We start from the raw sequence: 144,179 nt of genomic DNA, 5'->3' as shown, positions 1-144,179 counted from the left end.
ATAGATAGATAGATAGATAGATAGATAGATAGATAGATATAGATAGATATAGATAGATAGAGATAGATAGATAGATAGATAGATAGATAGATAGATAGATAGATAGATAGATAGATAGATAGATAGATAGATAGATAGATAGATAGATAGATAGATAGATAGATAGATAGATTTTTTCAGGAATTACTCGTGGTCTCGATGTCTGCTCCATTATTGGATCAGGTTAGTCCATTTATGTTCTATACAAATAACTGTACAACTTTTGTCTACTCTGCTTTTTAAGTAAAGCTTGACACATATACTTATGCTAGAGCATACATGTTCTCATACAAAAATATTATTATATTATATAACTTGGTGTTCATTTTACTAAATTTTGGCAAATCATTGAGACATATACATCTATGTTTACAGCTGATATCTATCAAGCTACATACTGAGACAATAGGACCATTCACCTTCACTTATGCTGTATCTGCCTCCTGGGGTCCCCCCTAGGGGTACCTGTGTCCATCGGCTCCCCCTCAGCTCCCGTGCCATACTCTGGCTGCTGCCCGTCCATTTGGGGGATCAGCAATGGAAACTCTGGTTTTGTTCATTGGTAAGTATTGGTCCATTTTGCTCTGTAAACTACAGTATACAATATATTTCATGGAGTTTGTAAAGTGGCCCTGCCTTGGCTATAACAAATAGCTTAGATATTTACTGTGAGTTGCTCAATAGCTTATTACAAAAGGAAACATTTGTGATCTGTGGGCTTTGTTGTGCCATATTGACAGTTGTACATGCAAGTCTTGGGCTTTACAATTGGACATTATTATTAGGAAAACATTTACATTGGGAAAGTCAACTTTAACCTCCTGGGGTGAAGCCACAGGGGGGATGAAGGACGGGGGAATAAGGACTTGTGTAGAACAGTAGCCATTAGCACTTGTTTTGGTGGAAATAGTAAGAGATGGGATGCAAGGGCAAGTTGATTTGACAACATTGACAGTGGAAGTGGGTTTTAGGATTCTTGTGTCCATTTTTTACCTTACTTCTTATTTAATAATAAAGTACCACATACCATACCATAGTGAACCTCTTTTGGTGAGCTTTGGGTATATATGAAGATGTCCTTATATTTTAGACAAGGAGGTATTTTAATTGATTAATTCTGGAGGTATTTTTATTATCTTCCTTCTATCTAGCCAACCATGATCAGCTCAGGGATTGATATGACATTTCTGGACATCTTTGCTTGGATCGGATTGGGGAGAGTCAATCAGCCAGTGGGGTTCTTTCCAGATGGCGATATCAGCTAGGCTCCCCCCACATATAGACACTGGCTTTATTTTTTTATACCATGAGTATTTGGTGGAACAATTGTTTGGCCTCTACATTGTCATCTGTAGGAAGCATTAGAAGCTTTTTCATATTTCTTCCAAGCCAACACCATCATGTGAAGTACTCCTTGGTTCTTTGCTGCTATTTTTTTTTATAATTACAGTTTTTCTATAACCAAACATTAGCTTTCTGAGGATTCAATTCCCTTATTTATTTTTTTATATTATCTTCCTCTATGTGGGAAGACATCTGCCAGAGCCAGGAGAAAGGATCTAAGCTAGGTCCCTTCTTCCAGACATAGGAGCCCTGTAGGAAACTTGTTCTGCACTTATGGGCAGTGTGGACAAGGGTGACAAGCAGTCCAAGTGGTTACAGTGGCTCCTGTGGTGACAATGCTGGATCTAAGGATCTAAGCTAGATCCCTTCTTCCAGACATAGGCACCCCATAGGAAGCTTGTTCTGCACTGATGGGCAGTAAGGACAAGGGTGACAAGCAGTCCAAGTGGTTATAGCAGGGCCGTCTTATCCAGTGGGCACTGCCCAGGAGCCCCAGGTGCACATGGGGCCCCATCAGGATGAGCCCAGACCTAGGGAGATGCTGCTGGCACTGGGGTGCAAATACTCCCCCAGCTTTGCCTTATCTCTCCTACTGATTGCAACACATTAATCCCTCTCCTCTTCACTCGCTCTCCTTCCACGGCTCACTCCACCTTCTTTCCAGATGAGCTTCTTTCAATTATTTCTGCTACAAACGGCTCACCCTCTGCTTCTCCCTTTATCTACACTTTCATTTTGCCATAAGTTGAACACTTTCACACAATCCGATCCTCCTCCCTTCTCCCCTGACAAGTAACAGACCCAAGCACCTGATGGGCGGAGAGGCGGTTCAGTGTTAGGGCAGCGAATATTCATTCGCTGTTCTAATGTACCTGGGCCATGGTACTCGCAGGTCACTTTTTTATGCCTATTAGAGCCTATGGCTCTAATCAGGTGCTTCATAAACACCCCCCGCCGCTGTAATTCAGGCGCCCGAAAAAGGGGCTGGGCGCCTGAATAGGGGGTGACAGTGGCGGCCATAGATGGATTCATGCAATGCATGAATCTATCCATTGGTCATAGAGGGGGTGGCTGGAGAGAGGAGGCGGTGCCCGTGCGCCCTTATGGACGCCCCGCCACTGTGCAAGACAAATGAATGTGTGGACTGTCTTGCACCCTTTCTATGCCTGCTCACTTTTTATCTCTTCCAACTGTCCTGCAGCCTACCACGTTTTCTGCAGCTATTTAAACTGCCCATAGCGTAACACACTCCCGATCCCTGCATTCTGAGCATAACACACTCCTGATCCCTGCATTCTGAGCATAACACACTCCCGATCCCTGCATTCTGAGCAAAACACACCTGATTCCTGCATTCTGAGCAAAACACTTCTGATCCCTGCATTCTGAGCCTAACACACTCCTGATCCCTGCATTCTGAGCAAAACGCACTCCAGTTCCCTGCATTCTGAGAGCAAGCACTCCTGATCCCTGCATTCTGAGAGCAAGCACTCCTGATCCCTGCATTCTGAGAGCAACGCACTCCTGATCCCTGCATTCTGAGAGCAACGCACTCCTGATCCCTGCATTCTGAGAGAAACACCCCTCTTAATCCTGCATTCTCATCGCAATGCACTACTTAACCCTGCATTCTCAGCGCAATGCACTACTTAACCCTGCATTCTCAGCGCAACGCAAGCCTTAACCCTACATTCTGAGCATAACGCAATGCTTAACCCTGCTTACTGTCTTTATTTTTGTTTGGTGGGGTGCTTCAGAATTCCCTGCCTATAGGCTCCTGAGATGTAAATTCAGCCCTGCCTGCAAATTGCATCAGACTGCACAAAAAAGAGTGCATGCACTGGCACCACGTTCTGGTGTGAACCGGCCCCAACAACAGGACACTGTGCCCGGTGATCTTTCACTTCATCAGTGTTGTTCAAGTAGATCTCCATCTGTCTAAGGTTTCCTACCCCTGCCTTAGAGCCTTTTCAATCCCTTTTCCTCCCTCAGAGCCCCCCTAGATCCCTTTAGTTCCATGCACCAACTCATTCCCAACTGGGAAATATGTTTCCTCAGTCCCTTTCATTGTATCAAAAGTGAGACTTCCGGGGTCTGTTTACACCCCTGATTACTCACCAAAGACAACAGCGTTTTTAAAAAAAAATAATTGCTTACATTTTTTTCATAAATGGTTTTAAAAAAAATAGGTCAAAATCAAACTAAAAGTTCTAATCAGCCTAAAAAGCCTTGCCCAATATGTAACATAATTTAGCCATTCCCACTGTTTGCCACGGCACATGTAGCACGCCACAGGTCACCATCTTCATTGTTGGGGCCCCAATGCATTACTTTGCCCAGGGGCCCATGATGCTATTAAAATGGCACTGGGTTACAGTGGCTCCTGTGGTGAGAATGCTGGATCTAATGATCTAAGCTAGATCCCTTCTTCCAGACATAGGCACCCCATAGGAAGCTTATTCTGAACTGATGGGCAGTGAGGACAAGGGTGACAGGCAGCCCAAGTGGTTACAGTGGCTCCGGTGGTGACAACGCTGCACAAGCATCACTTTAGACCCAACAGCATTGTCAACTTACAGGAGGAAGGATCCAGGCTAGATCCCTTCTTCCAGACACAGGGCACCTCATTGGATACTTGTCCTGCACTGATGGGCAGTGAGGAGGAGGGTTATCAGCAGCGACGAGCAGTCCAAGTAGTTACAATGTTGGATTTAAGGATCTAAGCTAGATCCCTTCTTGCAGACACAGGGCACCTCATTGGATACTTGTCCTGCACTGATAGGCAGTGAGGAGGAAGGTTATCAGCAGTGACAACAGTCCAAGTGGTTACAGTGGCTCCTGTCATGACAACGCTGCATGAAAAATCACTTTAAAAGAATAGCGTTGTCAACCTTCAGGAGGAAAGGATCCAAGCTCAATCCCTTCTTCCAGGCACAGGGTGCCCCATTAGATACGTGTCCTGCACTGATGGGCAGTGAGGAGGAGGGTTATCAGCAGTGAAGAGCAGTCCAAAGGTGCGGTGGTGACAACTCTGCAAAGGGCATCATCAGCCTACAGGGGGGGTCCTAAGGCTGCCACTTTCATTTATTTGTAATAGAGATTTATGAGGAAGAATTTCCCTTTTTGGATATAGTTATTCTTTAATATTATAAAACTGGAAAAGTGAAAGAAAGCAAGAAAAGTGGTCAAAAAACGCTAGAATGGTTAAAAAGGGCCTGAAGAACAAAATCGCTACTTTAGGAAAAGTGACCCTTTCAATCTATCTGCTTTGAGAATATAAAATTATGGGTGGATTCGGATGGAGCAAATCATGGGAGTAAGTGTATATACTCTAAGGCTGGGTTCACATATATGCCAATTGGATGCGTTTTTAACCGTATCCAATTCGCATAACATGTGAGTGTGACCGGCTTTCAATTGAGCGGTTTTGGGTCCGGTTCAGGTGTGAATTCAGGGAAAAATTTGCACCTGCATCACACCTGAACCGGTGAAACGAAATGCACAGGACATCGCAATCTGCAGCCACAAATACACTATATTAGCAAAAATATTAGGACGCCTGTCTTTACACACACACACGAACTTTAATGGCATCCCAGTCTTAGTCTGTAGGGTTCAATATTGAGATGGCCCACCCTTTGCAGCTATAACAGCTTCAACTCTTCTGGGAAGGCCGTCCACAAGGTTTAGAGGTGTGTCTATAGGAATGTTTGACCATTCTTCTAAAAGCACATTTGTGAGGTCAGGCTCTGATGTTGGATGAGAAGGTCTGGCTCGCAGTCTCCGCTCTAATTGATCCCAAAGGTGTTCTATTAGGTTGAGGTCAGGACTCTGTGCAGGCCAGTCAGGTTCCTCCACCCCAAACTCGCTCATCCATGTCTTTATGGACCTTGCTTTGTGCACTGGTGCACAGTCATGTTGGGCCATCCCCAAACTATTCCCACAAAGTTGGGAGCATGAGATTGTCCAAAATGTCTTGGTATGCTGACACCTTAAGAGTTCCCTTCACTGGAACTAAGGGGACAAGCCCAACCCCTGAAAAACAACCCCACACCATAACCCCCCACCTTTGGGATCAAGTGGAGACTGCAAGCCAGGACTTCTCGTCCAACATCAGTGCCTGACCTTCACTGCTGAATTTGCACCTGAACCAGACCCAGAAATGCACAGGACCCCTTTTGAAACACCACCTCGTCAGCCCCAGAAATGTGTGTACCGGCTCCATCGAGAGCGAATTGGACGCGGTTTAAAACACATTCACTTTGCATATATGTAAACACAGCCTAGAACTTATGTTTATTAGATAGAATACATTTTTGGGGCCGTGGATATTGTCTCTTGTAGAGAAAAGTTCGGAGACCCCTGTATATGATTGGGAGATTGATAGCTTATTAGTGATTTCATTTCATTCGGATGATTAGCGGTGAGCTCCACTAATGTTCTTCTCTATATTGTATTTGTTTAATAACATCTATTATTATTATTATTATTATTATTATTATTATTATACAGGATTTATATAGTGTCAACAGTTTGTGCAGCGTTTACAACATGAGGGCAGCTATTGAGTTTTCTTCACACATAGAATATATATTGCTGACAATTTATAGGTTATAACAAGAGAAATGCACATTTTTTTATATATGAGATTTGTAACGAAACAACAATTTCCATCTTTAGAAAGATTCCTGCGGGTGTATTCCTTGTAGTGGGAATTCCTGGGCTCGTGTCTCCTGACAATGGGAGGTTGTGATGTTTGGAAGGGTGTAATGTACACTGAGATCGCTCACCATTGTTGGGGCTGTTGAGAAGTAGATGAAGGTTGGAGTCACACGGGGGATGAAGGGTTGGTGGGACATATCAGGAGAACAATGTGGGCCTGATGGGTTACTTAAGGCTTCTATCATGTGCTAATCACTGTAAACAGGGTTCAGATTGAGAAGTGAGACTCCTCCAGGCAAGAAATGGGAAGTCTCTTTCATATGTGTCATGGGACTGATAACCCTAAAAGACGCAAATTGAAAGCATATTGTACAAAGTTTAGGTGAGTCTATGAGAGTTTAAAAGCATTTTGTTTACAGGCGTTTTTTACACTACACGCCCCTCTGCAAAAGCCAGGAAATGATGTACAGTAACAACATACCTTTTTTTTTACTAAAAAAATTGAAATTTGATGTTCAGAAGAGGTAAGAGGAGTTTAGGAGAGATTGACGTTTTTACAGCTCCTAAACTTCTCCAGAAAACGCGATAGAGAAGGTTTTTTTCCTGCCTCTGAACGTCCCTGACAGAAAACGCCTGTAGTAGTCATAATGTGCAAAGACACATAGAACACAATAGAAGTGCTTCTAGAGGCAGGTGAAAAAAACGCCAAATTCCTGTAGATTTGACGTTTTTTAAGTCCAGTGTGCATGGAACCGAATAGTGTCAGGATTGTCACATTAGCCATCGATATTTCTTGTTCTTGTGTGATGGTGAACTGAGAATACTCACATTAAGAATCAACACATTTGTTACAATCTGCAATGGCTTTTAGATCCACCAACAATTATCTAGAGTAAGGGCCGGCCTAATTAGATACGAATTGATTGGGTAGATTAGGTAGGTTCTTATATAGTTCTGGTAAATCTAAAGTTGATTGGGCAAAGTTTGTATGGTCAAATTGTAACATGTTTGGTGACCCTAAAGCTGACCACGTGCGGGAATCTGATTGTAAAATCTCCTTTAGATCTGCCAACAACTATGTAGTGCATGGGTACTCAACTTGTGGCCCTCCAGCTGTTGCTAAACTATAATGCCCATCATGCCTCTGCCTTTGGGAGTCATGCTTGTAGGCATCAGCTTTGCAGTGCCTCATGGGACTTCCACAACAGCTGGAAGGCCACCGGTTGAGCACCCATGATGTAGTGTAAGGGCCTGCCTGATTGGATACAAATCCATTGGATAGATTAGGTAGGTCCTCATATTACATTGCTTCTTTTTTCTGTAAAGTTGATATTACAAAGATGATACGGTCAGATGTTTTGGGGACATGAACCGTGACTGTCTTATAAGATTCATGGTCAATATTCCCATAAAACACTTTGATAGTTTATCTTCGTTGTCAAATTACTAATCCAACCAGAAGAAGTGAATCTAAAGGCCATATTTATCCAGCACAGAATGGACTCGCATATACAAGAACCTTTTTTTGATTATTCTATATTGGACATTGGTATTTCCCAGCTGGTATTGTAATTTTGAGTAAAAAAACGATATAATTGGAACCAACATTACTCTCCATACACCTACATTGACTTGATGACATTTACATTGTTGCAATGTTGAGTAGGGGCAGATCTGTGTTGGACATTCATTCTATATATCATTTTTTATAAGATTCTTCTAACTCCCTGGTGTCCAACCTGTGGCCCTCCGATGCTTGTAGTGCAGCCCTTACCCCCGGCAGTCAGTACAGGGAGCACTAATTTGCAAAGGGTTCTGTAACTGTAGTAAAGTCCAGTGGTCTCTTGCAACATTTGCCTAGTCTCTGATGGTCTCCTATAGCATGACTTCGGTCTCCAACCTCTCTAGTACAGGGGGTCTCCAAACTTTCCAAACAAAGGGCCAGTTTACTGTCCTTCAGACAGAAGGGGGTTGGACTAGGGCCATTGGGAATAGAAAATGTTCTGATGTCCAGTGGGAGTAAACAACGCTCTATCTTTGGTGTCAATGGAAAGAATTGTGCCCCATCATTGGTGCTAATGAAAGGAATTGTTCCCCATCATTGGTGTCAATGGGAGGAATTGTGCCCCAACGTTGGTGTTAATGGAAGGAAATGTGCCCCATCATTAGTGTTAATGGAAGGAGTTGTGCTCCATTATTGGGGGACCCGCATCCAATTCGCAATGGTGTGAACCCAGCCTAATGTTCCATGGGAGGTCTTCCATGTTTAAGAGTAGATTTCCATTTCTCTGAAGAAATTTCCTCTCATTTCCTATTGTGTCTATAGTATAGGAAGTGAACAGAAATCTAAAAATGGCAGACATTTTAACCATTTCCTACAGTACCCAAAAATGTTTTAAAAAGTTTTGTCTTTTTATGCTTACGTTTTTGGAAAATCTGCTATTACTGACAGAAACAAATACGGACATTGGTTCTAACCCGTTTCCACTCCATCCAAAAATGAAACACAGTTTTCATACTCTGGTTTTAATTCAGCTTGAGTACATTTTTTTCCCCCTTTTAATAAAAAGCTGTTTTGGTTAGAGTTACTGGGTTTGGTTTACTAAAGCCAAATAGGCCGATCACTTTGCAAAGGAATTTAACCTTAGCTTAGTAAACGAGGTGAAGCTCTGCAGCCTTCCATTATTTAATCATATGCAAGAAAACAATGCTGTGTTTTTTTTTACATTTTCGTTGCCTGGTTGGGTTTCCTTTGTAAATTTCACCACATTCACTAAGTTAAGGGAAAAACCCCTTGCAAGGTGAACACTGGTTTGCCTTTAGTAAGTCAAACTCGGTTTGTTCAGTTCTGGAGACCTCACATGCAAGAAGATATTGATAAGATAGAATGAATCCAGAGATGGACAACAAAATGGTGAAAGGTCTGAGGGATGAAACATATCAGGAGAGACTTCAGGAAGGAAAGAAGGGAAAGGATGGATATGACAACCTTCAAACTCATAAAGGGGGTGAATAAGGTTCAGGAGGGCAGGATTTTCAATATGAAGCCAAGTTTAGGAACACGAGGACATGTCCTCAAACTAGATGAAGGAAAGTTCTACACTAATCTTAGAAAGACTTGGAACAGACTTTTAGAAGAGGTAGTGAGTCAGTCAACAGTCAGCCCCTGTTCACATTAGAGTGACAGGTCAAATCGCATGACAAGTCACATCCTATTGCCTGCAATCACTCTGTTCAAATCAGTGCGACGCCGACTCATGTATATTGGATGTGGTGTAAAGTGCACCCAAATCGCATATATGTGAACCCAGCCTAAATCTCCCCTAATGTATTTAACATTACTGGGCATATTATTCTCCAGATTTGCATCCCTGCTCCATTTCATTTTTCCACCATATTTATCATCAGTATAAAAAAATTTCAAAGCATGTCTATCATAGATTTGGAATAGCAGTTTCATTGTTGGGGTGTCAAACTAGTTAAAAAAAAGTTCTGCAAACAGCAAGAGCAATAAAGCAGCTTCAGTACTGACCCAATCAATCATTATACCAACATTTAATAAGTCATTAACTCATTATTAATTGATTATTAATAATAATCAATTAATATGTATTTGTAGTTTTTACCCATTTAATATTACATCTAGACACACAGACACATAGAAGAGTGAGGACAGAAAAAAAAAAGACCAAGTGCTCCATCAAGTCTGCCCCACTTTTTAAATTTATATCTACAGTATATCTATATTTTGAATTCTTTTAGTATAGATTTATGTTTGTCCCAAGCATTTTTGAGATGCATGTTTGAAAATCTATTATCAGTTATAGACCTCCCATGTTATATGGAGTCCTACTGAGCGTGTTTTTTTATCAAAAACATTTTTTCCTGCAAATTGTCATCTTAACATAACCAAATTGTTCTACTTATATAGATATAATATCATATAGGTATTTACATTTTTATATTAAATATAATCCCCTTCAATTTGCTTCTACAAATTTCTTAAATAGAATGAATGCCTAGAAAATGTCCACTATTAAAGGAAAAAATGCTGAAAACCATCTGGAATAACAGGGACACCAACGTGCAGCAAAATTAAAACACTGATTTCAATTAAGAAATAAACAAACAGAAAAAAATGTAAATTTATGCTAAAAAAAGCAGTTGCAATTTAACACAGTATGTGCTCCTTAGATAAGATCCCTCAGCAAATATATCTTTCAAAGTTTAATAAATAAAAATGACTTCTAAAATTCAATGTACTTGTAAATGTTAACTGGATAAAGTTATTTTAAAAATTAGACATAAAATAAAACTATTTTGACAGCCAAAATAAAAAGTTGTAAGAATTTTTAGAATAATAAAACCATCAAATTCAAGTTTGGACACTTTGAGTGGTTCTGATGGATAAAAAGCAGTATAAAGCTATTTATGCCTGATGTACCCTTACAAAAGCCATTCTGAGATTGGTAAATGTGTCTAAAATTTTATGCAAAATGTAGGAAAATTAAAAGAAAAAATAAATATATTTTTGAATTAGTAAAAAAAATCTAAGTTATACATGTGATATAAAAATATATAAAAACAAATCTATATCCATAGGTAAAAAAAAAGAAATTGTATATACAAGAGAATCTTAGTATATGAACGTAATATTCACCTCATAAGCATATGATATACGCTCCATCAGCTTATAGTCAACACAACATATACATAACAATGCCCCCCAACATCTCAGCCCTGAAACTTCCTGGAAACTTATTCAAATGGATGGTGAGGGGCCCTCTGCAGTAAGGGAGGTGTCGCCTCTTATGGTTACAGGTGCATTTACATTATAAAGCCCAGGGTGGGGATCCCAGCACTATGTATACCTGGCTGCCCCCATACACACACAACACACCTGACAAGCCATGGATTGCCAACAACATTCCTGGGACCCCCTCTACAACCAAGTCCCTGAGCCACACAGCATAGACAGGATCCTGGCCGAAGTAGAGAGCTGTCCTGGGGAGGCCAACGGAGGCCCCAAAAAGCCAGAAACCACTGATCAGCTCAGCAAGAAGAGTAAGAAGAGCAAAAAGAGCAAAAAGAGCAAAAAGAGCAAGAAGAAGAATTATCAACGCTACGCCAAACCACCCTACTCCTACTTGGCCATGATCGCCCTGGTCATCCAGGCTTCCCCCATGAAGAAGCTCACAGTGTCCGAGGTAACCAACCTTCCATTATGGGGCTTCCTGCGGCTTTAGGGCAGCTAAGGGCAGAGGGAGGGGGTGACACCGAGACTAGCTCAGATAAAGGATTTGTCAGAGGGATATTCTTTATTATTATTTGTTTCTGTTAGGCCTATGAAGGCTGAAAAAATTATACCAATATTTATCAAAAATAGAAGTTCAAGAAGTTGGGTGAATTGTCAATATTTTATTTTTTTACTTATTTTTTTATTTTTAATTTAGGCCCCTGGCTGCCTGTTATATTTGCAGCATATAAAACTCTCATGACTACAGGCTGAATTACTTTTTTTTTCTTTTTTTTGATGAAGTGGGTCAGATTTTTGCTGTTTTCGTTTGGAGCAATAAGCCTTATGTTGTCCTTACGTATATCATTCAGAGCTGTTCAATTATACCAACTTTTTTTTCCAAAATACGGAAAGAAAATATAAAGAAAAAAAAAATAGAATCACATAAACGTTCAGAAAAAAAGTATTGTTTATTTAAATTTTATTGTTTGTATTTTTTGTTCATGTAATTTCATTTGTGTGTGCTTTTTTTTTCAAATTTGTGTTTTTTTAATATTTTTACTTTATTTTTTTCTTCCTTTTTTTTTGCTTTTTTCATGTTGTGTTTTGAGAATACATCTGATACAATTGATATAATAAATTGAACATATATGAATAATATAAGTAAGGACAGTGCAGCTAAGGCCTTCATTATTATTGCTCTTATTGGGCTTAGCCCGTGCTTTGTGGAAATACGTTTTGTAATAGTGAATGATTTTATAGAGAGGGGTGATTTTGCATTTTATTTTAGTCTTTATTGCTGTCTGTGTCCCAGCTGGGGAGATTTACCATAAGACCCCCCAAAGTATGAAAGTGATTGGAAAAGCCAAAATATTGGGCTGTCAACAAAACAGGGGAAGCCTTTCAATGAAGACAATTATTCCTGTGGCAAATGTCTAACTTGGGATTTGCCTCCCTTTGGGGGTTTCATCTTACTTGAAGGAAAGGGAAAAGAGAAATTTCCTCAATGGGGACACAAAAAAAAATCTCCACTCCATCCACAATGTCCAAAAAAAAGTTTTGCCTTTAGGTCATCTTTTCCTTCCAAGTTTTGTGCTAGGATCTCAATGGCAACCCAAAAATCCCCCCAGGACATTGATGTCCCTTTCTCCCATACATACATACATTTGGCTCCCAACACCAGACTTCAGAAAGTGCTAGCTGCCTCCCCAATTCAATACAAGCATGGACAAAGTATTCTGTCTATACCCTGATATCACTTTCTACATGCTTAATTTAGGAAGCCTTATACCACAAATGGATAGGAGGTCTACAGTGATGTCCTCCTAAGTATCTCAGTACAGGTCTCCTGGTTATACTTATATAATGTAAGAGGTATTATGTATCTTGGTTTACGGTCATGTTCATTCACTTAAAACTATACTTTTTATTATTGGCAGATCGAAGATGAGATCAGCAACCTCTTCCCTTTCTTCAAGGGGGATTATCAGGGCTGGAGGGACTCTGTTCGACATAACCTCTCCTCCAATGATTGCTTCAGAATGGTAAGGACTTTGTGCTCCTAGGATGTGATGGCGGTGATGGGCTCTTAAGGCTCTCTACATACTGCAGCCAAGTAAAAAAAAAAAACATTATTTAAAAATAGGTGCAGATTCTGAGAAATGACTTTTCTGATCATTGTAAATAGGTCACAGGGTTTTGTTACCCTGACCTGTAATAGATTTGTGTGAATCTGCTGTGCTGGTTTACGCCTCTAACGTCTTCTCCCTCTTTTGCAGATCCTGAAAGATCCCCTGAGGCCGAATGGTAAATGCAACTACTGGATAGTGAATGTAAGCCAGATTCCCTCCACAGCCATGAAGCTGCAGAACACGGCGGTCACCCGCCAGGAAGCCTACCCTCATGACCTGGCTCCTTATATCCTGGATGGACATCCCTACAGACCTTCCATTTTTCATAACCCTCATCCTCCAATAGAAAATACTGCGGTCAGAGCAGAAGCAGAGGCTCAGTCCTCAGTACGAATCCAGCCCCCTACTGTACATCCCGCCTCAACTTTCCCAGAGATCTTATCGAACCTTCCAGCATCACACACAACATGTGTGGCCCCTAATGTGGTGGCCCCTCCTAGCATACACCCTCTGCAGCTTTACCCCAACTTCGCACTCTCTCTACGTAATAACATGCCTTCCCCATGCTCAAGCTCCACCTGTGCGGAGCGGAAGGATGTCTACCCTCCCAATGTGATACCTCAAATGTCTCCCCAGCCTAGACCCTCTGAAGCCAGGAATTCCCTGTCAGATTTCCCTCCCAATACAGCAATATTTAATGTCCCCATATATCCCTCACCCGGGAGCTACATGTCACCTCAAAACATATATGGACAGCAATTATCTCAAGGTGGTGCTTACGGGCAACAATTATCTCAAGGTGGTGCTTATGAGCAGCATTTATCTCAGGGTGGTGCTTACGGGCAGCAATTATCTCAAGGTGGTGCTTACGGGCAGCATTTATCTCAGGGTGGTTCTTACGGGCAGTATTTATCTCAGGGTGGTGCTTACGGGCAGCATTTATCTCAGGGTGGCGCATATGGGGAACATTTATTTCAGGTCGGGGTGTACCCATGGTACGGACCCAACGGTTACTGATTGGCCAGATGCTGAGACAAGGCTGGTTTTGGGCCATTCACTTTTGTCCCAAGGACTAGCTGCACTTGAATGCTTACCTGATGACATTGGCACCAGTGGTAATTTAGTCTACTAAAATAACACTATTTTAGTTGACTAAAACAATTCAGATGGCTAAAATGCAACTAAAACTTAAATGGCATTTTAGTCAAAAGACAAAGATTAAAATTAAACTGAAATTTGCTGCCAAAATTAACACTGGTTGGCACTCAACTCGGCATGTGGCCCAGCGGAGGTGGCACCAACCATGACATACAGTCCAAAGGCATTGGAATTGGATCACATGTATATATGACAATCATTTTGTATCATGTCTGATTATATTCACTTGAAATAAATTTGAATTTTTGTTTTACTGAAATTTGGCATCAATGTTGTAATTGTCCACATGGGTATCAAGATTAGAACTAGTAAAATAGTCTGAAAAATGTATATATCAACTGTATAGTATAGATCTTAAAGGGTCAGTCCACCCAAAAGTGACATTTCAATATTTGTCTAATGCTGGTGAATTAATTTCCCTGACAGGGTCTTGTATCTCCCGATTTTACACACTTGCTGTCCCCATTATAAAGGGTTCCCAACTTCCCACTATCCCGGCACCATTTTTAATTTCTTTTATGTTATGGAGAATGTGACAGAAGGCATCAAAACACAAATGTTTTATATATGAGATTTGTAACGAAATAACAATTTCCATCTTTATAAAGATTCCTGTGGGTGTATTGGTTGTATTTGGAATTCCTTGGCTCATGTCTAGTGATAATAGAAGCAGTGGCATCACAATGGGGGGGCAAGGTGGGGTGCAGCCTGCACTGGGTGACACCTGCCAGAAAGGTGACACCGGGGCCGCCGCTACACAGTGCACCATATTGTATGCACTTGCAGAGCTGCAGCGGAGTGGTGAGAGCAGGACATGTAGCCGTGCGAGGGAGGCTGCCTATAACACTCCCCAGTCAGTGAAGCTAACCCTCGGGGATCTTCAATATCTCCTTCAGCTGCAGTTGGGGGCCGGAGCTGAGGTGTGTGGCTGCCTCCTCCACTCCTCCCATACACTTATTCACTCTCGTGGCTGAAGGAGGAGAAGAGGCGAAGACACAGAAGCCCCAAGTGTCTTCATCTCTGCAGCTATGCTGTAAGTTCCTGCAAACTGCCCTATACCTCCCCAACCTGCTCTATACCTCCCAAAATGCCCTATACCTCCCCAACCTGCCCTATACCCTCCCCAACCTGCCATATACCACCCCAAACTGCCCTATACCTCCCCAACCTGCCCTACACCTCCCAACCTGCCTTATACCTCCCCAACCTGCCCAATACCTCCCCAATCTACCATATACCACCCCAAACTGCCCTATTTCACCCCAACATTCCCTATACCACCCAACCTGCCCTAGAATGAATCCAGAGATGGACAACAAAATGGTGAAAGGTCTGAGGGATGAAACATATCAGGAGAGGCTTCAGGCACTTACAGTCTGGAGGAAAGAAGGGAAAGGATGGATATGACAACCTTCAAACTCATAAAGGGGGTGAATAAGGTTCAGGAGGGCAGGATTTTGAATATGAAGCCAAGTTTAAGAACACGGGGACATGACCTCAAACTAGATGAAAGAAAGTTCTACACTAATCTTAGAAAGACTTGGAACAGACTTTCAGAAGAGGTAGCGAGTCAGTCAACAGTCAGCCCCTGTTCATATTAGAGCGACAGGTCAAATCACATGACAAGTTGCATCCTATTTCCAGCCATCACTCTGTTCAAACCAGTGTGACACCGACTCATGCAAATTGGATGCGGTGTAAAGCGCATCCAATTCGCATATATGTGAACGCAGCCTAAATCTCCCCTAATGTGTTTAAAATTACTGGGCATATTATTCTCCAGATTTGCATCCCTGCGCCATATCCTTTTTCCACCATATTTTCATCAGTATAAAAAAATAATTACAAAGCATGTCTATCATAGATTTAGAATAGCAGTTTCGTTGTTGGGGTGTCAAACTAGTTAAAAAAAAAAAGTTCTGCAAACAGCAAGAGCAATAAAGCAGCTTCAGTACTGACCCCATCAATCATTATACCAACATTTAATAAGTCATTAACTTATTATTAATTGATTATTAATAATAATCAATTAATATGTATTCTTAGTTTTTACCCATTTAATATTACATCTAGACACACAGACACATAGAAGAGTGAGGACAGAAAAAAAAAGACCAAGTGCTCCATCAAGTCTGCCCCACTTTTTTCATTTATATATACAGTATATCTATATTTTTATTTTTTTTAGTATAGATTTATGTTTGCCCCAAGCATTTTTGAGATGCATGTTTGAAAATCTATTATCAGTTACAGACCTCCCATGTTATATGGAGTCCTACTGAGTGTGTTTTTTATCAAAGACATTTTTTCCTGCAAAATGCTGTCTTCTTATCTGTCATCTTAACATAACGGAATTGTTCTACTTATAGATATAATATCATATAGGTATTTATATTTTTTATATTAAATTCTGAGCATAACACACTCCTGATCCCTGCATTCTGAGAGCAACACCCTCCTTAACCCTGCATTCTGAGCGCAGAGCACGCCTTAACCCTGCTTACTGTCTTTTATTTTTGTTTGGTGGGGTGCTTCAGAATTCCCTGCCTATAGGCTCCTGAGATGTAAATCCAGCCCTGCCTGCAAATCGCATCAGACTGCACAAAAAGTAGTGCATGCACTGGCACCACGTTCTGGTGTGAACCGGCCCCAACAACAGGACACTGTGCCCGGTGATCTTTGACTTCATCAGTGATGTTCAAGTAGATCTCCATTTGTCTAAGGTTTCCTACCCCTGCCTTAGAGCCTTTTCAATCTCTTTTGCTCATTTTCATTGTTGGGGCCCCAATGCATTACTTTGCCCAGGGGCCCATGATGCCATTAAGATGGCACTGGGTTATAGTGGCTCCTGTGGTGACAATGCTGGATCTAATGATCTAAGCTAGATCCCTTCTTCCAGACATAGGCAACCTATAGGAAAGTTGTTCTGAACTGATGGGCAATGAGGACAAGGGTGAGAAGCAGTCCAAGTGGTTACAGTGGCTGGGTGGAGTAAATCATGGGAGTAAGTGTATATACTCTAAGGCTGGGTTCACATATATGCCAATTGGATGTGTTTTTAACTGTATCCAATTCGCATAACATGTGAGTGTGACCGGCTTTCAATGGAGCCGGTACACACATGTCCGGTGGTGGCTTCAGTGTGGTTTGAAAAGGGTCTTGTGCATTTTTGGGTCCGGTTCAGGTGCGAATTCAGTAAAAAATTTGCACCTGTATCACACCTGAACTGGTGAACCGAAATGCACAGGACATCGGACTGCAATCCACAGCCACAAATACACTATATTAGCAAAAATATTGGGACGCCTGCCTTTATACACACACACACACACACACACATGATCTTTAATGGCATCCCAGTCTTAGTTCGTAGGGTTCAATAACGTGTTTCCCTGAAAATAAGCCCGGGTCTTATATTAATTTTGGCAACAAAAGACACAGTAGGGCTTATTTTCAGGGTAGGTCTTACCATGTAATGTGCTGTCTTCTCTCCCCCTCTCTCCCTGCCTGACAGGAATCCCCAGTGTGAACCAAGTTAAAATGCTTGTAAATCCTATATTCCACTCTATTAAAGTAGTATATAATGTACAATGTGTGTGTTTCTGTAATATAATTGTGCCCAATACCTTCATTATAGCGTCGTTCTGCTCTTCTGTGACCCACCGGAGCTCTTTTCCCTGCAATTATATTACAGAAGCACATACATCGTACATTATATACTAATGTAATAGAGTAGATTATAGAATTTCACAAGCATTTTAAACTAGGGCTTATTTTCTGGGTAGGGCTTATTTTCAGGGAAACACGGTATTGAGTTGGCCCACCCTTTGCAGCTATAACAGCTTCAACTCTTCTGGGAAGGCCGTCCACAAGGTTTAGGAGTGTGTCTATGGGAATGTTTGACCATTATTCCATAAGCGCATTTGTGAGGTCAGGTATTGATGTTGGATGAGAAGACCTGGCTCACAGTCTCTGCTCTAATTCATCCCAAAGATGTTCTAATGGGTTGAGGTCAGGACTCTGTGCAGGCCAGTCAAGTTCCTCCACCCCAAACTCGCTCATCCATGTCTTTATGGACCTTGCTTTGTGCACTGGTGTGCAGTCGTGTTGGAACAGGAAATCCCCAAACTGTTCCCACAAAGTTGGGAGCATGAAATTGTCTAAAATGTCTGTCTTGGTATGCTGGCACCGTAAGAGTTCCCTTCACTGGAACTAAGGGGACAAGCCCAACCCCTGAAAAACAACCCCACACCATAATCCCCCCTCCACCAAATGATTTGGACTAGTGCACAAAGCAAGGTCCATAAAGACATGGATGAGCGAGTTTGGGGTGGAGGAACTTTACTGGCCTGCACAGAGTCCTGACCTCAACCCGTTAGAACACCTTTGGGATGAATTAGAGCGGAGACTGTGAGCCAGGTCTTCTCATCCAACATCAATACCTGACCTCACAAATGTGCTCTTGGAAGAATGGTCAAACATTCCCATAGACACACTCCTAAACCTTGTGGACGGCCTTCCCAGAAGAGTTAAAGACCTAGCGTTATTTTCCAGGAGGGCTGCAATATAAGCCCTACCCCGAAAATAAGCCCTAGTTTAAAATGCTTGTGAAATTCTATAATCTACTCTATTACATTAGTATATAATGTACGATGTGTGTGCTTCTGTAATATAATTGCAGGGAAAAGAGCTCCGGTGGGTCACAGAAGAGCAGAACGACGCTATAATGAAGGTATTTGGCACAATTATATTACAGAAACACACACATTGTACATTATATACTACTTTAATAGAGTGGAATATAGGATTTACAAGCATTTTAACTTGGTTCACACTGGGGGTTCCTGTCAGGCAGGGAGAGAGAGAGGGGGAGAGAAGACAGCACATTACATAAGACCTACCCCGAAAATAAGCCCTACTGTGTCTTTTGTTGCCAAAATTAATATAAGACCCGGGCTTATTTTCGGGGAAACACGGTATTGAGTTCCCTTCACTGGAACTAAGGGGACAAGCCCAACCCCTGAAAAACAACCCCACACCATAATCCCCCCTCCACCAAATGATTTGGACTAGTGCACAAAGCAAGGTCCATAAAGACATGGATGAGCGAGTTTGGGGTGGAGGAACTTTACTGGCCTGCACAGAGTCCTGACCTCAACCCGATAGAATACCTTTGGGATGAACAATGCTGAGTACACGCGATCGCACATTCCGACAACAAAATCCATGTTTTTTTTTCTGACGGATGTTGGCTCAAACTTGTCTTGCATACACACGGTCACACAAATGTTGTCGGAAATTCCAAACGTCAAGAACACGGTGATGTACAAAACGTACGACAAGCCGAGAAAAATGAAGTTCAAAAGCCAGTGCGGCTCTTCTGCTTGATTTCGAACATGCGTGGAACATTGTGCGTCGGAATTGTGTACACACAATCAGAATTTCCGTCAATGGATTTTGTGGTCGGAAAATTTGAGATCCAGATCTCAAATTTTGTGTGTTGGAAATTGTCCGATGGAGCTTACACACGGTCGGAATTCCCGACAACAAGCTCCCATCGAACATTTTCCGTTGGAAAATCCGACCGTGTGTACATGGCCTTAGAGTGGAGACTGCGAGAAAGGCCTTCTCGTCCAACATCAGGGCCTGACCTTCACTGCTGAATTTGTACCTGAACCAGCCCCAATAATGTGTGTACCGGCTCCATCGAGAGCGAATTGGATGCGGTTTCAAACACATTCACTTTGCATATATGTAAACACAGCCTAGAACTTATGTTTATTAGATATAATACATTTTTGGGGCCGTGGATATTGTCTCTTGTAGTGAAAAGTTCGGAGACCCCTGTATATGATTGGGAGATTGATAGCTTATTAGTAGGGATGAGCTTCGAGTTCGAGTCGAACTCATGTTCTACTCGAACATTGGCTGTTCGCAAGTTCGCCGAACACCAAACAATTTGGGGTGTTCGCGGCAAATTCGAATGCCGCGGAACACCCTTTAAAAGTCTATGGGAGAAATCAAAAGTGCTAATTTTAAAGGCTTATATGCAAGTTATTGTCATAAAAAGTGTTTGGGGACCCGGGTCCTGCCCCAGGGGACATGTATCAATGCAAAAAAAGTTTTAAAAACGGACGTTTTTTCAGGAGCAGTGATTTTAATAATGCTTAAAGTCAAACAATAAAAGTGTAATATCCCTTTAAATTTCATACCTGGGGGGTGTCTATAGTATGCCTGTAAAGGGGCGCATGTTTCCAGTGTTTAGAACAGTCTGACAGCAAAATGACATTTCGAAGGAAAAAACTCATTTAAAACTACCCGCGGCTATTAATGAATTGCCGGTCCGACAATACACATAAAAGTTCATTGATAAAAACGGCATGGGAATTCCCCACAGGGAAACCCCGAACCAAAATTAAAAAAAAAAAAAATGACGTGGGGGGTCCCCCTAAATTCCATACCAGGCCCTTCAGGTCTGGTATGGATTTTAAGGGGAACCCCGCGCCAAAAAAAAAAAAAAAAAAACGGCGTGGGGTTCCCCCAAAAATCCATACCAGACCCTTATCCGAGCACACAACCTGGCAGGCCACAGGAAAAGAGGGGGGGACGAGAGTGCGGCCCCCCCCCTCCTGAACCGTACCAGGCCACATGCCCTCAACATTGGGAGGGTGTTTTGGGGTAGCCCCCCAAAACACCTTGTCCCCATGTTGATGAGGACAAGGGCCTCATCCCCACAACTGTGGCCGGTGGTTGTGGGGGTCTGCGGGCGGGGGGCTTATCGGAATCTGGAAGCCCCCTTTAACAAGGGGACCCCCAGATCCCGGCCCCCCCGTGTGAAATGGTAAGGGGGTACTTACCCCTACCATTTCACTAAAAAAGTGTCAAAATAGTTAAAAATGACAAGAGACAGTTTTTGACAATTCCTTTATTTAAATGCTTCTTCTATCTTCCTTCATCTTCTTCTTCTTCTGGTTCTTCTGGCTCTTCTGGTTCTTCCTCCGGCGTTCTCGTCCAGCATCTCCTCCGCGGCGTCTTCTATCTTCTTCTCCTCGGGCCGCTCCGCACCCATGGCATGAGGGGAGGCTTCCGCTCTTCTCTTCATCTTCTTCTTCATCCTCTTCTCTTCTTCATCTTCTTCATCTTCTTCATCTTCATCTTCTCTTCTTAATTTTCTTCTCCGGGCCGCTCCGCATCCATGCATGGAGGGAGGCTCCCGCTGTGTGACGGCGTCTCCTCGTCTGACGGTTCTTAAATAACGGGGGGCGGGGTCACCGGGTGGCCCCGCCCTCTCTGACGCACGGTGACTTGACGGGACTTCCCTGTGGCATTCCCCGTGACGTCTGGTATGGAATTTAGGGGGAACCCCACGTCATTTTTTTAAAAAAATTTTGGCCGGGGTTCCCCTTAATATCCATACCAGACCTGAAGGGCCTGGTATGGAATTTAGGGGGACTCCCACTTAATTTTTTTTTTTTAATTTTGGTTCGGGGTTTCCCTGTGGGGAATTCCCATGCCGTTTTTATCAATGAACTTCTATGTGTATTGTCGGCAATGCAATAGCCGCGGGTAGTTTTAAATGGCTTTTTTTCCTTCGAAATGTCATTTTGCTGTCAGGCTGTTCTAAACACGGGAAACATGCGCCCCCTTACAGGCATACTATAGACACCCCCCAGGTACGAAATTTAAAGGGATATTACACTTTTATTGTTTGACTTTAAGCATTATTAAAATCACTGCTCCTGAAAAAACGGCCGTTTTTAAAACTTTTTTTTGCATTGATCCATGTCCCCTGGGGCAGGACCCGGGTCCCCAAACACTTTTTATGACAATAACTTGCATATAAGCCTTTAAAATTAGCACTTTTGATTATTCATGTTCGTGTCCCATAGACTTTAACGGTGTTCGCGTGTTCGAGCGAACTTTTTTCCTGTTCGCATGTTCTGGTGCGAACCGAACAGGGGGGTGTTCGGCTCATCCCTACTTATTAGTGATTTAATTTCATTCGGATGATTAGCGGTGAGCTCCACTAATGTTCTTCTCTATATTGTATTTGTTTAATAACATCTATTATTATTATTATTATTATTATTATTATTATACAGGATTTATATAGCGCCAACAGTTTGTGCAGCGTTTACAACATGAGGGCAGCTATTGAATTTTCTTCACACATATAACCTATAAATTGTCAATATATATTCTAACAAGAGAAATGCACATTTTTTTATATATGAGATTTGTAACGAAATAACAATTTCCATCTTTAGAAAGATTCCTGCGGGTGTATTCCTTGTAGTGGGAATTCCTGGGCTCGTGTCTCCTGACAATGGGAGGTTGTGATGTTTGGAAGGGTGTAATGTACACTGAGATCGCTCACCATTGTTGGGGCTGTTGAGAAGTAGATGAAGGTTGGAGTCACACGGGGGATGAAGGGTTGGTGGGAAATATCAGGAGAACAATGTGGGCCTGATGGGTTACTTTAGGCCTCTATCATGTGCTTATCACTGTAAACAGGGTTCAGATTGAGAAGTGAGACTCCTCCAGGCAAGAAATGGGAAGTCACTTTCATATGTGTCATGGGACTGATAACCCTAACAGTAATAGTGTCAGGATCGTCACATTAGCCATCAATATTTCTTGTTCTTGTGTGATGGTGAACTGAGAATACTCACATTATGAATCAACACATTTGTTACAATCTGATTATACAATATCCGTTAGATCCACCAACAACTATCTAGTGTAAGGGCCTGCTGGATTGGATATGTAGCCCCCTGGGGTTTAGTCTGGGATGCTCCTCACAAATTTACTTGCCAGGAGTAGTTAGCCTGGTCAATTTTTAGAGATCCATTGATTTCTCCCTAAGTTGGGCCTGCTGGGAGAGCCTATATATTTGAGTGGAGTCAGGTGATCTATGTTCTGTGCCACCTGGACGGCTGACTGGGTGGATGTGTGTTGTGTGCCCTGTGCTGCTAGGCCGGAGATGGGGCCTATCCCGGGGGCATCTGGCTGCTAGGCTGTGTTAGGGCCTATCCAGAAGCAAGAGAGCAGGGTTGGGGTTGCAGCTTGCAGTCCAACCAGAAGTGATGGTTCTGCCGGCCAGAGAACCTGTCAGTGGTCGGAGGTAGAAGGGAAGCTGTCGCCACAAAGAGACCAACCACCTTATTTACCAGGGACCACAGTGAGTAACTGAAGCAAGTATCAGAACAGCATTCTCACCGAATCAGGAAACTTCAGGTGGTGATCAAGTCAGGGACCCAACAAGTAGAGGTGACGCTTGCAGAGCAGCCTTGAGAGTCAAGCTAGGGACAGAGCCCGTCAGCAGGGGTGAAGCTTGAAGGTATCCGAAGTGCCAAGCTAGGGACCCAGCAGGGAAGCGTGGGTGACGCTTGAGGGAGATATCACTGCAAACCTTGGAAGAGCTCAAGGGATTCAGGGTCTAGTGAGAGACCGGGAACTCAGTGTTGAACTGCAAGAAGCAGCTGTAGTGAAGCTGAAGGCACTGCTAAGTTTGAGTTAGGAACTGTTAAAGACTGTTGCCATAGGAGACAGCATTCCTGCATGTGCACACGTGGTGCCTTCCTGGTGCTATTCCCTGCACGGCTGCCCTCCTATTAAAGTTTCTGAGTCTGCCAATTCAATCTACAACTAATTAAGGGTGTCCTTGCCCTAACCCTCTTTCCCCCAAAAATACAAAAAGGACTGTTAAGAGAAATAAAACCTCTTTTACATCCAAGAAGTGTCTGGCGCCCAATAACTTTATCCACCTTGCACCCACTATGCCTCACAACCCACCACATACAGAAGGATGTCAGCTGCCTTTGACCTGGGAAGTTCTCATTAGACCGGACAAGGCCAGAGACCTTGCTACAGATACAAATTGATTGGGTAGATTAGGTAGGTTCTTGTATAGTTTTGGTAAATCTAAAGTTGATTGGGTAAAGTTTGTAAGGTCAAACTGTAACATGTTTGGTGACACTAAAGCTGACCACATGCGGGAATCTGATTGTAATATTTCCTTTAGATCTACCAACAACTATGTAGTGCATGGGTACTCAACCTGTGGCTCTCCAGCTGTTGCACAAATTGACATCACTTCTGGGCACTGACTGGCATCACTGCTGGGCACTGTTGGGGCTGCACTGATGATCAATAAACTCCAAAGTAAATGAATACAATTATTAAACACATAAATTGGATTAAACCGGTATTACTGGTGTTGGTTTTTCACCTACATTAACCACTTGCCGACCGCCTAACGCAGATATACTGTGGCAGAATGGCACGGGCAGGCAAAATCATGTACCTGGTACGTGATCAGCCTCCCGCGGGCGGGGGGCACATCGCACCAAACCCCTGGTGCCCGAGGCAGTCGGCTTCATTAGGGGAGCAATCCAGACTCAGCGATCCCACACTCATTTGTGGCCACCCCCTCACGATCGCTCCCAACAAATGAAAATCTTCCTCTGCTGCTGTAATGTAAACAGCGGCAGAGGAAATGATGTCATCTCTCCTCGAGTCGGTCTTTTCGTTCCGGCGCCATGGAGAGAATTCATCAATGTGAGTTGCACCAACACTACACTAACAGTAGAACACACTAGGCACACTTTTTACCCCCCATCACCCCCCATCACCCCACTGTACCCCCTGTCACAGTGACATCAATAGCAGTTTTTTTTTGCATTGGTGTCAGTTTGTGACAGTTAAAAGTGGTAAGGCAGTTAGTGTTAGGCCCCCTTTAGGTCTAGGATACCCCCCTAACCCCCCCTAATAAAGTTTTAACCCCTTGATCACCCCCCATCGCCAGTGTCACTAAGCGATTGTTTTCGGATCGCTGTATTAGTGTCACAGGTGACGCTACATAGGGAGGTAAGTATATAGGTTCGCCGTCAGTGTTTTATAGCAACAGGGACCCCCATATACTACCTAATAAAGGTTTTAACCCCCTGATTGCCCCCTAGTTAACCATTTCACCAGTGATCACCGTATAACTGTTACGGGTGACGCTGGTTAGTTAGTTTGTTTTTTATAGTTTCAGGGCACCCGCCGTTTATTACCTAATAAAGGTTTAACCCCCTAATCGCCCGGCGGTGATACTAATTAAGTTTTAGGGTCAGATCAGGTTAGCGCCAGTACTGCTAACACCCACGCACACAGCATACACCTCCCTTAGTGGTTTAGTGTCTGAACGGATCAATATCTGATCCGATCAGATCTATACTAGCGTCCCCAGCAGTTTAGGGTTCCCAAAAACGCAGTGTTAGCGGGATCAGCCCAGATACCTGCTAGCACCTGCGTTTTGCCTCTTGGCCCAGCCCTGCCCAGCCCACCCAAGTGCAGTACCGATCGATCACTGTCACTTACAAAACACTAAACACACATAACTGCAGCGTTCCCAGAGTCAGGTCTGATCCCTGCGATCGCTAACAGTTTTTGTTGGTAGCGTTTTGATACAGTCGCTAACAGTCAGGAGCTTTTTTGCCTGTGAGTCTCACTAGTGTACCACTAAATTTATAGCCCAAAATGGCAAATCGAAGGTACACTAGTGAAGAGGCCTACACGTTTCTGAGCATGACCGGTAGTGAAGAGGAAGTCACTCATCTGTCAGATTCAGGCTCAGAATATGATCCTGTAGAGGACAGCGGCTCCATGACAGATAGCTCTGATGACGGAGTTGTGGTTCCTGCCAAGGTCAGGCGTACCAGACCCCGAACTTCTGTCCTTGATGTGCAAGAACCGCAGGTCCCTCGTATGGAGCAGAGCAGTACTAGCGCCGCTATTCCTTCTGTTGAACTGGCAAGCACCAGCGGCCTAGTACACCCCGGTCATAGTCAATCCAGCACTGCAGTATCACGTGGTGACGTGGCGAGTCCCATAAGTGCAGTTCAAGCTGTCGAGGTGGCAAGCACAAGTAGTGTCCCGCTGCCACCAAGAAGACGAACACAGGCCCGTCGTGCCCATAGTGCCCTTCCTGCTGCATTCGCCAATCCTAATTGGGAACCCACCACTTCTGCAGCAACCGTACTTCCCCCTTTCACTGGCCAACCCGGAATTCAGGTGGAAACAGTTGATTTTACGTCACTTGATTTTTATTCGCTGTTTTTCACCGAAGATCTCTATAGATCTATTGTGGACCAAAGCAATTTATACGCTGGTCAACACATCGCCACTATTCCCCAGTCCTCCCTTGCCAGAGATTGGAGACCAATTACGGTCTCTGAATTTAAGCTCTTTTTGGACTTTCCCTCAACATGGGCATAAATAAAAAGAGTGAGTTGCGGTCATATTGGTCCACTGACCCAAATCACCATATGCCCTTGTTCTCTGCTTCCATGGCCAGGGCACGATACGAGCAAGATCTTACGGTTCATGCACTTCAATGACAATGAACTCTGTCGTCCTCTGTCGTATTCAGGAGACCCTGAATATGATCGGCTCTATAAAATTGAGCCCCTCATAAATAAACAAATATAACCTTAACATGGGAGGGGTGGACCTCAACGACCAGTTGGCGCCATACCTAGTTGACCATAAGGCCAGACGCTGGTACAAAAAGTGTCTGTTTATTTATTACAATTGGCTTTGCTGAATGCTTATGTGCTATACAGAGCTTCAGGACGGACTAGATCCTTCCTTAAATTCCAGGAAGAGATTGTCAGAGCCCTTCTGTTTCCAGACAGTGCTCCCCCTCACTTTCCCCAACCAAATGCAGTAAGCCGGCTGCATGAGAGGCATTTTCCTTATGTCCTCCCAAGTACCCCTACCCAACGAGCCCCCCAAAAAAGATGTCGTGTCTGCTGCAAGCGCAGATTTAGGCATGACACCCTCTATTATTGTCCCTCCTGTCCTGACAATACTGGTCTATGCATTGGTGAATGTTTTGAACGCTACCATACACTAGTTGAGTATTAGCGTAGGGTACAGCATTGCACAGACTAGACACACTTTCACAGGGACTTCCAAGATGCCATCGCATTTTGAGAGACCCAAACCTGGAAACGGTTACAGTTAAGTTAGTTACAAAAAAAGTGTAAAAAAAGTAAAAAAATAAAACAAAAAAAAATATATAAAATAAAAAAACAAAATAGTTGTCGTTTTATTGTTCTCTCTCTCTCTATTCTCTCTCTATTGTTCTGCTCTTTTTTACTGTATTCTATTGTGCAATGTTTTATTGTTATGGTGTTTGCTTTATAGGTATGCTTTTTTTTTATACTTTAGTGTTTACTTTGTTTTATTGTTAACCATTTTTTTGCTTTCAGGTATGCCATTCAGCTGCAGAGCGTATTTATTTATCTTGACAGCAACAGCGTTTGCTCCCACGATACATAAAGCCGTGACTCCAGCGCTGTCGGAGGTGATTTCACCACCACAGTTACATACTTCAGCATATATGCCGAAGCGTGGGGGCAGCAGTGGGCGGAGGAGCGATTTGCTCCTGCCTTTTGCGGGAGGATGCCACCATGCTTCGGCATATATATATTTTAAGCACAGGTTGCATTAAATGTTTTATTTTTTACTATGTTTTTTTGTATTTGCTTTGCAGGTATGGTAAGTCTTACTGTTATACTGTAATGTTACTTTGTTTTATTGTTAACCATCATTTGCTTAGCAGGTACGCCATTCAGTTGCAGCGCGGATTTATTTATCTTGCCAGCTACAGCGTTTGCTTCCACGATATATAAAGCCGTGACTCCAGCGCTGTTGGAGGTGATTTCACAACCACAGTTACATACTTCAGCATATATGCCAAAGTGTGGGGACAGCAGAGGGCGGAGGAGCTATTTGCTCCTAACTTTTGCGGGAGGATGCCCCCCTGCTTCGGCATATATAAATGGTGCACGTATGCCCATCATTAGAAGTGGGTGGATGAAGGGAGGTATTCTAATGGTGGACATACCCACCGACCAAACTCTTTTTTTCATTCAGCCCAACAAGGACCAGCAACGTAGACCCCAATTTTTTCAAAAAAAGAGTACCTGTCACTACCTATTGCTATCATAGGTGATGTTTACATTCCCTGAGATAACAATAAAAATATTTTAAAAAAAATGAAAGGAACAATTTATAATTAAGATAAAAAAGCAAAAAAATAATAAAGAAAAAAAAAAAAGCACCCCTGTCCCCCCTGCTCTCGCGCAAAGGCGAACGCAAGCTTCGGTCTGGCGTCAAATGTAAACAGCAATTGCACCATGCATGTGAGGTATCACCGCGAAGGTCAGATCAAGGGCAGTAATTTTAGCAGTAGACCTCCTCTATAAATCTAAAATGGTAACCTGTAAAGGCTTTTAAAGGCTTTTAAAAATGTATTTAGTTTGTCGCCACTGCACGTTTGTGCGCAATTTTAAAGCATGTCATGTTTGGTATCCATGTACTCCTCCTAAGATTATCTTTTTTTATTTCATCAAACATTTGGGCAATATAGTGTGTTTTAGTGCATTATAATTTTAAAAAGTGTGTTTTTTCCCAAAAAATGCTTTTTGAAAAATCACTGTGCAAATACTGTGTGAAAAAAAAAATGAAACAGCCACCATTTTAATCTGTAGGGCATTTGCTTTAAAAAAATATATAATGTTTGGGGTTCAAAGTAATTTTATTGCAAAAAAAAATAATTTTTTCATGTAAACACAAAGTGTCACAAAGGGCTTTGTCTTCAAGTGGTTAGAAGAGTGGGTGATGTGTGACATAAGCGTCTAAATGTTGTGCATAAAATGCCAGGACAGTTCAAACCCCCCCAAATGACCCCATTCTGGAAAGTAGACACCCCAAGCTATTTGCTGAGAGGCATGTCGAGTCCATGGAATATTTTATATTGTGACACAAGTTGCGGGAAGAAGCCAAATTTTTTTTTTTGCACAATTTTGTCACTAAATGATATATTGCTAAAACATGCCATGAGAATATGTGAAATTACACCCCAAAATACATTTTGTTGCTTCTCCTGAGTACGGGGATACCACATGTGTGAGACTTTTTGGGAGTCTAGCCTTGTACGGGACCCCAAAAACCAAGCACCGCCTTCAGGCTTTCTAAGGGCTTAAATTTTTGATTTCACTCTTCACTGCCTATCACAGTTTCGGAGGCCATGGAATGCCCAGGTGGCACAACCCCCCCAAAATGACCCTATTTTGGAAAGTAGACACCCCAAGCTATTTGATGAGAGGTATAGTGAGTATTTTGCAGACCTCACTTTTTGCCACAAAGTTTTGAAAATTGATAAAAAATTTTTTTCTTGTGTTTCTTCATTTTAAAAAACAAATGAGAGCTGCAAAATACTCACCATGCCTCTTAGCAAATAGCTTGGGGTGTCTACTTTCCAAAATGGGGTCATTTGGGGGGGTTTGTGCCATCTGGGCATTTTATGGCCTTCAAAACTGTGATAGGTAGTGAGGAGTGAAATCAAAACTTTACGCCCTTAGAAATCCTGAAGGCGGTGCTTGGTTTTACGTACGCGGCTATGCTCCCAAAAAGTCCCACACATGTGGTATCCCCGTACTCAGGAGAATCATCAGAATGTATTTTGGGGTGCAATTCCACATATGCCCATGGCCTGTGTGAGCAATATATCATTTAGTGACAACTTTTTGTACATTTTTTTTGTCATTATTCAATCACTTGGGACAAAAAAAATAATATTCAATGGGTTCAACATGCCTCTCAGCAATTTCCTTGGGGTGTCTACTTTCCAAAATAGGGTCATTTGGGGGGGTTTTGTACTGCCCTGCCATTTTAGCACCTCAAGAAATGACATAGGCAGTCATAAACTAAAAGCTGTGTAAATTCCAGAAAATGTACCCTAGTTTGTAGACGCTATAACTTTTGCGCAAACTAATAAATATACGCTTATTGACATTTTTTTACGAAAGACATGTGGCCGAATACCTTTTGGCCTAAATGTATGACTAAAATTGAGTTTATTGGATTTTTTTTATAACAAAACGTAGAAAATATCATTTTTTCAAAATTTTCAGTCTTTTTCCGTTTATAGCGCAAAAAATAAAAACCGCAGACGTGATCAAATACCATCAAAAGAAAGCTCTATTTATGGGAAGAAAAGGACACAAATTTTGTTTGGGTACAGCATTGCATGACCGCGCAATTAGCAGTTAAAGCGACGCAGTGCCAAATAAATGTAAAAAGTGCTCTGGTCAGGAAGGGGGGTAAATCCTTCTGGGGCTGAAGTGGTTAAAGACCATGTATATTGTACCTTTGCATATTAACAGTACATAATCCAAGGGGTAAATTGCACAGGCATATAATGTGTCAAGCAGAATTATGAGGTGCAGGTGGTAGAGGACCATAGAGGGGTGTTATCATGAAATACTGGATAATCCAGCCTAGAGGTCACCAGATCCCAAATCCTCTTGTGCTGGAATGAGAGTTTGGAGCGATGAGGAGATGTCACCATGCCCTTTAGCCCTCTCAGTATGTCACAGAAGGGGTGTGGGAAACGTGAGTCCGTCTGTTCGGATACTAAGGCCAGATACCTATGTCTATCTGATTTGTCTATGTGATAGAAATGTGATAGTTGTGTGGCTAAGTTTTAGGTCCCAACATCAGGGACAGCAAGGCCCCCCAGTGACGTCGGGCGCTGTATTGTCTTCCATGAGAGTTTGTGTCTACCTGGTCCTCATATAAAAGATTGTAGAAGTGTGTCCATAATTTTAAAGTATTTGAGGGGAATGTATATTTGGGAATGTCATATCACATATAGAGTTTTTGGTAAAAGTATCATTTTGACCAGGCCTATACGACCCATCACACCCACCGGTAATCTGGTCCGTGTTTGAATCTTAGATTTAATGAATGGGACTAGGGGTTCCACATTTCAGGGGATGAAGTCTGTCAGTGACCTGGAGATCTGTATACCCAAGTGTTTAAGAGTGCTCACTCTTACTAGAGGTAAGTCAGCGTGTTTTTTTGTTGGGGGGAATATATCATTGGGAAGAATTTGGGACTTGTCCCAGTTCATTTTGAGCCCAGAGAACCTGCCAAAATTCTCGATAACCTGCAGGGCTGTTTGGAGGGATGGACCCGAGTCTGACCCACCCTTTCCTCCATTGTGCCTGAAGCTATACCGTGGATATCTGGATGTTCTCTAAGCGCCACTGCCAGGGGTTCCACTGCCAGCGCATACAGTTGAGATGAAATGGGACATCCCTGCCGCGTCCACCGTGAAAGTGGGAAGGCAGCAGAGGTTCATCCGTTAGCCACAACTGCAGCCTGAGGTGCATTATATAAAATAGTGAGCCACTTAACAAAGTTAGGACCAAACCCGAAGCTATGTAGTCAATGCCATAGGTACTGCCATTCCACCGAGTCGAATGCCTTGGCTGAATCAAGGGAGACAACTACTCTGGATCCTATTTGCTGGTGAGAGGCCTGGACATTCCTGAAGAGGCGTCTGGTGTTAAATGCAGTGTTTTTGGCTGGCATAAAGCCTGTTAGGTCAGGGTGTATGAGAGAGAGGATAACCTTATTTAGATGCAGGGCTAGGATTTTGGCCAATATTTTGATGTCTTTTTGTAGGAGTGAAATAGGCCTATATGATTCATGCATGCATTCATGGAGAGCGTTAGCCTTAAATATTGCTTGGTATAAGGTGAGAAGTCTAGGGATAAGGGTTTCTGAAAAACGAGCATAAAATTCAATTGGCGATCCATCGGAGCCTGGGGCCTTGGCATTGGCAAACTGGGAGATAGCGAGTTTAATGTCATCTGCGGATGAAGGGGCCTCAAGCATCTCAACTTGTTCTGCATTTAATTTAGGTAGTGTAAGGGCATCAAACAGATTTTTGAGGTCTTGTATGGGGTAATTTACCTCAGATGTGTATACTTCCTTAAAGAATCTTTCGAATTCCTTAACTATCAATGCAGGATCTGTAATATTACCTGCCATGGCTGATTTCAGGGTGATAACCACTGTGGGTCTGGAGTCAAGGTGTGCCAGATAAGCCAATAGCTTACCTGGGCATTCCCCGTGCTCGAAAGCCTTTGGTTTCCTGAAGAACATCTTATATCTAGCCCGTTCCTAACACATCTGATCAACCTCCCTGGTTTGCAGCTTCAGCTGTGCCAGTGTGGCTGGTGTAGGGGAGGTCACATAGTCAGTTTCTGTTTCCGCTAGTTGCGCTATAGCTTGAGTATAGGTAAGTTTAGAATTTCTCCTAAACCTGGATATACATTCAGTGAGCAGCATTCTAGCATGTTTTTTAAACGATTCCCACTCACTCAGTGGAGTGGAAGTGCCAGTGTTATTTTGAAAAAAGAATCCCCATTCCAGGACTAACCTGTCTGTGTCAGGGAGTATGTTTAACCAAAAGAGCTTTAGCCTCCAATTCGGGGGTAGGGGAGGTCGACATAAGATGTCAGTTCAACCCAAAAGGAAGAATGGTCAGAGAGTAGTCTGGGGCCAAATCCGGCATTATGTAGCCTGGGAGTTAGATTGGCGGATATCCGCACATGGTCTATACAGGACATGGAAGAATGGGAACTAGAGAAGCAGGAGTAGGTTTGGCGCTTTGGGAAGAGGTGTCGCCAGGTGTCCACCAAGTCAAAACTTGTCATTAGTCTGCTAAACCTAGTATCATGATCTAGTAGGGGTGGTTGTGAGCCCTGTCCCAGGCAGTCAAGGGAGGGATTGGTCACCATATTAAAGTCTCCTAGCCATATTGCCGGTACACCCAGGTATTTAGCCATAAAACAGAATCCCTCACTGACAATGGTGGAATTAAAGGGCGAGGGAATATACCAAGCAAGTATTAATATGGGGTCACCCGCTATTTTGGCATGCAACAGCACATATCTGCCCTGGGGGTCTAACACCATAAATTGTATCTCAAATGGTACTGACTTAGCCACCAGCACTGAGACACCCCTGGAGTATGAGGTATGGGTGGCATAGTAAGCCCAACCAATCCAGGGGCGCTGCAGTGCTAGCTGTAGGTGTCCCTGTACATGGGTCTACACTAGTATAATCACATCAGCCCTTTGATTTTTAAGGAATGAAAACACTGCGGTGCGTTTCAGTTTATCACCCAGTCCATGTACATTCCACGTCAGGCACTTCAGCCTAGCCATAGGAACAGCATAATGAAGCGGGCAAGCCGGATAGGCTCGCTCATCCCTCTCTTGTGTTGGCATTGTAGTGCGCCTGTGCAAGTGTATCCATAGTGTAATAAATCATTAGACATCAGCATATTAATGGTCATATTTGTGCGATAGACTGATCTTTTGCTTTTAAAGGTCTTTTTGACCCCAGATCTCTCTATAAGGAGGACTTTTTATCTGTATTTCTATTATAAGGTGTTGGGTTGCACTGATAGCGATTCTAGTATTGGTATCGGTTACCGATACCGAGTATTTGCACAAGTACTTGCACTTGTGCAAATGCTCCGATGCTTAACCTGATACCTCCAGATCTTCAGCCCCCCTCCAGGAACAAAGACGTTGCACGAGGGAGTTGGAGGCATTGTTTTATCAGATTACAGCTACCCATCAGATTGTGTAACGAAAGTGACATTCCAACAAAAAAATACTTACTGTGCATGCACTCCGACATGCGCTATACGTTCTACATACTTCTCCACTCCACTACCAACAGAGCCCATCAGGTTGTTTGACAACAGCAACAGCAGACATCTTACTACACCCAGCTAGGTCTTGAACTTTTTTAGCAATAAAGTGAGCGTATATAAAGAAATATAGTATATTGACATCTGTGATGCTGTTTGGATGTTTAATTTTGAAAGCCTAAAGGTTAAGCGCTGAGCAGTTTGAGGTGTACCAACATGGCCTCCGCCACCTTCCTACTGCTGGCTAGGGATGAGCTTCGAGTTTAAATCAAACTCATGTTCGACTCGAACATCGGCTGTTCACCAGTTCTCCGAACAGCGAACAATTCGGGGTGTTCGTGGCAAATTCGAAAGCAGCAGAACACCATTTAAAAGTCTATGGGAGAAATCAAAAGTGCTAATTTTAAAGGCTTATATGCATGGTATTGTCATAAAAAGTGTTTGGGGACCTGGGTCCTGGCCCAGGGGACATGTATCAGTGCAAAGAAAAGTTTTAAAAACTGCAGTTTTTTCGGGAGCAGTGATTTTAATAATGCTTAAAGTGAAACAATAAAAGTGTAATATTTCTTTAAATTTCGTACCTGGGGGGTGTCTATAGTATGCCTGTAAAGGGGTGCATGTTTCCCGTGTTTAGAACAGTCTGACAGCAAAATGACATTTCGAAGGAAAAAAAGTCATTTAAAACTACTCGCGTCTATTATCGAATTGCCGGTCCGACAATACACATAAAAGTTCATTGATAAAAATGGCATGGGAATTCCCCACAGGGGAACCCCGAACCAAAATTTAAAAAAAAATGACATGGGGGTCCCCCTAAATTCCATACCAGGCCCTTCAGGTCTGGTTTGGATATTAAGGGGAACCCCGGCCAAAATAAAAAAAATGGCATGGGGTCCCCCCAAAAATCCATACCAGACCTTTATCCGAGCACGCAACCTGGCAGGCTGCAGGAAAAGAAGGGGGGAGGAGAGAGCGGCCTCCCCCTTCCTGAACCCTACCAGGGAACATACCCTCAACATTGGGAGGGTGCTTTGGGGTAGCCCCCCAAAACACCTTACCCCTATTGATGCGGACAAGGGCCTCCTCCCCACAACCCTTGCTCGGTGGTTGTGGGGGTCTGCGGGCAGGGGGCTTATCGGAATCTGGAAGCCCCCTTTAACAAGGGGACCCCCAGATCCCGGCCCTCCCCCTGTGTGAAATGGTAAGGGGTAAAGTACCCCTACCATTTCACAAAAAAACTGTCAAAAATGTTAAAAATGACAAGAGAAAGTTTTTGACAATTCCTTTATTTAAATGCTGAGATGTTTTATCAGCTTGCCGCTACCCGTCAGATCATAAAGTGTTTGGAACACATAGCGCCATAGAATGCATGTTGGAACGCATAGAGCATGCGCAATAAGTATTTTTTGGTCGGAACATCACTTCCGTAACACGATCTGATGGGTAGCGCTATTCTGATAGAACAGCGTCACTTGCTCATTCCCGGAAGTCTGTGGGCAAAGAGAAGACAGAGGGAGTCAGCGTCAACATTTAACACACTGGCAGCTGGCAGGTAAGCTGGACTGGGGCAGGGGCGCAGCCGCTATGTTTTCCTAAGACAAATATGCTGGTGTTCCATCAAAATCGGCAATCCATCAGATTTGGTAACGAAAGTGACGTTCCATCAGAACACCGCAGTGACCATCGTGGTGCACCCTACTCATATAGTGATATACAGTATTTTAAGATCCATGAGACATGTTTTGATATTGAATTTGAAAAGCAGCGGCAAGCCTGCTGATCTGACAGGTTTGGTAATCTGACAGAACACCGCTGCTTTTAAAATTCAACATCAAAATAATCTCATGGGTTATAAAATACTGTATTTGAACCATATAAGCTCAGTTTACTGCTAAAATAAGTCCTAAATTCAAGACTTGGCTGGGTGTAACAAGATATCCGCTGCTGCCTTCTGACTGCAGGCTTACTGCGGCAGAGTACAGGGTACCAAGATGGGGGTCGCAGTGTTCTGCACTTTCGGTACCTTATGTGACTGGTCGCGGATTCTGACGGAACACCAGCATATTTGTCTTGGAAAAACAAACTATATTATTTAAAATAGTTAAAAAAAAGGTATAGTTTCTTAGCTGCGCACTCTAGAACGAACAAAAAATAAATAAAATGTAAAAATCAATTAAGTGAGCAGCCCGTGGTGTAACCATAAGGTCAAATGTGAAAATAGAAATTAATAAATTTCATACCGTGCTCAATAAACCAAATGATGGGATATAAATTACTCATATTAACATATGCAGAACATAAACATATGCAGAAAAAGAAAGAAAAGCTGCTCATAGTGTAGCTTGAAGCTGTTTATTTAAAAAATGTACTGGAGACATCAGACGTGCTGACAAAATGCGTCGGATTATGTACGTGATACGTCACTTCCGCCATTGTGGTTGGAGCGCAGGTGGAGCGCAACTTGGCATACCGGCTTCATTTTATGTGTTTTTAATGGAATGAGTACATTTTTCAAATAAACGGCTACAAGCTACACTATGAGGAGCTTTTCTTTCTCTGATTTACAAATCTCGTTTTGGCCATATCGTTGGGGAGAGACGCCTATACTGGGTGGGGACATCATGATATACATTCTCTGCTTATTTGACACCTGTCATGGGTGTCAGATCTATCCGGTGAGTAGGATGTTTGCCTAGATTGGTGGAGGACGGAACCTTTCCCATTCCCAGAATTGTATTTTCACCGTTCACTGGATTGAAGAATCGTTTGGTGGCGGTTCATTATAATTTCGTTATAATTTCATTGTTGTATTTAAAAGTTCATTTATATCATTTGTCACATGCATATGTTTATATGAGTAATTTATATCACGTGATTTGGTTTATTGAGCGCGGTATGAAATTTGTTTAATTTCTATTTTATAATATTTAATAGTTGCAGTGAGGCCAATCTGTGCCCATCAGTTATGCCAATCAGAGCTGCCTTTTAGTGCCACTGTAAAAAAAACGGTAATCGGTATCGGCGAGTACTTGAAAAACAACTATTGGTACTTGTACTCTTAAAAAAGTGGTATCAGTGCAACCCTAACAATGTGTTTGTGTTTGCGATGTTTACATTCCTTGTAATAGAAATAAACATGATAAAAATTTGAAATAAAAAATAAAACAAATAAGAAAAAAAAAATTAAAGTTCCCCCATCCTTCCGTGTTCGCGCACAGAAGCGAACGCATTCATAGGTTGTATAGGCATATGTAAACGGTGTTCGCACCACACATGTGAGATATCCCTGTGAACATTAGAGTGAGAGCAATAATCCAAGCGCTAGATCTCCTCTGTAGCTCTAAACAAGTAACCTGTAAAAAATATCGCCGGTAACCTGTAAAAAATGTTAAAGCGTCGCCCATGGAGATTTTTACATACCATAGTTTGTTGCCATTCCATGAGTGTGCTCAGCTTTAAAGCGTGACATGTTAGGTATCTATTTACTCGGCGTAAAATCATCTTTCATATTTTTCAAAAAAATTAGGGTATATATTGTGTTTTTTTTTTCATTAAAATGTATTTTTTTAAACTGCGTTTGAAAAAACGCTGCGCAAATACCGTGTAACATAAAAATTGCAATGATCGCCATTTAATTTCCAAGAGTAAAAAAAAAAAAAAAAAAAAACAGCAAGGAATAGGGGCGCCTCTGAGTATATATCGTAAAAATATTTATTAAAACAATAATAGCCACTCACAAGGAAAGAGGAGTAGTATTCAGGTCCATAATCTGGGCTGAGAAGATGATGGTGTGGGACTGTAGGTCACAGCAGTTCCAGTGTGGCTGACACTCCATCAGATCCAGACAGGCAGGAGTGGAGATGACTGAGCACAACACAATCTAATGTAGTTCAGTATTCCTGGCAGATACCTGTAGCAATCCGGTAGGGAGGAGGGAAAACAGTCTGTTGCTGACAAGGGTGTCAGTGAGGGGGGGGAGGGGGTGGACATACGGACGGATGGCCGAGCCGTGTCTCCACAGTGTTCACACTGCCTCTGTGTTATGGAGGGAGACACGACCGTGTATGCAGATTGATATTGATATTCCCTAGAGTCTCTGCTAAATAAATAAATATATATATATAACATTCGGGGGTTATAAGATATTTTCTAGCAAAAAATACTAATTTAAATTTGTAAATAAAAAAGTGCCAGAAAAGACTTTGTCCTCAAGCAGATAGACAATCTTCAAGGGTATTTCTGATGTCTTTGTACTACAAGTTGGCCTCAGGTGTCCTGTAACTACAGTATACAGTATATTTCATGGAGTTTGTAAAGTGGCCCTGCCTTGGCTATAACAAATGGCTTAGATATTTACTGTGAGGTGCTCAAGAGCTTATTACAAAAGGAAACATTTGTGATCTGTGGGCTTTGTTGTGCCATATTGACAGTTGTACATGCAAGTCTTGGGCTTTACAATTGGCCATTATTATTAGGAAAACATTTACATAGGGAAAGTCAACTTTAACCTCCTGGGGTGAAGCCACAGGGGGGATGAAGGACGGGGGAATAAGGACTTGTGTAGAACAGTAGCCATTAGCACTTGTTTTGGTGGAACTAGTAAGAGATGGGATGCAAGGGCAAGTTGATTTGACAACATTGACATTGGAAGTGGGTTTTAGGATTCTTGTGTCCATTTTTTACCTTACTTATTTAATAATAAAGTACCACATACCATACTATAGTGATCCTCTTAATATGACCTTTTGGTGAGCTTTGGGTATATATGAAGATGTCCTTATATTTTAGACGAGGAGGTATTTTAATTGATGAGGGAATTCCGGGGGTGTTTTTGTTTTCTTTATCATTTCCATCACTGACAATGGTCACCGGGACTAATAAAGAAGTGAATTTCCTCGGCACAGATAGCTAAAAAAAATCAACAGGGAGTCTAACTCTTCCCCACTCCATCCAAAGCTAAAAAAATATGTTCCCTTTTATTCAACAAAGGTGTCTATCAAAGAACATTCCTCCTATCTAGCCAACCATGATCAGCTCAGGGATTGATATGACATTTCTGGACATCTTTGCTTGGATTGGATTGGGGAGAGTCAATCAGCCAGTGGGGTTCTTTCCAGATAGTGATATCAGCTAGGCTCCCCCACATATAGACACTGGCTTTATTTTTTTATACCATAAGTATTAGGTGGAATAATTGTTTGGCCTCTACCTTGTCATCTGTAGGAAGCATTAGAAGCTTTTTCATATTTCTTCCAAGCCAACACCACCATGTGAAGTACTCCTTGGTTCTTTGCTGCTATTTTTTTCTATAATTACAGTTTTTCTATGGCCAAAAATTAGCTTTCTGAGGATTCAATTCCCTTATTTATTTTTTTTATATTATCTTCCTCTATGTGGGAAGACATCTGCCAGAGCCAGGAGAAAGGATCTAAGCTAGGTCCCTTCTTCCAGACATAGGAGCCCCATAGGAAACATGTTCTGCACTTATGGGCAGTGTGGACAAGGGTGACAAGCAGTCCAAGTGGTTACAGTGGCTCCTGTGGTGAGAATGCTGGATCTAAGGATCCAAGCTAGATCCCTTCTTCCAGACATAGGCACCCCATAGGAAGCTTGTTCTGCACTGATGGGCAGTAAGGACAAGGGTGACAAGCAGCCCAAGTGGTTATAGCAGGGCCGTCTTATCCAGTGGGCACACCTGGGCACTGCCCAGGGTCCCCAGGTACACATGGGGCCCCATCAGGATGGGCCCAGACCTAGAGAGATGCTGCTGGCACTGGGGCGCAAATACTCCCCCAGCTTTGCCTTATGTCTCCTACTGATTGCAACACATTAATCCCTCTCCTCTTCACTTGTTCTCCGGCCACGGCTCACTCCACCTTCTTTCCAGATGAGTTTCTTTTAATTATTTCTGCTACAAACAGGTCACCCTCTGCTTCTCCCTTTATCTACACTTTCAGTTTGCTGTAAGTTGAACACATTCATATGATCCAATCCTCCTCCCCTCTCCTCTGATAACACTATGTCCTCTCCTTTCCATAAATCTGCACTATAAACAACACTGGAGCATCCGCTCTCAGCTCTGGGCATTTGGAAGAGATAGAAAGGGTGCAAGACCAGTGGCAGCAGGTGCTCATAATTTTTGGGGGCGCAAACAAACTGAAAAATACTGAAAAAAAAAACATCAATTGCAGCCACTGTGCCCATCAGACGCTGCCACTGTGCCCATCAAATGCTGCCACTGTGCCCATCGCATGCTGCCACTGTGCCCATCAAATGCTGCCACACTGCCCATCGAATGTTGCCACTGTGCCATACAATGGCACCGCTGTGACCCCCCCACTCACTGTCTGCCTGGCACTTACCCTGTCTTGGTGGGGCAGCAGGTGATAGCCGTGAGCGGTGTGCTCCGAGCGGTGCCTTCATGCGTCTCTTCCTGTCCTCTCCTCCCGTCTGGGGTTCAATCGCCTATCGTTTCAGCCAGGTAACAGACCCAAGCACCTGACTGGCGGAGAAGCAGTTCAGTGTTAGGACAGCGAATATTCATTCGCTGTTCTAACACACCTGGGTAAACTGCGAGCGCCAAGCAGTGGTCACCTTTTTGACGCCTATTAGAGCCTATGGCTCCAATCACATGCTTCAAAAATACCCCCCGGCCACTGTAATTCAGGTGCCCGGCGCCTGAAAAGGGGCCAGGTGCCTGAATAGGGGGTAGCACCAGTGGCCATGGATAGATTCATGCAATGCATCAATCTATCCATTGATCATAGAAGGGGTGGCTGGAGAGAGGGTCCCTTATGGACGCACTGCCACTGTGCAAGACAGATAAACGTGTGGACTGTCTTGCACCCTTTCTATGCCTGCTCACTTTTTATCTCTTCCAACTGTCCCGATCCCTGTATTCTGAGCATAACACACTCCCGATCCCTGCATTCTGAGCATGACACACTCCCGATCCCTGCATTCTGAGCAAAACACACTTCCGATCCCTGCATTCTGAGCAAAACACACTCCCGATCCCTGCATTCTGAGCAAAACACACTCCCGATCCCTGCATTCTGAGCATAACACACTCCTGATCCCTGCATTCTGAGAGCAAGCACTCCTGATCCCTGCATTCTGAGAGCAAGCACTCCTGATCCCTGCATTCTGAGAGCAAGCACTCTCCTTAATCCTGCATTCTCAGCACAATGCACTACTTAACCCTGCATTCTGAGCGCAACACAAACCTTAACACTGCATTTTGAGCATAATGCACTGCTTAACCCTGCATTCTGAGTGCAGAGCACGCCTTAACCCTGCATTCTGAGTATCATGCATTTCTTAACCCTGCTTACTGTCTTTTTATTTTTGTTTGGTGGGGTGCTTCAGAATTCCCTGCCTATAGGCTCCTGAGATTTAAATCCAGCCTTGCAAATCACATCAGACAAAAAACAAACAAATCACATCAGACAAAAAAGTAGTGCATACACTGGCACCACATTCTGGTGTGAACCGGCCCCAACAACAGGACACTGTGCCCGGTGATCTTTCACTTCATCAGTGTTGTTAAAGTAGATCTCCATCTGTCTAAGGTTTCCTACCCCTGCCTTAGAGCCTTTTCAATCCCTTTTGCTCCCTCAGAGTCCCCCAAGATCCCTTTAGTTCCATGCACCAACTCATTCCCAACTGGGAAATATGTTTCCTCAGTCCCTTTCATTGTATCAAAAGTAAGACTTCCGGGGTCTGTTTACACCCCTGATATCTCACCAAAGACAATAGCGTTATGAAAAAAATGTAAGCAATTATTTAAAAAAAAATATGGTTTAAAAAAATAGGTCAAAATCTAAAAGTTCTAATCAGCCTAAAAAGCCGCGCCCAATATGTAGCATAATTTAGCCAGACCCAATGTTTGCCACGGCACGCGTAGCATGCCGCAGATCACCATCTTCATTGTTGGGACACCAATGCATTACTTTGCCCAGGGGCCCCTAATGCTATTAAGATGGCACTGGGTTATAGTAGCTCCTGTGGTGACAACACTGGAATTAAGGATCTAAACTGGATCTAAGCTAGATCCCTTCTTCCAGACATAGGTGCCCCATAGGAAACATATTCTGAACTGATGGGCAATGAGCACAAGGGTGAGAAGCAGTCCAAGTAGTTACAGTGACCCCTGTGGTGACAACGCTGCACAAGCATTACTTTAGACCCAACATCATTGTCAACTTGCAGGAGGAAGGATCCAGGCTAGATCCCTTCTTCCAGACACAGGGCACCACATTGGATACTTGTCCTGCACTGATAGGCGGTGAGGAGAAAGGTTATCAGCAGTGACAACAGTCCAAGTGGTTACAGTGGCTCCTGACGTGACAACGGTGCATGAAAAATCACTTTAAAAGAATAACGTTGTCAACCTTCAGGAGGAAAGGATCCAAGCTCAATCCCTTCTTCCAGGCACAGGGTGCCCCATTAGATACGTGTCCTGCACTGATGGGCAGTGAGGAGGAGGGTTATCAGCAGTGACGAGCAGTCCAAAGGTGCAGTGGTGACAACTCTGCGAAGGGCGTTGTCAGCCTACAGGGGGAAGGTCCTAAGGCTGGAAAAGATGGAAAATGTCTGATGGAGCCTACACATGGTTGGATTTTACGACAACAAGCTCCAATCAAACATTTTCCGATGGAAAATGTCCGATCGGAGCGTGTTGTCGGAAATTCCGACAGTGTGTGGGCTCCATCGGACATTTTCCATCGGATTTTCTGACACACAAAGTTTGAGAAGAGGAGATAAAATTTTCTGATAACAAAATCCGTTGTCAGAAATTCCGATCGTGTGTACACAATTCCGACGGACAAAGTGCCACGCATGCTCAGAATAAATAAAGAGATGAAAGCTATTGGCCACTGCCCAGTTTATAGTCCCGACGTACGTGTTTTACATCACCGTGTTCAGAATGAATGGATTTTCTGACAACTTTGTGTGACCGTGTGTAGACAAAACAAGTTTGAGCCAACATCCGTCAGAAAAAATCCTAGGATTTTGTTGTTGGAATGTCCAAACAAAGTCCGACCGTGTGTATGGGGCATTATGCCCCGTACACACGGTCGGACTTTATTCGGACATTCCGACAACAAAATCCTAGGATTTTTTCCGATGGATGTTGGCTCAAACTTGTATAATTTCTATTTTATAATATTTAATAGTTGCAGTGAGCCCAATCTGTGCCCATCAGTTATGCCAATCAGAGCTGCCTTTTAGTGCCACTGTAAAAAAAACGGTAATCGGTATCGGCGAGTACTTGAAAAACAACTATTGGTACTTGTACTCTTAAAAAAGTGGTATCAGTGCAACCCTAACAATGTGTTTGTGTTTGCGATGTTTACATTCCTTGTAATAGAAATAAACATGATAAAAATTTGAAATAAAAAATAAAACAAATAAGAAAAAAAAAAGTAAAGTTCCCCCATCCTTCCGTGTTCGCGCACAGAAGCGAACGCATTCATAGGTTGTATAGGCATATGTAAACGGTGTTCGCACCACACATGTGAGATATCCCTGTGAACATTAGAGTGAGAGCAATAATCCAAGCGCTAGATCTCCTCTGTAGCTCTAAACAAGTAACCTGTAAAAAATATCGCCGGTAACCTGTAAAAAATGTTAAAGCGTCGCCCATGGAGATTTTTACATACCACAGTTTGTTGCCATTCCATGAGTGTGCTCAGCTTTAAAGCGTGACATGTTAGGTATCTATTTACTCGGCGTAAAATCATCTTTCATATTTTTCAAAAAAATTAGGGTATATATTGTGTTTTTTTTTTCATTAAAATGTATTTTTTTAAACTGCGTTTGAAAAAACGCTGCGCAAATACCGTGTAACATAAAAATTGCAATGATCGCCATTTAATTTCCAAGAGTAAAAAAAAAAAAAAAAACAGCAAGGAATAGGGGCGCCTCTGAGTATATATCGTAAAAATATTTATTAAAACAATAATAGCCACTCACAAGGAAAGAGGAGTAGTATTCAGGTCCATAATCTGGGCTGAGAAGATGATGGTGTGGGACTGTAGGTCACAGCAGTTCCAGTGTGGCTGACACTCCATCAGATCCAGACAGGCAGGAGTGGAGATGACTGAGCACAACACAATCTAATGTAGTTCAGTATTCCTGGCAGATACCTGTAGCAATCCGGTAGGGAGGAGGGAAAACAGTCTGTTGCTGACAAGGGTGTCAGTGAGGGGGGGAGGGGTGGACATACGGATAGATGGCCGAGCCGTGCCTCCACAGTGTGCGCACTGCCTCTGTGTTATGGAGGGAGACACGACCGTGTATGCAGATTGATATTGATATTCCCTAGAGTCTCTGCTAAATAAATAAATATATATATATAACATTCGGGGGTTATAAGATATTTTCTAGCAAAAAATACTAATTTAAATTTGTAAATAAAAAAGTGCCAGAAAAGACTTTGTCCTCAAGTAGATAGACAATCTTCAAGGGTATTTCTGATGTCTTTGTACTACAAGTTGGCCTCAGGTGTCCTGTAACTACAGTATACAGTATATTTCATGGAGTTTGTAAAGTGGCCCTGCCTTGGCTATAACAAATGGCTTAGATATTTACTGTGAGGTGCTCAAGAGCTTATTACAAAAGGAAACATTTGTGATCTGTGGGCTTTGTTGTGCCATATTGACAGTTGTACATGCAAGTCTTGGGCTTTACAATTGGCCATTATTATTAGGAAAACATTTACATAGGGAAAGTCAACTTTAACCTCCTGGGGTGAAGCCACAGGGGGGATGAAGGACGGGGGAATAAGGACTTGTGTAGAACAGTAGCCATTAGCACTTGTTTTGGTGGAAATAGTAAGAGATGGGATGCAAGGGCAAGTTGATTTGACAACATTGACATTGGAAGTGGGTTTTAGGATTCTTGTGTCCATTTTTTACCTTACTTATTTAATAATAAAGTACCACATACCATACTATAGTGATCCTCTTAATATGACCTTTTGCTGAGCTTTGGGTATATATGAAGATGTCCTTATATTTTAGACGAGGAGGTATTTTAATTGATGAGGGAATTCCGGGGGTGTTTTTGTTTTCTTTATCATTTCCATCACTGACAATGGTCACCGGGACTAATAAAGAAGTGAATTTCCTCGGCACAGATAGCTAAAAAAAATCAACAGGGAGTCTAACTCTTCCCCACTCCATCCAAAGCTAAAAAAATATGTTCCCTTTTATTCAACAAAGGTGTCTATCAAAGAACATTCCTCCTATCTAGCCAACCATGATCAGCTCAGGGATTGATATGACATTTCTGGACATCTTTGCTTGGATTGGATTGGGGAGAGTCAATCAGCCAGTGGGGTTCTTTCCAGATAGTGATATCAGCTAGGCTCCCCCACATATAGACACTGGCTTTATTTTTTTATACCATAAGTATTAGGTGGAATAATTGTTTGGCCTCTACCTTGTCATCTGTAGGAAGCATTAGAAGCTTTTTCATATTTCTTCCAAGCCAACACCACCATGTGAAGTACTCCTTGGTTCTTTGCTGCTATTTTTTTCTATAATTACAGTTTTTCTATGGCCAAAAATTAGCTTTCTGAGGATTCAATTCCCTTATTTATTTTTTTTATATTATCTTCCTCTATGTGGGAAGACATCTGCCAGAGCCAGGAGAAAGGATCTAAGCTAGGTCCCTTCTTCCAGACATAGGAGCCCCGTAGGAAACATGTTCTGCACTTATGGGCAGTGTGGACAAGGGTGACAAGCAGTCCAAGTGGTTACAGTGGCTCCTGTGGTGAGAATGCTGGATCTAAGGATCAAAGCTGGATGTAAGGATCTAAGCTAGATCCCTTCTTCCAGACATAGGCACCCCATAGGAAGCTTGTTCTGCACTGATGAGCAGTAAGGACAAGGGTGACAAGCAGCCCAAGTGGTTATAGCAGGGCCGTCTTATCCAGTGGGCACACCTGGGCACTGCCCAGGGTCCCCAGGTGCACATGGGGCCCCATCAGGATGGGCCCAGACCTAGAGAGATGCTGCTGGCACTGGGGCGCAAATACTCCCCCAGCTTTGCCTTATGTCTCCTACTGATTGCAACACATTAATCCCTCTCCTCTTCACTTGTTCTCCGGCCACGGCTCACTCCACCTTCTTTCCAGATGAGTTTCTTTTAATTATTTCTGCTACAAACAGGTCACCCTCTGCTTCTCCCTTTATCTACACTTTCAGTTTGCTGTTAGTTGAACACTTTCACACGATCCAATCCTCCTCCCCTCTCCTCTGATAACACTATGTCCTCTCCTTTCCATAAATCTGCACTATAAACAACACTGGAGCCTCCGCTCTCAGCTCTGGGCATTTGGAAGAGATAGAAAGGGTGCAAGACCAGTGGCAGCAGGTGCTCATAATTTTTGGGGGCGCAAACAAACTGAAAAATACTGATAAAAAAAAAAAACATCAATTGCAGCCACTGTGCCCATCAGACGCTGCCACTGTGCCCATCAAATGCTGCCACTGTGCCCATCGCATGCTGCCACTGTGCCCATCAAATGCTGCCACACTGCCCATTGAATGCTGCCACTGTGCCATACAATGGCACCGCTGTGACCCCCCCACTCACTGTCTGCCTGGCACTTACCCTGTCTTGGTGGGGCAGCAGGTGATAGCCGTGAGCGGTGTGCTCCGAGCGGTGCCTTCATGCGTCTCTTCCTGTCCTCTCCTCCCGTCTGGGGTTCAATCGCCTATCGTTTCAGCCAGGTAACAGACCCAAGCACCTGACTGGCGGAGAAGCAGTTCAGTGTTAGGACAGCGAATATTCATTCGCTGTTCTAACACACCTGGGTAAACTGCGAGCGCCAAGCAGTGGTCACCTTTTTGACGCCTATTAGAGCCTATGGCTCCAATCACATGCTTCAAAAATACCCCCCGGCCACTGTAATTCAGGTGCCCGGTGCCTGAAAAGGGGCCAGGTGCCTGAATAGGGGGTAGCACCAGTGGCCATGGATAGATTCATGCAATGCATCAATCTATCCATTGATCATAGAAGGGGTGGCTGGAGAGAGGGTCCCTTATGGACGCACTGCCACTGTGCAAGACAGATAAACGTGTGGACTGTCTTGCACCCTTTCTATGCCTGCTCACTTTTTATCTCTTCCAACTGTCCCGATCCCTGTATTCTGAGCATAACACACTCCCGATCCCTGCATTCTGAGCAAAACACACTTCCGATCCCTGCATTCTGAGCAAAACACACTCCCGATCCCTGCATTCTGAGCAAAACACACTCCCGATCCCTGCATTCTGAGCATAACACACTCCTGATCCCTGCATTCTGAGAGCAAGCACTCCTGATCCCTGCATTCTGAGAGCAAGCACTCCTGATCCCTGCATTCTGAGAGCAAGCACTCCTGATCCCTGCATTCTGAGAGCAAGCACTCCTGATTCCTGCATTCTGAGAGCAACACTCTCCTTAATCCTGCATTCTCAGCACAATGCACTACTTAACCCTGCATTCTGAGCGCAACACAAACCTTAACACTGCATTTTGAGCATAATGCACTGCTTAACCCTGCATTCTGAGTGCAGAGCACGCCTTAACCCTGCATTCTGAGTATCATGCACTTCTTAACCCTGCTTACTGTCTTTTTATTTTTGTTTGGTGGGGTGCTTCAGAATTCCCTGCCTATAGGCTCCTGAGATTTAAATCCAGCCTTGCAAATCACATCAGACAAAAAACAAACAAATCACATCAGACAAAAAAGTAGTGCATACACTGGCACCACATTCTGGTGTGAACCGGCCCCAACAACAGGACACTGTGCCCGGTGATCTTTCACTTCATCAGTGTTGTTAAAGTAGATCTCCATCTGTCTAAGGTTGCCTACCCCTGCCTTAGAGCCTTTTCAATCCCTTTTGCTCCCTCAGAGTCCCCCAAGATCCCTTTAGTTCCATGCACCAACTCATTCCCAACTGGGAAATATGTTTCCTCAGTCCCTTTCATTGTATCAAAAGTAAGACTTCCGGGGTATGTTTACACCCCTGATATCTCACCAAAGACAATAGCGTTATGAAAAAAATGTAAGCAATTATTTAAAAAAAAATATGGTTTAAAAAAATAGGTCAAAATCTAAAAGTTCTAATCAGCCTAAAAAGCCGCGCCCAATATGTAGCATAATTTAGCCAGACCCAATGTTTGCCACGCGTAGCATGCCGCAGATCACCATCTTCATTGTTGGGACACCAATGCATTACTTTGCCCAGGGGCCCCTAATGCTATTAAGATGGCACTGGGTTATAGTGGCTCCTGTGGTGACAACCCTCTAATTAAGGATCTAAACTGGATCTAAGCTAGATCCCTTCTTCCAGACATAGGTGCCCCATAGGAAACATATTCTGAACTGATGGGCAATGAGCACAAGGGTGAGAAGCAGTCCAAGTAGTTACAGTGACCCCTGTGGTGACAACGCTGCACAAGCATTACTTTAGACCCAACATCATTGTCAACTTGCAGGAGGAAGGATCCAGGCTAGATCCCTTCTTCCAGACACAGGGCACCACATTGGATACTTGTCCTGCACTGATAGGCAGTGAGGAGAAAGGTTATCAGCAGTGACAACAGTCCAAGTGGTTACAGTGGCTCCTGACGTGACAACGGTGCATGAAAAATCACTTTAAAAGAATAACGTTGTCAACCTTCAGGAGGAAAGGATCCAAGCTCAATCCCTTCTTCCAGGCACAGGGTGCCCCATTAGATACGTGTCCTGCACTGATGGGCAGTGAGGAGGAGGGTTATCAGCAGTGACGAGCAGTCCAAAGGTGCAGTGGTGACAACTCTGCGAAGGGCGTTGTCAGCCTACAGGGGGAAGGTCCTAAGGCTGGAAAAGATGGAAAATGTCCGATGGAGCCTACACATGGTTGGATTTTACGACAACAAGCTCCAATCAAACATTTTCCGATGGAAAATGTCCGATCGGAGCGTGTTGTCGGAAATTCCGACAGTGTGTGGGCTCCATCGGACATTTTCCATCGGATTTTCTGACACACAAAGTTTGAGAAGAGGAGATAAAATTTTCTGATAACAAAATCCGTTGTCAGAAATTCCGATCGTGTGTACACAATTCCGACGGACAAAGTGCCACGCATGCTCAGAATAAATAAAGAGATGAAAGCTATTGGCCACTGCCCAGTTTATAGTCCCGACGTACGTGTTTTACATCACCGTGTTCAGAATGAACGGATTTTCTGACAACTTTGTGTGACCGTGTGTAGACAAAACAAGTTTGAGCCAACATCCGTCAGAAAAAATCCTAGGATTTTGTTGTTGGAATGTCCAAACAAAGTCCGACCGTGTGTATGGGGCATTATGCCCCGTACACACGGTCGGACTTTATTCGGACATTCCGACAACAAAATCCTAGGATTTTTTCCGATGGATGTTGGCTCAAACTTGTTTTGTCTACACACGGTCACACAAAGTTGTCGGAAAATCCGATCGTTCTAAACGCGGTGACGTAAAACACGTACGTCGGAACTATAAACGGGGCAGTGGCCAATAGCTTTCATCTCTTTATTTATTCTGAGCATGTATGGCACTTTGTCCATCGGATTTGTGTACACACGATCGGAATATCCGACAACGGATTTTGTTGTCGGAAAATTTTATCTCCTGCTTTCCAACTTTGTGTGTCGGAAAATCCGATGGAAAATGTCCGATGGAGCCCACACACGGTCGGAATTTCCGACAACACGCTCCGATCGGAAATTTTCCATCGGAAAATCCGACCGTGTGTACGGGGCATTAGAGTGGAGACTGCGAGCCAGGCCTTCTCATCCAACATCAGTAACTGACCTTCACTGCTGAATTTGCACCTGAACCAGACCCAGAAATGCACAGGACCCTCTTTTAAAAACACCACCTCGTCAGCCCCAGAAATGTGTGTACCGGCTCCATCGAGAGCGAATTGGACGCGGTTTAAAACACATTCACTTTGCATATATGTAAACACAGCCTAGAACTTATGTTTATTAGATATAATACATTTTTGGGGCCGTGGATATTGTCTCCTGTAGTGAAAAGTTCGGAGACCCCTGTATATGATTGGGAGATTGATAGCTTATTAGTGATTTAATTTCATTCAGATGATTAGCGGTGAGCTCCACTAATGTTCTTCTCTATATTGTATTTGTTTAATAACATCTATTATTATTATTATTATTATTATTATTATTATTATTATACAGGATTTATATAGCGCCAACAGTTTGTGCAGCGTTTACAACATGAGGGCAGCTATTGAGTTTTCTTCACACATAGAATATATATTGCTGACAATTTATAGGTTATAACAAGAGAAATGCACATTTTTTTTATATATGAGATTTGTAACAAAATAAGAATTTCCATCTTTAGAAAGATTCCTGGGGGTGTATTCCTTGTAGTGGGAATTCCTGGGCTCGTGTCTCCTGACAATGGGAGGTTGTGATGTTTGGAAGGGTGTAATGTACACTGAGATCGCTCACCATTGTTGGGGCTGTTGAGAAGTAGATGAAGGTTGGAGTCACACGGGGGATGAAGGGTTGGTGGGACATATCAGGAGAGCAATGTGGGCCTGGTGGATTACTTTAGGCTTCTATCATGTGCTAATCACTGTAAACAGGATTCAGATTGAGAAGTGAGACTCCTCCAGGCAAGAAATTGGAAGTCACTTTCATATGTGTCATGGGACTGATAACCCTAAAAGACGCAAATTGAAAGCATATTGTACAAAGTTTAGGTGAGTCTATGAGAGTTTAAGAGCATTTTGTTTACAGGCGTTTTTTACACTACACGCCCCTCTGCAAAAGCCAGGAAATGATGTACAGCAACAACACATCTTTTTTTTTACTAAAAAAAGTTGAAACTTGGCGTTCAGAAGAGATAAGAGGAGTTTAGGAGAGATTGACGTTTTTACAGCTCCTAAACGTCTCCAGAAAACGCGATAGAGAAGGTTTTTTTCCTGCCTCTGAACGTCCCTGACAGAAAACGCCTGTAGTAGTCATAATGTGCAAAGACACATAGAACACAATAGAAGTGCTTCTAGAGGCAGGTGAAAAAAACGCCAAATGCCTGTAGAATCGACGTTTTTTAAGTCCAGTGTGCATGGAACCTAAAAGTGTCAGGATTGTCACATTACCCATCGATATTTCTTGTTCTTGTGTGATGGTGAACTGAGAATACTCACATTAAGAATCAACACATTTGTTACAATCTGCAATCACTTTTAGATCCACCAACAATTATCTAGTGTAAGGGCCGGCCTGATTAGATACCAATTGATTGGGTAGATTAGGTAGGTTCTTATATAGTTCTGGTAAATCTAAAGTTGATTGGGAAAAGTTTGTATGGTCAAATTGTAACATGTTTGGTGACCTTAAAGCTGACCATGTGCGGGAATCTGATTGTTAAACCTCCTTTAGATCTACCAACAACTATGTAGTGCATGGGTACTCAACTTGTGGCCCTCCAGCTGCTGCTAAACTATAATGCCCATCATGCCTCTGCCTTTGGGAGTCATGCTTGTAGGCATCAGCTTTGCAGTGCCTCATGGGACTTCTACAACAGCTGGAAAGCCACAGGTTGAGCACCCATGATGTAGTGTAAGGGCCTGCCTGATTGGATACAATCCATTGTATAGATTAGGTAGGTCCTCATATTACATTGCTTCTTTTTTCTGTAAAGTTGATATTACAAAGATGACACGGTCAGATGTTTTGGGGACACGAACCGTGACTGTCTTATAAGATTCATGGTCAATATTCCCATAAAACACTTTGATAGTTTATCTTCGTTGTCAAATTACTAATCCAGCCAGAAGAAGTGAATCTAAAGGCCATATTTATCCAGCACAGAATGGACTCGCATATACAAGAACCTATTCTATACTGGACATTGGTATTTCCCAGCTGGTATTGTAATTTTGAGTAAAAATAATTATATTTGGAACCAACATTACTCTCCATACACCTACATTGACTTGATGACATTTGCATTGTTGCAATGTTGAGTAGGGGCAGATGTGTGTTGGACATTCATTCTATATATCATTTTTTATAAGATTCTTCTAACTCCCTGGTGTCCAACCTGTGGCCCTCCGATGCTTGTAGTGCAGCCCTTACCCCCGGCAGTCAGTACCGGGAGCACTGATTTGTAAAGGGTTCCGTAACTGTAGTAAAGTCCAGTGGTCTCTTGCAACATTTGCCTAGTCTCTGATGGTCTCCTATAGCATGACTTCGGTCTCCAACCACTCTAGTACAGGGGGGTCTCCAAACTTTCCCAACAAAGGGTCAGTTTACTGTCCTTCAGACAGAAGGGGGTTGGACTAGGGCCATTGGGAATAGAAAATGTTCTGGTGTCCAGTGGGAGTAAACAACGCTCTCTTAGGTGTCAATGGAAAGAATTGTGCCCCATCATTGGTGTTAATGAAAGGAATTGTTCCCCATCATTGATGTCAATGGGAGGAATTGTGCCCCATCATTGGTGTCAATGGGAGGAATTGTGCCCTATCATTGGTGTCAATGGGAGGAATTGCGCCCCAACGTTGGTGTTAATGGAAGGAAATGTGCCCCATCATTAGTGTTAATGGAAGGAGTTGTGCTCCATTATTGGGGGACCCGCATCCAAATCGCAATGGTGTGAACCCAGCCTAAAGTTCCATGGGAGGTCTTCCATGTTTAAGAATAGATTTCCATTTCTCTGAAGAAATTTCCTCTCATTTCCTATTGTGTCTATAGTACAGGAAGTGAATAGAAATCTAAAAATGGCAGACATTTTAACCATTTCCTACAGTATCCAATAATGTTTAAAAAGTTTTGTCTTTTTATGCTTACGTTTTTGGAAAATCTGCTATTACTGACAGAAACAAATATGGACATTGGTTCTAACCCGTTTCCACTCCATCCAAAAATGAAACACAGTTTTGATACTCTGGTTTTAATTCAGTTTGAGTACATTTTTTTCCCCCTTTTACTAAAAAGCCGTTTTAGTTAGAGTTACTGGGTTTGGTTTACTAAAGCCAAATAGGCCGATGACTTTGCAAGGGAATTTAACCTTAGCTTAGTAAATGAGGTGAAGCTCTGCAGCCTTCCATCATTTAAATATATGCAAGAAAACAATGCTGTGGTTTTTTTTTCTAATTTTCATTGCCTGGTTGGGTTTCCTTTGTAAAGCGCATTTCACCACATTCACTAAGTTAAGGGAAAAACCCCTTGCAAAGTGAACACCGGTTTGCCTTTAGTAAGTCAAACTCGGTGTGTCCAGTTCTGGAGATCTTACATGCAAGAAGATATTGATGTGATAAAACAAGTCCACTGATATGATGATGGAACTGATGAGAATGTACAATGTATATGTAAAGTGCTGTGTAAATTGATGGCGCAATACAAGTACCTGAAATAAATAAAATAAATAAATAAGTGCAGAGATGGACAACAAAATGGTGAAAGGTCTGACGGGTAAGTCAAACTCTGTCCAGAGATGGACAACAAAATGGTGAAAGGTCTGAGGGATAAAACATTCCCCTTTGTTCAATTAAAGGGCTTCTAAAGCTTTGTGTTTTTTCACCTTAATGCATCCTATGCATTAAGGTGAAAAATCACCTGGCAGTCAGTGGCCCCCCAGCCCCCCTATTTTACTTACATGAGCCCCTTCATCTGCGCTGTCCCTCCCTCCACTGGGTCCCGGCTCTTGATTGGATAGATTGATAGCAGCACAGCCATTGGCTCCCACTGCTGTCAATCAAATCCAATGACGTGGGCGCGGGGGGCGGGGCCGAGTATGACATTCGTGTCTGTGGATGCAAGTGCTGGACTCGGGAGCGCACCCGCAAGGTAACCCCCTCAGGAAACTGCTTCTCCTAGGGGGTTATCTGATATGGGGAGAAGCCGCCGGGGGACCCCAGAAGAGGATATTTGGGGCCACTCTGTGCAAAACGAGCTGCACAGTGGAGGCAAGTATGACATGTTTGTTACCATGCACAGCCACACCAGATTCTGTGTGCACTAGTTTTAGGAGATAAAAAAAATTGGCAGACCCAATGGACGACTTGGTCTTATTTTAGTAAGTCAAACTCGGTGTGTCCTGTTCTAGAGACCTCACATGCAAGAAGATATTGATATGATAGAACGAGTCCAGAGATGGACAACAAAATGGTGAAAGGTCTGATCAATAAAATAATCAGATTGTTCAATTAAGCTTTGACAATACAACCTTGAAGCTGATTGGTTACCATGCACAGCTGCACCAGATTCTGTGTGCACCAGTTTTAGTAAATCAAAAAAATTGGCAGACCCAATGGACGACTTGGTCTTTTTTTAGTAAGTCAAACTCAGTCTAGAGATGGGCAACAAAATGGTGAAATGTCTGAGGGATAAAACATTTAGTTTGTTCAATTAAGCTTTGACAATACAACCTGGAAGCTGATTGGTTATCACAGTTGCACCAGATTCTGTGGGCACTAGTTTTAGAAAAAAAATAAAAATTGGCAGACCCAATGGTCGACTTGGTCTTTTTTTAGTAAGTCAAACTCGGTGTGTTCTGTTCTGGAGACCTCACTTGGAAGAAGATATTAATGAGATTGAATGAATCCAGAGATGGAAAACAAAATGGTGAAAGGTCTGAGGGATGAAACATATCAGGAGAGACTTTAGGAACTTACAGTCTGGAGGAAAAAAGGGAAAGGATGGATATGACAACCTTCAAACTCATAAAGGGGGTGAATAAGGTTCAGGAGGGCAGGATTTTCAATATGAAGCCAAGTTTAGGAACACGGGAACATGACCTCAAAACTAGATGAAAGAAAGTTCTACACTAATCTTATGTCGCGTACACACGGTCGGACTTTATGGCAGACTTTGCCCGGCAGACTTTTCGACGTACTTTACGACGGACTTTCTGAATGAACGGACTTGCCTACACACAATCCACCAAAGTCTGTCGAATTCGTACGTGATGACGTATGACCGGACTAAAATAAGGAAGTTCATAGCCAGTATCCAATAGCTGCCCTAGTGTGGCTTTTTGTCCGTCGAACTAGCATACAGACGAGCAGACTTTTCGACCGGACTCGAGTTCGACGGATAGATTTAAAATATGTTTCAAATCTAAGTCCGTCCAACTTTTGAGCAAACAAAGTCATCTGAAGCCCACACACGATCGAATTGTCCAATGAGATCCCGTCTTCCGGGCAAAGTCTGCCGTAAAGTCCGCTCGTGTGTACGCGGCATTAGAAAGACTTGGAACAGACTTTCAGAAGAGGTAGTGAGTCAGTCAACAGTCAGCCCCTGTTCACATTAGAGCGACAGGTCAAATCGCATGACAAGTCACATCCTATTGCCAGCAATCACTCTGTTCAAATCAGTGTGACGCCGACTCATGCATATTGGATGTGGTGTAAAACGCATCCAATTTGCATATATGTGAACCCAGCCTAAATCTCCCCTAATGTGTTTAACATTAGTGGGTATATAATTCTCCAGATTTGCATCCCTGCGCCACATCCTTTTTCCACCATATTTTCATCAGTATAAAAAAATAATTTCTAAGCATGTCTATCATAGATTTAGAATAGCAGTTTCGTTGTTGGGGTGTCATACTAGTAAAAAAAAAAAATCTGCAAACAGCAAGAGCAATAAAGCAGCTTCAGTAATGACCCCCATCAATCATTATACCAACATTTAATAAGTCATTAACTCTTCATTATTAATTGATTATTAATTATTAAGAATAATCAATTAATATGTATTCAAAGTTTTTACCCATTTAATATTACATCTAGACACACAGACACATAGAAGAGTGAGGGCAGAAAAAAAAGACCAAGTGCTCCATCAAGTCGGCACCACTTTTTTAATTTATATCTACAGTATATCTAGATTTTTATTTTTTTTAGTATAGATTTATGTTTGCCCCAAGCATTTTTGAGATGCGTGTTTAAAAATCTATTATCAGTTATAGACCTCCCATGTTATATGGAGTCCTACTGAGTTTGTTTTCATCAAAAACATTTTTTCCTGCAAATTGCTCAGATCTGTCATCTTAACATAACAAAATTGTTCTGCTTATATAGCTATAATATCATATAGGTATTTATATTTTTTATATTAAATATAATCCCCTTCAATTTGCTTCTACAAGTTCCTAAATACAGTGAATGCCTAGAAAATGGCCACTATTAAGGAAAAAATGCTGAAAACCATCTTGAATAACAGGGACACCAATGTGCAGCAAATTTAAAACACTGATTTCAATTAAGAAATAAACAAACAGAAAAAAAAGTAAATTTATGCTAAAAAAAGCAGTTGTAATTTAACACAGTATGTGCTCCTTAGATAAGATCCCTCAGCAAATATATATTTCTAAGTGTAATAAATAAAAATAACTTCTAAAATTCAATGTACTTGTTAATGTTAACTGGATAAAGTTATTTAAAAAAATCAGACATAAAATAAAACTATTTTGACAGCCAAACGTTGTAAGAATATTTAGAATAATAAAACCATCAAATTCAAGTTTGGACACTTTGAGTGGTTCTAATGAATAAAAAGCAGTATTGAGCTATTTATGCCCGATGTACCCTTACAAAAGCCATTCTGAGATTGGTAAATGTGTCTGCAAAATGTAGGAAAATTAAAAGATAAAATAAATATATATTTGAATTAGTAAAAAAATCTAAATTATACATGTGACATAAAAGTATATAAAAATAAATCTATATCCACAGGTAAAAAAATAAAATAAAAATGTATATACAAGAGAATCTTAGTATATGAACGTAATATTCACCTCATAAGCATACGATATACGCTCCATCAGCTTATAGTCAACACAACATATACATAACAATGCCCCCCAACATCTCAGCCCTGAAACTTCCTAGAAACTTATTCAAATGGATGGTGAGGGGCCCTCTGCAGTAAGGGAGGTGTCGCCTCTTATGGTTACAGGTGCATTTACATTATAAAGCCCAGGGTGGGGATCCCAGCACTATGTATACCTGGCTGCCCCCATATACACAACACACCTGACAAGTCATGGATTGCCCACAACATTCCTGGGACCCTCTCTACAACCAAGTCCCTGAGCCACACAGCATAGACAGGATCCTGGCCGACGTAGAGAGCTGTCCTGGGGAGGCCAACAGAGGCCCCAAAAAGCCAGACACTACTGATCAGCTCAACAAGAAGAGTAAGAAGAGCAAAAAGAGCAAAAAGACCAAGAAGAAGAATTATCAACGCTACGCCAAACCACCCTACTCCTACTTGGCCATGATCGCCCTGGTCATCCAGACTTCTCCCAAGAAGAAGCTCAAACTGTCCCAGGTAACCAACCTTCCATTATGGGGCTTCTTGGGGCTTTAGGGCAGCTAAGGGCAGAGGGAGGGGGTGACACTGAGACTAGCTCAGATAAAGGATTTGTCAGAGGGATATTCTTTATTTTCGGCACAAAATTATTTGTTTCTGTTAGGCCTATGAAGGCTGAAAAAATTATACCAATATTTATCAAAATTAGAAGTTCAAGAAATTGGGTGAATTGTCAATGTTTTATTTTTTAGTTTATTTTTTTTAAATTTAGGCCCCTGGCTGCCTGTCATATTTGCAGCGTATAAAACTCTTATGACTACAGGCTGAATTACACAAAAAATGTTTTATTTTCCTCCTCAATTTTTTAAATAAATAAAAAATGATCTAAAGCCAAAACTTTTTTTTTCTTTTTTTTTGATGAAGTGGGTCAGATTTTTGTTGTTTTTGTATGGAGCAATAAGCCCTATGCTGTCCTTACGTATATCATTCACAGCTGTTCAATTATACCAACTTTTTTTCCAAAATACAGAAAGAAAATATAAAGAAAAAAATAGAATAGAAAAAAATAGAATCACATAAACTTTCAGAAAAAAAGGATTTTTTATTTAAATTTTTATTGTTTGTATTTTTTGTTTTATGTAATTTCATTTGTGTGTGCTTTTTTTTCAAACTTGTGTTTTTTTAATATTTTTACTTTATTTTTTCTTCCTTTTTTTTGCTTTTTTCACATTGTGTTTTGAGAATACATCTGATACAACTGATATAATAAATTGAACATATGTGAATAATATATGTAAGGACAGTGCAGCTAAGGCCTTCATTATTATTGCTCTTATTGGGCTTAGCCCGTGCTTTGTGGAAATACGTTTTGTAATAGTGAATGATTTTATAGAGAGGGGTGCTTTTGCATTTTATTTTAGTCTTTATTGCTGTCTGTGTCCCAGCTGGGGAGATTTACCCTTTGGGGAGGTTTCATCTTACTTGAAGGAAAGGGAAGAGATTCATTTCCTCAATGGGGACACAAAAAAAATTAAAAAACCTCCACTCCATCCACAATGTCCAAAAAAAGTTTTGCCTTCAGGTCATCTTTTTCTTCCAAGTTTTGTGCTGGGATCTCAATGGTAACCCAAAAATCCCCCCAGGACATTGATGTCCCTTTCTCCCATACATACATTTGGCTCCCAACACCAGACTTCAGAAAGTGCTAGCAGCCTCCCCAATTCAATACAAGCATGCACAAAGTGTTCTGACTTTACCCTCACATCACTTTCTACATGCTTAATTTAGGAGTGATGTCCTCCTAAGTATCTCAGTACAGGTCTCCTGGTTATACTTATATAATGTAAGAGGTATTATGTATCTTGGTTTACGGTCATGTTCATTCACTTACAACTATACTTTTTTTAATTGGCAGATCCTCCATGAGATCAGCAACCTCTTCCCTTTCTTCAAGGGGGATTATCAGGGCTGGAGGGACTCTATTCGACATAACCTTTCCTCCAATGATTGCTTCAGAAAGGTAAGGACTTGTTGCTCCTAGGATGTGATGGCGGTGATGGGATCTTAAGGCTCTCTACATACTGCAGCCAAGTAAAAAAAAAAACATTTTCAAAAATAGGTGCAGATTCTGAGAAATGACTTTTCTGATCATTGTAAATAGGTCACAGGGTTTTGTTACCCTGACCTGTAATAGATTTGTGTGAATCTGCTGTGCTGGTTTATGCCTCTAACATCTTCTCCCTCTTTTGCAGATCCTGAAAGATCAGTTGAAGCCGACGGCTAAAGGTAACTACTGGACGGTGAATGTGAGCCGGATTCCCGCCGAAGCCACAAAGCTGCAAAACACGGCGGTCACCCGCCAGGAAGCCTACCCTCATGACCTGGCTCCTTATATCCTGGATGGAAAGCCCTACAGACCTTCAGCTTTTCATAACCCTCATCCTCCAATAGAAAATACTGTGGTCAGAGCAGAAGCAGAGGCTCAGTCCTCAGTACCAACCCAACCCCCTAGTGTACATCCCGCCTCAACTTTCCCAGAGATCTTATCGAACCTTCCAACATCATACACAAAATGCGTGGCCCCTAATGTGGTGGCCCCTCCTAGCATACACCCTCTGCAGCTTTATCCCAACTTCGCACTCTCTCTACGTAATTACATGCCTTCCCCATACTCAAGCTCCACCTGTGCGGAGCAGAGGGATGTCTACCCTCCCAATGTGATACCTCAAATGTCTCCCCAGCCTAGACCCTCTGAAGCCAGGAATTCCCTGTCAGATTTCCCTCCCAATACAGCAATATTTAATGTCCCCATATATCCCCCACCCGGGAGCTACATGTCACCTCAAAACATGTATGGGCAGCAATTATCTCAAGGTGGTGCTTACGGGCAGCATTTATCTCAGGGTGGTGCTTACGGGCAGCATTTATCTCAGGGTGGTGCTTACGGGCAGCATTTATCTCAGGGTGGTGCTTACGGGCAGCATTTATCTCAGGGTGGTGCTTACGGGCAGAATTTATCTCAGGGGGGTGCTTACGGGCAGCATTTATCTCAGGGTGGTGCTTAAGGGCAGCATTTATCTCAGGGTGGTGCTTACGAGCAACATTTATCTCAGGGTGGTGCTTACGGGCAGAATTTATCTCAGGGTGGCGCATATGGGCAACATTTATCTCAGGTCAGGGTGTACCCAGAGTACAGACCCAACGGTTACTGATTGGCCAGATGCTGAGATATGGCTGGTTTTGGGCTGTTCACTTTTGTCCCAAAGACTAGCCTCACTTGAATGCTTACCTGATGACATTGGCACCAGTGGTAATTTAGTCGACTAAAATAACACTATTTTAGTTGACTAAAACAATTCAGATGGCTAAAATACGACTAAAACTAAAATGGCATTTTAGTCAAAAGACAAAGATTAAAATTAAACTGAAATTGCTGCCAAAATCAACACTGGTTGGCACTCAACTCGGCATGTGGCCCAGCGGAGGTGGCACCAATCATGACATAAAGTCCAAAGGCATTGGAATTGGATCACATGTATATATAACAATCATTTTTTATCTTGTCTGATTATATTCACTTGAAATAAATTTGAATTTTTGTTTTACTGAAATTTGGCATCAATGTTGTAATTGTCTACATGGGTTTCAAGATTAGAACTAGTAAAATAGTCTGAAAAATGTATATATAAACTGTATAGTATAGATCTTAAAGGGTCAGTCCACCCAAAAGTGACATTTCAGTATTTGTCTAATGCTGGTGAATTAATTGCTTTGACAGGGTCTTGTATCTCCCGATTTTACACACTTGCTGTCCCCATTATAAAGGGTTCCCAACTTCCCACCATCCCGGCACCATTTTTAATTTATTTTATGTTATGGAGAATGTGACAGAAGGCATCAAAACACAAATGTTTTATATATGAGATTTGTAACGAAATAACAATTTCCATCTTTATAAAGATTCCTGTGGGTGTATTGGTTGTATTCAGAATTCCTCGGCTCATGTCTAGTGATAATAGGAGCAGTGGCATCGCTATGGGGGGGCAAGGTGGGGTGCAGCCTGCACTGGGTGACACCTGCCAGAAAGTTTACACCGGAGCCGCCGCTACACAGTGCACTATATTGTATGCACTTGCAGAGCTGCAGCGGAGTGGTGAGAGCAGGACATGTAGCCGTGCGAGGGAGGCTGCCTATAAGACTCCCCAGTCAGTGAAGCTAACCCTCGGGGATCTTCAATATCTCCTTCAGCTGCCGGAGCTGGGGGGTGTGGCTGCCTCCTCCACTCCTCACATACACTTATTCACTCCCGCGGCTGAAGGAGGAGAAGAGGTGAAGACACAGCAGCACCAAGTGTCTTAATCTCTGCAGCTATGCTGCAAGTTTCTGCAAACTGCCCTATACCTCCCCAACCTGCCCTATACCAGCCCAACCTGCCATATATTACCCCAACCTGCCCTATACCTCCCCCAACTGCCCTATACCACCCCAACCTGCCCTATACCCCCCAAACTGCCCTATACCACCCCAACCTGCCCTATACCTCCCCAAACTGTCCTATACCACCCCAAACTGCCCTATTTCACCCCAACATGCCCTATACCATCCAACCAGCCTCATATCACCCAACCTGCCCTAGAATGAATCCAGAGATGGACAACTAAATGGTGAAAGGTCTGAGGGATGAAACATATCAGGAGAGGCTTCAGGAACTTACAGTCTGGAGGAAAGAAGGGAAAGGATGGATATGACAACCTTCAAACTCATAAAGGGGGTGAATAAGGTTCAGGAGGGCAGGATTTTCAATATGAAGCCAAGTTTAGGAACACAGGGACATGACCTCAAACTAGATGAAAGAAAGTTCTACACTAATCTTAGAAAGACTTGGAACAGACTTTCAGAAGAGGTAGTGAGTCAGTCAACAGTCAGCCCCTGTTCACATTAGAGTGACAGGTCAAATCGCATGACAAGTTTCCTCCTATTTCCAGCCATCAGTCTGTTCAAATCAGTGCGACACCGACTCATGCAAATTGGATGCGGTGTAAAGCGCATCCAATTCGCATATATGTGAACCCAGCCTAAATCTCCCCTAATGTGTTTAAAATTACTGGGCATATTATTCTAGAGATTTGCATCCCTGCGCCATATCCTTTTTCCACCATATTTTCATCAGTGTAAAAAAATAATTTCAAAGCATGTCTATCATAGATTTAGAATAGCAGTTTCGTTGTTGGGGTGTCAAACTAGTTAAACAAAAAGTTCTGCAAACAGCGAGAGCAATAAAGCAGCTTCAGTAATGACCCCATCAATCTTTATACCAACATTTAATAAGTCATTAACTCATTATTAATTGATTATTAATAATAATCAATTAATATGTATTCTTAGTTTTTACCCATTTAATATTACATCTAGACACACAGACACATAGAAGAGTGAGGACAGGAAAAAAAAGACCAAGTGCTCCATCAAGTCTGCCCCACTTTTTTAATTTATATCTACAGTATATCTATATTTTTATTTTTTTTAGTATAGATTTATGTTTGCCCCAAGCATTTTTGAGATGCATGTTTGAAAATCTATTATCAGTTACAGACCTCCCATGTTATATGGAGTCCTACTGAGTGTGTTTTTTATTAAAGACATTTTTTCCTGCAAAATGCTCAGATCTGTCATCTTAACATAACGGAATTGTTCTACTTATAGATATAATATGACATAATATCATATAGGTATTTATATTTTTTATATTAAATTCTGAGCATAACACACTCCTGATCCCTGCATTCTGAGCGCAGAGCACGCCTTAACTCTGCTTACTGTCTTTTTATTTTTGTTTGGTGGGGTCCTTCAGAATTCCCTGCCTATAGGATCCTGAGATGTAAATCCAGCCCTGCCTGCAAATCACATCAGACTGCACAAAAAACAGTGCATGCACTGGCACCACGTTCTGGTGTGAACCGGCCCCAACAACAGGACACTGTGCCCGGTGATCTTTGACTTCATCAGTGTTGTTCAAGTAGATCTCCATCTGTCTAAGGTTGCCTACCCCTGCCTTAGAGCCTTTTCAATCCCTTTTGCTCATTTTCATTGTTGGGGCCCCAATGCATTACTTTGCCCAGGAGCCCATGATGCCATTAAGATGGCAACCCATAGGAAACTTGTTCTGAATTGATGGGCAATGAGGACAAGGGTGAGAAGTAGTCCAAGTGGTTACAGTGGCTGGATGGAGTAAATCATGGGAGTAAGTGTATATACTCTAAGGCTGGGTTCACATATATGCCAATTGGATGTGTTTTTAACCGTATCCAATTCGCATAACATGTGAGTGTGACCGGCTTTCAATGGAGCCGGTACACACATGTCCGGTGGTGGCTTCAGTGTGGTTTGAAAAGGGTCTTGTGCGTTTTTGGGTCCGGTTCAGGTGCGAATTCAGTAAAAAATTTGCACCTGTATCACACCTGGACCGGTGAACTGAAATGCACAGGACATCGGACTGCAATCCACAGCCACAAATACACTATATTAGCAAAAATATTGGGACGCCTGCCTTTACACACACATGATCTTTAATGGCATCCCAGTCTTAGTTCGTAGGGTTCAATACCGTGTTTCCCCAAAAATAAGCCCGGGTCTTATATTAATTTTGGCAACAAAAGACTCAGTAGGGCTTGTTTTCGGGGTAGGTCTTATCATGTAATGTGCTGTCTTCTCTCCCCCTCTCTCTCTCCCTGCCTGACAGGAATCCCCAGTGTGAACCAAGTTAAAATGCTTGTAAATCCTATATTCCACTCTATTAAAGTAGTATATAATGTACAATGTGTGTGTATCTGTAATATAATTGTGCCAAATACCTTCATTATAGCGTTGTTCTGCTCTTCTGTGACCCACCGGAGCTCTTTTCCCTGCAATTATATTACAGAAGCACACACATCGTACATTATATACTATTGTAATAGAGTAGATTATAGGATTTCACAAGCATTTTAAACTAGGGCTTATTTTCTGGGTAGGGCTTATATTGCAGCCCTCCTGGAAAATAACGCTAGGTCTTATTTTCAGGGTAGGTCTTATTTTTGGGGAAACACGGTATTGAGTTGGCCCACCCTTTGCAGCTATAACAGCTTCAACTCTTCTGGGAAGGCCGTCCACAAGGATTAGGAGTGTGTCTATGGGAATGTTTGACCATTATTCCATAAGCGCATTTGTGAGGTCAGGTATTGATGTTGGATGAGAAGACCTGGCTCACAGTCTCGGCTCTAATTCATCCCAAAGATGTTCTAATGGGTTGAGGTCAGGACTCTGTGCAGGCCAGTCAAGTTCCTCCACCCCAAACTCGCTCATCCATGTCTTTATGGACCTTGCTTTGTGCACTGGTGTGCAGTCGTGTTGGAACAGGAAATCCCCAAACTGTTCCCACAAAGTTGGGAGCATAAAATTGTACAAAATGTCTTGGTATGCTGGCACCGTAAGAGTTCCCTTCACTGGAACTAAGGGGACAAGCCCAACCCCTGAAAAACAACCCCACACCATAATCCCCCCTCCACCAAATGATTTGGACCAGTGCACAAAGCAAGGTACATAAAGACATGGATGAGCGAGTTTGGGGTGGAGGAACTTTACTGGCCTGCACAGAGTCCTTTCCTCAACAAGATAGAATACCTTTGGGATGAATAATGCCACGTACACGCGATCGCACATTCCGACAACAAAATCCATGTTTTTTTTTCCAACGGATGTTGGCTCAAACTTGTCTTGCATACACACGGTCACACAAATGTTGTCAGACATTCCGAACGTCAAGAATGCGGTGATGTACAACACGTACGACAAGCCGAGAAAAATGAAGTTCAATAGCCAGTGCGGCTCTTCTGCTTGGTTCCGAACATGCGTGGAACTTTGTGCGTCGGAATTGTGTACACACGATCGGAATTTCCGACCACGGATTTTGTGGTCGGAAAATTTGAGATCCAGATCTCAAATTTTGTGTGTTGGAAATTGTCCGATGGAGCCTACACACGGTCGGAATTTCAGACAACAATCTCCCATAGAACATTTTTCGTCTGAAAATCTGAGCATGTGTACATGGCCTTAGAGTGGAGACTGCGAGCCAGGCCTTCTCATCCAACATCAGTGCCTGACCTTCACTGCTGAACTCGCACCTGAACCAGACCCAGAAATGCACAGGACCCTTTTTGAAACACCACCTCGTCAGCCCCAGAAATGTGTGTACCGGCTCCATCGAGAGCGAATTGGATGCGGTTTCAAACACATTCACTTTGCATATATGTAAACACAGCCTAGAACTTATGTTTATTAGATATAATACATTTTTGGGGCCATGGATATTGTCTCTTGTAGTGAAAAGTTCGGAGACCCCTGTATATGATTGGGAGATTGATAGCTTATTAGTGATTTCATTTCATTCGGATGATTAGCGGTGAGCTCCACTAATGTTCTTCTCTATATTGTATTTGTTTAATAACATCTATTATTATTATTATTATTATTATTATTATTATTATTATTATACAGGATTTATATAGCGCCAACAGTTTGTGCAGCGTTTACAACATGAGGGCAGCTATTGAGTTTTCTTCACACATAGAATATATATTGCTGACAATTTATAGGTTATAACAAGAGAAATGCACATTTTTCTTATATATGAGATTTGTAACAAAATCACAATTTCCATCTTTAGAAAGATTCCTGCGGGTGTATTCCTTGTAGTGGGAATTCCTGGGCTCGTGTCTCCTGACAATGGGAGGTTGTGATGTTTGGAAGGGTGTAATGTACACTGAGATCGCTCACCATTGTTGGGGCTGTTGAGAAGTAGATGAAGGTTGGAGTCACACGGGGGAAGAAGGGTTGGTGGGACATATCAGGAGTAGGGATGAGCCGAACACCCCCCGGTTCGGTTCGCACCAGAACCTGCGAACGGACCAAAAATTCGCACGAACGTTAGAACCCCATTGACGTCTATGGGACTCGAACGTTCAAAATCAAAAGTGCTCATTTTAAAGGCTAATTTGCATTGTATTGTCCTAAAAAGGGTTTGGGGACCCGTGTCCTGCCCCTGGGGACATGTATCAATGCAAAAAAAAGTTTTAAAAAACAGCCATTTTTTTCGGGAGCAGTGATTTTAATGATGCTTAAAGTGAAAAAAAAGTGAAATATTCCTTTATCGTACCTGGGGGGGTGTCTATAGTATGCCTGTAAAGTGGCGCGTGTTTCCCGTGCTTAGAACAGTCCCTGCACAAAATGACATTTTTAAAGTAATAAAAGTCATTTAAAACTGCTTACGGCTTTAAGGTAATGTCTGGTCCCAGTAATATGGATGAAAATCAGTGAGACAAATGGCATGGGTACCCCCCTCCCCAGTCCATTACCAGGCCCATTGGGTCTTGTATGGATATTAAGGGGAACCCCGCACCCAAATTAAAAAAAGGATAAGCATGGGGCCCCAGGCCCTCTGAACAGCACTATACAGGTGAAAGAAACAGACAAGGACTCTAGGTTTGTTGTGAAGTAGAATCTGTTTGTAATTTTGAACTGGTACATTTTTAAAGTGTAGCTCCAGCCAAAAAATCGATTTTTAAGCTTTTTGGAAAACATAGGGAAGGGTTATCACCCCTGTAACATTTGTTTTGCTGTCTGTGCTCCTCTTCAGAAGATTTTGTCTCACTTTCTGTCCCAATGACAAATGTTTTTTGACAATTTGGGGTTTTTAGTGAAACAAGGATTGGTGATAAAGCATGAGTGGAGAGGAGACATGTTTTTCCCATATTAACTCTTACAGGAGAGAATTTCCCTTCCTAGGGGTAGATTTCATCTCACTTCCTGTTGTCTCCTTCCGTTTGCAAGTAGGAGTCATTTGTAAGTTGGATGTTTGAAAGTAGGGGCCTGCCCTATATACTTAGCAGAAATTGGGGCCTTAGGTGTTGGTGTTGCCACAACACTGTAAGCCCTCACAGTTACTCTTGGTGGGTGCAAGAACGGGCTCTGCTGCAAAATATTAGATCAATAATTGTAATTACATGCCATTGTTGAACAGGGGCAGAAAAATTGGGCCTTAGCCACTGGTGGCGGCGCCCAGAACCAAAAATATTCTTACAAGCTATCACCATGATCATTGAGGAGGAAGAGGAAAGTCACTCAGCATAACAGGATAGTCACTCAGCATCAGCATAGGCAGTATTGAAGGGATCTGACATTTCACAAAAAATTATTCGGTTACATCAGCATCAGGTGCTTGGTAGCTGGTGGTGATCCAAGACTGATTCATTTTTATGAAGGTCAGTCGATTGACCGAGTCGGCGGACAGACGCACCCTGTGATCGGTTACAAACCTCCAGCAGCACTGAATGAGCATTCCGAAAGAACGCTTAATGCAGGACAGGCCAGTAGCCCAATTGCATACTGTGCAAACTCTGGCCAGTGTTTCATCCTCAAGACCCAGTAACCCAGAGGATTTTCAGTGGGAAAGGTGTCCAAGTCAGATCTTGCCCCTAGGTATTCCTGCACCATGTAAAACAGACGCTGGCGATGGTTGCTGGAACCGATCATACCTTGGGGCTGCGGACTAAAAAATTGTCTGAACGCATCGGTGAGACGGCCACCTTCTCCACCGCTCCTTCTTTGACTGACCGAAGCCTCAGCAACACGTTGTCCAGGAACAAGAGTTTGTAACCTCCCAGTCTCTGGGAACGCGTTGCACAGACCTTTCTGCAAGGCCTCCCAAAGATGTTTCCTCCTCTGCTCCCTCTGCGATGGCAAGATAAGGTCCGCAACCTTACCCTTGTAACGTGGATCATGGAGGGTTGCCAGCCAGTATTAATCCCTCTCCTTGATACCACGAAAACGAGGATCCTTCCACAGGCTTTGCAGGATCAGGGAGGCCATGCATCGTAGGTTTGCTGAGGCATTCAGTCCGGAGTCCTCTGGGTCACTGACATGACCTGAAGCCACCTCCTCCCAGCCACATACAAGTCCATGGGTTTCTTGGGACTGTAAATGATCCCTTAAAGACTGCTGCTGATGCTGAGTGCCAGGCTCCACCTCCATGCTGACACAATCCTCCTCCTCCTCCTCTTCCTGTGTGATCGCCGGGCACGCAGGAACGCTGTCTGGATAAAGGGGGCTTTGAGAGCTAAGGAAGTCCTCCTCTTCCTGCCTCTGTTTTGCCTCAAGTGCCCTGTCCATTATTCCATGCAGCGTGTGCTCCAACAGGTGGACAAGGAGGACAGTGTCACTGATGCATGCACTGTCACTGCTCACCATCCTCGTGGCCTCCTCAAACGGTGACAGGACAGTGCATGCATCCCTGATCATGGCCCACTGGTATGGGGAAAAAAGACTTTCCTGGCCTGCCTCAGGACATCCTGTAAGCCCAGGTACCTGCCCAAGAACCGCTGCATCACCAAGGTAAGGTGTTGGCCAAACAGGGCACATGGGTCATTTGTCCCTGTCGGAGGGTAGAGAAGAGGTTGGTGCCATTGTCGCAAACCACCATTCCTGCCTTAAGTTGGCGTGGCATCAACCACCTCTGAACCTGCCCCTGCAGAGCTGACAGAACCTCTGCCCAAGTGTGGCTCCTGTCCCCCAAGCACACCAGCTCAAGCACCGCATGGCATCTTTTGGCCTGCGTACTTGCATAGCCCCTTGAATGCCTACGGAGCACCGCTGGTTCCAAGGACAAAGCACAGGAAGAGGCCATGGAGAAAGAAGAAGAGGAGGGGGTGGGGGAGAGAGGTGTGTCAGAATCACCAGTAGTGGCATTTTGGAGGCGTGGTGGTGGAACAACCTCCAACACTACTGCACCTTGTCCTGCATCCTTCCAAGCTGCCAGCAGAGTCACCCAATGCGCCGTGAAGCTTGGGTAACGTCCCTGTCCATGCCTACTGGACCATGAGTCAGCGGTAATATGCACCTTACCGCTGATTGCCCTGTCCAGCGAGGCCAAGACATTGCCTTCCACATGCCGGTAGAGAGCTGGAATCGCCTTCCATGAGAAAAAGTGGCATTTGGGAACCTGCCACTGAGGAACCGCACATTCCACAAACTCACGGAAGGGGGTAGAGTCTACCAACTGAAAAGGAAGCAGTTGAAGTGCTAGCAATTTTGCCAAGCTAGCATTCAAGTGCTGGGCATGTGGATGGCTGGGAGCGAACTTCTTTCTGCGGTGCAGCAGCTGGGGCAGGGAAATTTGCCTGGTACAATCTGACGTTGGTGTACCGATAGCAGATTGCCCGCAAGTACTTGGCTGTGACACACCTAATTCTACACCTTCATTCCTCTCAGTGCAGGTCTCAGAGAGGACTGAAGGTATAGTGGGGTTGGAGATCCCAGCTGATAACGAGCAAGGAGATCTCATCTTTGTTCTTTGGTGTGGGTCTTTTAGGTACGCTTGCCAATGAACTGCATGGCAGGTCAACATATGTCTGGTCAAGCATGCGGTGCCCAAGCGGGAGGTGTTTTGACCACGTGAGATACGCTTGAGACATATGTTGCAAATAGCAGCGGTGCGATCTGATGCACTCGTCTCAAAAAAGGCCCACACCAAAGAACTTTTGAAATAACGTGCAGAGAAAGCGGCGCCCTGCACATGTGGAGCTCTGTGGTGTGATGCAGTCAGTGTGCTGCCCTTAGGCTGGCCCCTGGAGGGCATCCTGCCTCGTTGGTGATGTGCCTCCTCCTCCTCTCTCCTATCAGGCACCCACATTGAGTCAGTGACCTCATCATCCCCTCCCTCCTCATCACTGGAGCAAACCTGGCAGTATGCTGCAGCAGGGGGAACATGACTGCCAGATTGCTGTCCTTCTTGGGCACCCCGTCTGTCCGTGCTCACATTACTGCCTTCATCTAGCTCAATATCATCATCAGAGCCTTCAAAACACTGTGTATCCTCCTGGAACATGTACCCAACACTGTGGTTTGCCTCTCCTTGTTGGCCTTCCAGAAATACTAATGGCCTGCAGTGAGATGTACAAAACTGGGATATATATATATATATATATATATATATATATATATATATACCAATTACACTGCAGCTAGCAGAATCCACTGCCTGCCTGTAGTATTATTAGTATGATATCACCTGTACTTGTCTTCAGCTAGCTATACTGTAGGTGCAACTGTGCAGGGTACACAGTACAGTAACTGGAAATACTTCAAAGAGCCTACACAAGCACCTGGTTGCAGGTAGCTATACTGTAGGTGAGACTATGCAGGGTACACATTACAGTAGCTGGAAATACTTCAATGAGACTACACAAGCACCTGGCTGCAGGTTGCTATACTGTAGGTGAGACTGTGCAGGGTACACAGTACAGTAGCTGGAAATACTGTAAAAACACCTGCCTGCCAGTATATTAGGAAGAGAAGAACAGGATCTAGCTAAACTGAATACAATATATATATATATATATATATATATATATATATATATATATATATACACACACACATACAAAACACCTGGGATGCATATATATATACACAATACACTGTAACTGCAACTAACTGACTCGACCTGCCTACTCTATCCAACTTAAATCAAATGACACTGTCTGTCTCTCTCCCTCTCTCTCTCTATCTCTTTATCTGAACGCCGGAACACACTACACAGGACCGCCGTGCTGGCGGCCTTATATAGTGTGGGGTGTGTACTAAACCCCCTGAGCCATAACTGGCCAAAGCCTCCTTGGCTTTGACCAATTACAACTGTCTGTTCAGACAGCGCTGTGTTTGGTCAAGCATGTGGGTCATAGTGCGGCTCATAGTGCATGCTTGGCCAATCATCAGCCAGCAATGCACTGCGATGCCGCAGTGAATTATGGGCCATGACACGCCACTCGAATTTGGTGCAAATGGCCCATATCGTTCGCAATTCGGCGAACGACCGAACACATGATGTTCGAGTCGAACATGGGTTCGACTCGAACACGAAGCTTATCCCTAGTCCTGTGCACAAAGAGGAGATCACCCCCATGCTCTCAGCACCTTATTGTACTTTTTTGCACATTTTGTGATTAGCCACATTAAGAGGATTTAATCGCATAGGTCTACATTCCCAGTCCCATTATATATTTTGCACACGTTTGCCTTGTTTGAATTTCCACAAGTTCTACAGTGGACTTAGTTTGGTTATATGTTTATTATACACTGCATTTGCGATCTTTGCACATATTGATTGCACGTTGCACATTTAATTTATTAATTGCTGTTTTTTGCACAATGTTTTTTGCCTACTTGCACGATCCATTGAGGTTTTTTGGTGATTGTATATTGATTTTAGTGTTTCCAGTAAAATACTTATCACATCTGGCCTTAAATCTTTATTGAATGATTTTCTTGCACTTTGCACTTTGCTATTACCACCAATTATTGTGGAATATCACACTGCACCTATTTTGTATAGAAGTGCTCTATATTAATTGTACTTATTCTTATATTGTTTCTGGTTTTTTATATATTTATATCATTTTACATGTTTACCTTTGTACTACTACCTTTAATATAGATTTTTTTTTTAAAGAACAGCGCAGCACCAATTTTTACATACTAACCTACCCTATACCACCCCAAACTGCCCTATATCATCCACCCTGCCCTATATCACCCCAAACTCCCCTATACCACGCCAACCTGCCCTATACCACCCAACCTGCCCAATATTACCCCAAACTGCCCTATACCACCCCAAACTGCCCTGTACCACCCCAAACTGCCCTATATTACCACAACCTGCCCTATACCACCCAACCTGCCCTATACCCCCTACCCTGCCCTATGCCTCCCTAACCTGCCCTATACCGCCCTATACCACCCCAACCTGCCCTATATCGCCCCAAACTGCCCTATATCGCCCCAAACTGCCCTATACCTCCCTAACCTGCCCTATACCACCCCATATCACCCTAACTTGCCCTATACCACCCCAACCTGCCCTATATCACCCCAAACTGCCCTATATCGCCCCAAACTGCCCTATACCTCCCTAACCTGCCCTATACCACCCCATATCACCCTAACTTGCCCTATACCACCCCAACCTGCCCTACACCACCCCTAACCAGACCTATATCACCCCAACCTGCCCTATATCACCCCAAACTGCCCTATACCACCCCAACCTGCCCTATACCACCCCAACCTGCCTTATATACTACCCCAAACTGTCCTATACCACCCCAATCTGCCCTATACCACCCCAACCTGCCCTATATTACCCCAACCCTGCCCTATACTACCCCGACCTGACCTAAACCACTCCATCCTTCCCTATATCTCCCAAAACTGCCCTATACCAACCAACCTGCCCTATATCACCCCAACCTACCCTATACCACCCCAAACTGCCCTATACTACCCTAACTATTGTTTCTGTTTTTTATATGTTTATATCATTTTACATGTTCATTTACCTTTGTACTACTACCGCTAGCAGAATAGATTTTTTTTTAAGAACAGCGCAGCACCAATTTTTACATACCAACCTACCCTATACCACCCAAACTGCCCTATACCACCCCACCCTGCCCTATATCACCCCAAACTCCCCTATACCACACCAACATGCACTATATCACCCCAAACTGCCCTATATCACCCCATACTGCCCTATACTACCCTAACCTGCCCTATATCACCCCAACCTGCCCTATATCACCCCAAACTGTCCTATACCACCCCAACCTGCCCTATACCACCCCAACCTGCCCTATACCACTGACCTTCCCAATTTTACACCAAACTGCCCTATACCACCCCAACCTGCCTTGTACCACCCCAAACTGCCCTATATTACCAAAACCTGCCCTATACCACCCCAACCTGCCCTATACCCCCTAACCTGCCCTATACCACCCCAAACTGCCCTATATCGCCCCAAACTGCACTATACCACCTAACCAGCCCTATACCTCCCTAACCTGCCCTATACCATTCCAACCTGCCCTATATCACCCCAACCCTGCCCTATACTACCCCTACCTGACCTATACCACCCCATCCTGCCCTATATCTCCCAAAACTGCCCTATACCAACCAACCTGCCCTATATCACCCCAACCTACCCTATACCACCCCAAACTGCCCTATACGACCCTAACTATTGTTTCTGTTTTTTTATATGTTTATATCATTTTTCATGTTCATTTACCTTTGTACTACTACCGCTAGCAGAATAGATTTTTTTTTAAGAACAGCGCAGCACCAATTTTTACATACCAACCTACCCTATACCACCCCAAACTGCCCTATACCACCCCACCCTGCCCTATATCAGCCCAAACTCCCCTATACCATGCCAACATGCCCTATATCACCCCAAACTGCCCTATATCACCCCATACTGCCCTATACTACCCTAACCTGCCATATATCACCCCAAACTGTCCTATACCACCCCAACCTGCCCTATATCACCCCAACCTACCCTATACCACCCCAACTGCCCTATATCACCCCAACCTACCCTATACCACCCCAACCTGCCCTATATCACCCCAACCTACCCTATACCACCCCAACCTGCCCAATTTTACACCAAACTGCCCTATACCACCCCAACCTGCCTTGTACCACCCCAAACTGCCCTATATTACCAAAATCTGCCCTATACCACCCCAACCTGCCCTATACCCCCTAACCTGCCCTATAGCACCCCAAACTGCCCTATACCGCCCCAAACTGCCCTATATCACCCCAAACTGCCCTATATTGCCCCAAACTGCACTATACCACCTACCCAGCCCTATACCTCCCTAACCTGCCCTATACCACTCCAAACTGCCCTATATTACCCTTACTTGCCCTATACCACCCCAACCTGCCCTACACCACCCCTAACCAGACCTATATCACCCCAACCTGCCCTATATCACCCCAACCTGCCCTATACCACCCCAACCTGCCTTATATATTACCCCAAACTGTCCTATACCACCCCAATCTGCCCTATATTACCCCAAGCTGCCCTGTACCACTCCAAACTGCCCTGTACCACCCCAAACTGCCCTGTACCACCCCAACCTGCCCTATATCTCCCAAAACTGCCCTATACCACCAACCTACCCTATATCTCCCCAACCTACCCTATACCACCCCAAACTGTCCTATATCACCCCAAACTGCCCAATACCACCTCAATCTGCCCAATACCACCCCAAACTCCCCTAACCTTTCAAACAGCATTCCAAAAAGCTGCACTTACCAAGCACTCTATCAGTTTTGTATTAGTATATGATAGCATTACCATAGAACACCTCAGGATCTCCTGGGAGTTGTGGGGTTTTAAAGTGTCTGCATGATTGTCCATTGTCGGCAGGTGTCAGGTCCCTCCTGATCCACCCTCCCATTGGGTCTGCGGCGCCAAAAAGACGTCATCGGCGTGGTCCCCTCAGCGTTCCAGAAGGCATGACCCCAGCATGAGCATTTGCCTCAGATGCAAAAGCGCAACATCATTGACAGTCCAGTGGCGATCACGGGATGCCGCCGGCATGGAGAGGGCTCTCCACAGTGGCCCAGGGGGGACTCAATTGTAGGGAAACATGCACCCACCCAATGTCGCAGGGCTGAACACAGCGGCCCGCACTGAGAGGATGGACAAAGTAAAACACTGCAATGCATGCAAAGTGATGAACAAAAAAAAATGATTTACAAATATTCGTATATTGTATATAGGTATATAGTTGTTCGGAAGAGCCAAGGGCATATACAGTACCATCAAATAAATGAAAAAAGTGACTTTAATTAGAAATACTTTGATTTTTTCCTAGAATATAAATCCCCCTGAAGGGACTGAAAAATTGCAAGGGTCGAAATCCATCAGGGTTTTTCATGTGGATACATACGTCATAAATACAATTAGTAAACCATGCTTGTACATAGGGTGTTCCTTGCTATGAGTGATGTTCCATGTTTGTTTTTGTGTCACACTATCTATATGGATGATTTATTATTGTTCATTTAAAATCAACTACTTTTATGCAAATTCTCTGCTGCTAAAGAACCCCAGGGGAAAATTCCTATTTTTTGTATACATTTGGGTTATGCAGCTTTGGGGGCTCCCACATTGTGTTTTTCCCTTCTATATATACTAATTGGTTGGCTAAACAACCGTTCTTCCCCCTTCAAGACATGTGAGCCCTGATACGAGCCAAGGCATATCGCTAATTTCTTGAATATTTGAATATATACAATGCAGGTATTTTCCTCCAGTCACCCTTGAGGTGACAATGAAGGGACACATCCCAAGCGTTAATAGCCTATAGTGAAAGGCACCTGCAATTGGCTCAGACATGTGGAATCCCTGTTTGAGCATAGGAGCAAATCCTTTTTCTTGGGGTGCAAAAAGCGATTTTCTTTTTCTCCCCCCACTTTTTTCATTTATTTGAAGGCACTGTATATGCCCTTGGCTCTGCCAACCAACTATATACCTATATACAATATACAAATATTTGTAAATCATTTTATTTTGTTCATCACTTTGCATGCATTGCAGTGTTTTACTCTGTCCATCCTCCCGGTGTGGGCCGCTGTGTTCAGCCCTGCGACATTGGGTGGGTGCCTCTTTTCCATCACGCTTCCCGGCACGGTGGGGAGACGTGGATGCATTCTGCGATTCTCCCCAATGAGTGTTTCTCTACAGTTGAGTCCCCCCTGGTACACTGTGGGGAGCCCTCTCCATGCCAGCGGCATCCCGTCGTCTCCACTGGACTGTCAATGACGTTGTGCTTTTGCATCAGAGGCGACGACTCATACCGGGGTCATGCCTTCTGGAGCGCCGAGGGGACCACGTGTACGTCACTTTTTTGGCACCACAGACCCAATGGGAGGGTGGATGGGGAGGGGCCTGACACCTGCAGACAATGGACAATCATGCAGACACTTTAAAACCCCACAACTCCCAGGAGATCCTGAGGTGTTCCCTGGTAATGCTGTCATATACTAATACAAAACTGATGGAGTGCTTGGTAAGTGCAGCTTTTTGGAATGCTGTTTGACTGGCTAATCTAAGTACTTGTGTTATACCCATTTATTTTCATTTTCCAACATTGTGATTTTTTTTTTTTTCACCTTACACCATCATCCCTATGTAGTAAAAACCTTAGTCATATCCTCTTACCTTATGTACCGTATATACTATTCAGTGTCACATCACTTGTTTTTTGGCACCTAAATCCATCTCACTTTCATCATTTCATTTTATTCAACTTATTCCCCCTTTTCTTCTCACTTCACATATACAACTGTTTACACTTTTAACACTTGTTTTTAGTGGTGTGTGGTTTGTGTGGGGTTTTTTTTATTTATTTTTTTCCCACTTTTACACCTGTTTTGTCCCATCATCAGTCAATCCCACATCATGCACTTTCACTTCACTAATCACATCACTACACCCCATCCCCCACCCAACCTTTCTTCACTGCTGGCCAACCCTTTTTATAACCAATCCAACTAACAAATAAACTATGCTATGTTATGTTTAACTTAATTAATTTTTCTATAACGTGAATCCATTAGTGACTAAATAACAACCAGCCTACAGCTGCCACACACTTCTATACACTCCTCCAACATTATCTAAATGACTACTTACAAAAAGTCTTTGCATGTCCATCTGCAGGTGTTTTACCCCCCATCCTCCTCTCCAGGTCCTAGAACGTGGCCCCCTGCAAGCTCGGTGGACTATGCGCCCACCCAGAGGACGCGGGGGGGATGTGCGGCAGCGATGGGATCTTTGGACAACTACAATCCTGCAATGCTGGTTTGTGCGATACATCCTCATGTCTTCATCCACCCATTGGTAACTATACCCCTATGTGTATGGAGATATAACTTTGCTCAATTCGAAATGCTATACTTACATTTTTTTTTTTTTATATTGTCCAATGACTTTAATTAGATACTTTGATATTTTCCTAGAATTTAAATCCCCCTGAAGAGACCGAAAAATTGCAAGGGTCGAATACAATTGGCAAACCATGCTTGTACATAGGGTGTTCCTTGCTATGAGTGAAGTTCCATGTTTGTTTTTGTGTCGCACTACCTATATGGATGATTTATTATTGTTCATTTGAAATTATTATTGTCTGTTAAACAAACAATTTTTTACATCAACTACTTTTATACAAATTCTCTGCTGCTAAAAAACCCCTGGGGAAACTTCCTATTTTTGCATACATTTGGGTTATGCAACTTTGGGGGCTCCCACGTTGCCCTCTCCCTCCAAAATTTTGGTTTTATTTATAAAGACGTTGTATACGCAAAGGCTAAACCTGTGTCTGTAGTGCTAATGTTCAAACCTTAATACCATAAATAATATCTTATTCAATTTTTACTCCATGTAATTAGTATGGAAATTCTACAGAAATGTGTAAATAAAATTACAATTTAACTGCCCTGTACCACCCCCAACCTGCTCTATACTAGGGATGAGCCGAACACCCGCCGGTTTGGTACAGACCAAAAATTTGCACGAACGTTAGAACCCCATTGACATCTATGGGACTCGAACATTCGAAATCAAAAGTGCTAATTTGCATGGTATTGTCCTAAAAAGGTTTGGGAACCCGGGTCCTGCCCAGGGGACATTTTATCAATGCAAAAAAAAGTTTTAAAAACAGACTTTTTTTTGGGGGGAGCAGTGATTTTAATGATGCTTAAAGTAAAAAAAAAAAAAGTGAAATATTCCTTTAAATATCGTATCGGGGGGGGGGTGTCTATAGTATGCCTGTAAAGTGGTGCATGTTCCCCATGCTTAGAACAGTCCCTGCACAAAATTACATTTTTAAAGGACTAAAAGTCATTTAAAACTGCTTGCGGCTTTAATGTAATGTCGGGTTCTGGCAATATGGATGAAAATCAGTGAGACAAATGGCATGGGTACCCCCCAGTCCATTTCCAGGCCATTTGGGTCTTGTATGGATATTAAGGGGAACCCCGCACCCAAATTATAAAAAGAAAAGGCATGGGGCCACCAGGCCCTATGTACTCTGAACAGCAGTATACAGGCGGTACAAACAAGACAGGGACTGTATGTTTGTTGTTAAGTAGAATCTGTTTGTAATTTTGAACTGGTACATTTTTAACGTGTTTAGCTCCATCCAAAAAATCTAAGCTTTTTGGAAAACCTAGGGAAGGGTTATCACCCCTGTGACATTTGTTTTGCTGCCTGTGCTCCCCTTCAGAAGATTTCACCTCACCTTCTGTCCCAATGACAAATGTTTTTAGAATTTTTTTTTTTTTTTTTAGTGAAACAAGGATTGGTGATAAAGCATCAGTGGAGAGGAGAAAATTTTTTCCCATATTAACTCTTACAAGAGAGAATTTCCCTTCCTAGGGGTAGATTTCATCTCACTTCCTGTTGTCTCCTTCCGTTTGCAAGTAGGAGTCGTTTGTAAGTTGGATGTCTGAAAGTAGGGGCCTGCCCTATATACTCTACAGAAATTGTGGCCTTAGGTGTTGGTGTTGCCACAACACTGTAAGCTCTCACAGGGCCCTGCTGTGAAATATTAGATAAAGAATTGCAATTACATTCACCTGTTGAATAGGGGCAGAAAAATTGGGCCTTTGGTGGTGCTGGTGTCACAACACTGTAAGTCCTCAGTTACTCTTGGTGGGTGCTGGAACGGGCCCTGCTGTGAAATATTGGATCAAGAATTGTAATTGCACGCCCTTGTTAAAAAGGGGCTAAAAAATTGGGCCTTAGCCACTGGTGGCAGCGCCCAGAACCAAAAATGTTGTTACAAGCTATCAGCATGATCATTGAGGAGGAAGAGGATAATCACTCAGCATAACAGTATAGTCACTCAGCATCAGCATAGGCAGTCTTGAAGAGATCTAACACTTCCAAAAAAATTATTTGGTTACATCAGGATCAGGTGCTTAGTAGCTGGTGGTGATCCAAGACTGATTAATTTTTATGAAGGTCAGTCGATCGACCGAGTCAGTGGACAGACGCACCCTGAATTGTCTGAACTCATCGGTCAGACGGCCACCATCTCCACTGCTCCTTCTTTGACTGACCGAAGCCTCAGCAAAACGTTGTCCAGGAACAGGAGTTTGTAACCTCCCAGTCTCTGGGAACGCATTGCACAGACCTTTCTGCAAGGCCTCCCAAAGATGTTCCATCCTTTGCTCCCTCTGCGACAGCAAGATAATGTCCGCAACCTTACCCTTGTAACGTGGATCAGAAGTGTTGCCAGCCAGTATTGATCCCTCTCCTTGATACTCCGAATACGAGGATCCTTCCGCAGGATCAAGGAGGCCATGCAGCATAGGTTTGCTGAGGCATTCGGTCCGGAGTCCTCTGGGTCACTAAGGACAACATGATCTGCAGCCACCTCCTCCCAGCCACGTACAAGTCCATGGGTTTCTTGGGACTGTAAAAAATCCCTTAAAGACTGATGCTGAGTGCCGGGCTCCACCTCCATGCTGACACAATCCTCCTCCTTCTCATCCTCTTCCTGTGTGATCAGTGGGCACGCAGGAACACTGTCTGGATAAAGGGGGGCCTTGAGAGCTAAGGAAGTCCTCCTCTTCCTGCCTCAAGTGCCCTGTCCATTATTCCACGCAGTGTGTGCTCCAACAGGTGGACAAGGGGGAAAGTGTCACTGATGCATGCACTGTCACTGCTCATCCTCCTTTTGGCCTCCTCAAATGGTGACAGGACAGTGCATGCATCCCTGATCATGGCCCACTGGCGTGGGGGGGGGGAAACAATCTCCCCTGACCCTGTCCTGGTGCCATAGTCACACAGGTACTCATTGATGGCCCTCTGCTGCGTGTGCAGCCGCTGTAGCATGGCCAATGTTGAGTTTCACCTGGTGGGCATGTCACAGATTAGGCGGTTCTTGGGCAGGTTAAATTCCTTTTGGAGGTCTGCCAGCCCAGCACTGGCATTATATGACCGGCGGAAATGCACATAGACTTTCCTGGCCTGCCTCAGGACATCTTGTAAGCCCAGGTACCTGCCCAAGAACCACTGCACCACCAAGTTAAGGACGTGAGCTAAACAGGGCGCATGGGTCAGTTGTCCCTGTCGGAGGTCAGAGAGGAGGTTGGTGCCATTGTCGCAAACCACCATTCCTGCCTTAAGTTGGCATGGCGTCAACCACCTCTGAACCTGCCCCTGCAGAGCTGACAATCTCTGCCCTAGTGTGGCTCCTGTCCCCCAAGCACACCAGCTCAAGCACCGCATGGCATCTTTTGGCCTGCGTACTTGCGTAGCCCCTTGAACGCCTATGGAGCACCGCTGGTTCCGAGGACAAAGCACAGGAAGAAGCCATGGAGAAAGAAGACGAGCTGGAGGAGAGGGGTATCAGAATCACCAGTACTGGCATTTTGGAGGCGTGGTGGTGGAACAACCTCCAACACTACTGCACCTTGTCCTGCATCCTCCCCAGCTGCCAGCAGAATCGCCCAATGCGCTGTGATACTTAGGTAACATCCCTATCCATGCCTACTGGACCATGATTCAGCGGTAATATGCACCTTACCACTGACCGCCCTGTCCAGCGAGGCCAAGACATTGCCTTCCACATGCCGGTAGAGAGCCGGAATCGCCTTCTGTGAGAAAGTGATGTTTGGGAACCTGCCACTGAGGAACCGCACGTTCCACAAACTCACGGAAAGGGGCAGAGTCTACCAACTGAAAAGGAAGCAGTTGAAGTGCTAGCAATTTTGCCAAGCTAGCATTCAAGTGCTGGGCATGTGGATGGCTGGGAGTGAACTTCTTTCTGCAGTGCAGCAGCTGGGGCAGGGAAATTTGCCTGGTACAATCTGACGTCGGTGTACCGATAGCAGATTGCCGCAAGTACTTGGCTGTGACACACCTAATTCTATACCTTCATTCCCCTCAGTGCAGGTCTCAGAGAGGACTGAAGGTATAGAGGGGTTTGAGATCCCAGCTGATAAGGAGCAAGGAGAGGTCCTCTTCTTTGGTGTGGGTCTTTTAGGTACGCTTGCCAATGAACTGCATGGCAGGTGAACACATGTCTGGTCAAGCATGTGGTGCCCAAGCGGGAGATGTTTTGGCCATGCGAGAAACCATTGAGACATATGTTGCAAATAGCAATGGTGCAAATAGCAATGGTGCAATCTAAAGCACTCATCTCAAAGGCCCACACCAAAGAACTTTTGGAATAATGCGCAGAGACAGCACAAGAGGAGCTCTGTGGTGTGATGCAGTCAGTGTGCTGCCCTTAGGCTGGCCCCTGGAGGGCATCCTGCCTCGTTGGTGATGTTTGTTCCTTCCTTTATTTATTTATTTTTCTCCTCCTCACTGGAGCAAACTTGGCAGTATGCTGTAGCAGGGGGAACATGACTGCCAGATTGCTGTCCTTCTTGGGCACCCCCTCTGTCCGGGCTCACGTTACTGCCTTCATGTAGCTCAGTACCATCATCAGAGCCTTCAAAACGCTGGGTATCCTCCTGGAGCATGTACCCAACACTGTGGTCAAACAGTTCGAGGGACTCCTCAGGAGGACATGGTGGGGCTGGGGAAGGAGTCACTGATGCCATTGAGCCGAGGGAAGAGGCCACGTTGGCAGCTGCTTTGCCAGACAAACTACCCTGAGTGAGAGAGGATGAGGACGGCTTGGTCATCCACTTGACCAAGTATTCCGCATGTTGCGGCTCAAAACAGCCAGCTGTTGAAAAAAAAAAGGCCAAGAGTGTCCCACGGCCACGTGCTGATGAGGATGCACCGTGTCCACGACCAGCACTGTTACCTTTAGACACAGAGCCTGCTTGCCCTTTTATTGGCTTGTGACTGTCTGCCTCTCCTTGTTGGCCTTCCAGACATACTATTGGCCTGCAGTGAGCTGCACAAAACGTGTGTGTGTGTGTGTGTGTGTGTTATATTCGATTATACTGCAGTTAGCAGAATCAAATGCCTGCCTGTAGTATTAGTATGATAACCCCTGCACTTGTCTTCAGGTAGCTATACTGTAGGTGTAACTGTGCGGGGTACACAGTACAGTAACTGGAAAAATGCCTGCCTGTCAGTATATTAGGAAGAGAAGAATAGGATCTAGCTAAACTGAAATATATTATATTAAATATAATATAATATATCTCTGAGTGCAGCTAACTGACTCAACCTGCCTACTCTATCTAACTTAAATCAAATCTTTCTTTTCTCTTTTTTTTTTTTTTTTCGGAACACACTACACAGGGCTGATGTGCAGGCGGCTTGGGTTCGACTCGAACACGAAGCTCATGCCTACCCTATACGACCCCCCAACCTTCTCTATCCCCCTAACCTGCCCTATACCACCCTAAAGTGCCCTACATTACCCTAACCTGCCACTATACCACCCTATACTACCCTAACCTGCCACTATACCATCCTATACTATCGTTTTACAGGGACCGGTTTGGGGTGCGCCCTGTGACCGTGGACTGCCTTCATCGCACTGGACAGGATAGACAGGGGGTGGTGACACCATGTTTTACTGCACCAGGTGACACCAACCCTAGTGATGCCACTGAAAGGGCAGCTGTGATGTTTGGAAGGGTGTGATGTACACTGAGATCGTTCACCATTGTTGGGGTTGTTAAGATGTAAATGAAGGTTGGAGTAATGCCCGGTACACACGATCCAATTATCAGACGAATGATCGTTTTTATTTTTTTTTTTTGCATGTTAATCTCACATTGAATCTGAGTTTACTAAAGTCACAAATTCCCGTACGACAGAATAAAAATTCGGAAGTGATGTCATGTGTTGTAATGCGTTTTCGAACGATAGGTGTACTGATTAAATGAAAATCGTACGATCTGGCATCGTACGAAAAATTCCATGCATGTCTGACAGAATAATATCGGATGAACTGTCCTGATTGGCTCTTGAAAGCTTTGTACTAACGTTCCGATTATCGTACGATCGTTTTGAATGCGGCATTTTTTTGGATCGTGTGTACGGGGCTTTATGCGGGGGGGTGAAGGGTTGATGGGACACCTCAAGAAAGCAATGTGGGCCTGATGGGTTACTTAAGGCTTCTGTCATATGCTAATTACTGCAAACAGGGTTCAGACTTAGAAGTCAGACTACTCCAGGCATGGAATGTAAAGTCTCTTTCACAAATGTTCTTGGACTAGTAACCCTAACAGGAATGGTGTCAGGTTCATCACATTGGCCATCAATATTCCACGTTCTTGTGTGATGGTGAACTGAGAATTCTTACATTAAGAATCAACACATTTGTTACAATCTGATTGTACAATATCCTTTAGATCCAACAACTATCTAGTGTAAGGGCCTTCCTGATTAAATACAAATTGGATAGATCAGGTAGGTTCTTATATAGTTTTAGTAAATCTAAAGTTTATTGGGCAACATTTGTATGGTCAAATTGTAACATGTTTGGTGACCCTAATGCCGCGTACACACGGTCGGACTTTTCGTCTACAAAAGTCCAACGGACGCTGACGGACTAAAGCTGGCTGGTAATCCGATCGTGTGTGGGCTGCTTCGGACTTTCAATGTACTTTTTTAGCCTCAAATCCGACGTACTTTAGATTTGAAACATGCTTCAAATCTTTACGTCGTAACTACGACGGACCCCGAAGTCCGCTCGTCTGTATGCTAGTCCTACGGACAAAAAAACGACGCATGCTCATAAGCAAAAACTAAACGGAAGCACTCGGTCTAGTAAAACTAGTGTTTGTATTGTAGGTAGCACATTCATCACGCTGCAAAATCTGTGATCGTTGAATGCAGCGCATTTTATTTCTTCTTTACGAATGCTCTAAAGAACGAAGGTGTTTTGCTGTTCATAATCAGAGTTCTCCCAAACTGATTTCTGAATTCTTTTTCTCTTTGATCTCATGAATGATATAGTATGCTTTTTATAAACAATGTTTCCATACTAATAATACTTTTTCCCTTTTTTTTTTTTTTTTTTTTTATGTTTGTAAAGTTACCACAAAGAACCCATTATTCTTTTTTTATTTTTTTTCTAGTGATTATTTTTTAATTTTTAGATAAAGTTAACCCAAAGCACCGTTTTTGTTTATGTATATATTTTTTTTTCAAGACTTACCACTTGAACATTCTTAACATTAGTAATGTATTTTTGGTGTGTTTTTTTAAAACTCAATGAGATTGTTGTCCCTTGTTAATTTAACATTGTGTGTAAAATCAATGATTTCAAAGAAAACACATAAAAGTCTTTTGCTAAACTCAAAAAAGATCCATTTATTCATGGTCAAAATAAAATAAAGAGGAAGTCAACGCTGGAAAAAGTCGGTGTACAAGAAAATTGGGATCTTGAGGAGTCCATATAAGAGGGAGCACAATCTGGTCCAAGAATCCCAGAGATCAACAGCACCAGCAGATGATCTAGATGTCCCCAGACTGTGGTACTACAACAGCCTGCGTCTTCTGTCAGACCAGACTGAACCCAGGTCATCACTTTCTTCTCTTCCCTGCAGCCTTTCCTCCACGCTGCCCTGCAGCCTTCCCTGTAGCCTTCTTTTGAGGCTGTGGCTCTGGTGTTTCAGTTGTGGCAGGAGGAGGAGGAGGAGGAGGAGGAGGGGGGGGGCTGCCTCATGTAGTTGGGTGTTTTTGGTTAGCGTGCCCTGCAGCCCCTTATGGATTGTTTCCCCAAATAGGCGCTCACAAATGAGGCGCTGCTCCCAATCCATCTGAAGAAGCCTGCTGGCTAAGTAGCAGCCATAGGCTTCTTCCGCTTCGGGGGGGCTTGTTAAAAAACGGGTGGCCTGTTGCATGAGGCGCAGGGACGCGTCCTGTGTGACCATCCCCTTCCTGGCCCTTTTTTTGGGAAGGTGGAGGGGAGGCACTTGGGATTGGGTGAGGCTCCTACTGGGCCCAGCCACCTCACTTGGCCCAGCCACCTCACTTGGCCCAGCCACCTCACTGGGAGCAGCCACCTCACTGGGAGCAGCCACCTCCTGCCTGACACTGGGCCCAGCCTCCTCCAGGATGATGGTGAATCCGGCCTCCTCCAGGCTGTCCATGGGCCCGGTCTCCTCCTGCCTGCCACTTTCCCCACATTCCTCCTGGATGGACTCATCCTGTGTATAAAAAAAGGACAATAGTTTTAGTTTATTTTTTTGGGTTCATCAATGACACACAGTTTGCTTCTCATGACTAGCAAATTCAATGTGAATACATCTCTTTAATAAAAGAGTCTAATCAGACACCCTAATTATTTCAAGCAGGTGCCAAACATATTTAGTCACTACTATCATTTGATATGTATACACAATTTGGAGTGCTAAATTATTTGAGACAATTATAACATCCAGTTAACATCATTAATATTAGTACAGTAAATCTTTGTTAAAATAATTTACCTGACTCCAGATGGTCATATCCGGTTCATCCAGGATGGAAGACCCAGCTTGCTCCTCATCAGCCTCTGCTGGGGTGGAGGGAAGGGTGGAGGGAAGGGTGGAGGGAAGGGTTGAAAGTGATGCCCTGGCTTCATTCTGGTCATCAAGAAAACGGAGTTGATTGTAGTACCACAGCCTGGGTACATAAACATCATCTGCTGATGCTCCTGATCTCTTTGATTCCTGGATCTTCCTATGCTCCCTTTTATACATGTTCCTCAAGACCCCAATTTTCTTGTACACTGTCTCCATTGTTGCTCCCGGGATGGTCTCCTGGACAAAGGACAGAAGTCTCTCCAGCGTTGACTTCCTCACATGCTTGTTATAATACTGAGGGTGTTTCACCTCCCACAAATTCCTCATCTCTCGATACTTTGAAATAAAAGAAGTAAGGAACTCTGGATCCTTCAATAGGGGATTCATTATATCTGGAAAAGAGAAAGTCACAAGACCAAAAAAACTTATTATATGTTTCTGCTAACCCCTCATCATCTTCTCCCTATGTAGGCCTCATCAATCTATCAAGCCATATAGGCCGCTTGCTACAAAGTCATGACCATAAACCCCCCCCAAAAAAAATATATATCTCAAATTACCTTCGTTTTGGAACGTCCTGGTCCACTATCACCTACGCACAGAACGTACGTACGACACGCGCGAAAGGCCCTCCTTTATACACTACGCATGTGTGAAACTCCGCCTGCGTCGCCCGCCCCTGACGTTCGAAATGAACTCATGTTCTCCGCCCCCTAATTTGACGCACAGAACGTACGTACGACACGCGCGAAAGGCCCTCCTTTATACACTACGCATGTGTGAAACTCCGCCTGCGTCGCCCGCCCCTGACGTTCGAAATGAACTCATGTTCTCCGCCCCTTTTTTGTTACGGCGCGTAGTGGAGTTAAAGAATGGCGGAGACACCTGAAATGTTGACGACCTCAGGTAGTGGAGACAGCCCGCAGGCTGGAACGTCTGGAACGTCAACCAAATCTGTGAGGCCTAGATTTAAGGCCTCTAATATGAGTTTCAAAGAGATGGTGGAGATGGTGGCCATTCTTCGCAAAGACGACTATGATGGCAATTATGGGCCGTACGCACGGCCAAATTTGCGCAAGGCCAAAATAATGGCGAAGGTCGTGGAGACTTTGCAGGCATCATTTGGGGTCCAGCGCTCCAAGGATCAATTGCGCAAAAGATGGTCTGACCTGAAACTCAGGGAGCCGGATCAATACCGACGTATCCGGAAAGTTCTTAAAAAAAGTAAGTACTTGTCGTGTTTTTCTCTTGTGTTTATTACCTTGTATACTGCTCCATGTGCTTTTCCTTCCTATACGATTTTTGTTCATCGTTCTAAACGATCTTTGAAGAAACCTCGTTACATATCCATATCTATATCTATCTATATATATATATCTATCTATATATGTGTGTATATATATATATATATATATATATATATATATATATATATATATATATATATATATATATATATATATATATATATATATATATATATATATATATGTGTATATATATATATATATATATATATATATATATATATATATATATATATATATATATCTATATCTATATCTATCTATATATAAATATATAAATAAATATAAATATATATATAAAAATATATATATATATATATATATATATATATATATATATCTATATCTAGATCTATTTGAAATTCTCTTAATTTTTGGGATTTACATTTAGTTAGATATTTAGAGATTTTGTTACAGATATAGAGAGAGATCAAAAGATTATTAACTATATTTTGAGATATTGATATCTATCTATCCGGTATGTCTTTATAATTTTAAATATTGAACTAAAATAGGAACTCTACACAAACCACTTCACTACAAATGTTGGAAAATTATTATGTCCTAAAATATCTGTGTGCTAATTAGATTACTAATTTTTTGTTTCACATAGGGGAAAAATCACTCAGCCAACCACAAGAACACAGTCCACCCCAAGCAAAACAGGATTGGGCAATCAGTCCAAGTCCCATTGACGATGTGGAGGAAGGAGAGGTGGGCGACATGGGCACCCCACCAGGTGAGTGTCTGACACACCAGCTTACGTTAATCTATGCATGGCTGCCTTTTGTTTAATTGAATTTGTCTACTCTATTTTAGGGGATCTGGTTGTGCTTCATTCAAGCAACAGTGACACCCCCGAGGATGTGGAGGAATTAGGCTACATGGCCACCCCACCAGGTCAGTGTCTGAGACAACAGCTTTATTTCTGGTAAGGTAAACTATGTATGTGTGCATATTTGTAAAGACATTTTTTGGTTTCATTCCACTTTAGGAACAACAAGAAGTGACCATTTCACCTCCGAAAGTGCCCAACGTCTAATTGGTCAAATAATGGCCTGGAATCAAGACATGGATCAAATGCGTAATAGGCTGGATCGTATGCAGCAGGAAATGAAGGACATGATTGATGTTTTGGGTCGAATCTAAATGCCCTTTTTTAAACCCCAAAACATCAATCATGTCCTTCATTTCCTGTTTTGCTGACCCCATTCTGGGCCTTCTCTTTGTTTTTTTGGCATAACATAAATGGCTGTTTAACCTAATGTCAAAAAGGAGGGCTGTCAAAAATCCACAAAAAAATAAAAATTGATTTTCTAAAAAACACCAAAAAAAAAAAAAAAGTGATTTTAAAAAACCCAAAAAAAATTTAAAAAATTAATGTTAAAAAACCAAAAAAAATTAAAAAATTGATTTTAAAAAACAAAAAATAAAAAATAAAAAACTTGCTTTTAAAAAAAAACAAAACTTGATTTTCCAAAAACAAAGCCTGTTTTTGAAAATCCAAAAGCCCAAAATATTTTTTTGTGGATTAGGTAGAAATATTTCAATATAATTATATTTTGCTACATCATTAAGATACCATTATATTTTTGTCTATGAACATTTTATACTAAATGCAGAACTGAATGCATACCAACCATTAATAAAAACATCTCCTTTTATAGGATTTTAACAAATGTGTGGTTTGTTATTTCAAGGCTCAGTATCAGTTTGGTTATAATTGTCAAAAAGTTGTTTACAGTGGCAATGGAGCTTATTTAGACATTTTTAAAATTCTAATACAGTTGGCACTACAACTGCTCGACCATAACCTAGGAGACAGCCCAAAAGAAAGGCAAGCAATAAATATAATGCCAGATTTCAGCAATATTTTTTTTATTGTCAAAAAATTATATATCCTGGCCCATTGCAATGGCCCCCCTACCCATAAAATAATCAACATATTGCTGTCTAACCTGACGGGAACTTTGGGGGGCCAAGCCAGTACGGACAGTATCCAGGCCTGTAAGGTTGGCTTCTATTTGTCCGGCCTCAGGCCCAACTGTGCCTATATAATTGGCAGAATGCTTATTTAAAAAGTTGTGCAGAATGCAGCATGATAAAATTAAGTTTGTATTCCGCCAAATTAATGGCTGTTTGAAACAGGCGGAACCGGCTGGCCAGAATTCCAAACGCATTCTCAACCACTCTTCTAGCTCTGGCCAGCCGGTAATTAAAAACCCTCCTCTCCGGGGTGAGGGTTCTTTGGGGGAATGGCCTCATGAGGTGCTTGCTCAGAGCGAAGGCTTCATCGGCAATGAAGACAAAGGGGAGTCCTTCCACGTTATCCTCATCAGGTGGCAATCCCAGGCCACCACTCTGGAGACGCTGGCAGAACTCCGTCTGGGCAAATACTCCTCCATCCGACATCCGGCCATTCTTCCCCACGTCCACATATAAAAAATCATAGTGTGCCGACACCACCGCCATTAAAACAATACTGTGGAACCCCTTATAATTAAAATAATATGACCCCGAATGGGGTGGTGGCACAATGTGGACATGTTTCCCATCTATAGCCCCTCCACAATTGGGAAAGTCCCAACGGCTGGCAAAATGGGATGCCACAGTCTGCCATTCCTGTGGCGTTGAAGGAAACTGGGGAATCAAACAAGAAAACCAAAATCAATTAATTTGGAAGCTAACATTGCAAGAAAATTAGACAATTAAAAACATTATTCCCCAGCATCAGTATAATATTCAATAATTTAATTCTTCTGGAATAACTAATATGGAAAAAGGCACACTTATCAGATTGCTCACCCCCTCTGATAGAACATTGATTACATTTTAGGGGGTTGTGAAATCCCAAAAAAAAATTACTTTAACAACACGCAGGAATTTAGGGATAACAAAGGCTACAAGACTGCAGTTGTCGCACTCTGCAGGTGCAGTTGCAAACCAGCTTACAGTAAATGAGGTAATGTCAAAAGGCATTCATGTTGCAAACAGTACACAATCACATGCAAGGGCAATTAATGAAAACACTTTGAGGCTTGCATATGATTTGATGATGGAAATCAGCAGAGCTTCTGCTCATTTACTAAAGCACTGGAACAAATGCACTTGTAGAGTGCACATGCATTTTGCAAAGTGCAACATAGATTTGCTTTAGACAAATCAACACCACAGAACATTCAAGCAAATTTTAACGAGGGTGGGGGTGGGGGGTTGTGAAATCTAGCTAATTGCTAATTAGCAGCACACTATTTGGAGTGAGTTCAGGTGGGGGGGGTGGGGGGGTTGTGAAATCTAGCTAATTGCTAATTAGCAGCACACTATTTGGAGTGAGTTCAGGTGGGGGGGGGGGGTGGGGGGGTTGTGAAATCTAGCTAATTGCTAATTAGCAGCACACTATTTGGAGTGAGTTCAGGTGGGGGGGGGGGTTGTGAAATCTAGCTAATTGCTAATTAGCAGCACACTATTTGGAGTGAGTTCAGGTGGGGGGGGGTTGTGAAATCTAGCTAATTGCTAATTATAAGCACACTAAATACACTCCAACAAAATACATTCAAAATGAGTAGACTAGGTGGATATGTTCCCATCACTTCATGCTGGGAAGGTTATTGAAGGAAACTATACATGCATGACAAAAAATAACAGGAAAAAATCCCAGCATGTGTGAGGATAAAAAGGGGACATTCACACTATATTGCAATGATGGGAAGTAGTGTTTGAAGCAAGAAATACATTACATTATTAAAGATTACATAAAAGAACATGTGATGCTAATAAAATAAAAATAGCTTACCTTAATATAGTCCTTCTGCAGGACCTGTATGATGGCAGAACAGGTCTCTGGGATAATGATCCCCAGAGCCTGGGGGGAGATGCCTGTCGAGAACTTAAGGTCCTGCAGGCTTCTCCCTGTGGCCAAATACCGCAAGGTAGCGACCAGCCTCTGCTCCGGAGTGATGGCTTGCCTCATGCAGGTATCCTGCCTGCTGATATAGGGGGTCAGCAAAGCCACCAAACGATCAAAAACGGGGTCCGTCATCCGGAGAAAGTTCCTGAAATCCTCAGGATTATTCTCACGGATCTCACGGAGCAAAGGCATGTGACAGAACTGGTCACGCTGAAGCAACCAATTCTTGGTCCATGAACTCCTCCTCACCCTGTTCATGGACTGGTCTTGGGCTGAAGAATAAACTACAGCACCAAGCACATACAATGCACGAGCTCTACGACGAGTACGTACAGGTAACATGGCTTCAAAACGGTCGGCTGGTCAGAACGCACTAAACAGAACGCACTGAAGAACAGCAAGGCCTGTGAAGAACGACCTGAAAATCAGGAACGAGCGGCCAATAAAACAAAGATTTCTCAATGCCAACTGACCAAACGCACTGAAAAGCAGATACAAACCTCACAAGCACAGACTGAACAACAGTTAAAACGAACTGAAAAATACGAGTCTCACAAGCGCGAATCGTCTCTCACCAAACTTCTACTAACACGAGATAAACACGAGATTAGCAGAAGGAGCCCAAAGGGTGTCGTACGGGCTATTGAACTTCCGTTTTATAGTCTCGTCGGACTTGGTGTACGTCACAGCGTACTAAGCTGGCGTACTTTTGTGTGGTCGTGTGTGGGCAAGTCCGTTCGTAAGAAAGTCTGCCCCAAGTCCGCCGAAGGTACGCCGGAAGTATGTCGGACAGACTGTCCGACTTTTGTAGCTGCAAAGTCCGACCGTGTGTACGCGGCATAAAGCTAACCACGTGCGGGAAACTGATTGTAAAATCTCCTTTTAGATCTACCTAGGGTTGTCACCTCATCCCTTTAAAACCAAACACATATTAATTACACAGGTTCTGTGGCTGATTAACGTGGCAATAAAACTCACTTGGTGCCTTATATGCATTAAATTAACATCAGAACCTGTGTAATTCATATGTGTTTGGGTTTAAAGGGATGAGGTGGCAACCCTAGATCTATCAACAACTATGTAGTGCATGGGTACTCAACCTGTGGCCCTCCAGCTGTTGCCAAACTACAATGCCCATCATGCCTCTGCCTTTGGGAGTCATGCTTGTAAATATCATCTTTGCAGTGCCTCATGGGACTTGTAGTTCTGCAGCATCTGGATGGCCACAGGTTGAGCACCCATGATGTAGTGTAAGGGCCTGCCTGATTGAATACAAATTCATTGGATAGATTAGGTAGGTTCTCATATTACTTTTTTTTTTTTTTTGTTTTATCTAAAGTTGATAGTTCAAAGATTGTATGGTCGGATATTATGGGGACCAGAATAAGTCAATCTAAAGGCCATATTTATCCAGCACAGAATGGACTCACACATATAAAAACCTATTCTATACTGGACATTGGAATTTTCCAGCTGGTATTGTAATTTTGAGTAAAAAATAAATATATTTGGAACCAACATTACTCTCCATACATGCACATTGACTTGATGACATTTGCATTGTTGCAATGTTGAGTAGGGACAGATCTGTGTTGGACATTCATTCTATATATCATTTTTTTTCTTCTAACTCCCTGGTGCCCAACCTGTGGCCCTCTGGTGCTTGTAGTGCAGCCCTTTGCCCCCAGTAGTCCAGTACAGGGAGCACTGATTTGTAAAGGGTTCCTTAACCACTTCAGCCCCGGAAGGTTTTACCCCCTTCCTGACCAGAGCACTTTTTACAATTCGGCACTGCGTCGCTTTAACTGCTAATTGCGCGGTCATGCAATGCTGTACCCAAACGAAATTTGCGTCCTTTTCTTCCCACAAATAGAGCTTTCTTTTGATGGTATTTGATCACCTCTGCCGTTTTTATTTTTTGCGCTATACGCGGAAAAAGACCGAAAATTTTGAAAAAAAATGATATTTTCTACTTTTTGTTCTAAAAAAAATCCAATAAACTCAATTTTAGTCATACATTTAGGCCAAAATGTATTCGGCCACATGTCTTTGGTAAAAAAAATGTCTAAGTGTATATTTATTGGTTTGCGCAAAAGTTATAGCGTCTACAAACTAGGGTACATTTTCTGGAATTTACACAGCCTTTAATTTATGACTGCCTATGTCGTTTCTTGAGGTGCTAAAATGGCAGGGCAGTACAAAACCCCCACAAATGACCCCATTTTGGAAAGTAGACACCCCAAGGAATTTGCTGAGAGGCATGTTGAGCCCATTGAATATTCATTTTTTTTGTCCCAAGTGATTGAATAATGACAAAAAAAAAAAAAAAAAAAAAAATTACAAAAAGTTGTCACTAAATGATATATTGCTCACACAGGCCATGGGCATATGTGGAATTGCACCCCAAAATACATTTAGCTGCTTCTCCTGAGTACGGGGATACCACATGTGTGGGACTTTTTGGGAGCCTAGCCGCTTACGGGGCCCCGAAAACCAAGCACCGCCTTCAGGATTTCTAAGGGCGTACATTTTTGATTTTACTCCTCACTACCTATCACAGTTTTGAAGGCCATAAAATGCCCAGATGACATAAAACCCCCCCAAATGACCCCATTTTGGAAAGTAGACACCCCAAGCTATTTGCTTTGAGGCATGTTGAGTCCATGGAATGTTTTATATTTTGACACAAGTTGCGGGAAAGTGACAAATTTTTTTTTTTTTTTTTTTTTTTGCACAAAGTTGTCACTAAATGATATATTGCTCACACAGGCCATGGGCATATGTGGAATTGCACCCCAAAATACATTTAGCTGCTTCTCCTGAGTACGGGGATACCACATGTGTGGGACTTCTTAGGAGCCTAGCCGCGTACGGGACCCCGAAAACCAAGCACCGCCTTCAGGATTTCTAAGGGCGTACATTTTTGATTTTACTCCTCACTGCCTATCACAGTTTCGGAGGCCATGGAATGCCCAGGTGGCACAAACCCCCCCCAAATGACCCCATTTTGGAAAGTAGACACCCCAAGCTATTTGCTGAGAGGCATGGTGAGTATTTTGCAGCTCTCATTTGTTTTTGAAAATAAAGAAAGACGAGAAAAAAAATTTTTTTTTTTCTTTTTTCAATTTTCAAAACTTTGTGACAAAAAGTGAGGTCTGCAAAATACTCACTATACCTCTCATCAAATAGCTTGGGGTGTCTACTTTCCAAAATGGGGTCATTTGGGGGGGTTTTGTGCCACCTGGGCATTCCATGGCCTCCGAAACTGTGATAGGCAGTGAAGAGTGAAATCAAAAATTTACGGCCTTAGAAAGCCTGAAGGCGGTGCTTGGTTTTCGGGGTCCCGTACGCGGCTAGGCTCCCAAAAAGTCCCACACATGTGGTATCCCCATACTCAGGAGAAGCAACAGAATGTATTTTGGGGTGTAATTTCACATATTCCCATGGCATGTTTGAGCAATATATCATTTAGTGACAACTTTGCGCAAAAAAAAATAAAAAAAATAAAAAATTGTCTCTTTCCCGCAACTTGTGTCACAATATAAATTATTCCATGGACTCAACATGACTCTCAGCAAATAGCTTGGGGTGTCTACTTTCCAAAATGGGGTCATTTGGGGGGGGTTTGAACTGTCCTGGCATTTTATGCACAACATCTAGAAGCTTATGTCACACATCACCCACTCTTCTAACCACTTGAAGACAAAGCCCTTTCTGACACTTATTGTTTACATAAAAAAAAATTTTTTTTTGCAAGAAAATTACTTTGAACCCCCAAACATTATATATTTTTTTTAAAGCAAATGCCCTACAGATTAAAATGGTGGGTGTTTCATTTTTTTTTTCACACAGTATTTGCGCAGCGATTTTTCAAACGCATTTTTTGGGGAAAAAACACACTTTTTTACATTTTAATGCACTAAAACACACTATATTGCCCAAATGTTTGATGAGATAAAAAAGATGATCTTAGGCCGAGTACATGGATACCAAACATGACATGCTTTAAAATTGCGCACAAACGTGCAGTGGCGACAAACTAAATACATTTTTAAAAGACTTTAAAAGCCTTTACAGGTTACCACTTTAGATTTACAGAGGAGGTCTACTGCTAAACTTGCTGCCCTCGATCTGACCTTCGCGGCGATACCTCACATGCATGGTGCAATTGCTGTTTACATTTGACGCCAGACCAACGCTTGCGTTCACCTTAGCGCGAGAGCAGGGGGGACAGGGGTGCTTTTTTTTTTTTTTTTTTTTTTTTTTCTTTATTATTATTATTTTTTTATCTTATTTTTAAACTGTTCCTTTCATTTTTTTTTTTTTAAATCATTTTTATTGTTATCTCAGGGAATGTAAATATCCCCTATGATAGCAATAGGTAGTGACAGGTACTCTTTTTTGCAAAAATTGGGGTCTATTAGACCCTAGATTTCTCCTCTGCCCTCAAAGCATCTGATCACACCAAGATCGGTGTGATAAAATGCTTTCCCAATTTCCCAATGGCGCTGTTTACATCCGGCGAAATCTACGTCATAAAATGCTCGTAGCTTCCGGTTTCTTAGGTCATAGAGATGTTTGGAGCCACTCTGGTCTCTGATCAGCTCTATGGTCAGCTGGCTGAATCACCGGCTGCATTTTCAGGTTCCCTGTTGAGACAGGAGAGCCAGAGAAAAACACGGAAGATGTTGGGGGGGGGGGGCATTCCCTCCCACTGCTTGTAAAAGCAGTCTAGAGGCTAATTAGCCACTAGGATTGCTTTTACATGAAAGCCGACCGCTGGCTGAAAAGAATGATACCAAGATGATACCTAAACCTGCAGGCATCATTCTGGTATAACCACTCAAAGTCGTGAATGGCGTACCTGAAGACAAAAAAATGGTTAACAATAAAGCACAGTAAACGGTAAGGTATAAAAAATTGCATACCTGAAAAGCAAACGTGATAAAACATAATAACAATAAAACATTGCAGAATAGAATACAGTAAAAAAGAGCAGAACAATAGAGAGAGAATAGAGAGAGAGAGAACAATAAAACGACAACTATTTTTATTTTATATTTTTGTTTGTGTTTTTTTTTTTTTACACTTTTTTTTGTAACTAACTTTTATAACTGTAACCGGTTCCAGGTTCGGGTCTCTCAAAATGCGATGGCATCTTGGGAGACCCTGTGAAAGTGTGTCTAGTCTGTGCAATGCTGTACCCTACGCTAATACTCAACTAGTGCATGGTAGCGTTCAAAACATTCACCAATGCAAAGACCAGGATTGTCAGGACAGGAGGGACAATAATAGCGGGTGTCACGCCTATATCCGCGCTTGCTGCAGACACAACATCTTTTTTGGGGGGTTCGTTGGGTAGGGGTACTCGGGAGGACATAAAGAAAATGCCTCTCATGCAGCCGACTGCATTTGGTTGGGGATGTGAATGGGGGAAGTACGGGCGCTGCAGAAGTGGTGGGCTCCCAATTAGGATTGGCGAATGCAGCAGGAAGGGCACTATGGGCACGACGGGCCTGTGTTTGTCTTTTTGGTGGCAGCGGGACACTACTTGTGCTTGCCACCTCACCAGCTTGAACTGCACTTATATGACTCGCCACGTCACCACGTGTTACTGCAGTGCTGGTTTGACTACGACCGGGGTGTACTAGGCCGCTGGTGCTTGCCAGTTCACCAAAACGCTACCAAAAAAACTGTTAGCGATCACAGGGATCCGGCCTGACTCTGCGAACGCTGCAGTTATGCGTTTAGTGTTTTGTAAGTGACAGTGATCGATCGATACTGCACTTGGGTGGGCTGGGCCGGGCCGGGCGGAGGGGCAAAACGCAGGTGCTAGCAGGTATCTGGGCTGATCACGCTAACACTGCGTTTTTGGGAACCCTAAACTGCTGGGGACACTAGTATAGATCTAATCGGATCAGATATTGATCCGATCAGATACTATACCACTAAGGGAGGCGTATGCTGCGTGCGTGGGTGTTAGCGGTACTGGCGCTAATCTGACGCTGCCTGGGGCTGGTGCTTGCCAGTTCACCAAAACGCTACCAAAAAAACTGTTAGCGATCGCAGGGATCAGGCCTGACTCTGCGAACGCTGCATTTATGCGTTTAGTGTTTTGTAAGTGACAGTGATCGATCGATACTGCACTTGGGTGGGCTGGGCCGGGCGGAGGGGCAAAACGCAGGTGCTAGCAGGTATCTGGGCTGATCCCGCTAACACTGCGTTTTTGGGAACCCTAAACTGCTGGGGACGCTAGTATAGATCTGATCGGATCAGATATTGATCCGATCAGATACTATACCACTAAGGGAGGTATACGGTGCGTGCGTGGGTGTTAGCGGTACTGGCGCTAACCTGACGCTGCCTGGGGCTGGTGCTTGCCAGTTCACCAAAACGCTACCAAAAAAACTGTTAGCGATCGCAGGGATCAGGCCTGACTCTGCGAACGCTGCAGTTATGTGTTTAGTGTTTTGTAAGTGACAGTGATCGATCGATACTGCACTTGGGTGGGCTGGGCGGAGGGGCAAAACGCAGGTGCTAGCAGGTATCTGGGCTGATCCCGCTAACACTGCGTTTTCGGGAACCCTAAACTGCTGGGGACGCTAGTATAGATTTGATCGGATCAGATATTGATCCGATCAGATACTATACCACTAAGGGAGGCATATGCTGCGTGCGTGGGTGTTCGCGGTACTGGCGCTAATCTGACGCTGCCTGGGGCGACGCATATCACCGCCGGGCGATCAGGGGCTAAACCTTTATTCGGTAATAAACGGCGGGTGCCCTGACACTATAAAAAATAAACGAACTAACCAGCGTCACCCGTAACAGTTATACGGTGATCAGTGGTGAAAGGGTTAACTAGGGGGCAATCAAGGGGTTAAAACATTTATTCGGTAGTATATGGGGGTCCCTGTCGCTATAAAATGCTGACGGCGAACCTAAATATTTACGTTCCTAACTAGCGTCACCAGCGACACTAATACAGCGATCAGAAAAATGATCGCTTAGCGACACTGGTGAGGGGGGGTGATCAAGGGGTTAAAACTTTATTAGGGGGGGTTAGGGGGGTATCCTAGACCTAAAGGGGGGTAATACTCACTGCCCTAACACTAACTGTCACAAACTGACACTATGCAGTAATCAGAAAAAAAAAAAAAAAAAAAAAATACTGCTAATGTCAGTTTGTGACAGGGGGGGGGTGATTGGGGGGGGATCGGGGGGCGATCGGGGGGGGGATCGGGGTGTAAGGTATGCCTGGCATGTTCTACTGTGTGTGTGTGTGTGTTGTGCACTCACTTGTCATCTCTCCTCGGCGCTGGAACGGAAACTGCCAGACCGAGGAGAGATGACATCACATCCTCTGCCTGTGTGAAACGACACACAGGCAGAGGAGGATTCCCATTGGCTGGGAGCGATCGCGAGGGGGGGGCCACGATCGGATGGTCTCCCCCTCGCCTCCCGACGCTCCCAGTCAAATGCCGACCGCCGATGGCACCGGGGGGGGGTCCGATCGGACCCCCCGCCCGCGGGAGGCAGATCACGTACGGGTACGTGATTTTGCCTGCCCGTGCCATTCTGCCGACGTAAATATGCGGTAGGCGGTCGGCAAGTGGTTAACTGTAGTAATGTTCAGTGGTCTCATGCAACATTTTTCTAGTTTCTGATGGTCTGTCAGTAGGAGGAATAGTGCGCCATCCTTGGTGTCAGCGAAAAGAATTATGCCCCATTTTTTGTGTCAGTGAAGGGAATAGTGCCCCAAGGCAAGATAAAGGCAAGCAAAGGGCCGCATCTGGCCCCAGGGCCAAAGTTTAGAGACTGCTGCTCTAGTAGAACATTCTCTGAACATTTGCTCGAGTAAGTCTTGTCTAGTGATCGTTTTCTGTAGCATTAAATGTAATAAATATATTTTTAATAAAGTAAAATAATAATGCGCCAACTAAAACAGAAAAGAGCTGCCGACACAACAATCAGACTAATTGTGATGAGAATGTAGGATAAAATAAGTGTGGACCATTCTATTCACATATTTCTTAATTCATTTACCACTCCCACGAGTATGCCACTAAGCTATTTGGTGTTTCATTAAATATACTTTATTGAGCTGTTGTCCTCACGGATTTCCATTCTGTCAGGCTTTGCCCAATAACGGACATAATTATTTAGCGCCACACTTATTTTATCCTACATAAATATATTTTTGCCTCTTGGAGATATTGGGGGCTGCATTTGATGCCCCTTCCCTTTGCAAGTTTACAACCACTGTTTTAACTGATCATCTGGGTACTTTTTTTACACTTTGTTTCTCATTTTAAATTCATGATTGTGATACGTTCCAACAGAAATCAAAGTGAAGAAAAATCCAAAATTTTGACTGGTCACCCAGACAGGTACAGAGGTGAAATCATCCAATGGAGAAGCTGTTCCAGTGACAATTATCTAAAGCCGGCCATACACCAGTAGATTTCCAAACAAACATTTGTAATTTGTACAAACCTTCATATGAAGATTTTGATTAGTATATTCGATGTGTTGAATGTCAATGTCTGTCTTTCAAAAGCACTTCAAATTTTCTATTGCTTTTAACAATCGGTTTTGGGATGGATAAACCTTCCTGAATGGACACCACATTGTAAGTTGCTCTTCAGAGAGATTTTCCCTCCTGCTCCTTTTAAAATTCTTTCTTCTTTCTTCTTTCTCGGGGTTCATTTTTTTTTTTTTTTTTTTTTTAGTCTTTATTGCGGTCAGTGTCCCAGCTGGGGAGATTTACCCTGAGACCCCCCCAAAGTATGAAAGTGATTGGAAAAGCCAAAATATTGGGCTGTCACCAAAACAGGGGAAGCCTTCTAATGAAGACAATTGTTCCTGTGGCAAATGTCTAACTTGGGATTTGCCTCCCTTTGGGGAGATTTCATTTTACTTGAAGGAAAGGGGAAAAGACAGAAAAACGTAAAAAAAAATCTCCACTCCATCCAAAATGCCCAAAAATAAGTTTTGCTTCCAGGTTTTGTGCTGGGATCACAATGGTAACCCAAAGATCTTGTTGCTCCTAGGATGTGATGGTGGTGATTGGCTCTTATGGCTCTTGCAGGATAGTCCCAAAATCACAACGCAAATGTGATAATACGAGAGCGTGCTGAGCTATAATTTTGATATGTGGTGATAGAACTCTTCCAGAGCGCTGTAAAGATCTGAATTACTTTGGGATGAAAAATCTGTTGGCAAGAGTTTTTTTTTTTTTTTTTTTTTAACTAAGCTTAGACTTTGTTAAGGCCTATGCAGAGGTTATCACCAGTGGCCAGGTCTATGGGGGTTGATTTTCTAAAACTGGAGAGTGCAAAATCTGGTGCAGCTCTGCATAGAAACCAATCAGCTTCCAGGTTTTAATGTCAAAGCTTTACTGAACAAGCTGAAATTAGAAGCTGATTGGTTACTATGGAGAGCTGCACCAGATTTTGTACTCTCCAGTTTTAGTAAATCAACCCATGTGTTTATTCTGGTAAGTGTGAATCATATATAAATATAGTCATTTTTGAGGTTCCTCTATGGTTCTCAACCACAGGGCCATGGCCTGCTGCAGGGCTGTGGCTCCCCCTGGGTCTTAAGTCAGCTGCAAATCCCTTTACCTCCCACAGTGCCACCCAACCTTCCAAGCAGGAGGGGAACTTTCCTTTAAACTCTTTCATGATCAACTTTTTTTTTTTCTTTAAATCCATTTTATTTTTACGCTATTGTTTTAATACTTCAGCAAAACTTTCTGTTTGAAGTGTCTATGCAGCGTTGCAAAGCGCAGTGAAAGGAAAAGTAACAACTTTTCCTAAGCATTATGAACTATCCTGCAGACTCAGGGAGCCTTATATTATATTTCACCCAAACATAAAAATCATATAAGGTGGTGAGATGCGCCTTTAGCCCAAAGCTCCTCCCCAGGCAAAGCCCAGCTGACGTGCTTCACCCCATCTACAGGGCTTGGTTATAGACCTCTACGACTAAGCCCTGTGGGCATGGGGAAATGTGTCAGTTGGGCATGGCCTGGGAGGAGCCTGGGTTGAAGCTGGATCTCACCTTCTTATATTCTGGCTGTTTCCAATGTGTGGTATCCCATTGGCTGCTTCTGTGTATTTTCCCTGGTGCCGGGATGAGCTCTTTGGATGGCGGTACCCGCTAGCTGCGTGAGACACCAGTGAGTCTTACAGCTCTAAGTTTTCTTATTACACACTCAATGGGGGACCCAACCATCTCCCACTCTATATAAAGCAAAGAGTTCTACTTTAATTTAGCCATTTTTCATTGCTGTTGGTTTTTTAGAATTTGCTCATTTACTACATATTGTAGCCAAGTAAAAGTAACCAATTTTTAAAAATAGGTGCAGATTCTGAGAAATGACTTTTCTGATCATTATAAAAAGGTCACAAGGTTTTGTTACCCTGACCTGTAATAATTTGTGTGAATCTGCTGTGCTGGCTTATGCCTCTAACGTCTTCTCCCTCTTTGCAGGTCCTGAAAGATCCGCTGAAGCCGCAGCCTAAAGGCAACCACTGGACAGTGAATGTGAGCCGGATTCCTGCCGAAGCCACAAAGCTGCAGAATACGGTGGCCACCCACCAGGAAGCCTACCCTCATGACCTGGCTCCTTATATCCTGTATGGACAGCCCTACAGACCTTCCGCTTTTCATAACCCTCATCCTCCAATAGAAAGTAGCAGAGGCTCAGTCCCCAGTACCAACCCAGCCTCCAAGTGTACATCCTGCCTCAACCTTCCCAAGGATCTTATGAAACCTTCCAATATCGTACACAAAATGCGTGGCCCCTAATGTGGTGGCCCCTCCCAGCATACACCCTCTGCTTTACCCCAACTTCTCCTCACTCTCTCTGTGTATTTACATGCCTTCCCCATAATCAAGCTCCACCTGTGCTGAGCGGAGGGATGTCTACCCTCCCAATGTGAGACCTCAAATGTCTCCCCAGCATAGACCCTCTGAAGCCAGGAATTCCCTGTCAGATTTCCCTCCCGATACAACAATCTTTGATGTCCCCCATATATCCCCCACACGGGAGCTACATGTCACCTCAAAACATGTATGGGCAGCATTTATCTCAGGGTGGTGCTTACGGGCAGCATTTATCTCAGGGGGGTGCTTACGGGCAGCATTTATCTCAGGGGGGGTGCTCTATTGACTATTTCTATTTAGAAAGGAGTGTGTCTTTACATCTTAAATCCAGAGTTTACTTTTTTAGCAGCTTCTGTGACAAACCCGCCCCCCCCGTTCAGTTGTGTGCCTGATTTGTGCAGTGTATAGTCTGGTATAGATCCTTGGCTGAGATTGGGGGCCAGGTATACAGTTCCTGCTATTACTTAGGTTCACTGTGTCTGTGTGATGTGGGGAGCTAGGAATAGATGAATCCTTGAGGAAGTCTCACCACCGTGTGAGATAGGGAATTGTACCACTGAGTACACCCCAGATTGGGATCTGTGTGATCCCACCAGGCGCTCCTTTGGGAACAGGAGTGGCCGAGTCCCTCAAGGAATGGAACCAAAGCACACAGGGGTTTTGCACCACTAGAAGGCTAAAACAAATGACAAAAACGTTGAAAAAAGGAAATGAAAGAAACTTACTGTCCTGTATATGAATTTGAACCTAATAATAACATTGCTAAAATAACTGCAAGCACATTATACCCTACCACCCAGCGCACTTATAATGACCTAAGTAGACATATGGATTAGAGCCCATTATAGATGAGTGAACTTATAAAAAAAAGAGAAGGGAAAGTGCAGCTTTATTAGAGGAAGATTTTTGTCTACAGGGTGTAGTTGGCTAAGTGTGAGAGTTATGTTTGTTGTATATATGTGTGTGAGATCCATGGATTGTTATGTCATGTTAGTTGTATTAATACACCCAAAGTGCTGTATCAGCAAAACAGTTGTTTCAAACCACGACTTTACATACATGAAGTTTGCGTGTTCTCCCTGTGCCTGCATGGGTTTCCTCCGGGTACTCCTACACTCTGGAGAAATGCTGGTATGTTAATTGGATCCTGTCTAAATTGTCCCCAGTGTATGTATGAATGTGAGTTGGGGACCTTAGGATTGTAAGCTCCTTGAGGGTAGGGACTGATGAATGTGAAATAATAGTAACACAGTATGAATATGGGTGGCATGATGATTTGTTTTGTGTTTGTTATGTATGTTTTAAAGTGATGGGACACATGGACAATTACAGGTAACAAGTCAGTGGAATGTTGGTCATTGCAACTTTTAGAAGCAAGAAAAATATTTTGTCTGTAAAGTGTGACCTTAAAAATACTAAAAATTGTATTTCTGACTTAAAAATCATGAATAATTTGATCTATATAATTTGGGTATAAAAAAAAAATACTTAAAATTGTAAAATCGTGTGCAATGTGTAGTCATTTTGCACTGTGGTCAATTTAATATAAAAAAGAAAACATAAAATTATTATATTTGCTTATTCTAAAAGAAAAGATAATCTAAAAACTGTGAGCAGAAAATCGTAAAATTAAATACTTGCCGGGGTGGCTAATCATGTGGTCATTGGAGTCATACCCAATACATTTAATAAAATTGATAAAAATAATTAAAGTAAAATGTTAAAAGATTAGTGACGTAAAAAAAAAACATTTTTCACTAATGATTAAAGTTTAAAAATAAGGAATGGTGTTTTATAGTTTAAAGGAGCAACGAGCCCCCACTTTTCTTTGACACGGGTTAAATTGCACAGCTTGTGTGTGAACAGCTGTATTGTCATGCAAATTGAGTGAGCTGAGTGAACTGTAAATAAAAAAAAAAAAAAAAAAAAAAAAAGGAAAGTAATATACCTCCTAATAATGTATATTTAATGTGTATTAACAGTAATCTTTGTTTTCCATAGAAGAAACAGTTTTTTGAAGAAGTTTTCCAATGTGCTCAGTATGGTGAAGTATAACTGTCTTTCAAGACAAAGGGGAACTTATAAAAAAATTAGTTTTTTTTGAGCTGCTCATTTTTAATCATGGTGAATAATAGTTTTTTATAGTAATGGTATAACATACATAAAATCCACGTGGTAACATTTAGTTTGACGTCAAACAATTTTTTGGTATTGGAAAAAGTGCTCTGGTAAAACATCTAAGAAAGAAAATGTTCTGTATGTTTACTGTATGCTAAATATCTCTAACCTGACCCCCATATACTATCTAATAAGTGTTTTAACCCCTTGATTGCCCCCTAGTTAACCCTTTCACCACTGATCACCGTATAACTGTTAGGGGTGACGCTGGTTAGTTTGTTTATTTTTTATAATGTCAGGGCACCCGTCATTTATTACCTAATAAAAGTTTAGCCCCCTGATCACCTGGTGGTGATATGCATCGCCCCAGGCAGCATCAGGTTAGCGCCAGTACCGCTAATACCCACACATGCACCGTATACCTCCCTTAGTGGTATAGTATCTGAACGGATCAATATATGATCCGATCAGATCTATACTAGCATCCCCAGCAGTTTAGGGTTCCCAAAAACACAGAGTTAGCGGGATCAGCCAAGATACCTGCTAGCCCCTGCATTTTGCCCCTCCGCCCGGCCCGGCCCAGCCCACCCAAGTGCAGTATCAATCGATCACTATCACTTACAAAACACTAAACACATAACTGCAGCGTTCGCAAAGTCAGGCCTGATCCCTGCGATCGCTAACAGTTTTTTTGGTAGCGTTTTGGTGAACTGGCAAGCACCAGCCCCAGGCAGCGTCAGGTTAGTGCAAGTAGCGCTAACACCCAGACACGCACCGTACACCTCCCTTAGTGGTATAGTATCTGAACGGATCAATATCTGATCCAGTCAGATCTATACTAGCATCCCCAGCAGTTTAGGGTTCCCAAAAATGCAGTGTTAGCGGGATCAGCCCAGATACCTGCTAGCACCTGCATTTTGCCCCTCTGCCTGGCCCAGCCCACCCAAGTGCAGTATTGATCGATCACTGTCACTTACAAAACACTAAACGCATAACTGCAGCATTCGTAGAGTCAGGCCTTATCCCTGTGATCGCTAACAGTTTTTTTGGTAGCGTTTTGGTGAACTGGCAAGCACCAGTGGCCTAGTATACCCCGGTCATAGTCAAACCAGCACTGCAGTAACACTTGGTGATGTGGCGAGTCCAATAAGTGCAGTTCAAGCTGGTGAGGTGGCAAGCACAAGTAGTGTCCCGCTGCCACCAAGAAGAAGACAAACAGGCCCGTCATGCCCATAATGCCCTTCCTGCTGCATTCACCAATCCTAATTGGGAACCCACCACTTCTGCAGCGCCCGCACTTCCCCCATTCACATCCCCAACCAAATGCAGTCGGCTGCATGAGAGGCATTTTCTTTATGTCCTCCCGAGTACCCCTACCCAACGAACCCCCCCCCCCCCAAAAAAGATGTCATGTCTGCAGCAAGTGCGTGTATAGGCGTGACACCCGCTATTATTGTCCCTCCTGTCCTGACAATCCTGGTCTTTGCATTGGTGAATGTTTTGAACGCTACCATTCACTAGTTGAGTAATAGCGTAGGGTACAGCATTCCACAGACTGGGCGCATTTTCACAAGGTCTCCCAAGATGCCATCGCATTTTGAGAGACCCGAACCTGGAACCGGTTACAGTTATAAAAGTTACAGTTACAAAAAAAAGTGTAAAAAAATAGTTGTTGGTTTCTCTCTCTCTCTCTCTCTCTCTCTCTCTCTCTCTCTCTCTCTCTCTCTCTCTCTCTCTCTCTCTCTCTCTCTCTCTCTCTCTCTCTCTCTCTCACTTTTTTACAGCACCATGCATGTGAGGTATCACCGCGAAGCTCAGATTGAGGGCAGTAATTTTAGCAATAGATCTCCTCTGTAAATCTAAAGTGGTAACCTGTAAAGGCTTTTAAAAATGTATTTATTTTGTTGCCACTGCAATTTTAAAGCATGTCATGTTTTGTATCCATGTACTCGGCCTAAGATCATCTTTTTTATTTCATCAAACATTTGGGCAATATAGTGTGTTGATTAAAATTTAAAAAAGTGTGTTTTTTACCCAAAAAATGCGTTTGAAAAATTGCTGCGCAAATACTGTGTGAAAAAAAAAATGAAACACCCACCATTTTTTAATCTGTAGGGCATTTGCTTTAAAAAAAATATATAATGTTTGGGGTTCAAAGTAATTTTCTTGCAAAAAAAAATAATTTTTTCATGTAAACAAAAAGTGTCAGAAAGGGCTTTGTCTTCAAGTGGTTAGAAGAGTGGGTGATGTGTGACATAAGCTTCTAAATGTTGTGCATAAAATGCCAGGACAGTTCAAACACCCCCAAATGACCCCATTTTGGAAAGTAGACACCCCAAGCTATTTGCTGAGATGCATGTCGAGTCCATGGAATATTTTATATTGTGACACAAGTTGCGGGAAGAGACAAATTTTTTTTTTTTTTTTGCACAAAGTTGTCACTAAATGATATATTGCTCAAACATGCCATGGGAATATGTGAAATTACACCCCAAAATACATTCTGTTGCTTCTCCTGAGTACGGGGATACCACATGTGTGAGACTTTTTGGGAGCCTAGCCTCGTACGGGACCCCGAAAACCAATCACCGCCTTCAGGCTTTCTAAGGGCGTAAATTTTTGATTTCACTCTTCACTGCCTATCAGAGTTTCGGAGGCCATGGAATGCCCACGTGGCAAAAAAAACCCAAAATGACCCCATTTTGGAAAGTAGACACCCCAAGCTATTTGCTGAGAGGTATAGTGAGTATTTTGCAGACCTCACTTTTTGTCACAAAGTTTTGAAAAAAGAAAAAAAAATTTTTTTTCTTGTCTTTCTTAATTTTCAAAAACAAATGAGAGCTGCAAAATACTCACCATGCCTCTCAGCAAATAGCTTGGGGTGTCTACTTTCCAAAATGGGGTCATTTGGGGGGGTTGTGCCACCTGGGCATTCCATGGCCTCCGAAACTGTGATAGGCAGTGAAGAGTGAAATCAAAAATTTACACCCTTAGAAATCCTGAAGGCGGTGATTGGTATTCGGGGCCCCGTACGCGGCTAGGCTCCCAAAAAGTCCCACACATGTGGTATCCCCATACTCAGGAGAAGTATCTAAATGTATTTTGGGGTGCAATTCCACATATGCCCATGGCCTGTGTGCGCAATATATCATTTAGTGACAACTGTGTGCAAAAAAAAAAAAAAAAATTGTCACTTTCCCGCAACTTGTGTCAAAATATAAAATATTCCATGGACTCAACATGCCTCAAAGCAAAAAGCTTGGGGTGTCTACTTTCCAAAATGGGGTCATTTTGGGGGGGTTATGCCATCTGGGTATATTATGGCCTTCAAAACTGTGATAGGTAGTGAGGAGTAAAATCAAAAATTTACGCCCTTAGAAATCCTGAAGGCAGTGATTGGTTTTCGGGGCCCTGTACATGGCTAGGCTCCCAAAAAGTCCCACACATGTGGTATCCCCATACTCAGGAGAAGCAGCTGAATATATTTTGGGGTGCAATTCCACATATGCCCATGGCCTGTTTGAGCAATATATCATTTAGTGACAACTTTTTGTAATTTTTTTTTTTGTCAGTATTCAATTACTTGGGACAAAAAAATATTAATATTCAATGGGCTCAACATGCCTCTCAGCAATTTTCTTGGGGTGTCTTCTTTCCAAAATTGGGTCATTTGGGCAGGTTTTGTACCGCCCTGCCATTTTAGCACCTCAAGAAATGACGTAGGTAGTCATAAACTAAAAGCTGTGTAAATTACAGAAAATCTACCCTAGTTTGTAGACACTACCAAAGACATGTGGGCGAATACATTTTGGCCTAAATGTATGACTAAAATTGAGTTTTTATTGGATTTTTTTTTATAACAAAAAGTAGAAAATATTTTTTTTCAAAGTTTTCGGTCTTTTTCCGTTTATAGCGCAAAAAATAAAAACCGCAGAGGTGATCAAATACCATCAAAAGAAAGCTCTATTTGTGGGAAGAAAAGGACGCAAATTTTGTTTGGGTACAGCATTGCATGACCGCACAATTAACAGTTAAAGCGACGCAGTGCCAAATTGTAAAAAGTGCTCTGGTCAGGAAGGGGGTAAATCCTTCCGGGGCTGAAGTGGTTAAACACCTATGATGATAAAAAAAAAAAGTAATGAATGTATTACTACATGTATGTCAGTGTTACTACATTGAGTGTTAAGAATTACTTGGGTATTATTAAGATTTTAAATTAGACCTGTCACAGATCGTCAGCTTTTTCACAGATCTGTCTCCTCTATTCCCAAAGATCAGCAGGTATGCTGGTATTATTAGTGTATTGGTATTGGCATTTAGTTCCAATGCTTTAACATATAAGGTCTGCGGTTGTATCTTGTCCCACAAAACTTGTTTTTAAGACTAGATTAAACCTCCTGTTGCTAATTGAAGTAGCTACATGCCCAGCCAGTGCTGCCTTTTCAAGCTGAAGCAGATTGCCCTAGGCTTTGAATAATAATGTCCTAAGCAAGTCTGCCTTTGTGTCTCCAAGTGTATTTGTAAACTAGTTTCCTGTTCGGTGACACCATGCAACTTCACTACCCTTATAGATTCCTGTGTGACTGTCTGCATGGCTACTCATTTCTAGCTGTTTATGTGTCTTTGTGTATCTGTCCCCAATGTCTGTGTGTCCAGGCACACACCTGTTAGCTTGAATTTTGCTCCCTACTGTTTAGTGATCCCAGCACCTCAGCGCTGCAAGGGATTCTCATTTGTCCATTGGCCCTTAGTACTAGGTATCTGCCTGCTTGGGTGAGTAAGAGGGCCGCAACCAAAAACTGTCTGCAGCACAAAACCATCTCTACCATCAAGAGCTCTGGAGAAGACAAGGCAGTTCCTTAGACTCTGGGCCTCGGCCCTTTCAAGGGCCCTCACCATTGTTGCACGTGCGGACATGCTGCGTTCTCCCCAGATAGTACCATTAGGTATCCTTCCTGCCTTAGAATCCTTGTACACAATACTGTATCTCCTGTGGACCCTGAACCCCAGTACTGCACTATACTCCTGTCATTCTTGTAAATCCTTGTCTATGTTCCTGTAGGATCAATGGTCCAGGCCATACGTGATAGCCCCCCTTCTGAGAAGCTTACTGTTCATGATAAATGTTTATGGTCTAGACAGTTTAGTTTAAATGACAGTTGAATAACATTTTACACTAAATGAGAATGGTTTCTCCTTGTATTAAGACGTTTTTCTTTTCTTCCAGGTCTAAGGCCCCTTTCACACGATCGGACCGTTCAGGTCCGCCTGTCAGTTTTGATGGCGGACCTGAATGGGCGCTCCATGTTAGTCTATGGAGCGTCGGATGTCAGCGGAGACATGTCCGCTGACATCCGACCCCGTCCGATCTGCTAAAATCAGACGGATGGCCCTACGTCCAGGTCCATCGCTGGCGGATCGGATTGGGTGAGATCTGATGAAAACGGATATGCTGTCCATTTTCATCCGATCCCTCCATAGGCGGCAGCGGCGCTTGATAAGCCCCTCCCCGCTCAGTGAGCAGAGAGGGACCTGTCATCTGCCAGCTCAGCGGAGATCAACGGACTGATCTCCCGCTGAGCCGGCGGACCGAGGCGGGCTCCGTAGAAACAGGGGTCCGCCTCGTGTGAAAGGGGCCTTACCTCTAGAACATAGATTTACTTCAGCAGTAAAAAAATTCAACGGCTTTATGGGCATTTTTGTTAATGATCAAATGTTGGACTAACAATCTGAGTGACGCAATCCTCAAAAATCTCCTCCCTCATTCCTTGGCTTTATGACATGAGCCACAAACAGCATTGATGGAAAAGCGTGCTTTCAAAAGCTTTTTAGATGTCTAAAGAACTTTGATACTTATCATGTCAGCTGTCTAAAAAAAAATCACAGCTCAGTTTGCTATAATTGCAAAAAGATCTGCACACCTACTGGAAGTTTCTTGTCATGTGGACTGCGATAGTCCTGAAGAAAAGAAGATTATGTATGAACATTGGATGCCTTCTTAAGGTGTTGCAATGGAGTCTTATGGAGGACGAGCTGTCAAAGTTACAGAGGAGGAATCAACTAAAGACTTGGTGTTCATACATTGTTAGACCAACGTGTCATTTTTGTTTTTAGACATTTTTGTATTTTTATTTTTGTTTAGCCTTGCAAAGCAAAATGAGATTTTTCTGCAGAAGTAAATTGGGTACATAAATTAGGAGGAACATGAACTAGAAGAATAAATATTTAAACTAAGATTAGGCAGTTGGAGGGAGATGTTGGAATTTAGAAGCGATTTATAGGAATTGTAATTTTATCTGCCTTTCCTTTGCAGTTTAGGTTGTGCATGTGTTATGAGACTTAGTTTGTTCCATTTTCCCAATATCATTGCCTGTAATATTCACATCTAGTTAGGCCCCACACAGCTTTAACTGTCACCAAAAGAATCTCTACACTGAATAGTCAAAAACCCAACTGTCCACAACCAGTGTGTGAATTGTTTGTTATATTGCTGTTATGTTATGTTTTGTTAGTTATGTGATCAATTTTTAATTTGACCAAGAGAAGGGATTGATAGGGTAAATGGAATAGCTATTTATTTATCAAACATTTAGTTATGATTATCAAAACATGTATTCTGATTAACCAGATATATTGGATACAAATATGATAGAAGTCATATGAGTTCACAGCTGTTTTGGTGATCAAATGCCATTCACACCTTCAGCTGTTAAAAGGTCTACCTCTGGCTTTCCCACAGAACTTGGGAAGTGACATGTATATGTTAAATGACCATTTGCATATCAATGAATCTGACCAAAGAGTTGAATGGTACTTCAAAAGAGTCCCATTCAAGGTGCCACCCCCTGTAGAATGTATAAATTGTACTATGAGGCTCTCAGCCATTGCAGAACAATCATATTGAATGTCACCATGTACTTACTGTATTGTTCTCCCTGCCTATAGCTAAAACTATAGGCTTGAATATTAAATACATTTTTTTGAATGCGGTTCAGCAGTCAAAATGTCATTGGAAACCCCTAAGTTCTGGGATTTCCCTATCAAGGTCATCCTCCAAAAGTCTTCTCCTCACTGTGTGTGCCGATGTCCTCACACCTGCCTCCTACCATTCCTGAGCTCTGCCCTGGTGGTGCCCCCGATCCCGCAGCTGAATCAACTGTAGAAGACAGTCCTGGCGCTTGGTGGACTTTCTTGGACGCCCTGAAGTCTTCTTCACAAATGCAGTGGAAATGTTTTTTTTTAATGGGATCAAGTTCATTTTCATGGCAAAGAGGGACAAATCTGATCACTCTAAATAACATTCTGTAGAATATACAAATCACCATCATAAAAACAGAGGCAGCAGACTTTGTGAAAATGAATATTTGTGTCATTCTCAAAACTTTTGGCCACGGCTGTATTGTATATATTTGAAAGCATTTGTACTTCACATTATTTCTTCACACCTGCCTAAAACTTTTGCACAGTATTGTACATGTACGCAGCAAAATGTTGAATTTAGATATTTCTTTTATAATATTGAACACTTCACATATTTGAAATAAACCTTATCAGTAATGCAAATGTAAAGGAATCCTCCAAAATAATGAAATAATATTTGTCCTAAATAACGTAATTCAGATTTGTATTTAACCGAATTCTTAAACCTGCTTTGATTCTAATGAAGAAAACGTGGCCTGTCACTACCTTCATGTATCAATGGCATGCTTCCATCCCTGGTTATATTACAGAAAATTGGAGAACGGAGATGGGACTTTATATGAAGCATGTCATTGTAGGTGATAAATATACATTCAATTATATTCATTTGGATTTAGTTTGAGGTCGTTAACCCGTCTGGGTTGTCCATGATTGTTTTAGGCCTACACAAGTAGAATAAATAGAATATAGGCATAATCATAAAAGATGAAATATTTGTATTAATAATCACAATTTTATGCAGACAAATCAAGGGACATAAACTGATACAATTCCTGCAGAAAAATACAAGAGTCAAAAAATATATGACAATCCAAATTTTACATAAATCACATGATAAGAATACAAAATCAGAGAAAAGTTCATTGAATTCAAGATAAGAATAGGCTTAGCTCGGCACCCTTAGTTTATAACCCGACGCGTTTCTTGGTTTCCTGCCAGTCATCAGGGGTGAGATGCACGTATTTTACTAAAAAAATTGTCGTGACCTGGGGGGTCCCAAGAAATTCCCTTGATTTACAGGGATTTCCTCTCACTTCCTGTTTGGCTATGGGACAGGAAGTGAAGGGAAATCTCAACAATGGGACACAGATGGCAGAAAAAAAAAATCTGACGGGGGTTATAACCCTCCCTTGATCTATCCAAAATGAAAAAAAAAGTATTGCCTTCAGTTCTACTTTAATGCAATTATGTATTAATTAAAAAGCTTATTTTTTTGTCTACATAGAACTGTTGTATATATCTGAATTAGTCTTGATATCACTTCCTGTAATCACCTACACAGCAGCATGGGGGGGAGGGGCAGCACTCTGAGCCAATTAGAGCTTTACAGCTTTGTACACTTCTGTCTGACAGCAACAATAAACTACAATGAAGATAACAACCAACTTCACTTATTTCCTTCATTTTGATCTGTTAAATATACAGTTGAAAGAATATTGTTATAGCTATTCAATCAGTGTGCAAATCACCCTGTGAATCCTGCCAGAAATCCAGTGCTGTCCTGTGCACTCTGCAGTCTGATATTAACCGCTTCCAGTCCGGGCCAATTCTGACATTCCTCTCCTATATGTAAAAATCAGCATTGTTTTGCTAGAGAACTGCCCAGAGCCCCCAAACATTATAGATTGTTTAAAGCAGAGGCCCTAGAGAATAAAATGGTGGGTGTTGCATATTTTTATATTTGCACAGCGTCTTTTTAAATGCAAATTTTTTTGAGGAAAAAAAAACGTAATGAATTTTAATGCACACACAATTTTAAAACACAATATATTACTCATATAGTGAAATATAAAAGATGATGTTATGCTGAGTAAATAGATACCCAACATGTCACGCTTTAAAACTGCGTACGCTCGTGGAACGGCGCCAAAAAATGACAGTACCTAAAAATCTACAGTGTACAGTACCATGAGTGAGTGGGGTCATCCTAGGACAGGAAGTGTGTTACTGGCAGGATCTCTAGGTAAAAATAGAAAAAAAAAAGACTGAAAAAAGAAAACCAATGCAGTCACCACATCCAAGTATTGGCAAGCTGCAATAGTGTACATTACATTTTCTGACAATGTAGAATAATAATACAAATTATAATCAATGATAATAGTCTTATCCTGACCACTAACACTTAGAGCCAGTTCACACCACATGCAGTCCAGTGCATTTTTTTTCTGCATCAAAAACACATAGAAAGTAGGTTATATGGTTTAAATGGCATCGTTCACACCAGTGCTTGCAGTTCCAGTGCGTTCCAGTTCCAGAAAAAGTAGAACATGCTGCATTTTTCCTGCACTTGACTGTACTGGAACGCTGTAAAACGCATCAAAAACGCATTGAAACACACTTGTCCTTATTTATGGTTAAGAAAAAAGAGGGGAAAAAAAACACCGGACTGCATCAAAAACGCACTGGAATGCATCAAAAACGCGCATGCAGAAAAGCACCTGGAACGCATCCAGGCCAGTTTACACCATAGAAACGCAGTCGGGATGCGCTCCAGATGCTTTTTTAAATGCACGTTTTTGATGCGTTTTTGATGCAGTCCAGTGCATTTCTCCCCCCCTTTTTTTTCTTAACCTTAAATAAGAACATGGGTGTTGCAGTGCGTTTTTGGTGCGTTCCTGTGAGTTTTTGATGCTTTTTACAGCGTTCCAGTACAGTCCAGTGCAGAAAAAATGCAGCATGTTCTACTTTTTTTCTGCAACTGAAACGCACTGGAACTGCAAGCACTGGTGTGAACGATGCCATTGAAAACCATATAACCTACTTTCCATGCGTTTTTGATGCAGAAAAAAAAACGCACTGGACTGCATGTGGTGTGAACTGGCCCTTAATGAACCCCTGAAAACCCCAAATCCTATTATTGTCATTATAAAGGGCCAGTTCACACCATAGAAACGCAGTCCGGATGCTCTCCAGATGCTTTTTTTATGCATGTTTTTGATGCGTTTCATTGCATTTTTGGTGCGTTTTTGATGCAGTCCAGTGCATTCCCCCCCCCATATTTTTTTCCCTTAACCTTAAATAAGAACATGGGTGTTCCAGTGCGTTTTTGGTGTGTTTTACAGCATTCCAGTACATTTCAGTGCAGGAAAAATGCAGCATGTTCTACTTTTTTTCTGGAACTGGAAGCACAAGTGTGAACTATGCCATTGAAAACCATATAACCTACTTTCTATGCGTTTTTGATGCAGATAAAAAATGCACTGGACTGCACGTGGTGTGAACTGGCCCTTAATGAACCCCTGAAAACCCCAAATCTTATTATTGTCACTATAAGAGAATAAATCACACTTTCCTGTGCTGAGATTTCTCAATGCTGTGATTGTTTGTGTTGGGAACCTTTAGATTTATGACATATGGAATATGAATCTTCTGCATTATTCCATTAGTTACAAATAATCAGATTCAGATTTCTGTGATGTCAGCAGGTTTGGGCAGATTTTCTGTTATATTATTATTTCTCACGTCGCCTTTCACCCCCAGATATTGTTATAGAACCTTTTCCTACCCATAACCCAGCATGGAGGGGCTCAGTGAAGGTGGTGGTGAAGGTGTGGAGGTGTCGGATCGGGTCACACAGATCATAAAAGGACAGCTGCCCGGCCTCATAATCCACATAGATCCTGACTCTGTTACTGGAGAGATTGGGAGATATGCTGATCCGTTTATTGTCATGTCTTAGATAACACCCAGTGCTATACCTTAACAAACCCCAGGACTTGTTATTATTTCCAATCCCTGCCTGCCCTTCTCTCCTCTCTATACTGGGATAACACATCCCGACTCTGTACTCTTCTGACTCACTGACATCCACTTCCCAGTAATGTCGCCCCGAGGAAAATCTCTGACTGCTTAATACCTGGGGCCAGAACTGAAATCTCTCTGGTGTTTCTGGACGATTCTGCTTTATATCTGACCTGGATACAGTTTTCATGTCATCTGATATCTGTAGATAATTATGAGCTGTGTTCACATCCAGTAATATGTCTGAAGCTTCCTGTATATTGAAGAATACATTTACCTCTTTTATCATATCAGATAACCCCGTGTGTAATGTGTGTGAGATTCCAGCCACATCCAGATCCCCTCCATCATGGAGGAGTCTATCATGTCTCTCTCTGTCCTCATCATCTCCCTCCTCAGTATCACACAAGTCCCCTGTGTCTGATTCCTGTAGGACAGTCAGTGGGTCAGTCATGTTACACAGCTCCTCAATGTCCTCCATCTTCCTGGACAGATCCTCCTTCATTATTTCCAGCTGATGGATCAGATCAGACAATGAGATCCGCTCTTCCTGGCTGGAGATGTTCCTCAGGACTCTATTCTCCAGGTCCTCCAGATGTCTCCTGAGCTCTATGAACAGGGCAGTGACTCTCTCTGTTAGACCGGCTGATTTTTCTTGTACTTTTCTCCTGCGATCCTGCAGACTCTGGACTCTTTTCTCCGTCTCCTCTCTCTCTGTCATCAGTTTCTGCAGAACATTTCTCAGTTCCTGTTTCTTCTTCTCGGAGGCCTCATCCAGAGTCTCCACCTTGTGTCCCCGGTGTTCTCCGGCCAAACTGCAGGACACACAGATACAGGCAGAGTCCTCAGTGCAGTAATATTTAAGAAGTTCTCTATGGATGGAGCATTTTCTGTTCTCCATGGAAGTGGTGGGATCAGTTAGGACATGTTCTGGTGATGTGCTGTGGACTCTCAGGTGATCATTACATAGAGAAGCTTCGCATAGCAGACATGATTTTACAGCAGGTACAGGAGAGTGATAGCAGTAAGTACAGAAGATTCCAGTCTTCCCTTCTTCCAGCTGAGAAGATCGGAAAGCCTCCACTATGTTACGTAGTGTTATGTTCCTCTGCAGTACAGGCCGATCCTGGAACTCTTCTCTGCACTGAGGACAGGAATAACCTCCAGATCTCTCCTGTGTATCCAACACACCATCAATACAGACCCGGCAGAAGTTGTGTCCACATCTCAGGTTTACAGGATCTGTATAAATGTTCAGACAGACGGAACAGTCCAGCTCTTGTCTCACATCAGCAGACGCCATCGCTGACAGCAGAAGAGAGAAATGAAAGTGAAAGTCTCTGAGACTGAAAATCCAAAGTCATCTCACATTTCTTGGCACAGGGTGGGGCTGAGCTGGTCTTGCAGCTTTTATCTTGAGGAAGTTGGAGGACAAATAAAAGTTTACATGTTCTATATGTTGATACACATTGTACTGATTCTTAGCTTTAAATTGCTTCTACAGACAAGACACAAAGTTAAGTTATATAATGTAGTGTGAATACCGGTAGATATTTGCATGTTTATGCTTTTTGTTTTTTGTGTTTAGGAGAAAATAATTTCCAAGGTTAAAAGAAACCTGTCCCGAGACATATACAAGTGGTTAAAAGTGTTTTTACTATGAATAGTGTAAAAGGAGGAGCTGGAACATACAAAGGTGGGCAGAAAAACCCCAAACTCCAAAGCAGGCGGAACAGAGCCAGGAATTATGGCAGAGACAAAAAATGCTCCTTCACTTTGCTCCTAGCAATTCTTGTATTACATGTACAGTGTACACTCCCAGATCACTTCCAACAACTCTAAGAACAGTTCATTAAAAAAAATATATATAAAAAATCAATGACAGAGAAGGATGTGGATGTCCTTGTCCCTTCTTGATGAGGCACTTAGGGCTAGTTTACACTTGCTTCGAAACAAGGCTTTGGAGAGGCTTGGTTAAACACTTTAATACCCGGCACTTAGACACCTTCCTGCCCAGGCCAATTTTCAGCTTTCAGCGCTGTCACAATTTGAATGGTCATACAACACTATACCCAAACAAATTTTTTATCATTTTGTTCCCACAAATAGAGCTTTCTTTTGATGGTATTTGATCACCTCTGTGGTTTTTATTTTTTGCCAAGGAATAAAAAAAGACCGAAAATTTGGAAAAAAAACAAGTTTTTCTTTGTTTCTGTTAAAATTTTTTGTAAATAAGTATGTTTTCTTCTTCTATGACGGGCACTGATATGGCTGCACTGACGGGCACTGATAAGGCGGCACTGATGGACACCGATGAGGTGGCACCAATGAGGTGGCACTGATAGGCAGCACTGATGGACACCGATGAGGTGGCACCAATGAGGTGGCACTGATAGGTGGCACTGGTATGTGGCACTGATGGGCACTCATAGGCGGCACTGATGGGTACTCGTAGGTGGCATTGATGGGTACTTATGGGTGGCACTGATGGGTATTTATGGGTGGCACTGATGGGTACCTATGGGTGGCACTGATAGGTGGTATGGATGGGCTTGGATGGGCAATGACAGGTGGCACCGATGGACACTGATGGGTGGCACTGATGACACTGATTGGTGGCACTGATGACACTGATGGGTGGCATTGATGGGCATCACTGATATATAATGGTGCCAGTCAGTGCCCATTTGTGGGCATTGATTGGCACAGATTGGGCATAATTTGCACATGTGGATGGCCATGGGTTACATACATGGCCATCCACATGTTGCCCCCTTCCCTGGTGGTCCTGGCGGTTTCCCTGGTGGTCTAGTGTGGGCATCTGAGGGGGGCTGCGCTGATAAACAATCAGCACAGACCCCCCTGTCAGGAGAGCCGCTGATCGGCTCTCCTCTATTCGCATCGATCAGAAGCGAGTGAGGAAAAGCCGATCAATGGCTTTTCCTATTGACATCGTGATCAGCCATGATTGGACACGGCTGATCACGTGGTAAAGAGCCTCTGCCGGTGGATCGGTGTGTCAGACTGACACACCGCTCCACCGATCGCCACTATGTGCGCCCCCGCGGGTGCATGGCGGCTGTTATCCTGCTGGATGTCATATGACATATAAATAATAAAGGTGCTGCGCAGATAGATTGTCCATTCGATAATAAAACAATAATAAAATAAAAATGGGAGATGAGATGAGATCACCAGTGGATGGTCAAAACGCCTAGGATAGGATCAGAGGTGACTAAAAATCCCTTCACCATATATGGATGGTCCCTCACCTGCAATCTTCGACCTGAAACAGGTCACACAGCATGTAAACCAATCAGGTAAGCTGAAAAATGGGCGATAATGACTTCTCATATGCTGCTCCCACTCTCATCAGATGGCATATAGAAATGAAGCATAAACAATATAGTGCTCTCCGTTTCTAAACTTTATTGCTAAAATGGAAAAAACTTGTGCACTCACATTACAAAGCACTCAGATCCGAGTGCCGGCTGGATGGCGTGTGATCGTAAACTGGCTGACAGCCGCGGGTGACGTCATGCGCTCCTGGTCCCCGTACGCGTTACGTCCTGTGGGCGGGACTTCATCAGCGTGGGGCAGGACACGCAATCGACGGCCCGCATAGTTGATATATAATGGCATGGTAACCAATGCTCCAATCACGGCACTGATCCACTTATCCAGAGGACGCGAGCCCGCACGTCACTCCGGTTACACCCATTGTATTAAAAAGTTTAAACCGCACAACCTCTCACAAGGTAAAGGGGCAGTAAGAAACAAAACTATTACATCCCAGATATACAATACTTGTAAGGCTATGAAGGAATTACAGCTCAAAAGTATCTCTGGGACGAAAGAAACCACCCTTGGATAAGAGAGAAGATTCGGGCTGGTTAAACATCCCTTACTTAAAGGGAAAGTATAAGCAATTAAATTGGGCAAAAATCGCTAAAAATCGCATACACAAATGAAAAGTATAATTGATAAAAAATAAACTAAAAGAAATATGACAATCACGCCACGGGTGTCCCCAAAATACGATCACACTTACATATCCCATAAAATAAAATATACACAAATGAATATTACAAAAAACTAATAAAAAATCATCTATTGGAAATAAAGCAATTTAAATCGAAATCCACGTTCATACCTGCCGGAGATAGGACCTTGGTCTCATAGATCCAGAAGGATTCTCTGCGGCTAAGTTGTCGGATATAGTGACCACCTCTTCAGGTATTTCGGGTATTGGTGCTGTGATTGGCTGGAGCCGCGATGACATCACTCCTGCGTGTGGGAGCCGCCGGTATTGGCACATCAGCTGAAGCAATGACACGAATGAGCCGTGCTGATGACGTCATGACATGCTGATACAGGGGATATCTCCTAAACTGTGCAGGTTTAGGGGATATCCGGGGTAGCTACAGATAAGCCTTATTATGGACTTACCTGTAGTAAAAAGTGGTCTGTAAGGGTTTACAATCACTTTAACCAAAAAGATGTCCTGGAACTGGAAAGGCTGCAGAGAAGGAGATCCAAATAAATAAGGAGCTCAACTATGAGAAACTATTGCAAATCCGACCATTGAAGCCAAACTCAATGCAGATATAAAAGACACAAATGAATGCAGCTGTATAATCATACATTTATTTTTTAACTTCAAGCAATGTAAGTAACTGAATGTGATTTGGTATCAACTTCTTGCAGTCCCTGTACAGCAGGGCTGGAAAGTAAGAGGAAGAAGCAACACGAGGAGCCACATTTACAGTGAACAGTATCTTTATACGAGGTGTGTCCACAAAGTAATGAGAATGATATTAAAAAAATATTTTTTTTTTTACAATAGATTTTTATTGAAAAGATTTTCTTAACAATACAGATTGACATTGTCACGATAACAATTGTGACTAACTTCTTTGCAATAGTTCTTAAGAATATTCTTATACAAATACAGTAATTGATAGTCTGTACCAGCCTACCCCTATTGGGTTCAAACTGTAGGCATGGATAGGCCATCAATTGCGTTAATTAGTTGAATACAGAAAATTGTAAGGAAAACAAAAAAAAACAAAAAAACAAAAAACAAAATATATACATATATATATACATACACATATATATATATATATATATATATATATATATATATATATATATATATATATATATATATATATACATATACACATACAAACATCTAAATTAACTGAACGAAACTTGTTGCATAGGTTAATAAAGTGGGTCCAGGATGATATACTACATCTGAGGTGTGTTTATATATGACTTCAGTGTACTTCCAATTTGTCATAAGATTATATATTACATTGTTTTAAGTAACTGGATGCTTTGGGATGGGATATCCAAGTACTCCATTTCTTTCTAAATGTAATGGTGGAATAGTTTTTATAAGCCAGCATTAATTCGTATTGGGCCTGTGTGTTAATTCTGGCTATAACTGTCGATAAATTGGGTGCATTACTGGATTTCCAGAGGCTGGATATAGTGAGTCTTGCTGCTATTAGTGTGTGGAATACAATTGTTCTGAATTCTTTAGGATATATATCTAAATTAATACCTAGCAAGGCTGTGGCAGGATTTAGTTTATTTAGGATGCCCGTGAGGTCTGCAGTGAAGGAAGTTATTGAATTCCAGAAGCTTTGCAAACTTTTACAGTTCCATAGAATGTGTAAAAGGTTACCCATCTGATCATTGCATCTCCAGCATAAATTAGATATAGAGGGATATATTTTCGATAATCTATATGGGCTCAGATACCATCTATTGAGTATTTTTTGTGCGTTGTCCCAGTGCTCGATACATGCTGACGACTTGCTAGATATATGAATGGCTTTTTTCCATTGTTCCCAGGTAAATTTTTGTTCTACATCTCTCTCCCATTTAATCATGTGTGTGTTTTTATTGTCAAATGGGTGAGTCGATAATAGATCATAAAAAAGAGAGATTCCTTTTATTGATAGTTGATTTTGACATGTGAAAAATTTCCATATAGTTAAAGGGATTTCTACAGGGTTAGTCGGGTTGAAATCTTTTAGTTTGGTATGTTTCCTTAATTTATTTAGAGTGATCTCTTTATAATGCAAGGGTAAATTTACGAAAAGATGATAACCTTCTTTAACCCATTTGTCAGAATTTAGACGTATTTTACAATAATTGATTGCTCCTGTCGGAATCATTAACTTGATTTTATTTTGGATATTTTTAGTTTTTGAAAGTAAATGTTTCCAAGTTATTAATGTGGTTCTTATACTGAGTAGTTTAGGTATATTAATCTTTGGTAGTATAGCGTAAGCTATTGTTAGGGCATACAGGTCGTGTCTTTTTGTGACTTGTTTCTCTATGTTTAGCCATAGTTTGTCTTCCGTGTTGTTAAACCAATATCTCATCTGATCTAATAAGGTTGCATAATAGTAGTTTTTGATGTCAGGTAGGTTCATTCCTCCTAAAGATTTTCTGGTAGTTAAGATGGAAAATGCCACTCTGGGTTTCTTTCCATTCCATATGCACCTTTTAAGTTTTGTATTCAGTTGTGTGAAAAATTTGGACTGGATTGGGATGGGTAAACATCTAAAATGGTATAGTATTTTAGGGAGGGTTTGCATTTTAAATGCGGCTATTTTCCCTACCCAAGAAAGTTGTGTTTTTTGTATGTTTTGTAAATCTTTGTTGACTAGGTCTAAAAGGTGGGGGTAATTAGCTTCGTATATTTTGGTTGGTGGGTAGGTAAGTTGTATTCCCAAATAGCTTATTGTGCAGTTATCCCAGTTAAAGCCATTTTCCTTGCGTAGTGTATTGATTAGTGTCTTGGGAATGTTCATAGGGAAAGCATAGCATTTGTTTTGGTTTATTTTATAGTACGATACCTCCCCAAATTTATCTAGTAATTTTTGAGCTTCAGGTAAGGAAGAGGTAGGATTGGTTAATGTAAGTATGATGTCATCTGCGAATAATCCTACTTTATGTTCATATCGTCCTATAGTTATACCTTTAATGTTGGGGGTTGATCTTATATATTCCGCAAGTGGTTCTATTGCTAGTGAGAAAATTAATGGGGATAGTGGGCATCCTTGTCTGGTTCCGTTAGTAAGGGGGAAAGTTTTAGAAATTATACCTGATGTGAGTACTTTGGCCGTAGGATGAGAGTATAGTGCCATAATTGCCGAGTGGATGAATCCTTGAAATCCGAATTTGTCTAGAGTTTTGGAAATGTATATCCAGTGCATTCTATCGAACGCCTTTTCTGCATCTAATGTTAGAAGTAAGGAGGGAGTTCGATCAGTATGAATTTGGTCAATTATATTAAGAATTCTTCTAGTGCTGTCTGGTGCTTGTCTCCCTTTAGTAAATCCTACTTGGTCGGGTCCTATTAGTTGGGGTGTTATGTTTACTAATCTGTTGGCTAGGATTTTAGCATAGATTTTTAGGTCAGAATTTAATAATGAAATGGGTCTATAATTTAGAGGGGATGAGGGGTCTTTACCCTGTTTCGGTATTGTTATTATAATTGCTTCCAATAGTTCTTTGGGAAAAGAATTAGAGTTAGCTAGATGGTTAAACATGTTAGTTAGATATGGAACTAGAGTTTCTTTAAAGGCCATGTAATATTCCCCTGATAGGCCATCAGCTTCTGGTGTTTTGTTTTTGGGTAGTTCTTTGATTACTTTAAGGGTTTCTTCAGGTGATATTGGTTTATTCAATCGTTCTAGATCAATAGGGTCGATATTTGGTAATTTTATATTATCTAGGAATTTTGTTATATTGTCTAGGTTAGGTTGGGGAGTATTGGTTTCGTCTTTTAGGTTGTATAGTGACTCATAGTATTGTGCGAATGTATCTGCTATTTCTTGGGGGTTGATTACTACTTTACCGGAGGTATGATGTGCTAATTTATGTATTTTATTCTTTATTTGGCGTTGCCGGAGTTGGAAGGCTAGTAGTTTCCCTGCTTTGTTGTTCTGGGAGTAATAGTTTACTTTCATTTTTTTAAGAATTTTGTCTTGGTCTGATATTAGAATGGCTCTTAGTTCAGATCTTAGTTGAGTAAGACGGTAATCTAGGTTAATGTCTTTGGGGTTTTTTTGTGTAGTTCTTCTAATTTGGCTATGTCTTTTAAGATATTATTTACCATATTGGTTTTCTTTTTTTTTTCCCTCGTTGCTGCCTGTATAAGGAGGCCTCTAGCATAGGCTTTGTGTGTACACCATAGAGTAGTGCAGTTTATCGGTTCTTTATCATTAATTACAAAAAATTCCTCCAAATTTTTTCTCAGAACCAACAAGTGATTCTCCTGCGAAAGAATAAAGGTGTTATTTCTCCATATGTAGCTATTCGAGCAAGGTAACCCTTGGTTAATTTCAAGTGTGATTGGTGCATGGTCGGACCAAGTTATATTGTGGATGCAGGCTTTAGTGATCTTTGGCAGGAGAAGCTTGTCGGCAATGAAGTAGTCTATTCTAGAATAGGATTTGTGAACATGTGAAAAAAAAGTGAAGTCCCTTTCCGTTGTGTGCATGCATCTCCAGGCATCATACATGTCTTCTGAGGAAAAGATGGGAGATAATCCCTTCCTGGAGATAGTTCCTTCCTTGGAGGTGTCCATAACGGGGTCCATAGGTGCATTGAAGTCGCCGCAGAATATAAGATTTTCTTTCTGTATTTTCCTTGTTTTCTTGAGAATCTTTTGGATGAATTGATGCGGATTTTTATTGGGAGCATAGATGTTCACAATTGTGTAGATTACATTGTCTATTGAAGCCACCAAGATTATGTATCTGCCTTGAGCGTCGGTTATTAGGTTAATAAGCTTGAAAGAGATAGTGTCTTTGATTGCTGTTATCACTCCTTTTTTCTTTTTTTTGCAGCTGGATAAGAAGATATGAGGAAATTTGTGATGGTTGAATTTAGGAGTTTTATCTAGTGCGAAATGGGACTCCTGGATGCAAATTATGTCACATTCATGTTTTAGGGCATCCGTCCACAGAGCTCTTCTTTTGTAAGGGCTGTTAAGTCCTTTTACATTTAACGAGTAGAGTTTAAGATTTATTGTAGGTTCGTGTGCACTTGCTGAAAGTAGTCGTATGTTTTATATACAGATAAGTTGTAAAGGAAATGTATTTGATGTAGATATGTTTTTCTTCCAGTAGATGGTGGTGTTGGACCATAAATTCAATATAAATGGTTTTAAAGAGATGAAAGGAAAAAACACAGTCTTTTAACTCAAACATAAAAAGGTAGAACTCTAGTGTACATTGAACTTGTACTAATTTCCAGGGGTTACAGGGAAAAACACGGGGTGAATCAGGTATCAGGATCCCTGATCTTCAGTAAAAGAAAAACCTTGGATGGTTACTCTTGGAGGAGTTTTAATCTCCAAAGAAAAAAAAAAGACAGCAGCATGTTGCTATATACAGGGTATAATATTATCTTACCAAGTATAGAGGATTCATCTGTGATTTTTCTGCCAGTCTTGTGGCATTTTTCCAGGTGTGGATTTATCCAATATGATACCTTCATCTTTTGGGAGAATGCCCCATGAACGTAAGATTTTCAAACCTTGCTCCAAGTTGTTGATCGAGTATGAGGTGCCTTTATGTTCTACGAGTATTTTCGTAGGGAATCCCCATCTGTAAATCATGCTGTGATTCCGTAGGATCTTGGTAATTGAGTTTAGGTTCTTACGTGCCAGGATCGTAGCTTGTGAGAGATCTGCATAAAAGACAATACCTGTGAATGGGTCAGGTAGTGGAGAGTTTCGTCGTGCGTATTGCATCAGTTGATCTTTCACTTCATAGAAGTGTATTTTGGCTATGACGTCTCTTGGTAGTTTTTCTGAAATGTGAGGCGGTTTGGGCAATCTATGAGCTCTGTCGATTTCTAGTTGTTGATGTGGGATTGTTGGGATTAATTTTTTAATCATGTCTTTAAGAAATCGCTTCCGTTCCGGTGGTTTAACATTTTCAGGTATGCCTCTGAATTTCACGTTATTGCGTCTTGCGCGATCTTCTAAGTCTGCCATTTTCATTAAGAGATGTTTAACTTCATCTTCTAACTCAAAGTGAGAATCGACCATTTCATTGTAGGCAGATGTAAATTCACACATTTTATTTTCGACATAGTCCACTCTCTCTCCTAACGCATCAATTTCCATTTTTGATTTCTGCATGAAATTTAACATATCATACTGTAGTGCGCCTCTTAGGGAGATTATCATATCTTTTATAGTGGAGTCCAATATGGGTTGTCCTGCTGTGGGGATTGCATTCAGCTTCTCATCATATGGATTTATATCTGGTGTGTAATTATTATCTTGTGTGGGATTGTTACCTTCAGCAGAAGAAATCCTCCTTCTTTGTTTGAGAGGGCTTGTAAATTCAGCCTGTGTGTCAAGGCTGCTATACCGCTGCTGACCACTATGTGTCTCCTCTTCCTCTCCTGAGTCTGCAATGTTGTGTACAGAGCTGTCATGAAGGAGGGAGGAGTCAGCACCATCTTTGATCTCCTGTGTCCTGGACGGACCGAGGAATTCACCTAATTTGCGGGGTCCCTCTCTGTTTTTTCGTTTTGCTGACATCATCATCAGGTTGCCGCCGCTTTCCGGATTCGGGGTATGTCTCCAGGGCTTTTCTATTACTTTGTGTGTAGCTCAGGGATGTCCGTGATTACAGAGGTCCCTCACAGTGCAGCCAGCTCGTTCTGCAGCTAGCCACGCCCCATTAAAAAAATTATTTTATTGAAAAATGTTACACTTGAACATTGTCTCCCTTGAAATATGTACCTTGTGAGTGTACACAACGTTCCCAGGGATTTTTCTATTCTTCATAGCGCCCCTGAAAGTCTTCAGGTGGGATGGCGCTCAGAGGCGGCGTAGTGGCTCTTTGGACGTTATCCACACTACCAAAATGGCGCCTTTCTCGTGTTCAAATCCTGAGTCATGATTTCATGAGCAATTGACTTGGTAATTCCCGTTTCCTCTACAATCATTCCTATAGTGAACCATCGGTCAAAAACGGAACAGAACGTGGATGCAGTGAGGTCTGTTCTCAACTGTGACCGACAGTCAGGATTGTGACTCAGGATTTGAACACGAGAACGGACGCCATTTTGGTAGTGTGGATAACGTCCAAAGAGCCACTACGCCGGATCTGAGCGCCATACCACTAGAAGACTGTGTTCATTGTAAAATTTTTCAATAAAATAATTTTTAAAGCATCATTCTCATTATTTTCTGGACACACCTCATATGTTCCATTATTTTAATATAAACTAAGCATTATTTTATACAATGCAGTATGGACAAAACCTTCATTGTTTAGTTAGTAGCAGTTGGACACATTGAGCAGGACTTGTTCTGTAATGTTGAAGACATTGTGTAGATTCTCTAAGCCACTTCTTCAGTTTTAATGAGTGTCAGAAAGATACCCCAACATGTACTCAGGTAGCACCAACACCTTAATCCAATCACCAATAGATGTGTTGAGGCAGATGTTGATTATCCAAGAACAGCATGGGAGGTGTTCTAGTTACATCATCCCATTGAGACATCAAGGATGGGGCTATGTAACTAGAAGAGACTGCTCACACCATACTATAGCATTTATATCCACACAGGTAGCATTGGCACCTTCATCTAGTCACCATGGAATGTGAAGATGTTGGTTGTCCAAGAACAGGATGGGAGATGTCAAAGTTGCTGAACCCCCCTCTCCTAGATACATCATCCAAATGTTGGTGTCAGGAAGCCTGCATAGGTGTTAGTTCCTCCACCATGTCCAACAACAACCTAAATGTGACTTCCAATTAACCACTTCAGCCCCGGAAGAATTGGCTGCTCAATGACCAGGCCATTTTTTGCGATATAGCACTGCATCGCTATAACTGACAATTGTGCGGTCGTGCGACGTTGTACCCAAACAAAATTGACATCCTTTTTTTTCTACAAATAGAGCTTCCTTTTGGTGCTATTTTATCATCTCTGGTAATTTTTGCTCTATAAACAAAAAAAGAGCGTCAATTTTGAAAAAATATTTTGGACTTTTTGATAAAAAATAGCCCCAATTTTATTTTTAAAAAGCAATTTTTTTTCTCAGTTTAGGCTGATATGTATTCTTCTACATACTTTTGGTAATAAAAATTGCAAAAAGCGTATATTGATTGGTTTGCGCAAAAGTTATAGCGTCTACAAAATAGGGGATAGATTTATGGCAACCTTTAAATCTCTCCGCGAGTTAATCGCAGATGTAAGCACGTCTGCTTCCTCCAGTAAAGCAGCTGCGATTCCCTCCTCACCATGCCTTACAACACCCAGTTCTGGGGAGCCCCGTACAGTCAGGGAGCATAGCCCTGTGTTGGTTAGCCCTGAATCCCCTGACGCAGACTCAGATCAGGAGGAGGATCAGGTTGTAGCTAACAAAGCAGCAAAATACAAGCTGTCTCTTGAGGAAGTAGATGAGCTGTTGAGCGCTATTTATGATACACTGGAAATTGATGAGGAAGAAACTCAATTGACCAGACATGATGAAATGTATGAGGCTCTGGGGAAAAAGAAAGCTAAGGTATTCCCTATACATAAAGTGCTTTCTGACCTTGTCCGCAAGGAGTGGGCTGAGCCAGATAAAAAGGTCTTCTTTCCAAATTCCCTTAAAAGGAGATTCCCCTTTGATGAGAGCCCAGAGGCGGTCTGGAATAAAAATCCCAAACTAGATGCCCCTCTGTCCAAAGTCTCAAAACAGTCTGACCATGCTTTTGAGGATATGGGTCATTTAAAGGACCCAATGGACAGGAAAACAGACATAGTCTTAAAGAGGGCCTGGAATGCTTCTATGGCAGGCTTAAAACCAGCTCTAGCCACTTCTTGCCAGGAATCTGGAGTTCTGGTTATCCCAACTAGAAGAACACCTAAAGGCAGGCACGCCTAGGGGAAGCTCTTGAAAACCTTCACTATGCTTTTTAAGGCGACAAGTTTCATCTCTGATGCTTCCACTGATGCCATAAAATTTACGACTAAAACCGTGGCGCTTTCTGTCGCAGCCAGGAGGTCAGTATGGATGAAAACTTGGGGGGAGACACGGCATCTAAAACACGCCTGTGCAGTGTCCCCTTTACAGGAGACTTAGAATTCGGGCCTGAACTAGATACCGCCTTGGAAAGAACGGCAGATAAAAAAGAAAACCTTTCCCATTAAAAAGAAAAATTTTCAAAGAAAATGTTTTCGTCCCTCAAAGGAACCCTCCAAGTCAGAGAAGGAGTTCAAACCCAAAAAGCACTGGACAGGACAAAAAAGGAAAGGGAAAGGGGGCATACTTTTTAACTGTCCCAATTCAAACCCTAAACCCCAGTGACATCAGGGTTCCGGTGGGAGGAAGGTTAGTGAATTTTCCCCCACAGTGGGAAAAGATAACCTCAAACGAGTTTGTCTTAAACATTATAAAAAGAGGGTATGCGCTGGAATTTCACAGCGATCCACCCTCAAAGTGAAAAAGCTTCCAAGACACTCAGAAAAGGCCAAGGCCTTACTTCTATTAATAGGGGAAGTGGTGGAAGAGGTTTTGACACCAGTCCCCATTCAGGAACAGGGGGACGTTTTTTACTCGCACATTTTTGTGGTAAAAAAGCCGTCTGGAAAGTTCAGACTAATCATGAACCTCCGACCTCTGAACCGCTCCATCCGATACAAAAAATTTCGAATGGAGTCCATTTACTCGATAAGGAATCTTCTCCAAAAAGAGGTGTTCATGGCTACCCTGGATTTAAGGGACGCCTATCTGCCTTTCCCAATAAGGAAGGAATGCCAGAAATTTCTTCGGATGGCGATCCAGATAGACACCAAAATTTATCATTTCCAGTGCAGAACACTTCCCTTCGGACTGTCGTCCTCCCCGAGAATCTTTACCAAGGTTCTCGGGGAGGCATTAGTTCCGTTAAGACTTCAGTCAGTCTCGATCATTCCATATCTAGATGACTTACTCCTCACGGCCCATTTGGAGAAACAACTTCGTCGGGACCTAGGGTTGACACAGCTCAGCCTGAGTCGGTTGGGGTGGATAATCAGTCTGGAAAAGTCCAAGACTACTCCAACACAGAACATTTTGTACTTGGGGTACAAGATCCTGTCAGTAGAGCAGAGAATAGTCCTGCCGGAAGGAAAGATATTGAATCTGCGCCAGAGAATGTCTTTTCTTCAAAGCAGCGCCAAGTGTACAGTGAGGGAGGTGATGTCGGTCTTAGGACTTATGACAGCAGCCATTCCAGCTGTACAATGGGCCAGGTTCCACCAAAGAGACCTTCAGAGGTTTCTGTTGGAACAATTAAAAGACAAGGATCTGGAAGAAGAGATTTCAATCCCCACCAGAGTAAAGCACTCCCTCTGGTGGTGGAAGGAGACAGAGAATTTAAACAAAGGGGTTCTCTGGATCTCTCCTGTCACATCCATACTAACTACGGATGCGAGCAGCTGGGGCTGGGGAGCCCACCTCAACTCAGACTAGGCACAAGGCAGGTGGACATCAGAGGAGAAGCTTCTCTCGTCCAATTGGAAGGAGCTAACAGCTGTCCTCAGGGCTCTGTTATTCTTTCAGAATACAATACAAGGTCATAATCTACAGGTCCGTTCAGACAATATGACGGCTGTAGCTTATATAAACAAGAAAGGAGGCACCAGAAGTCATCGACTAATGCTGGTGGCCAGTCGCATTTTTCAATGGGCAGAATCCAATCTAGCATCCATCTCTGCAATTCACCTGAAAGGGGAGCTGAACAACACTGCAGATTTCTTGAGTCGACAATGAGTGTCGAATCAAGAATGGTCTCTACATCGGAAGTGTTCAACTACATAGCAGCTTACTGGGGAAAACCAGTAGTGCACCTGTTTGAAAACAAGGAGAATGCAAAAGTTCAAAATTTTTGCTCGCTACACCCAGGAGATCAGCCCTGGGCAGTAGACGCCTTACAGACCCCATGGACCTTCAGTCAGTTTAGCGTATGCGTTTCCTCCGCATCACCTCATCCCGAGGGTTTTAGCGAAGTTTCTAGTGGAGGAAATGTGTTTAATCTTAGTGGCACCATTTTGGCTCAAGAGACCATGGTTCACAACGTTGCTAAGGTTGACAGATCAACCTCCTCTGATGCTTCCCTGCAGACCAGACCTTCTCTTTCATCCTAGAGTATCTTAGGGTAACCAATCCATTCAGAATCTCAGATTCTAGGTGGATCTAGGTGGATTAGGCTAGCTATAGCAGAGGGTTATAAGACAGTAAACAAAGATCCTCCTGGGGGTATTAAAGCCCACTCCACAAGGGCATTATCAGCATTATGGGCAGAAAGAGCTGGTGCCACCCTGGAGCAAATATGTAAAGCAGCTACGTGGTCAAGCTTTTCCACCTTTACAAGGCATTATCGACTAGGCTTAATGTCCAGTCAGGATCAGGCTTTTGGGAGAAAATTTCTCCAAGCCGTGGTCCCCCCTAATCTGGTGAGTACTTGGGGATCCTCTCAAGGGCTGTCCTGGAAGACAACTGGGGAAAACTGGGGAAAACTGGAGTTAGATTTACCGGTAACTCCTTTTCCAGTGGTCTTCCAGGACAACACGATCCCACCCTTTTTTTTGATTATGTTAATGTACTAACATTATTACCTGTTATGGTTGTTTTTGCAGTTCCATCCTTCGGTTCTTGGTAAATGATTGGCCAGGGACCTGAGGGACTGCCTTTTGAACTGTTGGCAATGTGTTTCCTGGGTCAATGGGAGGGACTCTATCTCTCAAGGGCTGTCCTGGAAGACCACTGGAAAAGGAGTTACCGGTAAGTCTAACTCCAGTTTTCACAAATGTCCTTGGACTTGTAGCCCTAACAGGAATGGTGTCAGGTTCGTCAGATTGGCCATCAATATTCCACATTCTTGTGTAATGGTGAACTGAGAATACTCACATTAAGAATAAACACATTTGTTACAATCTGATTGTACAATATCCTTTAGATCCACCATCAACTATCTAGTGTAAGGGCCTTCCTGATTGGATACAATTTGGATAGATCAGGTAGGTTCTTATATAGTTTTAGTAAATCTAAGTTTATTGGGCAAAGATTGTATGGTCAAATTGTAACTTGTTTGGTGACCCTAAAGCTGACCACGTGCAGCAATCTGATTGTAATATCTCCTTTAGATCTACCTAGGGTTGCCACCTCATCCCTTTAAAACCAAACACATAATTACACAGGTTCTGTGGCTGATTAACGTGGCAATAAAACTCACTTGGTGCCTTATATGCATTAAATTAACATCAGAACCTGTGTAATTCATATGTGTTTGGGTTTAAAGGGATGAGGTGGCAACCTTAGATCTACCAACAACTATGTAGTGCATGGGTATTCATCCTGTGGCCCTCCAGCTGTTGCCAAACTACAATGCTCATCATGCCTTTGCCTTTGGGAGTCATGCTTGTAAATATCATCTTTGCATTGCCTCATGGGACTTGTAGTTCTGCAACATCTGGATGGCCACAGATTGAGCACCCATGATGTAGTGCAGGGATATGCAATTAGCGGACCTTCAGCTGTTTCAGAACTACAAGTCCCATAAGGAATAGCAAGACTCTGACAGCCACAAGCATGACACCCAGAGGCAGAGGCATGATGGGACTTGTAGTTTTGCAACAGCTGGAGGTCCGCTAATTGCATATCCCTGATGTAGTGTAAGGGCCTGCCTGATTGGATTCAAATTCATTGGATAGATTAGGTAGGTCCTCATATTACATTGCTTCTTTTTTATCTAAAGTTGATAGTGCAAAGATTGTATGGTCAGATATTATGGTGACCAGAAGAAGTCGATCTAAAGGCCATATTTATCCAGCACAGAATGGACTCACACATACAAGAACCTATTCTATACTGGACATTGGAATTTCCCAGCTGGTATTGTAATTTTGAGTAAAAAATAAATTTATCTGGAACCAACATTACTCTCCATACACACACATTGACTTGATGACATTTACAGTAGGTGATCGCGATATTTTGTCAATATCGCCGCATTTATCGGCGAGATTTGACACCTGCGAGCCCGGTCGCGGGAGCCAGCACTGAGCTGGCTCGCCAATCGGGAAAGGAAAACTTTTTTTTTTCCTTTCGCGATGAGCGACAGGCAGTGCGGTCAGCTGCCCCCCCCCACCCCAAAGCACCTTGTCCCCATGTTGATGAGGACAAGGGCCTCTTCCCGACAACCCTGGCCATTGGTTGTCAGGGTCTGCGGGTGGAGGGCTTATTGGAATCCAGGAGCCCCCTTTAATAAGGGGGCCCCCAGATCCCAGCCCCCCACCCTATGTGACTGAGTATGGGGTACATGGTACCCCCACCCATTCACCTAGAGAAAAAAGTGTCAATAAAAAAAACACACTACACAGGTTTTAAAAGTAATTTATTAGGAAGCTCTGAGGTCTTCTTCTGACTTATGGGGTCTTTTGCCAACTTCGGGGGTCTCTCAGGCCTCTTCTCCCTCTCTCCAGTGTCGTCTCCACGGTTCTCTGGTTCTTCTCCGGTGCCTTCTTCCTTCTGCCGGGCTCCTCCGCTATCTTCTGCTCTTTTGCCCCTCTTTTGCTAACGGAGGAGCCCGGTATTCAGAGAGGTCTTGTCCCCTCTTCTCTTCCAGAGATGTTGACACGACGCTCTCTCCTTCTGGAATGCTGTGTGTGAGCTGCGTAGCCATTTATATAGGCGGTAACCCCGCCCCCTTGTGACGTCACAGTCCCAGCATGCGCAGGGACTCTGGGGTCATAAGGGGGCGCATTGTTGCAGTGTTAAGTAGGGACAGATCTGTGTTGGACATTCATTCTATGTATCATTCTTTATAAGATTCTGCTAACTCCCTGGTGCCCAACCTGTGGCCTTTTCATGCTTGAAGTGCAGCCCTTAGCCCCAGCAGTCAGTACAGGGAGCACTGATTTGTAAAGGGTCCCTTAACTGTAGTAATGTCCATTTGCAACATTTGCCTAGTCTCTGATGGTCTCCTATAGCATGACTTCGGTCTTCAACCACTCTAGTACAGGGGTCTCCAAACTTTCCAAACAAAGGGCCAGTTTACTGTCCTTCAGACAGAAGGGGGGTCAGACTAGGGTCATTGGGAATAGAAAATGTCCTGGTGTCGAGTGTGATTAAACAACGCCTTATCTTTGGTGTCAATGGAAAGAATTGTGCCCCATCATTGGTGATAATGAAAGGAATTGTCCCCCATTAATGGTGTCAAGGGGAGGTATGGTGCCCCATCATTGGTGTTAATGGAAGGGGTTGTGTCCCATTATTGGTATCAATGGAAGGAATTGTCCCCCATTGCTGGTGTCAATAAAAGGACTAGTGCCCCATTGTTGGTGTCAATGGAATGAATTGTGCCCTTTTGATGGTGTAAGTAGGAGGAATAGTGTCCCATCCTTGGTGTCAACGAAAGGAATTATGCCCCATTTTTGGTGTCAGTGGGCGGAATAGTGCCCCAAGGCAAGATAAAGGCAAGCAAAGGGCCAAAGTTTAGAGACTGCTAGTAGAACATTCTCTGAACATTTTCTCGAGTAAGTCTTCAGTCTGTGATAGTTTTCTGTAGCATTAAATGTAATAAATATTATATTTTTGCCTCTTGAAGATATTGGGGGCCGCATTTGATGCCCCTTTCCCTTGCAAGTTGACAACCACTGTTTTAACTGATCATCTGGGTACATTAAGTACCTTGTTACTTTTACACTTTATTGATCCTTTAGCATTACTACATCTAAGAGATGTGGATTATTTTCTTACCATATGGTATGAAAAATAACACAGAAACTCCAGAAACTCCTGACAGAACCTCTGCCCCAGTGTGGCTCCTGTCCCCCAAGCACACCAGCTCAAGCACAGCATGGCATCTTTTGGCCTGCATACTTGCGTAGCCCCTTGAATGGCTACGGAGCACCGCTGGTTCTGAGGACAAAGCACAGGAATAGGCCATGGAGGAAGAAGAAGAGGAGGGGGTGGAGGAGAGAGGTGTGTTACAATCATTAGTAGTGGCATTTTGGAGGCATGGCGGCAGAACAACCTCCAACACTACTGCACCTTGTCCTGCATCCTTCCCAGCTGCCAGCAGAGTCACCCAATGCGCGGTGAAACTTAGGTAACGTCCCTGTCCATGCCTGCTGGACCATGAGTCAGCGGTAATATGCACCTTACCACTGACCGCCCTGTCCAGCAAGGCATGGACATTGCCTTCCACATGCCGGTAGAGAGCCAGAATCGCCTTCCGTGAGAAAAAGTGGCGTTTGGGTACCTGCCACTGAGGAACCGCACATTCCACAAACTCACAGAAGGGGGCAGAGTCTACCAACTGAAAAGGCAGCAGTTGAAGTGCTAGCAATTTTGCCAAGCTAGCATTCAACCGCTGGGCATGTGGATAGCTGGGAGCGAACTTCTTTCGGCGGTGCAGCAGCTGGGGCAGGTAAATTTGCCTGGTACAATCTGACATCGGTGTACCAAAAGCAGATTGCCCACAAGTACTTGGTTGTGACATACCTAATTCTACACCTTCATTCCTCTCAGTGCAGGTCTCAGAGAGGACTGAAGGTATTGTGGGGTTGGAGATCTCAGCTGATTAGGAACAAGAAGAGGTCCTCATTGTTCTTTGGTGTGGGTCTTTTAGATACGCTTGCCAACGAACTGCATGGCAGGTCAACATATGTCTGGTCAAGCATGTGGTGCCCAAGCGGGAGATGTTTTGGCCACGCGAGATATGCTTGAGACATATGTTGCAAATAGCGGTGCGATCTGATGCACTCGTCTCAAAAAAGGCCCACACCAAAGAACTTTTGGAATAATGCACAGAGACAGCAGCGCCCTGCACATGCGGAGCTTTGGGGTGTGATGCAGTCAGTGTGCTGCCCTTAGGCTGGCCCCTGGAGGGCATCCTGCCTCGTTGGTGATGTGCCGCCTCCTCCTCCTCTTCCTCTCTCCTATCAGGCACCCACGTTGAGTCAGTGACCTCATCATCCCCTCCATCCTCATCACTGGAGCAAACCTGGCAGTATGCTGCAGCAGGGGGAGCATGACTGCCAGATTGCTGTCCTTCTTGGGCACCCCCTCTGTCCGTGTTCACGTTACTGCCTTCATCTAGCTCAGTATCATCATCAGAGCCTTCTAAACGCTGGGCATCCTCCTGGAGCATGTACCCAACACTGTGGTCAAACAGTTCAAGGGACTCCTCAGGAGGACATGGTAGGGCTAGGAAAGGAGTCACTGATGACATTGAGCCGAGGGAAGAGGCTGCTGCTTTGCCAGACAAAGTACCCTGAGCATGGGTGAGAGAGGATGAGGAGGATGAGGACGGCTTGGTCATTCACTCGACCAAGTCTTCCGCATGTTGCGGCTCAACACGGCCAGCTGCCGAAAAAAAGGCCAAGCGTGTCCCACGGCCATGTGCTCATGAGGATGCACTGTCTCCACGACCAGCACTGTTGCCTCTAGACACAGAGCCTGCTTGACCTCTTTTATTGGCTTGTGACTGTCTGCCTCTCCTTGTTGGCCTTCCAGACATACTAATGGCCTGTAGCTGCACTAAGCTGGGATATATATATATATATATATATATATATATATATATATATATATATATATACTCTGATACTGCAACTAGCAAAATCAACTGCTTGCCTGTAATATGAGAACACCACCAACCTTCTACAGGTAGCTTTAGCTGAACACTGTGCAGAGCTCGCAAAAAACTAACTTGTAGCTTATTTAGCTGCCTGCGGTAGTGATAGGAACAGGAAAACACCACCAACCTTCTACAGGTAGCTTTAGCTGAACACTGTGCAGAGCTCGCAAAAAACTAACTTGTAGCTTATTTAGCTGCCTGCGGTAGTGATAGGATCAGGAAAACACCACCAACCTTCTACAGGTAGCTTTAGCCGAACACTGTGCAGAGCTCGCACTACACTAACTTGTAGCTTTAGCTGAACACTGTGCAGAGGTCGCACTACACTAACTTGTAGTTTTAGCTGAACACTGTTCAGAGGACGCACTACACTAACTTGTAGCTTTAGCTGAACACTGTGCAGAGGTCGCACTACACTAACTTGTAGTTTTAGCTGAACACTGTTCAGAGGACACACTACACTAACTTGTAGCTTAAGCTGAACACTGTGCAGAGGTTGCACTACACTAACTTGTAGTTTTAGCCAGGGCCAGATTAAGAGCATCATGGGCCTGGTGCTGAGGATTTCGGTGGGCCTTTTTATGGAAACAAAATGAAAATGCAAACAATTTTTCGCTAAAACTAATTAAATATACTCTCACCAGTAATACCAGCCATGCAGCCTCTGAGCAGCAGCAATACCACCTGCTATGCGGTCTCTCACCAGCAGCAACATAGGGAGACCACATTTCCAAACTGTCATTTAGGGACAACCCCCTCTTCCCAAAAAAAAGATGAGGGTGGAGGATGTAGTCTCAGGGTTGGCAGGGAAATCAGCAGTGGAGGTGATTTGTCAGGCAAATGGCTGGTGTTAGTGCTTAAAACCAATCATCCTGACACCATGCTTGATATGGTGTCAGGATGATCAAATTCCATTATTTCAGTTACTACATTGTAATATATAGTGAAATAGTTCAACTCACCATCATGCAGAATCAGTGGGAACCTGAGCTTGTCACTTGCCACCAGATGCAGCTTGTCACTTGCCACCCATAGCCTGCCACCAGATGTAGAGTATCACTTTCCACAGTTGCCTGTCGCTAGATGCAGCATGTCACTTGCCACCAGCAGCCTGCCACCAGATACAGTGTGCCACTTGCAACCAGATACAGTGTGCCACTTGCTACCCACAGCCTGCCACAGATACAGTGTGCCACTTGCTACCCACAGCCTGCCACAGATACAGTGTGCTACTTGCCACTAGCAGCCTGCCACCAGATACAGCGTGCTACTTGCCACCAGCAGCCTGCCACCAGATACAATGTGCCACTTGCCACCAGATACAGTGTGCCACTTGCCACTAGCAGCCAGCCACCAGATACAGTGGGCTACTTGCCACCAGCAGCATGCCACCAGATACAGTGGGCCACTTGCCACCAGCAACCTTTCACCAGATACAGTGCGCCACTTGCCAACCACAGCCTGCCACCAGATACAGTGTGCCACTTGCCACCAGCAGCCTGCCACCAGATACAGTGTGTCACCTGCCACCAGCAGCTTGTCACCAGATACTTTGTGCCACTTGCCACCATATACAGTGTGCCGCCTGCCACCAGATACAGTGTTTCACATGCCATCACCAGCCTGTCACCATATACATTGTGCCACTTGCCACCAGATACAGTGTGCCACTTGCCACCAGCAGCCTGCCACCAGATACAGTGTGTCACTTGCTACCAGCAGCCTGCCACCAGATAGTGTGCCACTTGCCACCAGCACCCTGCCACCAGATACAGTGTGCCACTTGCCACCAGATACAGTGTCACTTTCCACCAGCAGCCTTCCACCAGATACAGTGTGTCACTTGCCACCAGCAGCCTGCCACCAGATACAGTGTGCCACTTGCCACCAGCAGCCTGCCACCAGATAGTGTGCCACTTGCTACCAGCAGCCTGCCACCAGATACAATGTGCCACTTGCCACTAGCAGCCTGCCACCAGATACAGTTTGCCACTTGTCACCTGCAGCCTGGCACCAGATACAGTGTGCCACTTGCCATCAGCAGCCTTTCACCAGATACAGTGTGCCACTTGCTACCAGCAGCCTGCCACCAGATACAGTGTGCCACTTGCCACCAGATACAGTGTCACTTTCCACCAGCAGCCTTCCACCAGATACAGTGTGTCACTTGCCACCAGCAGCCTGCCACCAGATACAGTGTGCCACTTGCCACTAGCAGCCTGCCACCAGATAGTGTGCCACTTGCTACCAGCAGCCTGCCACCAGATACAATGTGCCACTTGCCACTAGCAGCCTGCCACCAGATACAGTGTGCCACTTGTCACCTGCAGCCTGGCACCAGATACAGTGTGCCACTTGCCATCAGCAGCCTTTCACCAGATACAGTGTGCCACTTGCTACCAGCAGCCTGCCACCAGATACAGTGTGCCACTTGCCACCAGATACAGTATGCCACCAGCACCCTGCCACCAGATACCGTGTGCCACTTGCCACCAGCAGCCTTCCATCAGATACAGTGTGCCAATTGCCAACCACAGCCTGCCACCAGATACAGTGTGCCACTTGCCACCAGCAGCCTGCCACCAGATACAGTGTCACTTGCCACCAGCAGCCTTCCACCAGATACAGTGTGCCACTTGCCACCAGCAGCCTGCCACCAGATACAGTGTGCCACTTGCCACCAGCAGCCTGCCACCAGATAGTGTGCCATTTGCCACCAGCAGCCTGCCACCAGATACAGTGTGCCACTTGTCACCTGCAGCCTGGCACCAGATACAGTGTGCCACCAGCAGCCTTTCACCAGATACAGTGTGCCACTTGCCACTGACAGCCTGTCACCAGATACATAGGGTGACCACATTTCCAAACTGCCATTCAGGGACAATTTTGCCAAGGACCGGGGGGGGCGCGACGGCTTTGTGTTGAATGTAGTCTCCGGGTTGACGGGATTTTGGTGGCGAGTGATTTGTCGGGTGAATGGCTGCTTTTAGCACTTATATCATCCCAACACCATGCTTGAAATGTATTTTTATTAATACATTAAGTATAGACACCCCTCCCTCAGTACGGACCCCCCTCTCCACTAAGTACAGACCCCCCTCCTTCAGTACGTACCCCCCCTGTCCATTAAGTACAGACCCCCCCCACAGTACTGACCCCCTCCCCTTCCACTTGTGCTATTAGAGAGGTGGAGGTTAGAAATGTGCTGGGGGGGGCGCTTTTTACCTTTTTCATGATCACTGTCCCTGTCCCCCTCCTGAGTCCATCTATATACATATAATAATATAGGCTTAACAACAGAGCTCAGATCAGAGAACAGCACAGGTGGGACCAGAGGACAGCAGAGGGTTGGAGAAGGGTGGGGTGGGAGAGAGCAGAGAAGTTGCTGGGGAAGATAAGATCAGAGGGGTCAGGAGAGCGTTGAGGGACCTATGGGCAGCAGAAGTAAACTGTATAGGAGGGGCGGCATATATAGGAACTGATGCCCTCCATGTTCTTCTTGCAGCCACTGAATGCCCGCTTTTCCTCCTTTACCACCTGCAGGCATTCAGTGGCTGCAAGAAGAACATGGAGGGCATCAGTTCTTCTATATGCCACCCCTCCTATCCAGGTTTAGAGGGAAGCTGCATGGGCCCCCTGGAGTATGAGGCTGGGTTGCAATGGCGACCCCTGCAGTTACACCGTTGCAGTGGAGAAAAAAAAATTCTGGCATGTTGAAGGAGCAAAGAATGGAATGCTGGCAGGATTCTGAGGCTGTGATAGTTGCAGATGAGAGATGGGCCACTGCTGAGAGGATTGCTTAGCATACAGAGGACTAGTAGGTGAAAAAGTGGCAGAACATGAAAGGCTGAGGATAAAGCTGGCCATACACCATACAATTTTCTTATTCAATTTTCTTTTGTTTTATCTTCAACTATGTAGTAGAACGGCCGGCCTGATTGCATACAAATTGAAAGTGTTTAGGTTTGACCTCCTATTATATGGTTTTGGTAAATCTAAACCAAAGCTGCACAAGAAAATTGTATAATGTATGGCCAGCCTAAGACCCCTTTCACACTGCCGATGTCCAGGCGTCAGCGGTAAAGTAGTGCTATTTTTAGCACCGCTTTACCGTAGTTTTAGCAGCACTACTTGGCCACTAGCGGGGCTGTTTTAACCCCCGCTAGTGGCCAAAAAGGGGTTAGATTCGCCTGCAAAACGCCACTAGTGCAGCATTTTGCTGGCAGTATCGCAGCGCTGCCCTATTGATTTCAATGGGGAGGAGCGTTGGAGGAGCAGTGAGTTCATCTCTCCTTCACTGCTCCAAAGAAGCTGCTGGCAGGACTTTTTCTGACGCCCTGCCAGTGCGACTTTCGCAGTGGGCTGAATGTAGCAGCTGTTTTGGGGCATTTTACAGGCGCTATTTTTAACGTTATAGCACTTGCACAAAGCTCCAGTGTGAAAGGGGTCTGAAGGAGGAGGGGGGGAGGGGCTGCTGCGGGTGTAGTGAGAGCCACACAAGTAGTGGGAGTGCCGGTTCACACTGGTGCGATGCGAGAACACTGCGAATCCACTGCGTGTTCCCGCATTGCATGTCAGTTCACACTGCGATATGCGAATCGCTGGGGAGTGTCAATACATTGTTAACGCCACCCCCAGTTCAGCTCGCATATCGCACTGCAAACTGACAGTTCGGACATGTATCAGATCGCATAGGTGTGAACACAAATGCGATCCAATTGTGGTCCGAACAGAAAAAAGGGTCCTGTGCGTGTGGGTCCGAATGCGGTGCGATATCAGCCATACTATCTCTATGGCTGATATCGCACCACACAGACATTGCATGTAATGTGAACGGCAGTACGCTGCGAATTACATGCGATGTCTGTGCGATGTTTGGCATCGCACCAGTGTGAACTGGCACAGATAGAAGAGACAGTGAGCAGCTGGACAGAAGGGCCTGGTGTGAGGAGTTATTATGTGCGCAATAATAAGGGAAACATCTTCAGCTCTGAGGGGTTCATGCTGGGACCTGTAGTTCTTCACTTTTGGGGGGGGTCATTTCCCCCAAAAGTGAAGGATTTCAAGTCCCAGCATGAACCCTGCCCTGATATCTAAGGATGTGTCCTCCTTCCATCCCTCTGAGGGTGTAATCTCATCTGCCAACCCTTATCTGTCTACCCGACCCTTCTCTGCCTGCTGTCCTCTCTGCACAGTGCACTGAGAGGCTCCAAGCTGACACACACTCCATCCTCTCTGCACAGTGCACTGAGAGGCTCCAGGCTGACACACACTCCATCCTCTCTGCACAGTGCACTGAGAGGCTCCAGGCTGACACACACTCCATCCTCTCTGCACAGTGCACTGAGAGGCTCCAAGCTGACACACACTCCATCCTCTCTGCACAGTGCACTGAGAGGCTCCAGGCTGACACACACTCCATCCTCTCTGCACAGTGCACTGAGAGGCTCCAGGCTGACACACACTCCATCCTCTCTGCACAGTGCACTGAGAGGCTCCAGGCTGACACACACCCCATCCTCTCTGCACAGTGCACTGAGAGGCTCCAAGCTGACACACACTCCATCCTCTCTGCACAGTGCACTGAGAGGCTCCAAGCTGACACACACTCCATCCTCTCTGCACAGTGCACTGAGAGGCTCCAGGCTGACACACACTCCATCCTCTCTGCACAGTGCACTGAGAGGCTCCAGGCTGACACAGCATCCGTCCTCTCTGCACAGTGCACTGAGAGGCTCCAGGCTGACACACACTCCATCCTCTCTGCACAGTGCACTGAGAGGCTCCAGGCTGACACACACTCCATCCTCTCTGCACAGTGCACTGAGAGGCTCCAGGCTGACACACACTCCGTCCTCTCTGCACAGTGCACTGAGAGGCTCCAGGCTGACACACACTCCATTTCTGTGAAGTGCTGACAGTTCAGCACAGAACTCTAGCTGCTGGGGGAGAGCTGACAGGATTTTACCCCCGATGGATCTGTCATGTTGGTGGGTGTTTAGAAGTTTACTTGCCTTTCTATCATCTCTCCTTTGTTTGTGCCCTGCAGTCTGTCTTAGAAGTTTCTTCTGCATGCCGCTGCCTGGCTGGACTCCAACATGCAGGGAGGAGGTGGGTGGAGCTAAACAATAGGCGCGGAGGAGGAAGTTAAATCTCCTCCGCTGTAATTGGTCTCTGCCTCTCTCCTACTCATGACGTCACTGGTTGCTACACGCCAAGCGGGCGGCAGGTAGCAACCAGTTTGGGCACTGAGCCAGCGGCGGTGATTAATTAAGTAAAAAGGGTCTCTGCCAGCTAGGGGTCCACTACAGGCTGAGACAGTGAGGGACAGATACAATGCAAAGGCTATTTTAGGGGGCATTAGATCGACCCAGGGCAATTCTGGGACACTGTATTGTCCCGGAATGAGGGTAACCGGGACCCGGGACACACCTGCTAATTGCGGGATTGTCCCGGGCAATCCGGGACATGTGGGCACCCTCACTTGCCACCAGCAGCCTGCCACTAGCAGCGTGCCACCACATACAGTGTGCAACTTGCCATCAGAGGCAATGTGCCACTTGCCACCAGCAGCCTGACCCCAGATACAGCGTGTCACTTGCCACCAGCAGCCTGCCACTCCCTCCAGGACTCTTCCAGGATGGAAAGAAGGGACAGGGCCTGCATAGTCAAACAAATCCCTGGAGCCCCCACCCCTCCTCATCTGGGATGGTATGGTTGTGTGTAAAATGAATGCCAGCAGTATTGATCAGACCAAGTTCTACAGAGGGGGGTGTGTACAAGCCTTTGGGCTCACATTGGTGTGCTGCAGTTTGGGCGCACTGCTTGTGTATCTGAAGTTTTAGCTGCAGACCTATTGCTTTATATCAGGTTGCATATTTTTGCCGCATTTTCTGACAGTGCGCCAAAGATAAGATGCAGCACGCAGGAATTTTGGTGCGCTTTCAGAAAAAACATGCAACCTAATAGAAATCAATAGGACTGTGGGTAAAACGCAGGAAAACTGCGGATACACCAGCAATGGGCCAAAACACAGCAAAGCAGTGTGAACCCACCTAAAAGCACAAGGAGCCGAGTCTACATATTGACTGCAGTTATAACAGCCATTGCTGAAGATAAAGGTAAAAGAGGGGGAGAGAAGGGAGATAAGAGTCCAGTCACTGAGCTCACACTTGGATGGGAAGCTTATCACTCAGATATGTGTTCAGTTCACCTTCTATCTGCCGGCTGCTCTGTTCACAATTTCCCAACCCACACGGCTTCTTTACTGCACACAGAGATGCAGCCAGACACCCCTATATTTACACACAGCTTCTCCTGTCCCATAGATGTTTATGGACAGGAGAAATCGGGCTTATACTGCTGGCTGGGAGGGCCGATTTTAAGGCAGGGGCCTGGAGCTGCAGCTCCATCAGCCCCTATGTTAATCCAGGCCCTGGTTTTAGCTGAACACTGTGAGGAGGACGCACTACACTAACTTGTAGCTTTAGCTGAACACTGTGAGGAGGACGCACTACACTAACTTGTTGTTTTAGCTGAACACTGTGAGGAGGACGCACTACACTAACTTGTAGCTTATTTAGCTGCCTGCGGTAGTGATAGGATCAGGAAAACACCACCAACCTTCTACAGGTAGCTTTAGCTGGACACTGTGCAGAGCTCGCACTACACTAACTTGTAGCTTATTTAGCTGCCTGCGGTAGTGATAGGATCAGGAAAACACCACCAACCTTCTACAGGTAGCTTTAGCTGAACACTGTGCAGAGCTCGCACTACACTAACTTGTAGTTTTAGCTGAACACTGTGAGGAGGACGCACTACACTAACTTGTAGCATTAGCTGAACACTGTGCAGAGGTCGCACTACATTAACTTGTAGTTTTAGCTGAACACTGTGAGGAGGACGCACTACACTAACTTGTAGCTTTAGCTGAACACTGTGCAGAGGTCACCTGTTACGTAACGGGTGACCCAGCCCATCCGACGTCATGGGGAATGCCGCAGGGAAGTCCCCGTCAACTCCCTGTGTGTCAGGGGGGGCGGGGTCATTGGGTGACCCCACCCTCTATTATTTAAGGTCCGTCAGAAGAGAAGAAGCGTCACACGGCGGGAGCCTCCCATCATGCTGCGCCACAGAGGAAGATGCCAGACGGGAACAACCAGAAGAAGAAGAAGATGGAGGAAGAAACCGAAGGAAGATAGAAGAAAGAAGATAGAAGAAGCATTTAAATAAAGGAATTGTCAAAAACTGTCTCTTGTCATTTTTAACATTTTTGACACTTTTTTTGTGAAATGGTAGGGGTACTTTTGTACCCCCTTACAATTTCACACAGGGGGGAGGGCCGGGATCTGGGGGTCCCCTTGTTAAAGGGGGTTTCCAGATTCTGATAAGCCCCCTGCCCGCAGACCTCCACAACCACAGGGAAAGGGTTGTGGGGATGAGGCCTTTGTCCCCATCAACATGGGGACAAGGTGTTTTGGGGGCTACCCCAAAGCACCCTCCCAATGTTAAGGGGAATTGGCCTGGTACGGTTCAGGAGGGGGGCACTCTCTCATCCCCCCTCTTTTCCTGCCAGGTTGCGTGCTCGGATAAGGGTCTGGTATGGATTTTTGGGGGGACCCCACACCATTTTTTTAAAAATTTTGGCGCGGGGTTCCCCTTAAAATCCATACCAGACCTGAGGGGCCTGGTATGGAATTTAGGGGGACCCCCTACGTTTTTTTTAATTTTGTTTCGGGGTTCCCCTGTGGGGAATTCCCATGCCGTTTTTATCAATGAACTTTTATGTGTATTGTCGGAACGGCAATGCAATAGCCGCGAGTAGTTTTAAATGACTTTTTTTCTTTGAAATGTCATTTTGCTGTCAGACTGTTCTAAACACGGGAAACATGCGCCCCTTTACAGGCATACTATAGACACCCCCCAGATACGAAATTTAAAGGGATATTACACTTTTATTGTTTGACTTTAAGCATTATTAAAATCACTGCTCCTGAAAAAAATGTCCGTTTTTAAAACTTTTTTTCGCATTGATCCATGTCCCCTGGGGCAGGACCCAGGTCCCCAAACACTTTTTATGACAATAACTTGCATAAAAGCCTTTAAAATTAGCACTTTTGATTATTCATGTTCGTGTCCCATAGACTTTAACGGTGTTCGTGTGTTCGAACAAATTTTTTGCCTGTTCACATATTCTGAACAGGGGGGTATTCGGCTCATCCCTACAAAGGAACACTCTGATAGCATAATTTAGCAAAGCGCCTATGTTAATGTACAGTATATTTTAAACTATGCATACTAGGGTTGTCCCGATACCACTTTTTTCAAGACCGAGTACAAGTACCAATATGTACTCGCCGATACCGATTATTTTTTTACAATTTATATTTTTACAATATACCGTATTTATCAGCGTATAACACGCACCCCAAGTTTAGGAGGGAATTTTAAGGAAAAAAAACTTACATTAAAAT

At 43.4% G+C, this 144,179-nt stretch overlaps 2 protein-coding genes across 2 annotated transcripts; one reads left to right on the top strand and one right to left on the bottom strand.

The window, feature by feature from the left end:
• Positions 1 to 56,691: 56,691 nt before the first annotated feature.
• LOC141146098 (forkhead activin signal transducer 3-like) lies at positions 56,692 to 100,896 on the top strand. The gene is made up of 5 exons (XM_073632852.1): positions 56,692 to 56,979; positions 58,376 to 58,480; positions 58,713 to 59,397; positions 86,788 to 86,888; positions 100,579 to 100,896. The coding sequence occupies exons 1-5, from the start codon at positions 56,692 to 56,694 to the stop codon at positions 100,894 to 100,896; spliced, it is 1,497 nt and encodes a 498-aa protein (XP_073488953.1).
• An 11,724-nt stretch (positions 100,897 to 112,620) lies between these two features.
• On the bottom strand, positions 112,621 to 115,368 carry LOC141145565 (E3 ubiquitin/ISG15 ligase TRIM25-like). The gene has a single exon (XM_073632364.1). The coding sequence runs from the start codon at positions 115,334 to 115,336 to the stop codon at positions 113,744 to 113,746; it is 1,593 nt and encodes a 530-aa protein (XP_073488465.1). The 5' UTR covers positions 115,337 to 115,368; the 3' UTR covers positions 112,621 to 113,743.
• Positions 115,369 to 144,179: the final 28,811 nt, after the last annotated feature.

This window comes from Aquarana catesbeiana, linkage group LG05 (assembly GCF_042186555.1).
Source record: "Aquarana catesbeiana isolate 2022-GZ linkage group LG05, ASM4218655v1, whole genome shotgun sequence".
Taxonomy (NCBI): Eukaryota; Metazoa; Chordata; class Amphibia; order Anura; family Ranidae; genus Aquarana; species Aquarana catesbeiana.
The sequence above is the reverse complement of the archived record's forward strand: the minus strand, read 5'-3'. Positions and strand labels throughout refer to the sequence as shown.

Excerpts from the sequence above, each read along its gene's own strand:
- LOC141145565 (XM_073632364.1), bottom strand. The coding sequence starts at position 115,336 with ATGGCGTCTGCTGATGTGAGACAAGAGCTGGACTGTTCCGTCTGTCTG.
- LOC141146098 (XM_073632852.1), top strand. The coding sequence starts at position 56,692 with ATGGATTGCCCACAACATTCCTGGGACCCTCTCTACAACCAAGTCCCT. Across the intron at positions 58,481-58,712 it reads CCAATGATTGCTTCAGAAAG|ATCCTGAAAGATCAGTTGAA; the intron begins GTAAGGACTTGT and ends CCTCTTTTGCAG. Across the intron at positions 86,889-100,578 it reads ACGATGTGGAGGAAGGAGAG|GTCCTGAAAGATCCGCTGAA; the intron begins GTGGGCGACATG and ends CCCTCTTTGCAG.